The sequence below is a fragment of the Mytilus galloprovincialis genome, chromosome 12 (genome assembly GCF_965363235.1).
Source record: "Mytilus galloprovincialis chromosome 12, xbMytGall1.hap1.1, whole genome shotgun sequence".
Taxonomy (NCBI): Eukaryota; Metazoa; Mollusca; class Bivalvia; order Mytilida; family Mytilidae; genus Mytilus; species Mytilus galloprovincialis.
In genome coordinates, this window is record NC_134849.1 from 25,715,549 (window position 1) to 25,833,709 (window position 118,161).

The following is a 118,161-nucleotide window of genomic DNA, read 5'->3' on the forward strand; positions in this document are numbered from 1 at the left end:
AACAGGACAAAACAAGACAGCAATTTGACAAAACTAAAGACATACATACTTGATTTTACTTCTCTAAAGATATAAACAAAATTTGCATAGTTCGTATCTGAACATGTACACAGCCAGGGAATTTTAAGGGACTATATTTCAGTGTGCATATATTTAGTAGCTAATCTGGCTACTTCCTGTTTATCAGACCGGTACATTAGAAAAGAATTGTGACAATATATCCAATCTTTTCAAAAACCAAAGACTAACGTCACTAGGAGCAGCAGTTAGTTGTCATAGATACTCTAGATAGAAAGATAATCTGCCACTTTTATAAAAGGGACTACACATAGTTTTTAAAAGGGTATAATCGGTTTGTGCCGAAATTACTTTCTTTAGTCCAGAAACTCATTTGTGCTAAATGGTAATCTCCACCCACATTTAGGACTGGCAGTTATTTGTAGTTTTTATCAACAGCTTGCACTTTTTCTAAATTATATTTGCTTCTTTTAAGACTGACCAAAACTGTTTTTTTACCATTGTGGTTTGATTAAGGTAGTGTATATCAAACAGCTGTTGGAAATATTTTGGACAACCCTCTTATTTACAATATCATTTGATCAACACCTAGTGGTCTTTGGTGGTATCTCGCATAACATTAATAAGGTCTTTTTTAAAAGGCAACTTGAAATTATTGGTCCCATATTTATGTGCTATAGCAAATGTATGGGCTGCTGATCTACATATATGATAGCAATATATTCTTATGTTTTCAATGACCCCTTATTTCTTCACTCCACTTTATAAGATAGAAATAAATGTTATTCCATATTTTATTGTTTTTTTTTAAAGGTATCATAATTTAGACATAAAGACAAAACTAAGCACAGTGAAAAAAGTCTACTCTGTCCTGTAAAGTTTGAGATGTTTTTGTTGTTCAATCTTTGTCACTTGTATGGAAACACTAAATCTTGATAACCTACAACAGAAATATTATCACTTTTATTTCAATTCAATTGTTGCAGTTATCATGCATGTAATAGAGAAAATGATAAATTAGACCAGATCTCCACATTAATAATATCAAAACTAGAGGCTTCAATGAGCCTGTGTCACTCACATGCTACTTTTATTTACAACTGATGCATGATACAGAAATTGTCCATACCAACCGTCAGTGTTTACCATACAATACAGTACTTCTATACACTGTCTGTATACAGTATTTGTCGGATTTTGTCTATACCTATCGTCGATGTTTGACATAAAATACAATACTCCTATATACCGTATATCAACAGTATTTGTCTATACCTACCGTCGGTGGTTAACATATAATACAGTCCTCCTATATACCGTTTATCAACAGTATTTGTCTATACCTACCGTCGGTGGTTAACATACAATATAGTGCCCCCAAAACCGTCTATCAACAGTATTTGTCTATACCTACTGTCGGTAGTTAACATACAATATAGTGCTCCTATATACCGTTTATCAACAGTATTTGTCTATACCTACTGTCGGTAGTTAACATACAATATAGTGCTCCTATATACCGTGTATCAACAGTATGTGTCTATACCTACTGTCGGTAGTTAACATACAATATAGTGCTCCTATATACTGTCTATCAACAGTATTTGTCTGTACCTACCGTCGGTAGTTAACATACAATATAGTGCTCCTATATACCATCTATCAACAGTATTTGTTTTTACCTACCATCGGTGGTTAACATACAATGTAGTGCTCCTATATACCGTCTATCAACAGTATTTGTCTATACCTACTGTCGGTAGTTAACATACAATATAGTGCTCTTTTATACCGTCTATCAACAGTATCTGTCTATTCCTACTGTCGGTAGTTGCTCCTATATACCGTCTATCACCAGTATTTGTCTATACATACCGTCGGTGGTTAACAGAAGATATAGTGCTCCTATATATATACCGTCTATCAAAAGTATTTGGCTATACCTACCGTCAGTGCTTAACATACAATATAGTGCTCCTATATACCGTCTATCACCAGTATTTGTCTATACCTACCGTCGGTGGTTAACATAAGATATAGTGCTCCTATATACCGTCTATCAACAGTATTTGGCTATACCTACCGTCAGTGGTTAACATATAATATAGTGCTCCTATATACTGTCTATCACCAGTATTTGTCTATACCTGCCGTCGGTGGTTAACATAAGATATAGTGCTCCTATATACCGTTTATCAACAGTATTTGTCTATACCTACTGTCGGTAGTTAACATACAATATAGTGCTCCTATATACCATCTATCAACAGTATATGTCTATACCTACCGTCGGTGGTTAAAAATACAATATAGTGCTTCTATATACCGTCTATCAACAGTATTTGTCTATACCTACCATGCCTACCGTCGGTGGTTAACATACAATATAGTGCTCCTATATACCGACTATCAACAGTATTTGTCTATACCTACTGTCGGTGGTTAACATACAATATAGTGCTCCTATATACCATCTATCAACAGTATTTGTCTATATCTACCGTCGGTGGTTAACATAAGATATAGTGCTCCTATATTTACCGTCTATCAACAGTATTTGGCTATACCTACCGTCAGTGCTTAACATACAATATAGTGCTCCTATATACCGTCTATCACCAGTATTTGTCTATACCTACCGTCGGTGGTTAACATACAATATAGTGCTCCTATATACCGTCTATCAACAGTATTTGTCTATACCTACTGTCGGTAGTTAACATACAATATAGTGCTCCTATATACCGTTTATCAACAGTATTTGTCTATACCTACCGTCGCTGGTTAACATACAATATAGTGCTCTTTTATACCGTCTATCAACAGTATCTGTCTATACCTACTGTCGGTAGTTGCTCCTATATACCGTCTATCACCAGTATTTGTCTATACCTACCGTCGGTGGTTAACATAAGATATAGTGCTCCTATATATACCGTCTATCAACAGTATTTGGCTATACCTACCGGCAGTGCTTAACATACAATATAGTGCTCCTATATACCGTCTATCATCAGTATTTGTCTATACCTACCGTCGGTGGTTAACATACAATATAGTGCTCCTATATACCATCTGGGACAAGACCCCTAAAGGACCTTGAGATGAGGAACACAGATTTTTGACTCTCATTAAAAAATTAGTCCGCCATGCATATGTGGGAGCTGTGATTTTAAAAATTGACATAAATGAACTAGGACTGGTGTTTTATAGAGCTGATGTGATGTGAAAAAAAGTATACAGAAATAAACCTGATCAAAAAATTACAAAGGACATATTTTTTAATGATTTTTATGGTCAGAATTTTGGGATTATTTCCTGTGGAGAGTGACATTTTTCACTATCTTTCGGGGTTGGGCACTTGACGGGAAAACGAATCACACTTGCCACCCCGAAAATCGCACCACATATGTCCAAGTGTCTCAGCTTCAAAACGAGCTATCATACATATTCAAGTTTACGATATGGCCTGAGCAACAGAAGAAAACGTTAACATTATGGCCTATGGAGAATCTAATGCGCATATTGACCCATCTATCAACAGTATATGTCTATACCTACCGTCGGTGGTTAACATACAATATATGCTCCCATATACCGTCTATCAACAGTATTTGTCTATACCTACCGTCGGTAGTTAACATACAATATAGTGCTACTATATACCGTCTATCAACAGTATTTGTCTATACCTACCGTTGGTGGTTAACATACAATATAGTGCTCCTATATACCGTCTATCAACAGTATTTGTCTATACCTACCGTCGGTGGTTAACATACAATATAGTGCTCCCATATACCGTTGATGTGTATCAACAGTATTTGTCTATACCTACTGTCGGTAGTTAACATACAATATAGTGCTCCTATATACCGTGTATCAACAGTATGTGTCTATACCTACTATTGGTAGTTAACATACAATATAGTACTCCTATATACTGTCTATCAACAGTATTTGTCTATACCTACCGTCGGTAGTTAACATACAATATAGTGCTCCTATATACAATCTATCAACAGTATTTGTCTATACCTACCGTCGGTGGTTAACATACAATATAGTGCTCCTATATACCGTCTATCAACAGTATTTGTCTATACCTACTGTCGGTAGTTAACATACAATATAGTGCTCCTATATACCGTTTATCAACAGTATTTGTCTATACCTACCGTCGCTGGTTAACATACAATATAGTGCTCTTTTATACCGTCCATCAACAGTATCTGTCTATACCTACTGTCGGTAGTTGCTCCTATATACCGTCTATCACCAGTATTTGTCTATACCTACCGTCGGTGGTTAACATAAGATATAGTGCTCCTATATATACCGTCTATCAACAGTATTTGGCTATACCTACCGTCAGTGCTTAACATACAATATAGTGCTCCTATATACCGTCTATCATCAGTATTTGTCTATACCTACCGTCGGTGGTTAACATACAATATAGTGCTCCTATATACCATCTGGGACAAGACCCCCAAAGGACCTTGAGATGAGGAACACAGATTTTTTACTCTCATTAAAAAATTAGTCCGCCATGCATATGTGGGAGCTGTGATTTTAAAAATTGACATAAATGAACTAGGACTGGTGTTTTATAGAGCTGATGTGATGTGAAAAAAAGTATACAGAAATAAACCTGATCAAAAAATTACAAAGGACATATTTTTTAATGATTTTTATGGTCAGAATTTTGGGATTATTTCCTGTGGAGAGTGACATTTTTCACTATCTTTCGGGGTTGGGCACTTGACGGGAAAACGAATCACACTTGCCACCCCGAAAATCGCACCACATATGTCCAAGTGTCTCAGCTTCAAAACGAGCTATCATACATATTCAAGTTTACGATATGGCCTGAGCAACAGAAGAAAACGTTAACATTATGGCCTATGGAGAATCTAATGCGCATATTGACCCATCTATCAACAGTATATGTCTATACCTACCGTCGGTGGTTAACATACAATATATGCTCCCATATACCGTCTATCAACAGTATTTGTCTATACCTACCGTCGGTAGTTAACATACAATATAGTGCTACTATATACCGTCTATCAACAGTATTTGTCTATACCTACCGTTGGTGGTTAACATACAATATAGTGCTCCTATATACCGTCTATCAACAGTATTTGTCTATACCTACCGTCGGTGGTTAACATACAATATAGTGCTCCCATATACCGTTGATGTGTATCAACAGTATTTGTCTATACCTACTGTCGGTAGTTAACATACAATATAGTGCTCCTATATACCGTGTATCAACAGTATGTGTCTATACCTACTATTGGTAGTTTACATACAATATAGTACTCCTATATACTGTCTATCAACAGTATTTGTCTATACCTACCGTCGGTAGTTAACATACAATATAGTGCTCCTATATACAATCTATCAACAGTATTTGTCTATACCTACCGTCGGTGGTTAACATACAATATAGTGCTCCTATATACCGTCTATCAACAGTATTTGTCTATACCTACTGTCGGTAGTTAACATACAATATAGTGCTCCTATATACCGTTGATCAACAGTATTTGTCTATACCTACCGTCGCTGGTTAACATACAATATAGTGCTCTTTTATACCGTCCATCAACAGTATCTGTCTATACCTACTGTCGGTAGTTGCTCCTATATACCGTCTATCACCAGTATTTGTCTATACCTACCGTCGGTGGTTAACATAAGATATAGTGCTCCTATATATACCGTCTATCAACAGTATTTGGCTATACCTACCGTCAGTGCTTAACATACAATATAGTGCTCCTATATACCGTCTATCATCAGTATTTGTCTATACCTACCGTCGGTGGTTAACATACAATATAGTGCTCCTATAAACCATCTGGGACAAGACCCCTAAAGGACCTTGAGATGAGGAACACAGATTTTTGACTCTCATTAAAAAATTAGTCCGCCATGCATATGTGGGAGCTGTGATTTTAAAAATTGACATAAATGAACTAGGACTGGTGTTTTATAGAGCTGATGTGATGTGAAAAAAAGTATACAGAAATAAACCTGATCAAAAAATTACAAAGGACATATTTTTTAATGATTTTTATGGTCAGAATTTTGGGATTATTTCCTGTGGAGAGTGACATTTTTCACTATCTTTCGGGGTTGGGCACTTGACGGGAAAACGAATCACACTTGCCACCCCGAAAATCTCACCACATATGTCCAAGTGTCTCAGCTTCAAAACGAGCTATCATACATATTCAAGTTTACGATATGGCCTGAGCAACAGAAGAAAACGTTAACATTATGGCCTATGGAGAATCTAATGCGCATATTGACCCATCTATCAACTGTATATGTCTATACCTACCGTCGGTGGTTAACATACAATATATGCTCCCATATACCGTCTATCAACAGTATTTGTCTATACCTACCGTCGGTAGTTAACATACAATATAGTGCTACTATATACCGTCTATCAACAGTATTTGTCTATACCTACCGTTGGTGGTTAACATACAATATAGTGCTCCTATATACCGTCTATCAACAGTATTTGTCTATACCTACGGTCGGTGGTTAACATACAATATAGTTCTCCCATATACCGTTGATGTGTATCAACAGTATTTGTCTATACCTACTGTCGGTAGTTAACATACAATATAGTGCTCCTATATACCGTGTATCAACAGTATGTGTCTATACCTACTATTGGTAGTTAACATACAATATAGTACTCCTATATACTGTCTATCAACAGTATTTGTCTATACCTACCGTCGGTAGTTAACATACAATATAGTGCTCCTATATACAATCTATCAACAGTATTTGTCTATACCTACCGTCGGTGGTTAACATACAATATAGTGCTCCTATATACCGTCTATCAACAGTATTTGTCTATACCTACTGTCGGTAGTTAACATACAATATAGTGCTCCTATATACCGTTGATCAACAGTATTTGTCTATACCTACCGTCGCTGGTTAACATACAATATAGTGCTCTTTTATACCGTCCATCAACAGTATCTGTCTATACCTACTGTCGGTAGTTGCTCCTATATACCGTCTATCACCAGTATTTGTCTATACCTACCGTCGGTGGTTAACATAAGATATAGTGCTCCTATATATACCGTCTATCAACAGTATTTGGCTATACCTACCGTCAGTGCTTAACATACAATATAGTGCTCCTATATACCGTCTATCATCAGTATTTGTCTATACCTACCGTCGGTGGTTAACATACAATATAGTGCTCCTATATACCATCTGGGACAAGACCCCTAAAGGACCTTGAGATGAGGAACACAGATTTTTGACTCTCATTAAAAAATTAGTCCGCCATGCATATGTGGGAGCTGTGATTTTAAAAATTGACATAAATGAACTAGGACTGGTGTTTTATAGAGCTGATGTGATGTGAAAAAAAGTATACAGAAATAAACCTGATCAAAAAATTACAAAGGACATATTTTTTAATGATTTTTATGGTCAGAATTTTGGGATTATTTCCTGTGGAGAGTGACATTTTTCACTATCTTTCGGGGTTGGGCACTTGACGGGAAAACGAATCACACTTGCCACCCCGAAAATCGCACCACATATGTCCAAGTGTCTCAGCTTCAAAACGAGCTATCATACATATTCAAGTTTACGATATGGCCTGAGCAACAGAAGAAAACGTTAACATTATGGCCTATGGAGGATCTAATGCGCATATTGACCCATCTATCAACTGTATATGTCTATACCTACCGTCGGTGGTTAACATACAATATATGCTCCCATATACCGTCTATCAACAGTATTTGTCTATACCTACCGTCGGTAGTTAACATACAATATAGTGCTACTATATACCGTCTATCAACAGTATTTGTCTATACCTACCGTTGGTGGTTAACATACAATATAGTGCTCCTATATACCGTCTATCAACAGTATTTGTCTATACCTACCGTCGGTGGTTAACATACAATATAGTTCTCCCATATACCGTTGATGTGTATCAACAGTATTTGTCTATACCTACTGTCGGTAGTTAACATACAATATAGTGCTCCTATATACCGTGTATCAACAGTATGTGTCTATACCTACTATTGGTAGTTAACATACAATATAGTACTCCTATATACTGTCTATCAACAGTATTTGTCTATACCTACCGTCGGTAGTTAACATACAATATAGTGCTCCTATATACAATCTATCAACAGTATTTGTCTATACCTACCGTCGGTGGTTAACATACAATATAGTGCTCCTATATACCGTCTATCAACAGTATTTGTCTATACCTACTGTCGGTAGTTAACATACAATATAGAGCTCCTATATACCGTTTATCAACAGTATTTGTCTATACCTAACGTCGCTGGTTAACATACAATATAGTGCTCTTTTATACCGTCCATCAACAGTATCTGTCTATACCTACTGTCGGTAGTTGCTCCTATATACCGTCTATCACCAGTATTTGTCTATACCTACCGTCGGTGGTTAACATAAGATATAGTGCTCCTATATATACCGTCTATCAACAGTATTTGGCTATACCTACCGTCAGTGCTTAACATACAATATAGTGCTCCTATATACCGTCTATCATCAGTATTTGTCTATACCTACCGTCGGTGGTTAACATACAATATAGTGCTCCTATATACCATCTGGGACAAGACCCCTAAAGGACCTTGAGATGAGGAACACAGATTTTTGACTCTCATTAAAAAATTAGTCCGCCATGCATATGTGGGAGCTGTGATTTTAAAAATTGACATAAATGAACTAGGACTGGTGTTTTATAGAGCTGATGTGATGTGAAAAAAAGTATACAGAAATAAACCTGATCAAAAAATTACAAAGGACATATTTTTTAATGATTTTTATGGTCAGAATTTTGGGATTATTTCCTGTGGAGAGTGACATTTTTCACTATCTTTCGGGGTTGGGCACTTGACAGGAAAACGAATCACACTTGCCACCCCGAAAATCGCACCACATATGTCCAAGTGTCTCAGCTTCAAAACGAGCTATCATACATATTCAAGTTTACGATATGGCCTGAGCAACAGAAGAAAACGTTAACATTATGGCCTATGGAGAATCTAATGCGCATATTGACCCATCTATCAACAGTATATGTCTATACCTACCGTCGGTGGTTAACATACAATATATGCTCCCATATACCGTCTATCAACAGTATTTGTCTATACCTACCGTCGGTAGTTAACATACAATATAGTGCTACTATATACCGTCTATCAACAGTATTTGTCTATACCTACCGTTGGTGGTTAACATACAATATAGTGCTCCTATATACCGTCTATCAACAGTATTTGTCTATACCTACCGTCGGTGGTTAACATACAATATAGTGCTCCCATATACCGTTGATGTGTATCAACAGTATTTGTCTATACCTACTGTCGGTAGTTAACATACAATATAGTGCTCCTATATACCGTGTATCAACAGTATGTGTCTATACCTACTATTGGTAGTTAACATACAATATAGTACTCCTATATACTGTCTATCAACAGTATTTGTCTATACCTACCGTCGGTAGTTAACATACAATATAGTGCTCCTATATACAATCTATCAACAGTATTTGTCTATACCTACCGTCGGTGGTTAACATACAATATAGTGCTCCTATATACCGTCTATCAACAGTATTTGTCTATACCTACTGTCGGTAGTTAACATACAATATAGTGCTCCTATATACCGTTTATCAACAGTATTTGTCTATACCTACCGTCGCTGGTTAACATACAATATAGTGCTCTTTTATACCGTCCATCAACAGTATCTGTCTATACCTACTGTCGGTAGTTGCTCCTATATACCGTCTATCACCAGTATTTGTCTATACCTACCGTCGGTGGTTAACATAAGATATAGTGCTCCTATATATACCGTCTATCAACAGTATTTGGCTATACCTACCGTCAGTGCTTAACATACAATATAGTGCTCCTATATACCGTCTATCATCAGTATTTGTCTATACCTACCGTCGGTGGTTAACATACAATATAGTGCTCCTATATACCATCTGGGACAAGACTCCTAAAGGACCTTGAGATGAGGAACACAGATTTTTGACTCTCATTAAAAAATTAGTCCGCCATGCATATGTGGGAGCTGTGATTTTAAAAATTGACATAAATGAACTAGGACTGGTGTTTTATAGAGCTGATGTGATGTGAAAAAAAGTATACAGAAATAAACCTGATCAAAAAATTACAAAGGACATATTTTTTAATGATTTTTATGGTCAGAATTTTGGGATTATTTCCTGTGGAGAGTGACATTTTTCACTATCTTTCGGGGTTGGGCACTTGACAGGAAAACGAATCACACTTGCCACCCCGAAAATCGCACCACATATGTCCAAGTGTCTCAGCTTCAAAACGAGCTATCATACATATTCAAGTTTACGATATGGCCTGAGCAACAGAAGAAAACGTTAACATTATGGCCTATGGAGAATCTAATGCGCATATTGACCCATCTATCAACAGTATATGTCTATACCTACCGTCGGTGGTTAACATACAATATATGCTCCCATATACCGTCTATCAACAGTATTTGTCTATACCTACCGTCGGTAGTTAACATACAATATAGTGCTACTATATACCGTCTATCAACAGTATTTGTCTATACCTACCGTTGGTGGTTAACATACAATATAGTGCTCCTATATACCGTCTATCAACAGTATTTGTCTATACCTACCGTCGGTGGTTAACATACAATATAGTGCTCCAATATACCGTTGATGTGTATCAACAGTATTTGTCTATACCTACTGTCGGTAGTTAACATACAATATAGTGCTCCTATATACCGTGTATCAACAGTATGTGTCTATACCTACTATTGGTAGTTAACATACAATATAGTACTCCTATATACTGTCTATCAACAGTATTTGTCTATACCTACCGTCGGTAGTTAACATACAATATAGTGCTCCTATATACAATCTATCAACAGTATTTGTCTATACCTACCGTCGGTGGTTAACATACAATATAGTGCTCCTATATACCGTCTATCAACAGTATTTGTCTATACCTACTGTCGGTAGTTAACATACAATATAGTGCTCCTATATACCGTTTATCAACAGTATTTGTCTATACCTACCGTCGCTGGTTAACATACAATATAGTGCTCTTTTATACCGTCCATCAACAGTATCTGTCTATACCTACTGTCGGTAGTTGCTCCTATATACCGTCTATCACCAGTATTTGTCTATACCTACCGTCGGTGGTTAACATAAGATATAGTGCTCCTATATATACCGTCTATCAACAGTATTTGGCTATACCTACCGTCAGTGCTTAACATACAATATAGTGCTCCTATATACCGTCTATCATCAGTATTTGTCTATACCTACCGTCGGTGGTTAACATACAATATAGTGCTCCTATATACCATCTGGGACAAGACCCCTAAAGGACCTTGAGATGAGGAACACAGATTTTTGACTCTCATTAAAAAATTAGTCCGCCATGCATATGTGGGAGCTGTGATTTTAAAAATTGACATAAATGAACTAGGACTGGTGTTTTATAGAGCTGATGTGATGTGAAAAAAAGTATACAGAAATAAACCTGATCAAAAAATTACAAAGGACATATTTTTTAATGATTTTTATGGTCAGAATTTTGGGATTATTTCCTGTGGAGAGTGACATTTTTCACTATCTTTCGGGGTTGGGCACTTGACGGGAAAACGAATCACACTTGCCACCCCGAAAATCGCACCACATATGTCCAAGTGTCTCAGCTTCAAAACGAGCTATCATACATATTCAAGTTTACGATATGGCCTGAGCAACAGAAGAAAACGTTAACATTATGGCCTATGGAGAATCTAATGCGCATATTGACCCATCTATCAACAGTATATGTCTATACCTACCGTCGGTGGTTAACATACAATATATGCTCCCATATACCGTCTATCAACAGTATTTGTCTATACCTACCGTCGGTAGTTAACATACAATATAGTGCTACTATATACCGTCTATCACCAGTATTTGTCTATACCTACCGTCGGTGGTTAACATACAATATAGTGCTCCTATATACCGTCTATCAACAGTATTTGTCTATACCTACTGTCGGTAGTTAACATACAATATAGTGCTCCTATATACCGTTTATCAACAGTATTTGTCTATACCTACCGTCGCTGGTTAACATACAATATAGTGCTCTTTTATACCGTCTATCAACAGTATCTGTCTATACCTACTGTCGGTAGTTGCTGCTATATACCGTCTATCACCAGTATTTGTCTATACCTACCGTCGGTGGTTAACATAAGATATAGTGCTCCTATATATACCGTCTATCAACAGTATTTGGCTATACCTACCGTCAGTGCTTAACATACAATATAGTGCTCCTATATACCGTCTATCATCAGTATTTGTCTATACCTACCGTCGGTGGTTAACATACAATATAGTGCTCCTATATACCATCTGGGACAAGACCCCTAAAAGACCTTGAGATGAGGAACACAGATTTTTGACTCTCATTAAAAAATTAGTCCGCCATGCATATGTGGGAGCTGTGATTTTAAAAATTGACATAAATGAACTAGGACTGGTGTTTTATAGAGCTGATGTGATGTGAAAAAAAGTATACAGAAATAAACCTGATCAAAAAATTACAAAGGACATATTTTTTAATGATTTTTATGGTCAGAATTTTGGGATTATTTCCTGTGGAGAGTGACATTTTTCACTATCTTTCGGGGTTGGGCACTTGACGGGAAAACGAATCACACTTGCCACCCCGAAAATCGCACCACATATGTCCAAGTGTCTCAGCTTCAAAACGAGCTATCATACATATTCAAGTTTACGATATGGCCTGAGCAACAGAAGAAAACGTTAACATTATGGCCTATGGAGAATCTAATGCGCATATTGACCCATCTATCAACAGTATATGTCTATACCTACCGTCGGTGGTTAACATACAATATATGCTCCCATATACCGTCTATCAACAGTATTTGTCTATACCTACCGTCGGTAGTTAACATACAATATAGTGCTACTATATACCGTCTATCACCAGTATTTGTCTATACCTACCGTCGGTGGTTAACATACAATATAGTGCTCCTATATACCGTCTATCAACAGTATTTGTCTATACCTACTGTCGGTAGTTAACATACAATATAGTGCTCCTATATACCGTTTATCAACAGTATTTGTCTATACCTACCGTCGCTGGTTAACATACAATATAGTGCTCTTTTATACCGTCTATCAACAGTATCTGTCTATACCTACTGTCGGTAGTTGCTGCTATATACCGTCTATCACCAGTATTTGTCTATACCTACCGTCGGTGGTTAACATAAGATATAGTGCTCCTATATATACCGTCTATCAACAGTATTTGGCTATACCTACCGTCAGTGCTTAACATACAATATAGTGCTCCTATATACCGTCTATCATCAGTATTTGTCTATACCTACCGTCGGTGGTTAACATACAATATAGTGCTCCTATATACCATCTGGGACAAGACCCCTAAAAGACCTTGAGATGAGGAACACAGATTTTTGACTCTCATTAAAAAATTAGTCCGCCATGCATATGTGGGAGCTGTGATTTTAAAAATTGACATAAATGAACTAGGACTGGTGTTTTATAGAGCTGATGTGATGTGAAAAAAAGTATACAGAAATAAACCTGATCAAAAAATTACAAAGGACATATTTTTTAATGATTTTTATGGTCAGAATTTTGGGATTATTTCCTGTGGAGAGTGACATTTTTCACTATCTTTCGGGGTTGGGCACTTGACGGGAAAACGAATCACACTTGCCACCCCGAAAATCGCACCACATATGTCCAAGTGTCTCAGCTTCAAAACGAGCTATCATACATATTCAAGTTTACGATATGGCCTGACCAACAGAAGAAAACGTTAACATTATGGCCTATGGAGAATCTAATGCGCATATTGACCCATCTATCAACAGTATATGTCTATACCTACCGTCGGTGGTTAACATACAATATATGCTCCCATATACCGTCTATCAACAGTATTTGTCTATACCTACCGTCGGTAGTTAACATACAATATAGTGCTACTATATACCGTCTATCAACAGTATTTGTCTATACCTACCGTTGGTGGTTAACATACAATATAGTGCTCCTATATACCGTCTATCAACAGTATTTGTCTATACCTACCGTCGGTGGTTAACATACAATATAGTGCTCCCATATACCGTTGATGTGTATCAACAGTATTTGTCTATACCTACTGTCGGTAGTTAACATACAATATAGTGCTCCTATATACCGTGTATCAACAGTATGTGTCTATACCTACTATTGGTAGTTAACATACAATATAGTACTCCTATATACTGTCTATCAACAGTATTTGTCTATACCTACCGTCGGTAGTTAACATACAATATAGTGCTCCTATATACAATCTATCAACAGTATTTGTCTATACCTACCGTCGGTGGTTAACATACAATATAGTGCTCCTATATACCGTCTATCAACAGTATTTGTCTATACCTACTGTCGGTAGTTAACATACAATATAGTGCTCCTATATACCGTTTATCAACAGTATTTGTCTATACCTACCGTCGCTGGTTAACATACAATATAGTGCTCTTTTATACCGTCCATCAACAGTATCTGTCTATACCTACTGTCGGTAGTTGCTCCTATATACCGTCTATCACCAGTATTTGTCTATACCTACCGTCGGTGGTTAACATAAGATATAGTGCTCCTATATATACCGTCTATCAACAGTATTTGGCTATACCTACCGTCAGTGCTTAACATACAATATAGTGCTCCTATATACCGTCTATCATCAGTATTTGTCTATACCTACCGTCGGTGGTTAACATACAATATAGTGCTCCTATATACCATCTGGGACAAGACCCCTAAAGGACCTTGAGATGAGGAACACAGATTTTTGACTCTCATTAAAAAATTAGTCCGCCATGCATATGTGGGAGCTGTGATTTTAAAAATTGACATAAATGAACTAGGACTGGTGTTTTATAGAGCTGATGTGATGTGAAAAAAAGTATACAGAAATAAACCTGATCAAAAAATTACAAAGGACATATTTTTTAATGATTTTTATGGTCAGAATTTTGGGATTATTTCCTGTGGAGAGTGACATTTTTCACTATCTTTCGGGGTTGGGCACTTGACGGGAAAACGAATCACACTTGCCACCCCGAAAATCGCACCACATATGTCCAAGTGTCTCAGCTTCAAAACGAGCTATCATACATATTCAAGTTTACGATATGGCCTGACCAACAGAAGAAAACGTTAACATTATGGCCTATGGAGAATCTAATGCGCATATTGACCCATCTATCAACAGTATATGTCTATACCTACCGTCGGTGGTTAACATACAATATATGCTCCCATATACCGTCTATCAACAGTATTTGTCTATACCTACCGTCGGTAGTTAACATACAATATAGTGCTACTATATACCGTCTATCAACAGTATTTGTCTATACCTACCGTTGTTGGTTAACATACAATATAGTGCTCCTATATACCGTCTATCAACAGTATTTGTCTATACCTACCGTCGGTGGTTAACATACAATATAGTGCTCCCATATACCGTTGATGTGTATCAACAGTATTTGTCTATACCTACTGTCGGTAGTTAACATACAATATAGTGCTCCTATATACCGTGTATCAACAGTATGTGTCTATACCTACTATTGGTAGTTAACATACAATATAGTACTCCTATATACTGTCTATCAACAGTATTTGTCTATACCTACCGTCGGTAGTTAACATACAATATAGTGCTCCTATATACAATCTATCAACAGTATTTGTCTATACCTACCGTCGGTGGTTAACATACAATATAGTGCTCCTATATACCGTCTATCAACAGTATTTGTCTATACCTACTGTCGGTAGTTAACATACAATATAGTGCTCCTATATACCGTTTATCAACAGTATTTGTCTATACCTACCGTCGCTGGTTAACATACAATATAGTGCTCTTTTATACCGTCCATCAACAGTATCTGTCTATACCTACTGTCGGTAGTTGCTCCTATATACCGTCTATCACCAGTATTTGTCTATACCTACCGTCGGTGGTTAACATAAGATATAGTGCTCCTATATATACCGTCTATCAACAGTATTTGGCTATACCTACCGTCAGTGCTTAACATACAATATAGTGCTCCTATATACCGTCTATCATCAGTATTTGTCTATACCTACCGTCGGTGGTTAACATACAATATAGTGCTCCTATATACCATCTGGGACAAGACCCCTAAAGGACCTTGAGATGAGGAACACAGATTTTTGACTCTCATTAAAAAATTAGTCCGCCATGCATATGTGGGAGCTGTGATTTTAAAAATTGACATAAATGAACTAGGACTGGTGTTTTATAGAGCTGATGTGATGTGAAAAAAAGTATACAGAAATAAACCTGATCAAAAAATTACAAAGGACATATTTTTTAATGATTTTTATGGTCAGAATTTTGGGATTATTTCCTGTGGAGAGTGACATTTTTCACTATCTTTCGGGGTTGGGCACTTGACGGGAAAACGAATCACACTTGCCACCCCGAAAATCGCACCACATATGTCCAAGTGTCTCAGCTTCAAAACGAGCTATCATACATATTCAAGTTTACGATATGGCCTGAGCAACAGAAGAAAACGTTAACATTATGGCCTATGGAGAATCTAATGCGCATATTGACCCATCTATCAACAGTATATGTCTATACCTACCGTCGGTGGTTAACATACAATATATGCTCCCATATACCGTCTATCAACAGTATTTGTCTATACCTACCGTCGGTAGTTAACATACAATATAGTGCTCTTATATACCGTCTATCAACAGTATTTGTCTATACCTACCGTTGGTGGTTAACATACAATATAGTGCTCCTATATACCGTCTATCAACAGTATTTGTCTATACCTACCGTCGGTGGTTAACATACAATATAGTTCTCCCATATACCGTTGATGTGTATCAACAGTATTTGTCTATACCTACTGTCGGTAGTTAACATACAATATAGTGCTCCTATATACCGTGTATCAACAGTATGTGTCTATACCTACTATTGGTAGTTAACATACAATATAGTACTCCTATATACTGTCTATCAACAGTATTTGTCTATACCTACCGTCGGTAGTTAACATACAATATAGTGCTCCTATATACAATCTATCAACAGTATTTGTCTATACCTACCGTCGGTGGTTAACATACAATATAGTGCTCCTATATACCGTCTATCAACAGTATTTGTCTATACCTACTGTCGGTAGTTAACATACAATATAGTGCTCCTATATACCGTTTATCAACAGTATTTGTCTATACCTACCGTCGCTGGTTAACATACAATATAGTGCTCTTTTATACCGTCTATCAACAGTATCTGTCTATACCTACTGTCGGTAGTTGCTCCTATATACCGTCTATCACCAGTATTTGTCTATACCTACCGTCGGTGGTTAACATAAGATATAGTGCTCCTATATATACCGTCTATCAACAGTATTTGGCTATACCTACCGTCAGTGCTTAATATACAATATAGTGCTCCTATATACCGTCTATCATCAGTATTTGTCTATACCTACCGTCGGTGGTTAACATACAATATAGTGCTCCTATATACCATCTGGGACAAGACCCCTAAAGGACCTTGAGATGAGGAACACAGATTTTTGACTCTCATTAAAAAATTAGTCCGCCATGCATATGTGGGAGCTGTGATTTTAAAAATTGACATAAATGAACTAGGACTGGTGTTTTATAGAGCTGATGTGATGTGAAAAAAAGTATACAGAAATAAACCTGATCAAAAAATTACAAAGGACATATTTTTTAATGATTTTTATGGTCAGAATTTTGGGATTATTTCCTGTGGAGAGTGACATTTTTCACTATCTTTCGGGGTTGGGCACTTGACGGGAAAACGAATCACACTTGCCACCCCGAAAATCGCACCACATATGTCCAAGTGTCTCAGCTTCAAAACGAGCTATCATACATATTCAAGTTTACGATATGGCCTGAGCAACAGAAGAAAACGTTAACATTATGGCCTATGGAGAATCTAATGCGCATATTGACCCATCTATCAACAGTATATGTCTATACCTACCGCCGGTGGTTAACATACAATATATGCTCCCATATACCGTCTATCAACAGTATTTGTCTATACCTACCGTCGGTAGTTAACATACAATATAGTGCTACTATATACCGTCTATCAACAGTATTTGTCTATACCTACCGTTGGTGGTTAACATACAATATAGTGCTCCTATATACCGTCTATCAACAGTATTTGTCTATACCTACCGTCGGTGGTTAACATACAATATAGTGCTCCCATATACCGTTGATGTCTATCAACAGTATTTGTCTATACCTACTGTCGGTAGTTAGCATACAATATAGTGCTCCTATATACCATCTATCAACAGTATATGTCTATACCTAACGTCGGTGGTTAACATACAATATAGTGCTCCCATATACCGTCTATCAACAGTATTTGTCTATACCTACCGTCGGTGGTTAACATACAATATAGTGCTCCTATATGCCGTCTATCAACAGTATGTGTCTATACCTACTGTCGGTAGTTAACATACAATATAGTGCTCCTATATACCGTCTATCAACAGTATTTGTTTATACCTATCATCGGTAGTTAACATACAATATAGTGCTCCTATATACCATCTATCAACAGTATTTGTCTATACCTACCGTCGGTGGTTAACATACAATATAGTGCTCCTATATACTGTCTATCAACAGTATTTGTCTATACCTACCGTCGGTAGTTAACATACAATATAGTGCTCCTATATACCATCTATCATGAGTATTTGTCTATACCTACCGTCGGTGGTTAACATACAATATAGTGCTCCTATATACCGTCAATCAACAGTATCTGTCTATACCTACTGTCGGTAGTTAACATACAATATAGTGCTCTTATATACCGTCTATGAACAGTATTTGTCTATACCTACTGTCGGTAGTTAACATACAATATAGTGCTCCTATATACCGTCTATCAACAGTATTAATCTATACCTACTGTGGGTAGTTAATATACAATATAGTGCTCCTATATACCGTCTATCAACAGTATTTGTCTATACCTACCGTCGGTGGTTAACATACAATATAGTGCTCCTATATTCCGTCTATTAACAGTATTTGTTTATACCTACCGTCGGTGGTTAACATACAATATAGTGGTCCTATATACCGTCTATCACCAGTATTTGTCTATACCTACCGTCGGTGGTTAACATAAGATATAGTGCTCCTATATACCGTCTATTAACAGTATTTGTTTATACCTACCGTCGGTGGTTAACATACAATATAGTGGTCCTATATACCGTCTATCACCAGTATTTGTCTATACCTACCGTCGGTGGTTAACATAAGATATAGTGCTCCTATATACCGTCTATCAACAGTATTTGGCTATACCTACCGTCAGTGGTTAACATGGAATATAGTGCTCCTATATACCGTCTATCAACAGTATTTGTTTATACCTACTGTCGGAGGTTAACATAGAATATAGTGCTCCTATATACCAAGAGGGATAACAGATCTGCATCTAGAATTTATCATGCTGCCCTTTTTTTGGATTTTTAAAATTCTTGTTATCCCTCAATTTTTACATTCATCCCAAATAATACAACAGTAGTCAATTAGGGGCAGAACACCCATTGTATTATGTTTTCTTGCAGTTATATAAAAAAAAATGTATTTAAGAAAGATGGTATATTCTGGATGATATATTAGCACAACCTTGGTCAATTTGATTTCTCCAGTTACTTAGTGGGCTGTCAATTTTGAAACTAATATTTTTTCACATGAAAAATTTTGTAATACATTAATTTATTATCAAGTTTGGTGGAAAAGTATGAATAGTTTCTGCTTTGTTCCAGTAATCAAACATTTTGTGTCATTTGCATCTATGAACATGTTATTCATTTTACACCACTCTTCAACCCTGTATAAATCTTCTTGAACATCATCATTTATATTTTCTAGATGTTTCCCCCTTATTTATGAATAGTGGTGTCATCAGCATATACAACGAAATAAGTCTGTTTCACAATTTTTAATGCATAAGGGAAGGTCATTTATAAATAGCACAAACAATAGAACATTGGGGAACACCAAATCTTACATGTTGTTGTTCAGAGTTAACATTACAAATGTATACCTTTTGTTATTCAGGTACGACTTAAAAAAACTAACAGTAGTCTCACTTAATCCATAAATGTTGAGCTTTAAACAAAGAAAGTCATATTCTACCAAATCAAAAGCTTTTTTTTAAATCTTAATAAAATTGCTAGGTTTAAATTACCATCTTTCATTTCTTGCAACCATGTGTCAATGATATTAAATAAATGTCAAGCTCAATCCAGTATATATTCCAAGTTATGGACAAATGTTAATGCTATTAAAAATACCAAATCATAACCAGTGCCTTTCTCTTTTTCTATTTACAGTATATGACTAGATAATAATGATTACTTTTTTCAACTATTTTCATACTTTTTTGTTTCCTCTGCTTTTGTATCAAGGGCATAATTGTTTATGGCAAACTAAGCATCTGCATAATCAAACTATTCCTAACTATACTCTACCTCAAATTCTGGAAACTGCACAGTTTTTGTCATAGCAGTCTTATGGTAGCTGAACTATTTCTATTTTTTGTAAATCTGGATTAATAAGTCTTTTATCACATTCTGGGGCTATAGAAAAAAAACATTACAGAATTATCAAAATTATGTGTGTATAATGTTTGTGTACAGTCATTCAACTAAAAAAGGACAAAAATTATTTTTTTGTGTATAAATAAATAATTGTGATTTTGATGTCTTAATATTATAAAAAAAAACTTCAAAAGATTAAATTTAAATTATAATCTAAACATGAAAGAGCACATATAAATCAACCTTTTACTCAGATTTATATCTAAAACCAGTTATAACTAGCTATAATATCTTTGACTTCACAAATATCATCATCTAATTTTACAAATCAGTATTTATTTGGTGGCACTTCCTGCACACTAAGTATGTTATGCCTTAGGTTTAATTTTGATGCAATCACATTTCAGAAGGTACATGTCTTGAACTGTTTTAATGAATAAATTACAGTTTTAAACTCAGTTTAGGCTGACCTGAGGTCAATAGTCTTAAACAATGTCATCAAACTATCAGTTTTACTGTAATATATTGATATTGTGACATTTATAGGAAAGAGCATATGAGTTAGTCATATTGGTCAATACAATGGAAAGTTTATAGCTGAGACTACTATAACACTATGTGTTATACTAGTAGTCTCAGTTTATAACTATGTTAATTATATACATGACATATAATAATTAAATCATTTAAAAAACTATTCCAAAGATTTCTCTCAAATCATGTTTACATTTTTTTAGAGAAGAGTCTGTCTGAAATATATTCAGGGGTAGTCCAAATAACTATGACTTCTTTATAAAAAGCTATATTATGGGAAAAAAAGGGGGGGTCTATTATGTTTTTTTCATACAGGAGGAAGAAGTCAAAGCAAAAAAAAACACCAACAAAACAAAATAAAATAATAGCCTGTCAAGACGTCCTTATATCATAATAATTTGGTCTAATTTTGGGATAATACATTTAACTTCCTTAATTTGATGTCGGGGAGGGGATAAGTTTTGACGATTAATTATTCTTGAAACTAACAATAATTATTTCTTATTGTTAGTTTGTTAAGCGAGCGCGATGTGTGGTTCTCGAGTTATTTAAAAAAAAAAAGGGGGGGTTGTTACTATATCAAATTTACCCAGTTTGGAGACAATAAATATTTAAAATCTAACCATAAACTCCAATGTTCCTGCTTTTTTTAGCAGAACAAACACGATGGCATTCTCGTCTCTGTTATAATCAATAGTTAACTCATTTCTTCTTCCAGGTTATTTCTTAATCAATTATGATTATCAGCTGTCTATCTATTTACCATGTTTATGTTAAACTGGTCCGTAATTCCATCGTAGTGTATCGATAAGTGAACACAACAGGGAACCAGTTTATTAAACGTCTGTAAACCGAGGTATATAATATACAAGGTTCCTGAGTCAGTAACCGTAACTATCACCGTGCTTTTTGCGCATGCGCAAGAAACACCAACAACAAGGATAAAATAGGGTACACAGTTCCGTAATTTCGTATATTTTTCTTATCTTCATACTAAAGAGCTCCAAAAGTAGGCGTGCTTAGGTGCACTGGGCGGGTCTAAAAACCGACTCTCGGTGGTTAACGTCTCTCGATGGTTAACTTTAAGTGCCTACCAAAATAATTGGTGCTATGGTTTTAATAATAATAAAAAAACGTTATAGAGAAATAAATTATGACCTGCGGCCTATAAACAATCATATCATTCCTTTATTCATGCATAAACAAATAATTAAACATTATCACAGTGATGAAAGCCTGTCTGAAATTTAAAATATCAATCAATTTGCATTATGCATTCATACATTTGCCTTATGCCTTGGCCAAAAAACACGATGTAAGACAGTTACGGTTTTTTTTAATTGATTGATAAAATTTAGAATGAAAATGGGGAATGTTTCAAAAAAACAACAACACGACCAAAGAGCAGAAAACAGCCGAAGGCAAACAACCAGTCATCAATATAGCAAGAAAATCCCGCACACGGAGACGTGTTTTCCTGTTTACAAAACTTATAATATATAATTAATACACAAGACGCGCGTTTCGTCTACATAAGACCCATCAGTAACGCTCACATCAAAAAAGTTATAAAGCCAAACAAATACAAAGTTAATGAGCAATGAGAACCCGATATTCCAAACATTGTGCCAAATACGCCTTTTATTCGTGGGGTACCAATTTTCGTGGTTTTCGTGGATGACTCTTTCCACGAATTTAAGTGTCCATCGAAATAAGGCAAGACATGGAAAATCCCCATCGGTAGGTTTGACTACTGATATGATCTAGAGAATATATTGAATAACGCCAATAATGAATAGCGCGAATATCAAACACGTACATTGTTTGAATGTGTATAATTTTTCGTAAAAGTAAGGATTTTCTTATCCAAGGAATAGATTACCTTAGCCGTACTTGGCACAATGTTTGGAATATCGGGTTCTCATTGCTCATTAACTTTGTATTTGTTTGGCTTTATAACTTTTTTGATGTGAGCGTCACTGATGGGTCTTATGTAGACGAAACGCGCGTCTGGTGTATTAAATTATAATCCTGGTACATTTGATAACTATTACCTTGCTCCTAAACAAACAGTGATTATTGACGTCATACTAAATTCCGAAACATATAAATGAAAAAAAAAAATCATACAAGACTAACAAATGACAGATGCTCCTTGGGACATGAGTTTATATGGTCCGAGACCACAATTAATTCGTAGTGCATTTCTTTTAGACAGTAAATGAAAATTAAAAAATCCCACCTGCGCTTTCTCAATAAAAGTTTTACAGTGTGTTGTACTACTTTTGTGACAAATTATATCAAAATTATAGAAAACTTCATCGACTCTAACTCAACATATGGACAATTTTATGTTAAGGGGTCTTATAATCTTTTGACAGTTTATAAAGTGCTAATTTTTAACCTTTTCAACTTGACCAAATCACTACTTAACTTTAAAATTCATGACCCAGATTATTTGACAGTGTCATTTCATCCCTTGACTTGCTATTTAAGGCTATTCCCAAACTTGATCTAGTCTTTTTCAGCATGTAAAGCGTCCAATATACCATGGCGGGTGTGAATGAGTAACAAGATTGGAATCGGGTCTTATGCTAACAAGTGCAGACGCGTATGAATGGCGAAGGAACAAATATGATCCATTTTGGACAACTTTATGTGAGGCCTCTTCATCTTATCAAGAGCTTGTACATTATGGATGTGAGAAACAATACCACAGTCTTTGTAAATGTGGAAAATCAGCTCTCTGATTCTGAATTGCGGCCTAACGAGTATGCTGATTGGGTATCATGTCCTTACCTTAATAAAATACCTTAAAACTGTAATACGAGTGGATGAAGTCTTGGATGCGTATGGTAGTTATAGCAACAAATGCTCAGGATATTCTATCTGATCCACCACTTGATGTATTTCAAGTTTAGCACCAAGTTCACATTTAGAGGCAGACACTAGAATCATGGTGCATGTGTCTGATGCAATGAAACACGAACTTAAACGAGTCATGATTCGAACAGTCGTTAATGATGATGCTGTCATTACTGTTTCCCCATTACATGACATAGGGGTAGACGAACTATGGATTGTGTTTGGGAGGGCAAAAGACTTTGGATTAATATCTATCAATGGCCTTTCAAATGCACTAGGCAATGAGTGATCACACACACTTATTGTTATCCATGCCTTTACCGACTGTGATATGGTTCTCTTTTTGCTTGAAAAGAAAAAAAAAGACCGCGTGGGAGACATTGATGGCATTTGAAGATGTGACTTTAACATAAAGAATGTTGATTGATCAGCCTTAATCACCAGGGTTTTACTGTAAGATCGCACAAACTTAACAGATGGGTATAACATGGTTAACGAAAAAGCAAGAAAATAACTATTTGCGCAAAAGGGAAGGTTTTTTGAGGCTATTCCCTCAACTTGGTCTAGTCGTTTCGAGCATGTAAAACATGCAATATACTTAGGTAGGTGTAAGGGAGACGAGCTTGGGGTTGCCTCTTATGCTACCCAGACCAGGTGGGGACAAAGAGGATAACTTTAAAAAACTCTTTTTGAGGCCTCATCATTTTTTCAGAAGCTTGTACATTGTGGATGTAAGAAAGGATGCCGCGGTCGTTGTTAATGTATAAAATCGGGTCTTCCGTGCACTGCGATGTGTGCATGTGGTGGTGACCGTTATTTTTGGCCGAACATTGTATTAATTTTAAAAATGTTTTAGTACTATAGTGATTTTATTTTGTTTTAATCAATCTATCCAAAACACATCGAAGATATGGATTGAGGACTCATTTTTGAAATTTACGCCATATTGTGTTTTTTTTTTACCGGAAGTGTTAACTTTGTTTTTAAACATTTGCAACAAAAAGAACTAGTGGTTTTGAGATTAACTTAAAGCCAAAAATTAAATGAACAGAAAAAAAAATCCAACATTTTGACAAAGAGTTGAATATTACAATAAGAAATAGATAATTCTATGTCCGCCATTTTGGATATTACCGGAAGTAAAGGTTTTTAAGACATATGTCTTATACATTGTATCAATGTGAGAAGCACCAAAGATAGGTTCCTGCACAATGTAATGATAGTAGCAATACGTTAAAACACATTTATTACCCTCCATTAAAAAAAACTTATTTAAGTACAATGTCCGCCATGTTGGATATTACTGGAAGCAGGGTTATTAAAGACAACTAATCAATTTAATTTATGCACAAGTAGTAAAAAACAAAGGTTTGTACCAAATATTATGATAGTAGCATGATAATAACACCTTTTTGCACACTAGCCTTCGATATTGGGCTGATTTCAGTATGATGTCCGCCATTTTGTAATTTACCGGAAGTGAGACATTTTTTTTTCAAATGCCTCCCTATCTGAAATAAAAGAGTATTAGTTGAGGAATGTCTATACCAAATTTCATGCTTGTAGCAAGATGTGTACAATTTTTCACAAAGCCGCCGTACTAAGATTCTTAAATGAACAAATTGAAAAAAGAATATATTTTTTTTAACTTAATATCAAACATAAAGGCGTAGAATAAATTAAAATAAATAACTACAAATAAAAATTGTCAATGCAGATGCCTTTAATCTGATCTCTTTGGTAAACTATTTTGAGCTCAAGAGAACATTCTCTGATTCAGTTTTCATTCTGATGACACAAGGTCTCTTAATTTGAACTGTCTTGGACGATATACAATTTTAAATTTTAAATAAAAAACTACAGTGATAAAACTACACAGAAGTCTCGGCTCATTATTAAGAATTGCCGGAAAGTGTATGATTTTCTGAAACCGACGTTCGTTATTCAGAACAAATTTCTGCAACGTTTTTTGTTGATGGATTCAACTTTGCTGACTTTATCTATATAGAAAAATGACAAACGCAGTAAGAAAGTTGAATATTTTTTTTTTTAAATATAATACCACATCTATATTCTATAATATATAAAATATTGCACATAGAAGAAATCATTTTTTGAATATATATATTTAGAAAAAATGTGAATATTTTAAAGTTATGAACATACATTTTTATTTTTTGAATATAAATAGAAAAATATTGCATATATATTTGTAAGTTTTGAACATTAATATATTGTTTGAATCAATATTTTTTTTTAATATTGAAATGTTTGACATGCCATAATCATCAATATAATTAGTTATACATTAATAATATTTAGTTTGAATTACATTAAAGTTAAGCATTAAAAATTATATAGGAAACCTATCAGGCAATATTGGATGTGTTGTTTTATGGCTGTTTTATAACAACGATATGAGTTGCTGTACAGATCTCGGTACGTGTGTGGCATTATTGTATCTTAAGATGAGTGAATGTCAAGATTGGTGCTTGTGGGGCATTATTGTATTTTAAGATGAGTGATCGTCAAGATCTCGGTGCTTGTGGGGCATTACAGTATCTCAAGATGAGTGACTGTCAAGATTTCGGTGCTTTCGATGCATTATTGTATCTTAAATGGACATCTATGAGAAAACCATGCAGATGGTGCTCCATGCAAAGTTGTTTGATTTTGATGAAACTTTGCTGACATGTTCAGGTTGACATCATATGAAAGTCATGCAAGTTTGAAGCCCTTACACTGCTGGTAACCATGGCAACGATAGGAATTTAGGGTATTTTTGAGTTTATTTATAGATGCATTTACTGAAATGCATAGATTTCATAAATTTCTCAAATAGAAATAAATACTATAATACTTCTGAGTGTTTAAATACTTTAATATCACAGATAGGATGTGTATGAAGTATAAATCACATCATTTTATTAAATATAATGATATATATATAAAATAAGGGTGTGGCAAAACACATAAAATGATAAAAAATATGACCTTTTCATCAAATCACACTAAAACAGACAATACAGCCCAAAAGTCGCTTTAATTTACCCTAAATTTCAGAAATACTTTGCATTTTCTTTGGTTCAAAAGATTTTGAAGGGATTTCGGTTGCAAATTAATTTTATAGATTTTATTGATCATTTAGATAGCCTCCCCCCTTTTTTTGTATTTTCGCAATAAATTGGGGAAAGTCTCATATTTTAATGAAACCAAGCATACAAAAATAAATACTTGAATTATACAGATTGTAACATGCAATATAGGTAAATCAAATAGAAAATTCAAAGTGAAATGGATTTTTGTGTCACAAACAATAGTAAGCATTAGGTTTAAAAAAGGGGGGAGCTGCCAAAGACAATTTTTTTTTTTTGTATTTTTTTTTTATTCCAAATTCCTTTAGTCACTTGTCCCTATTACTTTAAAGAGTAAAATCCATTCATTTCTTCCTAGTAATCCCATTTTTGGTTATTGCAGCTTGGTTACTGAAAAATGATATGAAATTCAATGTCAAGTTCATCATATTGAAAAATCTTAAGTATTGACATTCAGAAGTTGTGTCTGACAGGTAAACAAAATTAAGACACGTTGCAACCTTTTACTGGAATGCTGGTTACCATATAAGTCATTTTGATCATGAGTACCTGAGACAGTGTGGATAAAATCTGAATTTCTATTGTTCAAAGGGAGATAATCCAATAAAAATGCTGATTTTTAAAACCTTAAAATTGCATGTACATATTAATTTAAACTAACATACACTTCATCAATTTAATAAAATATAAACATATCTCTATTTGGTTATCTGGAGAGATAGTTAATAGTGCATTTGAGCATATACTATTGGTTTGCTTTTGTTGTAGTACTTTCTAAAATTCTCCTAAAAAAATGTCTAAATTTATAAATTCTCTTTTAGCATTGATAAATTTTTAAATATCTCAATCTGTATAAATGATCATAAATGTTATTATTTTTTATAGCATTAGTATTATATTTAACAATCAATGAAGATGATACAATAACACTAAATGGTGCTTACATGCAAGAATAAGATTATTATAAACATACATAACAGTTAATTCGAATTGACTTAGCAGCACAAGACAATTGTTGCATTAGGTATGGAATTTAGGGAAATATTAAATTGTTTCCATACTATCTTATAAGAATTTACATACATGTAACTACATGAACTATGAAAGGTAATTTACTAATAATCCAATCAATAAAACTAGTTAGTCAATCTAAGAAACAATTTCTGACAAATGAAAATATTATTATGTTTATCAAATGGCCAAGTACATTGGTAATCTTCATGATTGTCTTCAATACTGATGACCTTTTAATACAGAAGTAATTTTAGACTTCTTATTCGCTGATAAGAAAGCCTTGTTGATGGTGAGACAGTGAGAACATTCTATTTCCTAGCAAATATCTCTCTCTTCTCATTTGTGTTGCAACTGTGTGTTGACTTGGTGGTTTTTAAGACTTCAGCGAGATTCACATTGCTGTTTTTTTTTCCTTTTTTTCAAAGCATATGAGTTCCATTTCAATTTATTTTTATTTGAGCTTGCAACATCAACAGGAAAAATCAAAGACGTCACAGATCAGAGCCTTATTCAAGTATCAGTGATATTATCTAAGTTTTTTTTCATCATAAACATGTTTATCAACAAAAATGTGTCTCAGCAATCAGTCTTCTTTCATGAACTCCAGTTATTTTTGGATCACCAAATGTCTGTAAAAAATAATAAGAAAACAATTGTTATCCATTAAATGATTGAAATTTCCTAAAAAGAAATTTCTTATTAACTTGGTCTTAGTGTAAAATGTGTTTCGATTATCACAACTCTGACATTCCAGTACATAGAATAAGAAATAGAGTATACTAGCTAAAAATGGACCTAAATTTGATTTTTTTCTTATTCCAAGCTGCAGCAAACTTAATTTTAATGAAGTTAATTTTGCAGATTTCATCTTGTATTTATGACGTTATGACAATACAAAACTAGGGAGATGAGTATTGATTGCAAATGAGACAAATATCCACAAAAGTTCAAATGAAATGAATGCAATGCCTCTGTACAACCTTCAACAATGAGAATAAAACAGCTCAAGGGTACATTCTATTACAAATGCAGAGATTGCACCTTCATCAGGTTGGGGGGGGGGGAAACACTATATAGACACTACATTCAAACTTGATTCACATGATACAGTTCAGAATTTGGATTGTGATGAATTATTAGACACATCATACATGTAGGTTTCTGACACAGAACAAATGTGGTAAACGAACTGATGATTTTGAAATTGGACTTGTACCAATATCCAAAATCTAAAGTCTAAAAGACATGATTAGATTTATCACATCAAAGAACCCCATATATACAATTTTTAATGAATTTAAACAAAGTTTAAGTTTGGACCCCAATTTGAATCAACTTGATAACTGAGCCCAAATCATAAATCTAAACATGCTAAATGCATGATAACATTTAGCATAGAAAAAAAACTTCAATAATATTTTAATAAACTAACAAAGGTTTTTTTGCCCCCGTGATCTTTTTTGCAATTTGAAAACGAATATTAAAAATCTAAACATAAAAGAAGTATTTAACCCAAAAAAGTACAATACACTGTTTAATTTTGCATAATATCATAGAACACCAATTATTCAATTGTTTTATGAAATCAAGTTTAACTTTGGACCCTTTTGACCCTATAGCTGATATAGACCAATTTAAAAACAAGCCAAAACATTTGAAATTGGTAAAACAATAAGCATTGGAAACAAATATATAATTAATTTTACAGCTAATTTCCTAAGGCATGTAAATCTAAGACTTCGGTTAGCTTGCATGGCTTGTTTGTATATTGTACAATTGCAATTGACATAACGTCTTATCAAATTTAAAAGTACTCCATAAAGGTTCAAATATGCCTATATTTATTGTTTGAAGATATCAACCTTAATTACAAAGCTTGAATCAATATTTATACAAACAGAGCAAGCAAACCTACCAAAGTTTTACTCTACACGCATTAGGAAAATAGCTGTAATAATGGTAAAAGTGTTTTTTTCCAAAAATGAAAAATACAAATGTAGTCTTCAGCTTTACCATAAATGCATGTTTACTATAAATGAGGATCTGTCAAGCTGACAAGAACACATTTTTTTCTAGGTTTAATTCTTATAAAGAGAACAATTCCAATGATGAGTAATTTTGTTGTGTAAATTGTACTGATATGGCTCTTAATTGATCATAAAATAATAATTTGAGGGTTCTGTGTGTTATTTTTATTTTTTGTTTACCAGATTGAACTTTTAAAATTGAAGGGCTAATCTAATTTATTGATTATTTATCATGTTTTTACAATAATAAATGTAACTGGTCAATTTCCAATTCAGGGTTGGCAAAAACCCGGGTTTTATGAGTATTGCCCAGCCCAGTGGGAAATACTGGGAAAACCCGGGTTTTACTGGGTTTTAATGGGTAATACTGGGCAATACTGGGTAATATAAAATACTGGCCTGAATTTTAAAGAGGATTCAGTGATCAAACTCAATTGCAATACATTTAAGATATATTTATAAACACATTTTGATTTATAAATTAGTTTACTTGTTTGAGTGTAATAATACAAGTGTATATACATTTGAAAAAGTACTATTCTTGCAACTATGAGACAAGTAAACATGTAGGCACACATTACACAAATATTAATGGAAAAGGCCTTTATCAATAATTCTCTTCTGAAAGTCTATTAAATCACCCTCTCGTCTAGATTGGTCAAACTGTTAACATAAATTCAATGAATTTATTTTTCAAATGTATATATCTTACATTAAGAATTAACAAGAAAATGTAAGAAAAATTACTTTTGCATAATTTATATGTACATCACTAATTAACAATGATTAATGAGTAATTATTCAGATTAGGACATAGATATGTTTATATAACAATATTCAGCCTTTTCATTTTAGAAGGGTTAATGACTTGACCCTGTAGGGTGTTTATTTAGCAATATGATTGCATAGACATTTAAATTTACAATTCACATAAAAACTGCCATGACTGCTATAAACTGCATTTTTTTTTTAAAGTTTGGATAGTTGAAACAATACATGGAAATTAACAAGGTATTAATAATCCTAAAATATTCAAATTTTGTATTCTGCCTACATAGAAGTAGTGGAAAAAAGAATGAAATTGAATTTTCAATCTTCTAGAAACATGACTCTCAATGGTTATCTGTATAAAATGTATATATTTAGCTATAATACTATGAAACTACAACAAGACTTTACTATTTTGTGTTAACATAAGCTTAAAAAGTTTTATTGCCCAGTATTACCCAGTATTACCCATTTCTGGGACAATTGCCCAGCCCGGGAATACCCGGGAATTCCCGCCTGGGTTTTCCCGGGCGGGTAATACTTTGCCAACCCTGTTCCAATTTCTATATATGATTATATTTCACAAATAATGCCACAGCACAGGTCTTATTTGCTGTCTATTTAGTAGTCTCTTGTTATGACTTGTTTGATTCATTTTTTTTTTTTTAACAATTATATCATGTATTTACCTATATGATCTCCTATCATATCTGCTTTCATTTTAACATTATTTTCGTGCTTTTCCATCTTTAACCTGTTGATAAGAAATAAAATATTGTATATTTGTACATTTGCATGATCAGTACAGTGAGTTACATCTACATGTACATTGTACATTAAGTTGGCTTAACATAATGCATTGGTTCATTGAAAAAAAAGTTTTGTAGATATGATAATTAATTTGTGTAAATGTATGCTATGATATCAATCACATCATCAAGTAATTCATTTCTTCGGTATTGTTATTTTGAATTTGTTTTATCTGAGTAATCTGTAATGTTATAATCTCATGTTGCCCCTTCTGGGCCCTTTAATTTGGAATACATTTGTAAGCATATTCTATTCAGATTCTATTATATTAACGATAGAAGTAAAGACATGTACAAGTTCTCTTTCCATGTTTATAACTGTGATACATAACCTACACTAAGGAAATGTAAAGAAAAAGTCTCACAGTAACCAATTTTAAGAGAAAAAAAAAAAACCAGCTCATAGTCTGTAAAACATTTTTTTGAGTTTAAGAACCATATATTGTATCAATCTAGCTGCATTGTACAATGTACATGTAGTACTGGTAAAGGAATGAATAAAGACAGGAAATTCACAACTCTTTGGGAGCTATATTGTGACTTTAACAGTGCTTAATCAAAACCTGTCACAAAAATATTTAGGGTAGGGATAAAAATAAAGGTAGGTAAGGGTAGTGCGGTTAACACACATACTTTTTAGTTGGCATAAATGTACAGTAGTTTTCGTATGTTTATGTAATTTATACATGTTCTCGTTTCTCCTTTTTTTTTTATATAGATTTGAAGCAACCATTATTTTTAAATTTGGAGAAAAAAAACAGAGTCAATGGACTCTATTGACAAGTTGGCAAACAAACTCAGGGCGAACAGACCTGATACCGGAGGGCTTTGTAATAGAATATATATTTTATAATGATTATTATAGATCTCTTGAGAGACTGAGAGAGAAAAAAGTTTTTCTATTAAAATTTAGAAGGCAAACACATAAATCTTTTAGTTTCAGAAGAATTTTAAATCATTATAAATGTATGTCAATGAAAATTAAATCAGTGTTTGCTTCAAGAAATTATGTAAATACCCCCCCCCTTTTTTTCCCAAAGAGAAATGGTCTATGCTCTTCTTCCTATATTTATGATTTAATGTGATGTTTCTATAGTATGTCTTTTTATGGTGTCAAATTGCTTTTTCTAACCACAAAAAAATTAACAAACTTACCAGAACCAACTGAAACTGAAAGTTTTGCTTTGGAATTTCCGTTGCTAGATTTGGAAGGGTCATGAAAGGATGGCAGCAACTCATTTTGTCTTCTTGTCTTCTGCAATCCAACTCCTGTCCATGTTTGCAGCATATGCATATTTTTAAAATGTGAGTCTGAAACCTAGACATGATAGTGATAGTCTAGCCTCATGAGTCATGTCTAGACTATCTGATCAGGATCAGACTTATCCCAGTGGCAGTGGGAATGTCTTTGCCACATGGTTTGCTATGTCTTTGTTACACTCTTTCAATAAAAATAAGTTTTTGGCTACACCATATTCATCAAAAATACCATTATTTCCTATCCTTCTGCACATTTGTTGATTTCCCTCCTTCTGTTATTGACACTAAATCGACCTTTTATTGTGAAGAGTTTTACAAAGGGAGATAATTTTAGCTATATTTTTCAGTTTTTCATCTTTTATTCAAATAAGCTTATATCAATTTGCAACCAAAATCCCGTTAAGGAATACTAGTTTGTAGTGAACCATAACGTTTAACAAAATATTTTTTCAATTGGAGTGACTTTTGAGGTTTTATGGACATTTTCAGTACAGGCTGAATTCAAATTTAAAAAAAACACAATTATGTCAATAAAAATAAAAACAAAAATAAAGGTCGAAATAAGATCCAAATTACAGTTTATTTTAGTAGAAAGTCTGAATTTTAAGGCCAAACAATTTTTTTTGTCATATAATACTTTGAACTATTCAATAAAAAAACCCCAAAAATGTCAATTTTCAACAATATTTTCCAGCAAATTTGGTACTAAACTATAATTGCCCTGTATTCACATAATTTGAGATAAATTGTCATTTTTTAACCATAGAACTATTAGATGTACTTAATACTTTACTAGGAACCCAAAATCAGCTGGAAATTGCACAACCCCTTTCATAATTTTTTTTTTGATTTTGCATGGTTTTCTCGTAGACATCCATTTAAGATGAGTGACTGTCAGGATCTCGATGCTTGTGGTGCATTATCGTTTCTCAAGATGAGTGACTGTCAAGATCTTGGTGCTTGTGATGCATTATTGTAACTCATAATGAGTGACTGTCAATATAAGAAAATGAAAGGCCTTTGATGGTTGAAGCTTTTTGAAATAATAAGAGATCAGTATTGAAATATATACCATTGTTTTCCACATTAAAAAATAAAAATTTCTTTTAAATGTGCTCTAGCATCTTTGTCTACTTACATCTATAGTTTTTGTTTATTAAAAATATTTTTTCATTATATCTGAACTCAAGTTTTAAAAAAGCACATGGTTTGTCTCAATAAATATTTAAAAAAAACAATATCATTGCACAGCGAATATTTGTTCACATATTACAGTACTATAGTTCTGTATTTGAGCTGATTAATTATAATCAAGTAAAAGAGAGTATAATTTGTTTTCTGTTGCAGATGCTGTAGTTACAAATCACGAATGTGCAACAGAGACCACAATTTTGAACTAGTGTGCAAGATACAGAATTTGTGCCCCTGAAATTGCTAGGAATGTGTCTAGCAAAAGACTATAATTTTAAATAAAATTTAGTATTTAGTTTGTGTTTGTTTTGAAGTTGTGAGATGCATATGGGAGTAGCAACTTGTTATATGATGACACTTTTATGTCACAAACATATTTTGTGTATGAACAAAATAATTATAAGTTTCACAAGTTCTATCTATGAAGTTAAATGAAGGTACAAAAATGTATGCCAAAAAGTAAAATCACAAAAATACTGAACTCCGAGGAAATTTCAAAATGAGAAGTCCCTAATAAAATGGCAAAATCAAAAGCACAAACACACCAAACGAATGGACAACAACTGTCATATTCTTTCTTATGAAGAAAATGGTGAATTAAACCTAGTTTTATATTTATTCATCATAAGATGTAGCGAAATTTAAAAAGGGATATATTCGAACAGGCCAAACTCTCTAAACAAATTAACTCTGCAACAGGCTTCATGTACATCAACCACCTACACATGACTACCCCCACTTAGTACATATAGTTTTGAGAAAGTTTTATTACACATAAAATGGCATTGGTGGATATAATAAGGGTTAATGATTTCAGCTGTTAACAAAATTCAATTTAACCAATGTTCAACATCGGAACATCATATTCTCAACATTAAACACATTTCGAGTTTCAACTTGAATTAACTCTAAAACAGTCTACCTGGGAACACATCCCACCTATTTTCAACATTCACAGTTCAACCAATATTCGACAGGTTTTTAGCGTACACTGAAAACAGAATAACCAGCATTCGACCTGATCTTAACATACACTGACCACAGTTCGACATACTTTCAGCATACACTGACCACAACTCAACCAGTATTCGACCGTATTTCAACATACACAGATCATAGTTCAACCAGCATTCAACCTGATTTCAATATGCACTAACCACAGTTCAATCCGCATTCGACTTGTTTTCATCATACACTTACCAAATTTAGACCAAAATTCAACCTATTTTCAACATTGGAAGCTGACGTTGAATCAACGTTATGTTTCAACGTCATATCATTTTTTAATCCAACACTACTTTTCAACATTGATTCAATGTTGAAATCTGTCATTTATTCAAGGTAGAATCAACGTTGCTGTGCCTGCTGAGTACACTGTGTGTCGTAAAAGTGAATCACACAAATAGAGATCTACACAGTGTAGCTGCCTACATGATATCAACAGGATAACAATTTTGTATATCAGGAATGGGTTAAAATATGTTTGCCTACCGATTACACAGAAAGTTTGCCACACCTGTTGCCTGAACACTCCTTTCATGACGTATTATCAATGTTTGAAATCTGTAGTATTTGCGAGAGGTCATTAAGCATTTGAAAAATAATAAATTTCTATTTACGACACTTTATATATCATATTATATATCATAAAATAAACAGTTACGGTATATTTCTCCAATCAAGTCCAACAAATAAAGGTTACACAATTGCGAAAAAAAAAGAAAAAGAAAAAAGATTCATTTACCAACTACTAACGACAAAATACTTCACTTTACTGACAATTAAAACAAAGGGTAAACACTGGTTCTACAAAATCGATGTGGAGGTTCAGCAATTTCCATCGTGCAAAATCTAATTAGTAAGTTGAAAAACTAAGTTATTCTTTTTTAAACTAATTTTTGAAATAAAATAATAATAAACCATGCACATAGAAAGGTTTTTTCACATACATTTTGACTTTTCGAAAAGTGCGCTGTGACCTATCTCTTTTTCCTAAATACGCATGTAATATTCCCGACTGGAATTTTAACATCAATAAATCAAACGTAGTTCAACATTTTTAAATTTAATTATTCAACGCAGAAACACATGTGACAAGCTAAATATTTGCATATCAAATTTAAAAAAAGTAAAATAATGAAAATACTAAACACCGAGGAAAATTCAAAACGGAAAATCTCTAATCAAATGGCAAGTTCAAAGTTCAAACACATCAAACGAATAGATAAATAAAGGCAACAGTAGTATACCGCTGTTCAAACTCATAAATCCATGGACAAAAAGCAAAATCGGGGTAACAAACTAAAACTGAGGGAAACGCACCAAACATAAGAGGAGAACAACGACACAACACTACAATGTAACACACACAGAAACGGACCAATCATCAGACAAAATCCCACGAGAATAACAAATATAACATCAAAACCAATTACATGAATTTGGGATAGACAAGTACCGTGACACGTCTTATCGCAATGTGAATTTACACTCAAAAATAAGAGAAAACAAACGACGCAACGTTAAAATGTAACACACACAGAAACGAACTATAATATAACAATGGCCATATTCCTGACTTGGTACAGAACATTTTTAAAGGAAAAAATGGTGGGTTGAACCTGGTTTTGTGGCATACCAAACCTCGCACTTTAATGGCAATGTTAAATATAACATTGAAATGACAATATAATATTACAGGACTACAATAAAAATAAATAGGAGAACGTATTAGACAAAGAAACACATGATTAATGGATAACAAAAAGCATCAGGTTTAAAATTCAATACGCCAAAAACGCGCCTCGTCCACACAAGACTCACCAGTGACGCCCAGATATAAAAGATCAAAAGTGTAAAAAAGTACAAAGTTGTACAGCACTGAAGATCAAAAGTTGAAAAAGGTTGTGTCAAATACGGCTATGTTTTTAAGCTTGGGATAAGAACATCCTTATCATTTAGAACAATTAATGCTATTGCAAACAGTAATTTTTATTAAATGTATATAATAGATATACATAATGAAACTGAAGTATTAACTAATTACAGAAAACAAACACGAATACAAAATGCAAAGACCAACACAGAATAGACACACCCGACTCAGACCATGCCTCAACGCAATAAATCATAATAATGACGTCACATACGATGGTGAAAAAGCACGAAAATTACGTCACATTTGAATTGATGAAATTTGAAAACGGATCATCAAAAAATGAAAAATTACGTCACATTTGAATGAATAAGATAGAATTAGGATTGATTTAAGATTATATTTGAACTAAATACTGATATTGCATTTAATAACAATGCACATTTTAATACTTATAAATAGCAAACTAAGGTAGCAATTAACTATTTATTATAAAGCTATGTCCGGTTTGTTTTGAATCTAACTTCAAACGTAAAATATCGTACTGATTACGTTGAACAAAATCGAATGCGGTGATTAATTTTCTTTACCATAACACATAAATATAATAGAAAAGACGTTAACACATTTGACAAAATCCGATGAGAATTACAAATATAACATTAAACATTTAAACTAAATACATGAATTTGGGATAGACAAGTACCGTAACACGTCTTATAGTAAGGCGAATTCACACTCAGCAAAACAGTCACAATCCGTTTGAAAATGTTCAAGTACAAATTGTCATGGTAAAAGCCCCAGTTGTACTCCCTAATTCATACTGACCATACATTGTACAAACATCGGCTGATACTTGACCAGTATAAGATACAGTGTGAGAAGTATACGTTTTCAAAAAATCAATATTCTTAGATAATGGATTCCAAGATCCATTAATAGTAAATGGGCCAACACTATCGGAACCTCCTCCGATTATTGAATTTCTGTCAAACTGTATAGACATTGACCAAGGGTGTTGTACACCATTATATACGTAGTCTCCAGACCACACTCCATCTCTGCCATATGACTGCAAAACAGATAATAATGGTCCAGTGTATTGGTCAAATATATAAACGTATCACATTTACATAGAACTATTCATAAAATATTGAGACTTTGATGTAGGTTAATATAACCATTTGGTCCTAGTGATAAATTTGATATGTGCCTTTTTGTGCTTCTTTGTCTAATATTTGTTTGTTTTTATTATGATTAAGATTATAACACAATGATGACTGCTGTACCCCTAATTTTGACTTTTAAACCCATTATGTCTGTTTGTTTTGTTCACGCATCGTTGTCAATATAATGGAATTAAATGCGACTGTCATACAAGTGAGAGGTTTAGCGCTATAAAACCAGGTTTAATCCACCATTTACTAATAAAGAAAATGCCTGTACCAAGACAGGAATATGACAGTTGTTATCCATTCGTTTGATCTGTTTTAGCTTTTGATTTTGCCATTTGATTAGGGACTTTCCGTTTTGATTTTTCCTCGGAGATCAGTATTTTTTTTTGATTTTTACTTTTTGCAATATTTAAAAAGCTATCTTTTAGTACTATTGATCACTTTTTGAATGCTAATAGTATAATTAACACTTTTTATCAACTCACAATGAAAATAACGTTTGCAATAATCAGTTTTTCATTAATAAAAAATGCAAAAAAATGTAAAAATTACCCTCCCTTTTTTCATTTAACTATAATTATCCTCTTAATTGATTTGTGAATCTTCTTTTTTTGTATTCTATTCATGCTTTGCAAACCCTGATGTAAAGATGACGGCATCTCTAAAACATACGTTAAATATTTTGGATGTACTTTTAACCAGTTCTGATCATTTATGATGTATGTCGTTGTGATTTTTGAAACATTATGTACGTAACTTCAGGTTTAGTTGAATTCCTCCAGTTTGGCTACTTCATCGGATAGAATGTTTGCGTTTGCTTAACATGATAAGAGAATCATTGTACTGCATAGTTATTTTATCTCAGGTTCCCGTTACTTATATTTTCCTATTTCAATCGATGTCACGTAGATCAATCCATAGTTCAAATTTAAAAACTAATTCAGCCATTAGCAAATTAGCAAGGTTTCTCAAATTGACAAACAACTGATTCCTTTTCCTGTTTTGCCTTTATCTAACTTTATCGTTTTGGTGGTTATCAGCAATTTGTAAACACGTTTTGAATCGTCAAAAATATTTGCCTCAATCAAGCTTCATTGTCGCTACCGGTGAAATACATATGAACAATTATTATTGTTTCGATTATATGATTAAGTCTGCAATATTATTGATGAATGCCTACCACACATCTATAGCTAATACCTTGTCAAAGCAACATACAGCATTTGAACTAGGACTGCAGCCGCCAGTGCTATGGGCTCCATCACAACTATCAAGCTTGTCACAGGTTCCTCCACCCAATGAACATTCAGATACGAATCCTGAAATAATACAGATAGGAAAATACCAATGAAACAATAAAATGAGTCTGTTAGACAAGAACATACAATAATATTGCAAAACAATCAGGGGGAATGAAACTCAGTAGTTAATCAAAAAGTACACAGAAAGTATAGATTGAGCATCTCAATTCCATTGTAAGCCGAAGTTCAGGCGAATGTAAGCCGACGATCCAGGATAACTTAAGTCAGTCCATTCCACTGGCGAGATACTTCGTTTGTATTTACGGTGCCCTGAAAAGTGAAACAATAATAGAAATGATATATGTTGGTAAGTCTTGTGTGAATACATTACGTTTGAATACACAACAACCAGAGACAAATATCAAGAAGACATCTAAAGTGTAGCATGAAGTTTTCCATAATATTCTTAGTTCTTATGAATACTAATAGTTGAAATACAAATATTTATAGATTTAGATCTTCCTTTATCAGCAATCTTCTATTAATTATAATTCAACTGTAATGATTGTAAACGGGTTTATCAGTCCGCATCTAAAAGTTATAAGTAAGGAAAATATGATTTCCTTAGCGATAATAGTTATCTCTTGAATATCCTATAGCTATATAAAGTTTTTGCTGAATTTTTAACAGTTATAGAGCGTACTTATTTAATTTCCTATAGTTAAAGCAGGTACTTGTTGAATGTCCTATTGTTATAACAGGTAATTGTTTAATAACTTATTGAATATACCTGTTATGTGTATAGTACTTTCCAGATCTTATTAATTTTAGATATAAATACGACCTGATTGCCCGTTTATAATTTTCTTCATAAAAAAACTGTTGCCGGTTAAATAAAATGGTTGAAGTAATTTGGATATACGTTTGACTTTTCCGCAGCTAAAGTAAGTTTATATTAATTAATGATTTACTTTAAGTCTTCGTAATGTTCTTGTCGGTTGAAACAAGCCTAACGGGAGGCAATGTACCTGAAATTCATATGATGAAGACATAATCTTTCAATCGGTTTAATTGAGGTCTTGAGCTGGCATGTCAGTAACTGCTAGTAGTCTGTTGTTATTTGTTTATTATTGTCATTTTGTTTCTTTTCTTTTGTTCCCTGCTCTGATATCGGAATCGGACTTCTCTTGAACTAAATTTTACTGTACGTATTATTATACGTTTACTTTTACATTGGCTATAGGTATAGGGGGAGGGTTGAAATCTAAAAAAAAAAAACATGTTTACCGGGCCACGTCCACTTGTATTTTTGTCATTATAACAACTTTACTTTTATTTATTTTGTCATTCTTCATAAAATTGAGAAAGGAAATGGGGAATGTGTCAAAGCGACAACAACCCGACCATAGAGCAGACAACAGCCGAAGGCCTACAATGGTTCTTCAATGTAGCGAGAAACTCCCGCACCATGTATTATCTTTACAATTAAGCAAGAATTCAAAATTATGGCGATTTGTTTTTCGATATTAAATCAACACATTTACTATGACTTACAAACGGAAATCACTGTACTTAGACTATGGACAGGCAGATATAAAATGTGGCGGGGTCAAACCAGATGCATTAAAGTATGTACATGTATCTTTTGACTATGTTTGTAAATATCTCACACTGGTACAACTGTTATCAACATAAATATGGAAACGATAAAGGTCGTGTAATACATAAAAATAAGTAGGCGTGCTTTTGTTTTATTTTATTCTACATCAATACATGCTGTCGACAATTTTCTTTAAAGACATAAAAACACACATCTTTTGGATGCATTCGCTCAATCTATTCTGATTAGTCCGAACCTTCTGATCTGTCTGATTCTTCTGAATCGTCTGATTCGTCTGATTCATCCGAATCATCCGATTCATCAGATTCGTCTGATTCCCTCGAATCTTCCGATTTGTCTGAGTCTTCACATTCTGCCTAACCTGATGGGTTAGAAGATAAATCCGTTAGATGTATTGATTAATACTTTATTCTGGGAGAATATGAATTATTGATAAGCCTTCAGTGACTGCCAATACTTTAATGTCCGTGCTATGTGTCTAATTATAATGCTAGTTGTGTTGTGTCACGAATCTTTAAAGTTAGGTCAATTAAAAGTATTTTTTATTGGTTTTTTCTTATATGAAGCTATTACAACACAGTCCCAGGTAAGGAGATGAAACATGTTAAGTTCCTCGTCATTCTTAATTTGTCTTTCTCAAGTTAAGAACTTGTAAGTAAGTCGTTGGACTGTTTCAAATTTTTCTTCTCATGTCGAGGTCTTTATGGACTCTTGAACACCAGTACATAATACTGCTGTTGCCTTTATTTGCCATCTATACATTATAGGTTTACAGTATGAGTTAATGTGCATGACATAGGGGAGATTGACAGTGAAATAACAGCATTGATTCCCAACTTTTTCCCCGGGAAACAGTGACAGAAGGGCAATGGTTAACAAACGTGTGGGGTTTAATATTTGCAAAGTTTGAGGTGAATTGTAAAAGTTTCGAAACTAGTACTTGAGAACTTGGAGGTGAAATGTAAAGTAATTAAACCGTAACTTGAGACTTGGAGGTGAACAGTAAAGTATCGAAACCGGTACTTAAGAAGTTGGTGATGAACAGTAAAATAATGTGTAAAGAACTTAAGAAGTTTGTTGTGAACCGTAAAGTAGCTATTTATGTACTTAATTTGCCACATGGCAAAAAACAAAGTAATAACGGTATAATTGCAAAAACGAAAAATCAATATAGATTTGAAGTTAATAAATAAAGGTCGTCAGCATTCGATTAAACTGGTTGAGCAATGCTATTGTATTACGGGAAACATATTTGTTTAACAGGTTTAATGCTGAACAGGTCCGTTACTAGTAGCCAGAAGTTAAATACGTAATTTACACCCCCCCCCCCCCCAAAAAAGCTGGTGCTTAAAGCAAAATTACTGAGACTAGAGACTAACATTCGGACTTCTATTTCATTTTATAACTTTAATGAGTTTCATTTATGTTGGAACAAACAATACTAAAACAGAAACATAATGATTGAGTTAAATGTATCAAATTAAAGCGTATTACTTCTCAGAACAAAATCATGAACATGCAGGGAAAAGACGAAACAAATTTAAAACTGACATAAATTTCGGTTTATCATATGATCATAGAATAATTTTGTAATAAAGGACGTATTTAATCATGCAACCACTACACATATTCATAATTCTAAATACCATTACATCCTGACGAACCAGAATCTCCTTTTGGACCAGTGGGTCCAGGTGGACCTGTTTGTCCAGGTTCTCCACGCGATCCACTGTTTCCTTGATCTCCTGTGCGACCAGCATCTCCTTGTGTTCCCGGTTGTCCTGTCATTCCCATATCTCCTTTTGGTCCAGGAGGTCCAGTCGGACCAGATGGTCCAAATTGCCCGGGTTCTCCAGCGGGTCCAGTTTCTCCAGCAGGTCCTGTTTCTCCTTGTTCGCCTTGAATACCATCATCGCCTGGTGATCCCTTTGCTCCATCTATTCCGTTTGTGCCATCGAGTCCATCCATTCCTTTTTCTCCAGTTGGTCCAGCAGGTCCTCTTTCACCAGTTTTACCAGTTTTCCCAGAATCTCCCATATCGCCTTTTGTTCCTGGAGACCCATTGGACCCTCGAGGTCCTGCACGTCCTGTTTTCCCAGGGTCTCCAGCTAGACCAGGGTATCCTCTCATTCCTACAAAATTTGAAACACAATTGGAATGAAAACAGTAGCTAGAATTTAGGAAATAATTGTTGCTAGGATTACGTATTTGCTGTCTTAATTGGAAAATATTTGAATACTTTCGTCCAGCCTTTAAGATTTTTAAGACCACAAATGTTTGTAATATACCAACTATACATTCTGAAGTCTTTAAAACTAGAGATCTTCTTTGATTATTTTACAAACGTGGGATAGGACGGATTCCAAAAATTAATAAAACATGTAACTATCGATACAAAACATATATTTACAGTCTGTACATTCATTTCTAGTACTGTGGATTCATTCATTTTCACGACAATCATTTTTTATAGATTGAGGAATACTTTGTGGTTGTTTGATCCGTAGTTTTGCTTTAGTTCCTATAGAAAGAAATATTATTATTTTCGTTTGAAATTGTGGTTCCTGGTTATCAATGAACGTACTGTGCGTCTTACCTTTAACACCCTGTTTACCAGGAGGACCAGGTACTCCTATTTCTGAAAATGGACAATTTAATTTTTTTTCTATTATTCTTCATTGACATTATCGTTTTAATGACTTGAAATGTGTACCTTCCTGGACATTTTATCCATGTCACTTCATATTATTAGTGTTGATATACAATTTAGTTCATTATAAAACACTATGAATTGAAACTGACAACAATTCTCTTTTGTATATTTTTGCCCTCTTTTCTCTATTATTTTGTCCATTTTTGACTTTAACTTTGATTTTTAAGGATTATTTAGACACGTTAGACGAGACGAAGCAAAATAATTTTAAAGCTATGGCTTGCATTATCGCAGATAGAATTCACAACCGCCAGCAATTGAAGAGACCATAATTAACTAACCATAAAATTTAGATATATAAATCTTATATTTCTCCTAGCATTTCGTCTTCCATTAGTTGCCATCAATATTTAGTTGAACACTTTTGTCAATAGTACCAGGAAGCGTTAGATATTAAAATCAATTGCTATGTTAGTACAGTATGTATGTAAATGAGAAAGGTTTTATAATAACTTACCAACGACTTCATAAGGTTCAACTGTAAAAATAAACAATAAAACAATTCACGTAAATGTTGTTATATTTCTTGATTCGTTGTATTCATTTTTCATCATTTCTGTGTGATTTTAATGTTACTAAATTGAAATTGAAATGATCTACCGAATCAGTCTTGTCAACGAGTATGACTGACATGAGCAACACCGCGGATGTTACATTTGGAGCAGAATCTCCGTAATCAGCAGCTGAGATCAGCAACGTTTTTGATTGGGTAACTGTTGCACAATCTTAAGTTTTCTTCATTGTGTTATGAATACTTTTGTTTGTCTTTTTTCTGTTCGTTTTTCAATGGGGTTGTCAGGTTTTTTTAAAACTCATAAGCGTGAATTCCGTTTGTTATTTTTAAACTTTTGTTATATATTCTATCACATTAGCCTTACATAGAGAGAACATTGGTGGGTGCATTTATCTTTACTGGCGAAGATATTTCTGTGAATCAACAATATGATTAATGTCTGTTTTATTTATGTCCAATAGTAGTTATGTGCCTTAATGAATATTCACTGATATGATAGGGATTGTTTATGGACTGTCATTAAAAATACTAGAAAATTCGAATAGGACAATCATTTAGACTTGTAAAATGCAAATCAAAGAGATGCTGCAATGATTCTTAACGTGTAAAAAGCACAGTGCCCTATTTAAACAATTCAACTCCCGTAATGACCTGACGTGACTACGTATTTTTAACAAACTGCACTAACAACGGACGCCTAGGTTAGGCGAATTTGTTATTGCTGATCAGCCGATGACCAGAAGTTACCATTTTTCTATCCCCTATTAGTTCTTTGTGTTGAATAACACGAATGATACTAAATGTACCGTTGTTGTCTATTTGATAATTAAATGCTACACGTTCATTATAATTGTAACATTTTTAATAACATGAACAATAACAAAATGCAAATTACCCATTTTGTGTACGACCATTAATCGCGTTTGTTGTAATTGACAAATAAAAACAAACAAAAACATATAGTTGTAAACAAAATCGTTATTATGAAAAATTCAATTTTAGTAAGCTGAAACGATTACAATGTACTTTCTTCACCTTTTCAGACTCGTTGGTTATTTGGTGTATTCAATATAATATAAAGCAACTTCTAATGAAAATTAACTATCAGCATCGAATTATTTTAGCTAGAAAAACAGATAAAATGCTAAAAACAGATTGAAAAAACTAAAATATCACACACAGATAATTTTGATCTTTCTTATCGCTATTTATATTACAAGAACATGTTAATGTACCTCCTACAGGAAATAACTCGTTAAAATAAATCAAACGTTAAAGGGTCACAATAGGAAGTTGTAAATAGACTATTGTATGAGAAATAAATAATTACCTTGGTTATGTCCTTGTTCATAATCGACATGTACCTTAGCTGTATTTGGCAAAACTTTTAGGAATTTTGGTCCTCAATGCTCTTCATCTTCGTACTTCATTTGACCTTTTTAACTTTTTTTGGATTCGCGTCACGGATGAGTCTTTTGTAGACGAAACGCGCGTCTGGCGTATATACTTAATTTAATCCTGTTATCTATAATGAGTTTATTTATATACATAGTCTGCGAAGGAAATAACTCGTTATAATGGATCAAACGTTAAAGGTTCACAACAGGAACTGGTAAATAGTTATTAAAGGTACAAGAATTATAATTTTATACGCTAGACGCGCGTTTTGTCTACATATGACTCATCAGTGACACCCAGATACAAAACGTTACAGAGCCAAACAAGTACAAAGTTGAAAAGCACAGAGGAACAAAATGTTGTGCCAAATACGCCTAAGGCAATCTATTCATGGGATTAGAAAATCCTTAGTTTTAAAAAAAAAAAAATCAAAGTTTTGCAATACGAAATTTATAAAAATGACCATATAATTGATATTCATGTCAACACCGAAGTGTTAACTACTGGGCTGGTGATACTCTCGGTAACGAAACGTCCACCAGCAGTGGCTTCGACCCAGTGGTGTTAATAGTTATCACAGATACATGGATTAAAATGTAATACGCCAGACGCGTGTATCGTCTACACACAGACTCACTAGTGACGCCTAGATCCAAATAGTTACAAAGCGAAACAAGTACAAAGTTGAAGAGCATTGAGGACCCAAAATTCCCAAAAGTTGTGCCAAAAATGAAAGAAAGAATTTACCTTGGTTATGTCCTTGTCCATCATCGACGTAAACTTCTAAATCGTCTGTATATCTTTTCACACGATCTACAACCTGTTTTAAGATGTAATATTTCATTTCTGAAGATAATTTATAAGTATTAAGTATATTTGTAAAGTTCATTATAAGTATAAATCAATATTTTCAAACTTTCTATATGAATTCCCCGACTTAGAATCTAACTCGAGACCATTTCCCTGTTTGTACCATGAAAATTATACCACATCATTAGTTTAATTAAAAACGTTTAGGGCTTTGTCATCGAATCAACGGATGTAATTATGTATTGCTTTCATTACATATTTATAGTTTCGTAAGAGTAAAATTGTTGTTAAAAGTTTAGAATATAAAAAATTCGCATTTGCTTGACAACAGAAAATTCCATTCTATATGTTAAAAATTAACATTATTAACTAAGAAAAATCATACCTCATCTTTATCTTGTTGTTCTGTTAGTTTGCCTGCAAAAACATCAGAACGTTAACTCTTAATATCAATATTTGTCTATGATGCTATTGAAAAATTTTCACTATGAATGATCTTATAGTTAGAGATGCTAAATACAGTAATTATTTGTAAGCATTTCAACTACATGTTATAATTGTAAAATAATGTCGATCAGGTACGCAGTGACCAAGAACATTAGGAAATGTACTCCGTAGCACACTTATCAAATAAGTATACATTATTGATGAGACTCAAATTGAAAAGCTAAAGCCGTTTTAAACGAAGGATTGATGCATTTTCTTTGTTTCATGTAGTGGAGTCATTCAATATCTCGTTAATAGTTTGTCATGTTTAGGCCTTTTATAGCCGATTACACATCATTGATTTTGGTCATTGTTAATGGCCTTCGTTGATATAAAGTTGTTGGTTAAATTCCATAATCCAAAGAGAGAACATCAACATCAAGGCAAAAAAAAAAAAACAAAAAACAAAAAAACAAAACAAAACGACCGAAAGAAACAACGGTCTACAAAACAATGAACACAAAAACTTGATCACTTGAAATACGAACTCAACGTCCAAATAGTAAACTTTGGTATACAAGTTTAAATTAATTTTCAAAAACTAGAACTTACCGGGTATCTTTTGTGTAGATCTAGCATCAGTCTGAAAAGCAACAAGCGCTGCTAGGCAATACCAAAGACACAAATACATTGACATCTTTCTGTTTGATTGAATACTATGTAGAATACTTTCAAAGTGATCCGCTTAAACACTTCTTCTAAGCATTAAAATTCTTTTGTTTACACACTTATCCTTTTGAAAAATAATCATTTTAAGTTTTAAGCAACATGCTCCTCTTTGTTTATTCATTGTGAACACATTTTGCGACTTTAATCTTCATTGAAAAATATCAAAAAAATTGTAAAGAGAATTTAAACAAAGAAAGTTAAAGCTTTGATAAAAAACCAAGTAAACAAAATAATTCAAAGGTTCCACGTTGTCAAATCAAAGGCATCAGCAAGCAAAGTATACATTATGTTATATTTTTAAAATGTGGTTGTATTGGTAAAAAGTAAAATCACAAAAATACTGAACTCCAGGGAAAATTCAAAAAGGAAAGTCCCCAATCAAATGGCAAAATCAAAAGTTCAAACACATCAAACGAATGTATAACAACTGTCATATTCCTAACTTGGTACAGTGGGTTTTATACAGGGAGTATTGTGGGTAAATATAACCTTCAAAATGCAGTTGGATCATCAATTAATCGCGGATCCAACATTTTATACTATTTTGTATAGATATTTATTATCACTAAAACCTGAAATCGAGAATCGTAATTTATCAACACAACATTTTCCAACATTATGGCTTAGGATTGAAATTGATAACTGTCCCTTTAAGAGTGGAGTAGAAATAGTTTGTTAAACACGACGGGTGTCACATGTGGAGTTTGATATGATATTCTTTCGCAGAACCTAAAACCACTTTTGGGTTTGGTGGGGTTCGTGTTGCTTAATTCATATGGTGTTTATCATGTTTTGTGTTCGATTGTTTGTCTTTTGGAGTTTTTTTTTTCCCAAAGGCCCAAGGAATTTTCAGTATTTGTCTACTAGTTTTAACTTATTTGATTTTTATATCGCTTTGGATCAGCCAATTATTTCACTACTCTTTTAAACTCAGAAAATAATATAGATACACACGCCGCGAGTTTTGCCATATCAATAATTTTCCTTTAAGAAGTTGAAAGAATCTAACAGCTTAAATTTAGGAAAAAGTAGATAACTATTGAAAAACAATTACAACAGTCATTTCTGTGTTGGCATGTGTATTTTGAGAACAGATTTTCATTATTTCAATATAAAGTCATGCATTATTTTATTTCAAAAGCTGATTCAGTGGTCTTTAATATTGCGTATTTGCTGTTGTGATGGAAAAAAGACAACGTAAACATTTGAATTCCAAGGAATTAGAAGAAGAACAGAAACTTAGCATATAGATTAAAAAAAGATAAAGACTTCATTTTTTGTCAAAATCATCAAAAGAATACAAAAACAATGGCATCAATAATTATAATATAACTATACATTCTGAAGTCTTTAAAACTAGAGATCTTCTTTGATTATTTTACAAACGTGGGATAGGACATTGATGTTTTTGTTATAATTGTACTTTTTAAAGAAATATAATTAAAAAGAACTAATTGCCACCTTAAACTATTCACCTTTATTTTTCACGTAGAAACTTATTATAATTATTGATGCCATTGTTTTTGTATTCTTTTGATGATTTTGACAAAAAATGAAGTCTTTATCTTTTTTTAATCTATATGCTAAGTTTCTGTTCTTCTAATTCCTTGGAATTCAAATGTTTTCGTTGTTTTTTTCCATCACAGCAGCAAATACGCAATATTAAAGACCACTGAATCAGCTTTTGAAATAAAATAATGCGTAACTTAAAATGGAAATAATGAAAATCTGTTCACAAAATACACATGTCAACACAGAAATGATACGACTGTGGCAATTGTTATTTAATAGTTATCTACTTTTTCCTAAATTGAGCTGTTAGATTCTTTCAACTTCTCAAAGGAAAATTATTGATTTGGCAAGACTCGCGACGTGTGTATCTATATTATTTTCTGAGTTTCAAAGAGTAGTGAAATAATTGGCTGATCCAGAGGGATATAAAAATCAAACAAGTTAAAACTAGTAGACACATACTGAAAATTCCTTGGCCCTTGGGAAAAAAACGAACAAAAAAAAAAAAAACAAAACAAAAGACAAACAATCGAACACAAAACATGATAAACACGATATAAACTAAGCAACACGAACCTTACCAAACCCAAGGGTGGTTTTAGGTTCTGCGAAAGGTTATCATATCCAACTCCGCATGTGACACCCGTCGTGTTTAACAAACTATTTCCACTCCACTCTTAAAGGGCCAGCTATCAATTTCAACCCTAAGCCATAATGTTGGACAATGTTGTTTTGAAAAAAATTACGATTTTCGATTTCCGGCCTTAGTGATAATACAAATCTGTACAAAATAGTGTAAAATGTTTGATCCGCGATTAATTGATGATCCAACTGCATTTTGAAGGTTATATTGACCCACAATACTCCATGTACGAAACCTATTAAACCCAATGTACCAAGTCAGGAATATGACAGTTGTTATCCATTCGTTTGATGTGTTTGAACTTTTGATTTTGCCATTTGATTGTGGACTTTCCTTTTTGAGTTTTTTCGTGAAGTTCAGTATTTTTGTGATTTTACCTTTTATCAATACAACCACATTTTAAAAATAAAACATAATGTATACTTTGCTCGTTGATGCGTTTGATTTGACAACGTTGTACCTTTGAATTATTTTCTTACTTGGTTTTTTATCAAGGCATTAAATTTCTTTGTTTAAATTCTCTTTACAATTGTTTTGATATTTTTAAATGAAGATTAAAGTCGAAAAATGTGTCCATAATGAATAAACAAAGAGGGGCATGTTGCTTAAAACTTAAAATGATTATTTTTCAAAAGGATAAATGTGTTAACAAATGAATTTTAATGCTTAGAAGAAGTATTTGAACGGATCACTTTGAAAGTTTTCTGCATAGTATTCAATCACACAGAAAGATGTCAATGTATTTGTGTCTTTGGTATTGCCTAGCAGCGCTTGTTGCTTTTTAGACTGATCACATTTGTTTATATCAAAATTTCCAACAAATGAATCCTGAGTTGAAAGAGTTTTAAATAATGTGAAAATGAATTGAGGACAAGTCTAAATTTGTGATAAATTTGTTTAAAAGGAAACAACAATAACTTACGTTTGAGAAGTTAGTAAAACATCATGACTGATAGTTTGATGTCTAATTCCAAACTAAGCAATAGAAAATGCAAGACTTATAAACGGTAAAATATTAAAAGGTAAAGCTTTTGTTATGGTGAAACCTATAAGTGTTACCTAAGATACTGGATATTTTATTTTATATTTTTTTTTTATCATTTTCCTCATGGTTTTGATGAATTTTATCTTAACTGTACATTAGGTGAATAGAAATATAAAATTGAAATATGACTATCTGATGTGACTTATGTACATGCAAATCTATGTCGTCTGCAAATATACTCTAATCTGCTCTTAGGTCGGGTAGTTGTCTCTTTGACACATTCGCCATTTCCATTCTCAATTTAATTTTATCATTGAAGTTTCGCTTAAAATATTAAACGTAAATACTGTCAATAGAAAGGAAACCTTCATGAGTTATATCATTTTTGTAATTTGTAAAGGATTTGTTTCTTCAAGTGTGTATATTCTCTATTAAAACTATATATTCAGAATGTTTGTATGCATTTATTAGCTTTAAAGAATGCCATACTAACCTTTGTAATTTAATGAATTACTGTATACGAATAGAGCTATCAACATGTAATTTTGAAAACTCTTCAAATTGCAGTTTTCTTAATTGATAAAGCATATCAAATATGCATCATTTAAAGTTCTAACATTTTTGAAATGTTTAAATTTTAATATATAAATGTTTAGAACTCCATTTTGTGTTGAACATTTTTAAGATCACTGTTTATGATGAAAACATGCTTCAATACTGTACCCATGCGATCGTATAGTCGGAATACATATATTCATATATATTTATATAATTACTCCAAATATCTGCACAGCAATGTTAAATCTGCAAATTTGCGGAACCAAATGTTGTTCTACCCTCGCATGGATTCGAACTCGTGCTATTGGGATATAGAGACATCGCTTACACTGTGTCCAACGCTCTAGACCCCTCGACCACCTAGACTGAACTAATAGTTCAGCTTTCGGTGGCATAGTGATACTTTTTCTCGTCCGTAGGATCTATAATTGTAATACAGTACATGATACATAAGTCATGAAGATAGGAGTAATTGCAGATTAGCTTAATAAATGTAAAGGAACGTAAGAAACAGTCACCAAAAACAATTATTTTGATAAAAACGTCTAAACAAGTGACATCTCTACAAAAGATCCTATATATATAAATATATTATACATATAAATGTGCACTCAATGCATTATTTTTTGTTGTGGATATTGGATCTATTTGCGTCTCACATGAATTAAATAATCATAAACACTAAGTGATCAAATGTTATATTTTATGCAGTGAAGTGTTTAAATATGAGATGTTTAAATCTTTTTAACTAAAATAAATTTTGTAAATGTCTTCAATACAATAGAATAATGACACAGAAAATCCTGTGTTTTAGCCGTACTTTGACGTTATAAAAATACATTTTTAAAAAGGTTCATATCTGCGTTTTATTCCCCATTCCATTCTCAATTTTATATTTTTAAAATACTAATAGTTTCGCATAGATGTGAAGTTAGCAGCCGCAGTTTGTTATTCGATATTCCATATCCAACCGGCTGCTTACTTCACATACATTGGTTTTGCTGTTGTACGGATTTATACTTTTTTTTAAATTGGACTTCAACCTTAGCGTCAATCCTTCATTTAAAACGGCTTTAGCTTTTCAATTTGAGTCTCATCAATAATGTATACTTATTTGATCAGTGTGCTAAGGAGTACATTTCCTAATTTTCTTGGTCACTGAGTACCTGATCGACATTATTTTTAAATTATAACATGTAGTGGAAGTGCTTACAAATAATTACTGTATTATGCATCTCTAACTATAATATCATTCATAGTGCAAGTTTTTCAATAGCATCATAGAAACATATTGATATTAAGAGTTAACGTTCTGATGTTTTTGCAGGCAAACTAACAGAACAACAAAATAAAGACGAGGTATGATTTTTCTAAGTTAAAAATGTTAATTTTTAATATATAGAGTGGAATTTTCTGTTGTCAAGCAAATCCGATTTTTTATATTCTAAACTTTTAAAAACAATTTTACTCTTAAGAAACTATAAATATGTAATGAAAGCAATACATAATTGCATTCGTTGATTCGAAAACGAAGCCATAAACGTTTTTAATTAAACTAATGACGTGGTATTATTTTCATGGTACAAACAGGGAAATGGTCTCGAGTTAGATTCTGAATCTCCCTCTGGGAATTCATGATAGAAATTTTGAAAATATTGATTTATACTTATAATGAACTTTACGAATATACTTAATACTTATAAATTATCTTTACAAATGAAATATTACATCAAAAAACAGGTTGTAGATCGTGTGAAAAGATATACAAACGATTTCGAAGACTACGTCGATCATGGACAAGGACATAACCAAGGTAAATTCTTTCTTTCATTTTTGGCACAGCTTTTGGGAATTTTGGGTCCTCAATGCTCTTCAACTTTGTACTTGTTTGGCTTTGTAACTATTTGGATCTAGGCGTCACTAGTGAGTCTGTGTAGACGATACGCGCGTCTGGCGTATTACATTTTAATCCATGTATCTTTGATAACTATAAACACCACTGGGTCGAAGCCACTTCTGGTGGACGTTTTGAGAGTATCACCAGTCCAGTAGTTAGCACTTCAGTGTTGACATGAGTATCAATTATATGGTCATTTTTATAAATTTCGTGTTGCAAAACTTTGATTTTTTGGGGAAAAAATGTTTAGGATTTTCTAATCCCAGGAATAGATGTTGGCCATGTTTGGTACAACATTTTGTTCCTCTGTGCTTTTCAACTTTGTACTTGTTTGGCTTTGTAACGTTTAGTATCTACGCGTCACTGATGAGTCTTATGTAGACAAAACGCGCGTCTAGCGTATAAAATGATAATCCTGGTACCTTTGATAACTATTTACCAGTTCCTGTTGAGAACCTTTAACGTTTGATCCATTGTAACGAGTTCTTTCCTTCGCAGACTATGTATATGTCGATTATGAAGAAGGACATAACCAAGGTAATTATTTTATTTCTCATACAATAGTCTATTTACAAGTTCCTATTGTGACCCTTTTACGTTTGATTTATTTTAACGAGTTATTTCCTGTAGGAGGTAAATTAATATGCTCTTGTAATATAAATAGCGATAAGAAAGATCAAATTTATCTGTGTGTGATAATTTGGTTTTTTCAATCGGTTTTTAGCATTTAATCTGTTTTTCTAGCTAAAATAATTCGATGCTGATAGTTAATTTTCATTATAATTTGCTTAATATTATATTGAATATACCAAATAACCAACGAGTCTGAAATGGTGAAGAAAGTACATTGTAATCATTTCAGCTTACTAAAAATGAATTTTTCTTAATTCATAATAACGATTTTGTTTACAACTATGTATTTCTCTTTCTTTATATTTGTAAATTTGTAAATTACCCCAAACGCAAATAATGCTCGTACAAAAAATGAATAATTTGCATTTTGCTATTGTTCATGTTATTAAAAATGTTACAATTATAATGAACGTGTAGCATTTAATTATCAACAACAACGGTACATTTAGTATCGTTCGTGTTATTCAACACAAAGAACTTATAGGGGATAGAAAAATGGTAACTTCTGGCAATCGTCTGATCAGAATATTCATTAAGGCACATACCTACTATTGGACATAGATAAACCAGAAATCAATCATATTATTGATTCACAGAAATATCTTCGCCAGTGAAGATAAGTGCACCCACCAATGTTCTCTCTATGTAAGGCTAATGTGATAGAATATATAAAAAAGTCTAAAAATAACAAACGGAATTCACGCTTATGAGTTTTAAAAAAACCTGACAACCCCATTGAAAAACGAAAAGAAAAAAGGCAAACAAAAGTATTCATAACACAATGAAGAAAACTTAAGACTGTGCAACAGTTACCCAATCAAAAACGTTACTGATCTCAGCTGCTGATTACGAAGATTCTGCTCCAAATGTAACATCCGCGGTGTTGCTCATGTCAGTTCAGACTCGTTGATAAGACTGATTCGGCAGATCATTTCAATTTCAATTTAGTAACATTAAAATCGCACAGAAATGATGAAAAATGGCTACAACGAATCAAGAAATATATCAACATTAAAGTGAATTGTTATATTGTTTATTTTTACAGATGAACCTTATGAAGTCGTTGGTGAGATATTATAAAACCTTTCTAATTTACATACATACAGTACTAATATAGCAATTGATTCGCCGTTTTAAAATCTAATGAGTTACTGGTACTATTGTCAAAAGTGTTCAACAAAATGTTGAAGGTTATTTCAAGGGCAACTAATAAGAGACGAAAAACAAGAAGAAATATTTGATTTACATATTTGAATTTTATTGTTAGTTAATTATGGTCTCTTCAAATGATGGCGGTTATGAATTCCATCTTCGATAATGCAAGCCATAGCTTTGAAATTATTTTGCTTCGTCTCTTCTAACGTGTCTAAATAATCCTTAAAAATTAAGGTTGAAGTCAGAAATGGACAAAGTAATAGAGAAAAAAGGGAAAAATATACAAAAAAGAATTGCTGTCAGTTTGAAGTTGACAAAGCATAGTGTTTTATAATGAACTGAATTGTATATGAATACTGATAATATGAAGTGACATGGATAAAATGTCCTGGAAGGTACACATTTCAAGTTGTTAAAATGATAATGTCAATGAAAAATGATAAAAAAAAAAACAATTTAAATTGTCCATTTTAAGAAATAGGAGTACCTAGTCCTCCTGGTAAACAGGGTGTTGAAGGTAAGACGTACAGTAGGTTCATTGATAATTATCACCAGGAACCACAATGTCAAACGAAAATAATAATATTTCTTTCTATAGGAACTACGGATCAAACAACCACAAAGTATTCCTCAATCCATAAAAATGTTTGCCGTGAAAATGAATGAATCCACAGTATTAGAAATGAATGTACAGACTGTAAATATATGTTTTGTATCGAAAGTTACATGTTTATGAATTTTTGGAATCCGTTCTATCCCACGTTTGAAAAATAATCAAATAAGATCTCTAGTTTTAAATACTTCAGAATGTATAGTTGGTGTATTACAAACATTTGTGATCTTAAAATTTTAAAGGCTGGACGAAAGTATTCAAATATTTTTTCAATTAAGACAACAAATAAGTAATCCTAGCAACAAGTATTTCCTAAATCCTAGCTACTGTTTTCATTCCATTTGTGTTTCACATTTTATAGGAATGAGAGGATACCCTGGTCTAGCTGGAGACCCTGAGAAAACAGGACGTGCTGGACCTCGCGGGTACAATGGGTCCCCAGGAACAAAAGGCGATATGGGAGATTCTGGGAAAACTGGTAAAGCTGGTGAAAGAGGACCTGCTGGACCAACTGGAGAAAGAGGATTGGATGGACTCGATGGCTCAAACGGAATAGATGGAGCAAAGAGATCACCAGGTGATGATGGTATTCAAGTAGAACAAGGAGAAAGAGGACCTGCTGAAAAATTTGGTCCCGCTGGAGAAACAGGACAATTTGGACCATCTGGTCCGACTGGACCAATTGGACCAAAAGGAGATATGGGATTGACAGGACAACGGGGAACACAAGGAGATGCTGGTCGCACAGGAGATCAAGGAAACAGTTGATCACGTGGAGAATCTGGACAAACAGGTCCACCTGGACCCCCTGGTCCAAAAGGAGATTCTGGTTCGTGAGGATGTAATGGTATTAAGAATTAAAATATTTGTACTGTTGTATGCCTATGTATTCAATTGCATGATTAAATAAATCCTTTATTACAAAATTGTCCAATGATCATATGATAAGCCGTAATTCAAATCTGTTTTAAATTTGTTTCGTGTTTTGCCTTTCATGTTCACGATTGTGCTCTGAGAAGTAAGTGAGAAGTAATACGTTTTAATTTGATACCTCTAACTTAAACATCATGTTTCTTTTTTATATTGTTTGTTTCGACATATATGTAACTCATTAAACTTATGAAAATAAATAGAAGTCCGAATGTTAGTATCTAGTCTCAATAATTTTTCTTTTACACCACCTTTGGGGGGGGGGAGGGGGGTGGGTGGGGTTACATATTTAGCTTCTGGCTGCTAGTGACGGACCTGTTTAGCATTAAACCTGTTAATTAAATATATTTCCCGTAATGCAATAGCATTGCTCAACCAGTTTAATCGAATACTGACGACCTTTATTTGATAACTTCAATTCGATGTAGTGTTTGTCGTTTTTTTCAATTATACCGTTCTTAGGTGTCATTCCAACAATTAAAAGTCCCTATACATGCTATATGTTCAACCAAATTTTGCAATTTTCACAGCTTTCTAAATATTTTACCTTCAGTTTAACTTCCTAGCAACCAGGTATATCCTGAATCGTACATGTATTAGCTTTCTACATGCTAATTTTCAACAGATGTTTAAAATCATATAAAAAGAAGAGGTTTTCCGAATAGCAGTACCACTAAAAAAAACCCTGCTTTTCCGGAAGTCTTAAATTGGTATACTATGTAGTGCAATAATTCTCAATTTTGAATGCAAACTCATCCACAAGTAAATTTTAGCTCAAAATGGTCTTAGTATATTTCTCTTTCACATAAAGTTTCATTTCTGCCAATTTGTTGGTTAGTTTAAGTAAACAATGACATCAACTGCACTATTGTTTGTCCAAGTAGACCTACTTTCACTTTCGTTCTAAATTGGAGGGAGTAATTGGTGGTGTGACACCTCTTTTTTATTTTGTCATGTGGTAAATTAACTACTTAAAGAGCTACTTTACTGTTCACAACAAACTTTTTAAGTTCTTTTTACATTATTTTACTGTTCCTCAACCAATTTCTTAAGTACCAGTTTCGAAACTTTACTGTTCACCTCCAAATTCTCAAGTACCAGTTTCGTTACATTGCTGTCCACCTCTAACTTCCTAAAAACCTGTATTGTTACTTAACTGTTTCCCTCCAAAATCGTCCGTACCTGTTTAATAACTTTACTTTTCACCTCCAACTTCTCAAGTACTGGTTTCGATACTTTTACAATTCACCTCAAACTTCGCAAATATTAAACCCCACACGTGTGTTAAGGATGAACTTAGGTGAGGTTTTGGAATTCTCGTAAAATTTTCGGACTCCTTGGTGTTTTTCCATATAAAACAAGGTAAAATATTTTGCCTCATAACACCCATTTATTTTTTCATATAAGACTAAATAGCTTATGAAAGGTAATTTACCAAAATTTTAGAAGATTCTTAATTTTCTTTCTTTTGTTTGGGACCCAAATAATACCAATACAAACATAAGGTAAAAGTCCAAGTCAGTCTTTTCCCGCCATATTTTAAATCTCAAATATCTCGAAAAGGAGTTCAATATCCTTAAAGAATGCTGTACCAGTTTATAGTTTCAATTTTAAATTCCTGATTTATTAATTTTCACCTAACCTCACCTAAGTACATCCTTAACCATTAACCTTCTGTCACAGTTAATTTTGGGAACCAATGCTGATATTCAACTGTTAACCTCCACTATATCCAATAAACCCATACATTAAACCTATACTGTATAGATGGCAGATAAAGGCAAAAACAGTATTATATATCGGTGTTCAAGAGTCGATAAAGACATTGACATAAAAAAATCTGAAACAGTCCAACGACTAACTTAAAAGTTCTTAACGAGAGAAAGACAAATTAGGAATGATGAGGAATTAAACATGTTTGTGAGCGCGTTATCCTATCTTTACCAGGGACATTGATGTAATAGCTTTATGTAAGAAAAAACATCAACAAAATTAGTTATAATTGGCTTAACATAAAAGATTCGTGACACAAAAAACGAAGCATTATAATTAGACACAAAGCACAGATATTAGAGTATTTGCAATCACTGAAAGCTTGTTCAAAGGCAATTGTAACTTTTGTAACCCAAAATAAAGTATCAATCAATATATCCAACGGATTTGTCTTCTAATCCATCAGGTGAGGAAGAATGTGAAAAATCAGAAGGATCGGAAGAATCAGACGAATCGGAAGAATCGGACGGATCAGAAGATTTGGAAGGATCAGAAGAATCGGACGGATCAGAAGAATCAGAAGGATCAGACGGATCAGAAGAATCGGACGGATCAGAAGATTTGTACAGTTCAGAAGAATCGGATGGATCAGAAGAATCGGAACGATCAGAAGATTCGGGAGGATCAGAATGAATTGTGCGAATGCTCCCGCAAGTTGTGTGTTTTTATGTCTTCAAAGAAAATTGCCGACAGCATGTATTGATGTAGAATAAAATAGAACAAGAGCACGCCTACTTATTTTTATGTATTACACGAACTTTGTCGTTTCTTTATCTTTGATATTAGTTGTACCACTGTGAGGTAATTTAGAAACATAGTCAAAAGATACATGTACATACTTTAATGCAACTGGTTTGACCCCGCCAAATTCTACACATTCCTAATTTGTTTTCTCAATTTTATAAAGAATGACGAAATCATTAAAAGTAAAGTTGTTCTATTTAAAATTCTACCCTAGTTTATTGAATATGATGAACTTTTCATAAATTTGACGTGATGTCAACTCCTGTAGGTGCTTATGTAAGATATTCATTTTCACAAAAGTTTAAAACATATATTTAATTTTTTTGTAATACAAATCGTTCTGTCATCACTATCTTGTTTAGATATATTAAAATTTGCATTGGGATACATAAACGATCAACTTAGACCACGAAAGGACGCTTCTATCGTCTACGCATTCGAATTCTTGCCAAAAAAAAAAACCCAATAAAAATGAATTATACTAGAAGATGGTATGTGATTCTGAAGAAAAACTTTCAGGAGGATATCTTTTCACAATTATCTTAATCATTGTCGGTAAAGGTCTATAACTGAGGAAAAGAAAATTCAAACTTTTAAATCGAAAGGGATAAATTTCAGAATAGAAATGGGAAATGTGTCAAAGAGACAATAACACGACCATAGAAAAGACAACAGCAGAAGGTAACCAATAGCTATCGGTCTTCAATGCATCGAGAAGCTCCCGTACCTGGAGTCCTCTTCAGCTGGCTGCTAAACAAATATCTATTCGAGTTCAGTGGTAACGGACGTCATACTCAACTCCGAGTTATACACAAGTAATTAAAATTAAAAATCATACAAGACAAACAAAGGCCAGAGGCTTCTGACTTGTGAAAGGCGCAAAAATGCGGCGTGGTTAAACATGATTTTTTTTTTATATTTCAACCCTCTCCCTATACCTCTAGCCAATATAGAAAAGTAAACGCATACTAATACCCACAGTACAGTTTAGTACAAGATAAGTCCGATCCCGATATCAGAAGAGGTAACAAAAGAAATAAACAAAAAGACAATAATAAACAAATAACAGCAGACTACTAGCAGTTACTGACATGCCAGCTCGAGACCTCAATTAAACCGATTGACAGATTATGTCTTCATCATATGAATATCAGATACAATCCCTGCCGTTAGGCTTGTTTTTCAACTAGCAAGAACATTACGAAGACTATAAAGTAAATCACTAATTAATATAAACTTCATTTAGCTGCGGAATAGTCAAACGTATATCCCAATTACGTCAACCATTTTATTTAACCGACGACAGTTTTTATGAAGAAAATTATAAACGGGCAATCAGGTCATATTTATATATAGAATTAATAAGTTATGAAAAATACTATACAAATAACAGGTATATACAATAAGTGATTAAACAATTACCTGTTATAAAAATAGAACATTCAACAATTACCTGCTATAACTATTGGAAATTCAATAAGAACGCTCTATAACTGTAGGAAATTCAACAAAAACCTTCTATAGCTATATGATATTCATCAGATACCTATTATAGCTATAGAACATCATATTTTCTTTGTTTATAACTTTTTGACGCGGACTGATAAACCCGTTTACAATCAATAAAACAAAACAAAATTACACATAAAAATAAGGAGATGTGGTATTATTGCTAAGTAATCAACATTTCGCCAACGTGCAAATGAATAAACTCATCATAGGTTTCAGGATAAGTTTTCTGTTTAAGCCAGATTCGTGTTAGGATTTCAACAATGAGAATAACCCATACCTGATAGTAGGCTTTAAATAGCCCGACATGAAAAAATGAAAAAATACAATTGAGAAAACGAACATTTATAGCTAAGCAGTTTACGAAATTTCTTTAACAAATATGACAAACACGAACCAACGATAACCACTGAACTACAGGTTCCTGACTTGGGAGATGCACATAACGAATGTGGGAGGGTTAAACATGGTGATGAACACACAGCTCTTCCCTCACCTGAGACAGTGGTGTAACAAACAACATAAGTACAAACTATAAAAATCAATTGAAAATGGCTGAACTCATCAGATGGATACAAATAGAAATACATTTTACAAAAGCATAAAGTAGACGTTGCTTGGAATTTCTACATCCCTCTCCCCCAAAGAAGACACTAAGTACAGATCTAAGACTATTCGCCATTACTGGCAGCTAGTTCCATCCACGTTTAAACTGTTGCACCTGCTACATGTCAAGGCTTTTTAAAGCCAACTATGAGGTTATGGTTGGTTTAACTGTGGACAACCAAATTGTAGCATGAAGTTGCTAATACATATTCATTTTTAACTCTGATGGAAAGTTGTCTCATTGTAAACTTACCACATGTCTTCAGTTTTTGGTGGGGTTCGTGTTGCTTAGTCTTGTTTGTCTGTTTTTTTTTTTTTTGTTTTTTTTTGCCATGGCGTTGTCAATTTATTTCCAAACTATGAGTTTGACAGTCCCTCTGGTATCTTTCGCCCCTCTTGTATATAGGTTACAAATGGGACTATGTGGGATTCGTGTTTAAACTGTGAGAAGATCTAAAACCTACATCAATACATGACCAGTTTATCCCGTCGTAAGTGAGAAGTTATGTTTTCTTATATTCCACAACGTCTACTTGTATTTCGTCAAAGTCAGGCAAATTCAAGGGCAAGGTTGTTTTTTTTTCGAAAGCAGTTATAACAAAAAATTATAGAGTGTTCTTATATTTCATAACGTATCATGAATATATAATTCATCAAAATATGAGAAAGCAACATATAAGCGCTATTCCTTTGGTGTTTCGTTTAATATAGTATGTACTGATTTTTTAGTGTGACATGAAATAATACATTTGATCAGTATTTTGTCAATTCAGTATACTACTATAAACTTAAAACTTGTAGAAAATACGTCAATGAACTGGCAACCCAACAACTCATTTTATTTGTGCGTGTAGATTTGATCAACTTGTCCATCAATGTATCTAACAAACAAATAATAAAATTGAGAATTAAAATCGGGAGACAGCGACCCGACTTAAAGAGAAGATGATGACTCTACAATAGGTATTGCCATATTGAAGTATTAAAGATAACGATCGGAAGTGTATATCAATTTTATTTGCTCAAAAATACAAAAAGAATCGAACAAGTTTAAACTCCTTTTCATAATATAACTATTACAATTATACAGAGCATGTACAGTTTAATAGATCTTTCTTAAAGGTATATAAAATGAGGCTATTGCACAGTCTGAAAAAAAGTGTCACACAATTAACAACAAAAAAAAAAGTAAAAAAAAAAAAAAAAAATGTGGACACGGTGATTTTGTTGATGTACAAATGTATATATTATATTAGTATACTACAAGGAGTCTTTTTGACAGGTTTATGAATTTATATACTTCTTTAAATATTTCACAGTTTTCCTGATATGTTAATTTTTTCCATCCCTCAATGAGCAACTCTTGATAAAATCAGTGTATGCTATATAAAAAAAATATGTATTACCCTGATCATGTTGGGGATAAAATTCACTTTCTTTTTCAATATATTTATAAACAAGAAGATGTGGTATTATTGCCAATGACAAAACTCGTCACACAAGAGACCAAATGACACAGAAATAAACAACTATACACGTAGGTCACCGTACGGTTTTCAATAATGAGCAATACCCCTACCAAAAAAGGTCCGAAAACACAAATGTATAACAATTCAAACGAGAAAGCTAACAGCCTATTGATGGTCCAAACAAAACCCCTCAAAAAACAAAAACGTAACACAGCAACAAACGACATATTGTTTTCTCTTTAATTAGCATGTGTTTTTCTTGATTATATAACTTAATATATCCATTCTTTTTTAACTTGTCTTGTCTTAAGATATTTATGTAGGTAATGAATATAGAAAATATAGAATAAGAGAATAGACAACATTCGAGTTCGACAAAAACTTTGGTTTTAGTGAACGTCATTCGTGCGTTTAGGGGCATCGTCACTTCCGTTCCAAAGTTGAGCGAGTAGTTGAAAAACTATAAAGCTATATTATTCGAATTATTAGGCATATTGAATTCTCATAATTGACAATTAACACTTCTGTCATTAGGGAATTGTGCTTAAGTTCTTACAGAAAAACTATTATTTCTAGTTTATCCTGCACAATGACGATCACAAATACGCTTGATGAACATTAATAGTGCAGGGATACAAGGCGATATCCTCTTTCTAGAAAATGGCTTCATAAAGGCGCGCATTATCGACTTTTTTGCAGTGACGGACAAACTCGAAAGTAGTCTATTTATTTAAGAAAACCTTCCAATTTAAGTGCCAGTCTTTGTAAGAATCAGGCAAAATAGACAAATTTCAAAACATGGCCGAAAAAACCCCACCGACCTAACCATCCTATTTTGAAGTTACCCTTATCCTGAGTTAGAAATGGCAGATCTTTTGTTTCTGCGTGTCTGGTAATTCGAGAAATCTCCAGATAACTTTTGGTTAGAATGATAGCAAATAATGGAGTTAGCTCCCCTTAATTTTGTATTTTCTAGTTCATTTCAACCAAATTATATCTTGAATTACCAGAACAAGAAAAGGAAACAAATGTTATATTCGTGCACCATTATACAATTTGAACATAAATTAATGTCAACTTGAGTGGGTTTTTGTTTGTCATGGTTTTACCACTGCCTGATTCTTAGGCAGATTGGCACTTAATTATCTACTAATATTCCACTGTATAACTGTGTTATATTCTATGATACATATGATTCAATGTATAATTTACCTCTCTGAACAATAATTTGTGCACTACTACTATGTTTGTATTATTTGTTTTGTTACAATTGCCACATTTTGAGTATTTCTTGATTATGCAAAGCAGATCTTGAACCTTGAATCTCATATACTGTCATATGAAATATATATATCAACATTGAAAACGAGACACATTTGTCTCTCCATACAAGTGTAAAATGATGCCGACACATCGAGAGATGACATATTTCATGTAAAAAGTTTGTGTAAAACAAGGACATTTGTGCTTATACTACATTAAGAAAAAAATTTTTTTTTTTTATATCGTATTCCCATTGACTGTTTTGATGTTTTTGTTGTTTTCGTCTCCTCTATCGTCAATAAATCCTTTTTTTCGGGCATGTCGAGTTCATTTTTTCGTCCTGTGTTTCCAATACTCCAGTTTGTTTTCTTTCTTGCAATTAATTAGTAAACGAAGTCAAGTATTAGAACAAAACATCTCAATATGAGGCAGAAACCAAAGATAGCATACCGGAAGTTCACATTATCGTACAATGCGTATGATCCCTTTACTTCACACCTAGAGCTCCATACTTCGCAACACATATCGATAACTTCACCAAATATAACTGGTCAAAGGAACCAACCTGAAAAGATTTTGTTGGGGTATTAAAGCTACAAATACAATAAAAAAAACTTCAAATCCCACCCCGCTATGTGATTATAACACAGTATAGAAAGATGATGTATGATTTACAATGAGTTTTGCATTTGGCAGCAAAATATCATTTTCATCTAAGCATGAATGGGAAAATTAAAACAAAAAGAAGATACCAATGGGACCGTGTAATTCGCCGTTTCAGAATCGGATTCATTCTGGGTAATATTTTTAAAAGTGTACACCAGAACGTCTTGATTTGATGAAAACGTACAAAACAACGAAAATTTAACCAATGTTATTTTTCATTTTGGGGTACAAACAATGACATTACCCATAGTCCTTTAGATTCTGAATATATGACGGAGTTCGTAATAAGTTATCAAGTTATCAAATGTATTCGTGTTGTTCATACGTTAGACTTCAATGTTGTGTTTTGTGTACTGTTGTGTACTGTTGTGTACTGTTGCCTGTCTGTTTGACTGTTTCCTGTTTTAGCCATGCCGTTGTTTGTTTATTTTCAACCTATGGGTTTGAATGTCCCTTTGGTATCGTTTGCTTTTCTTTCACTAACTGTATAGAAAAGTGAACACTGAACAACACGTATCCTAAACAATTGGGTGATCTATGGGAATATAATAAAGGTATGCAGTTTCTGCGCTACAATTCACACCTGCTGTTTTACTACTGATATATTTGTTATATTTCAGAATACACTCAAATACTTCTTACCAAATGTTGAAATAAAAGATGAAAACCCAATGGCTATTCCTTTCTGTTTTTTTTAACTGATCTAAAAAGAAGAAAAAGAAAACATTTAAATTGTTTCTTCAGTACCTTTACAATTTGCCATTCATAATCTAATGAAATCTCATTACACCAAAATGTAATAACGTGAAGTCGTTGGTGGAGTTTCCATCGTTTAGGATGTTTTAAACCAATCACAACATTTTGGTGTACGGTTTTACAAGGATTACCAAGAATGCGTTACTCGGAAACGGCGAATAGTATTATTACTTAAAATATTTCAGTGATATACTATACTATACATATCTTCCGAAACTGTAATTATATCATAAAGGTGTAAATAATGATGAATATCAAAGTAATTCTAGTTCATCAAAGTGATTTTCGCTCGGATATATTTTAGTGTGTTCTAAGTACCTTACCGGACGAGGCGCGTTTATGACTTAATGAATTTTAAACCTGATGCCTTTTGTTATCTATTATTCATGTGTTTCTATGCCTAATACGTTCTGCTATTTATTTGTATTGTAGTCCTGTATTATTATGTTGTCATTTTAATGTTATATTTAACAATGCCATCAAAGTGCGAGGTTTGGCATGCTACAAAACCAGGTTCAACCCACCATTTTTTTCTTTAAAAATGTCCTGTACCAAGTCAGGAAAATGGCCATTGTTATATCATAGTTCGTTTCTGTGTGTGTAACATTTTTACGTTGTGTTTCCGTTGTGTCGTTTGTTTTCTCCTATTTTTGAGTGTGAATTCACATTACTATAAGACGTGTCACGGTACTTTTCTATCCCAAATTCATGTATTTGGTTTTGATGTTATATTGGTTATTCTCATCGTATGTTGTCTAATGCTTAGTCCGTTGCTGTGTGTGTTACATTTTAATGTTGTGTCGTTGTTCTCCTCTAATATTTAATGCGTTTCCCTCAGTTTTAATTTGTTACCCCGATTTGTTTTTTGTCCATAGATTTATGAGTTTTGAACAGCGGTATACTATTGTTGCCTTTATTTACCGTACAGTATTATAATTATTCGATACGTTAGTTTGTTTCAAATAAGCTAAAACTGTAGTGAAAAGTTTGCAAACGAATATATTAATGAGGATTTTTTTTTCAACGAAAAAATATAACACAACATAGATGATGGCTATAGAAAGATGTGGTGTGAGTGCCAATGATACAACTCTACATCTAAATAACAATTTATAAAAGAGAACCATTATAGGTCAATGTACGGCTTCAACACGGAGCCTTGGCTCACACCGAACAACAAGCTATAAAGGGCCCCAAAATTACTAGTGTAAAACCATTCAAACGGGAAAAACCAACGGTCGAATCTATATAAAAACAAGAAACGAGAAACACGTATAAATTACATAAACAAACGACAACTACTGTACATCAGATTCCTGACTTAGGACAGGTGCAAACATTTGCAGCGGGATGAAACATTTTAAAGGTACCAAATCTTCTCCCTTTTTCAGAAACAATAGCATAACATCACATCATAGAACAAAACACTATAAAATATCAATTGGCAGGCTCAACTCAATCTAAAAACGTAAATTAACACACTATGAATGAATAAATTTGAACTGCGATATCTGAATGGTATGGATAGGGTTTACATAATAGAAAATAATGAACTGAACAATTAAGGAATATAGAAAATAGACAAAACAATGGAGAAAAGAGAAGTTAAAATTTAAGGAAAATAGAATATAGAACACACAATATATATAATATATTTTTTGGGGTTAACAAATAAAAAGATATAGAACTGAAGCCTCCTCCAATTCATATCCTCATATATGATGCCTAATAGACTCACCTCAACGTGAATATTAAACTTGGCATTATACCAAACGATTCGATTATTCCAAATACACAGCCAACAATTATATAAGGGAAAAACATAGGACATTCAGTAGAGCATAACCCAGGTTTAGCTGTCGCTGTTGCTCCTATACATGTACAGTTGGTAAAACCCTTTTAATTATATATAAATATTCTAAATAAATAAATGATTTGGAAAATATGTTGAAGGTATAAAAAGTCAAGAGAATTCTGTATGCAATTAGGTTCTATCCGGGCACTCTGGTTCTAAACCTTGGTTCCATCTGTTTTTTTTTGTTTTTTTTTGGTTCTGAACCTTGGTTCTTTGGTTCGAAACTATGGTAACTGGTTCAACATCCGGGTTGTTTGGTTATAGCAACCCAACTTCTTGGTTCCATCTGGGTTCTATTCTAGAACATTCTAATGTTCCCGTTGAACTTGGAGAAGATAACCGCAAGTATCCGAATAAAAAGATAAAGTAGGTCAAAGACGCTAAAATTGTATTATAACATTTAACATTTCAGCATCGGGGGTAAAGGAAGCTGTAAGGTATTTATCTTCTCTTTTAATTATTTCTAGATAAAGCATCGTATAGATTTTAAACATAAACCGAAATATACAGTATATCGAACATCCTTTTATTTAATTCAGTCGTTCTGTTTTCATTTATTTTTCTTTACTATCCCTTATTTCCGTTAATATTTCTAGAAGTTTTAAATATTTTTATAATAAAATTACGTGTGTGTGTTAATGACAGTGCTAGTGGGATGAGTATTACCAGCACAATAGTCAGAACTTCTGTGTAGGTGCCATAGTGGAGAGGCATAAGGTGTTACTCTAGTCCGTCCTTTCCGAACATCCCCAAAAAAGGAGTCCCGTTCTCCTAACTTTAGTTTGCCTCAACCAATATTGGGAAATACTACAAAACTTATGCACAATATGAAAAAGAAAAAGTGGCATGAGTGTCACTGAGAACTCTCCACAAGAGACCAAATGACTCAGAAATTAACAACTATAGGTCACCATACAGTGAGCAAAGTCCATACACAATAGTCAGCTATAAAAGGCTACGAAATGACAATGTAAAACAATTCAAACGAGAAAACTAATGGCCTAATTCATGTACAAAAAACAAATATGTAACACATAAACAAATGACAATCACTGAATTACAGGCTCCTGGCTTGGGACAGGCACATACATACAGAATAAGGCGGGGTTAAATTTGTTAACGGGGTCCCCACCCTTTACCTAATATGGCTTGACTGCCAATGAGAACTCTCCACAAGAGATCAGATGACACAGGAATTAACAACTATAGGTTACAATACGGGCTTCAACAATGAGCAAAGATCATACCTCATAGTCACCTATAAAGGGCACCGAAATGACAATGTAAAACAATTCAAACGAGAATAGAAACGGACAAATTTATGAACAAAAAATGAATGAAAAACAAATAGGTAGCACATAAACAAAAGACAAACACTGAATTACAGGTTCCTGATATGAGACTGGTACATACATACCGAATAAGGCGGGATCCCCACCATCCCCCTAACCTGGGACAATGCTTTTTACCACACAACACAAAATGAAATTTGAAATTTGGTAGCGTCACTTTTACCGTTTATGAGAATTCGTGTCCCTATAAAAACATAATAAATTTTGCTGAATTTTTCGTTTCCGTTCCCTTAAATAAGTTTTACTCAATCAAACGTTATAAACCTTACACGCAATGCTTTATACCGTATAACACAGATCTATGAAGTTGCAAATTGGGTGGCGTCACATTTACTGTTCATGAGTCATTATCGGCATGAAGATGAGGTATGAGTACCAATATTAATGATACAAATGTCAACACGGAGCCTCAATATAGGAAAATGTTAAAGATGTTGTTACCGTTCTTCAACTTCAGTTCGCCTTAACCAAACATTTTGAAACTTATACATAATGCTTATGGTCACAAAACGGTCAAAATAACGTGAATCCTGCATCTATATGTGGAAGTTTACTGATTTTTTTTTACAAGCAGGGGCATCTGTGGCACTTGATATATTTTACATTTATTTAAGTAAACAGCTTGTTTACTTCCATTGAATTCTATTTCTAGAATTAACTTGTATATTTTTTCAGGATCTCATTGCAGTTTGGTAACACACAACGATATTTCAAGTTACATGTGACCAGCATAACGAAAGTGTTTCACTAGATTGAGCTCTCTGTCTAAGTGTACTTTAAAGGTTCTTTGCATTGAGTTCTGTTTATTGATATGCGTATACCTTCCGTGTGAATTTTTAAGATGTAAAAACAGACTATTCATATCTGCATGTCAATGAAATGAAATGAAATCTAAGGTAAAATAATTAAAACATTTTGCATTACTTATCACAACTGTACGAAAGCAGTAAATGTGCTCTATAATGGGGGTATTCTTGGGGGTTCCGATCCCGGATCCCGCTTACTGTTTTGTCAGATTCCCGTATCCCGTTTTCACGGCACATTAATTTGACTTTCACGTGTAACGCTTACAAAAAGTCAGCAATCCCGCGTCACGCTTAGACCCAATGAGACCCACTCAAATTTTTCACGGAAATTAAAGGATTTGGTTTTCATTTGAACGTAACATTCTTACAAATTGAGAATGAAAATGTGGAATGTGTTAAAGAGACAGTAATATGACAAAAGAGCAGAAAGCAGTCGAAGGCCCCCAATGGGTCTTCAACAAAGCGTGAAAATGCCTCGACTGGAGGCGGGCTTCAGATGGCCCCTAAATAAAGTGTGTACTAGTTCAAACTCCAAAACATAAAACTGAACTTACAATTAAAAACATACAAGATCAACAAAAAACAGAGACTCCTGACTTGTCGTCAAGGTAATCATGCCAAGAGACACACCCAATATGCAGAGGTCAAAAGTCAAAAAGTCATAGTCTGGTCAAGAGTTCCTTTTAAAAAAACACAACGCAGATTTTGAGAAAAGGTAGTCGTGCTACACAAAAGTAGCAGATATATCTGTATATCTCAAATAGATATAACAAGATGTAATATGAGTGCCAATCAGACAATTGCTCATTTAATCCAAAAAAATATACAAGCTGTACATTGAGGGCAAAGGTCAAGCTCACATGAAATTTCTATTGCCACTAGACTCACCAACTTATGACAATATATCTACATGCCACATATTTAGAAGCAAGGTCAATTGAACATTATATTTTGAGGTCAAGGTAATATACACATTGTATCCCGATGACACACCCAACGTGTATGGGTCAAGAGTCAAAAAGTCATATTCTGGTCCATGGTTTCATGTCAAAAATATACACAGCAGTCATACACGAAAGTTCATCATGGTACACGTAACAATAACTTATGTCATGATGCACTACATCTGCCAAATACAGAAAACCTAGGTCAGAGACAGAAACACAAGACATATAACAAAACTCAATGGAACGGTACTTGTATTGCAGGTCACTACAATTGCCTTCAAAATAGAACATAAACTATCGCAACAATGCAAAATTAAAACCGTCTTTCACAAAAGTTTAACAAGATTCTTTGCAACGGTTATCTTACCACTATCAATTGAGAATCGAGTCGTGCAGTTGTCAGTAAATTAAAACAGTAAGCACTAAAAACTAGGGTTTACCATTAATTTCAAACCTAACCATGTGAAAGTTCTATGGTAAACTGATGGAAACACATGATACAGTCATGAAATTTAATATTTGCAATAGTACGACCAGAACAATACAAGACAGAGTTGTTAACAAAGGAAAATAATAATACATACGAATTTTTAATCACAATGCACTGCCACAAATGAGGAACCATTCAATTTATTTATCTAAAATGCACGCTTGCGTTAAACAATAGAAATTAACACTGTATATTTATAAAGACGATCAGTCTTGTAAAAATAATTAAATAAATAATGTCAAAGTATTATACACATTGCTTACTTCAATTTAACGGTTATTTGTTCTTCTGTGTAACTAAGAAAGTGTTTTTTTATTTTCTTTTCTTTATAACTCATTATAGTATTTATTTCATACCACTACCACATGTTACTCTGTTTTAAAGGTTGACGCTTTTCGAAAAGTTAATATCTAGTAGAAATGGGTCCGCTATTTCCTTGTTATTAATGATTGCTTAATCCTTTTCGAAACATGTGATATACGAATATCTAGTGGACAGTATTTATACATTTATTCAGATAAGAGTATAATGAAATTTATGATTTATTTTACTTTCACCAAATTCTATTTAAGGACAAAAGAGCATTATTAAAAAAAATGTCATCATCTTTCTACTTTCCTTACATTGGTGGACAATGTCTTGATAGGTTTGTTGAAAGTTTACAACATCTTTGTCTTGACCTATTTTGAGGGAGCAACCATTTTACTTCAAGATGGGTGATGGGGATGTTTGATTGTCTGAGTCAGAAATTGAAGAAAATATGGATGCAGAATATTTTGTTTTATCTGCTTTACCACTATATTGGTTTTCTTGAAATTGCGCATCAGATGTTTTTTTTTAGAAAAAAAACATAACCACCCCCTTCCCCCTTGTAATACAATACTCATATAGATCACATCTGAACTTCGATATTTTTAAATATGTTGAAAGATAAATGTATGGGTATTTGTTTACGGCGTCTGGCGTATTTTTTTCATACACAGAAACAAATTAAGAAATTTACCTTCATAGAGGATTTACACCCTGCATGGAAAGGTGAAAAGTAGTTGTTTTTATCCGAACCACACGCAGGGAAATATTCTTCCGAACTGAAATTACAGTTATTTGCACATATGTCTGATTAATTGATCAATTTTCTGAAATTTCAAAAGAAAGAGAAAATGACAATGAAGCATTACTGATTGAATGTTTTAAGGGAAAATGTGGTACTAGCTTCAAGCATTTTCAGCACGAAATAATATATTGGAAAAAGAGGAAAATCTAACCGGAAAGTCCATAATCACATGGCAAAATCAAATGACAAAACACATAAAAACAAATGGACAAGGACTGTCATTTTCCTGACTTGGTACAGGAGTTTTCAAATATATAAAATGTTGGATGAACCCTGTTTAATAGCGATAAACCTTTCACTTGTACGACAGTCTCATCAAATTTAATTGATTTGTTGTCATAACAATTTTTTTACGTCAATCACTGATGGGTCTTATCAAGAAAACAAACCGTGCGTCTGTCGTATAGTTATAAGCCTGGTATATTTGACATTTGTATACACAGTGATTTTAAAATAATTTTTATTAATTCACTGCATATCTTCAATTTTGATCCATATTTTTCTTCAGCTAAATCTTCATCAATCAACTTGGAAAACCGATTATATTTAAAAAAAAATCGGGAGATTCTTCCTTTATTTTAACGCTTGTCCGTCAGTACGTCGGTACGTATTTATGGGACAATTATTTTTAAATCTACTTCCCAAAAAACGTGGAACAGAGAAAATGAAAGGTATACCATCCATGAAGGAATTACACACGTTTTGGGATGTCAGAAATAGGGGATAAAGACATTGGGATGTGATGATAGAAGGAATTACACACGTATTGGGTTGTCAGATATAGGGGATAAAGACATTGGGATGTGACGACAGAAGGAATTACACACGTTTTGGGATGTCAGAAATAGGGGATAAATACATTGGGATGTGACGATAGAAGGAATTACACACGTTTTGGGATGTCAGAAATAGGAGATAAAGACATTAGGATGTGACAATAGACGGAATTACACACGTTTTGGGATGTCAGAAATAGGGGATAGAGACATTGGGATGTAACGATAGAAGGAATTACACACGTTTTGGGATGTCAGAAATAGGGAATAAAGACATTGGGATGTGATGATAGAAGGAAATACACACGTTTTGGGATGTCAGAAATAGGGGATAAAGACATTGGGATGTGACGATAGAAGGAATTACACACGTTTTGGGATGTCAGATATAGGGGATAAAGACATTGGGATGTGATGATAGAAGGAATTACACACGTTTTGGGATGTCAGAAATAGGGGATAAAGTCATTGGGATGTGACGATAGAAGGAATTACACACGTTTTGGGATGTCAGAAATAGGGGATAAAGACATTGGGATGTGATGATAGAAGGAATTACACACGTTTTGGGATGTCAGAAATAGCATGAATAGGGGATAAATAGATTGGGATGTGACGATAGAAGGAATTACACACGTTTTGGGATGTCAGAAATAGGGGATAAAGACATTGGGATGTGACGATAGAAGGAATTACACACGTTTGGGATGTCAGAAATAGGGGGTAAAGACATTTGGATGTGACGATAGGAAATAAATAACTTACGAGTGACCTCAAAGGTCAGTCTAACTGTTAAGTCTAAAATAAACTGAAAAAAGACACAACAAAAGAGGACAAAAAAAAAAGACCATTAGTAGTTTATAAACAGTTGAACCTAGGTAAAAGGGAAAAAGTATGAAAGTAGGGCAAAATTATGAAATATCGAGATTTTGGAAATTAGTAGTACCGTGTTATCCAACAACAAAAATGTTGGGGTAAACATGAACTATAGCTAGCATACGAGAAAATTGTATGATACATGTTTCTTCTGACGTTTTCTTTTTCAATAATAATTATTAAGTTAATGCAACACTAATTGTTATTCATACTGTAAAATATTCTATCAAACAATCTTCACAAAGGGGGCCGAAATATATCAGAGTGACACCAAAACTAGGGGTGATCTTAGATGCTCCAGAAGGATAAGCAGATCCTGCTCCACAAATCAGCAACCCGGTCCATGAAAGGTAAATATAGTTTCATTATTTAAACCAAAATATTTAAACTACTCTCAAACATTATACATGCAATATGAACGCACATATATAATAAGTTTGAATCACAACATATGCTGAAATATTTACTACTTTTTAAATTCTGTCTGAACTTATTTTCAAATCGTCTTCCTAAACATTGATTAATCATAACTCAATGTTTCTTTTAAATGAACTTATATAATAAACGAGATAATTAAAGAAAATAAAAACCAAAACATTGAACAGTCCCGATAAAAGGTCTAACATTCATGCGGGAATAAGACGCGTTTTGAGATGTCAGAAAAAAAAATTATATCACAAAAATACTGAACTCTGAGGAAAATTAAAAACGGAAAGTCCATAGTCAAATGGCAAAATCAAAACCTCAAACACATCAACATGATCAAATAAATAAAAACTTTATAACGACAGTTTTCAATTATTTTAAATTTAATTAATATTCGTTATTAATTATGACACTACTAAACCGAAACTATTGAAATTTGTTACCAATTTCATAAGCAGTGGTATTAAACACGCTAAACTCATACACAAATAACGCCAGGTAACTTTGATAACTTTGATAAGTAAGTCATGCATGTAATTAGGAGACGCATCAAGACAAACTTCTTATTAGACTTGTTCCAGTTTTTCGTTATGTTGGTTTGCATATTTGAATTGAATAGATTTTCGAGTTTTGAACATCGTTCTTTGTTATACTTTCTATTGGATCTTACCTATTCACAACGTTGTTAGACAGAAGACGATTTAATGTCTAAGCTATTTGGTAAAAAATCAATTTAGTATTCCAGTTTTTGTTGCCTTTACACCATATGTGTATAGCATGTGACACAACATAACAAAATTAAAAAAAAACCAATATCAACAAGATTATTAATATTCATGATAAGAGTTTCTGTGTTGAGTTATATACTATAATGTTTTAAAAAAAGATCCAATCTTATGTATGTTGCTTGTGTCTACAATCCGATTCACTAATTACGAATGTGACCTACCGAAATTGACTATTTACCGGGTTTGTAATAACATGAACAACACAACGTGTGCCAAATGTGGAGCAGTATCGGTTTACCCTTCTGGAGCATCTGATTTGACCCCTAGTTTTTGGTAGGGTTCGTTTTGCTTAGTCTTTAGTTTTCTAGGTTGTTACTTGCGTACTTTTGTTTGTCTGTTTGTCTTTTTCTTTGTTAGCCATGGCGTTGTCAGTATATTTTCGATCTACGAGTTTGACTGTCTTTCTGATATCTTTTGCCCTTCATGTATATACCCGAATGGGTGATATTGGGTTAAGTATGTGTAATTTTGTCTTGAAACTATTGAAAACTGAATATTGTATATATCTGATTTTTTTTTTTATTTTGGTCGTTGTCGTGCTACATTGTGGTAAACACAAAATCTCCTTAAGTATTACTGTGGATTTTTTTTTCGTGGGTACCAATTTTCATGGATTGATCAAAACTTACAATTTCATGGATATTTTATTTCGTGGTTATACCAAAGTCTGCTCACAAGACTAGGGGAAATTTGTGATGCGTTGAACATTTAGATTGGCGGTTTACCTGAACCCAATAAATTCACGAAAATTGGTATCCAACGAAAAAATAAAAATGAATCCACAGTAGATAGTTGTGAAAATTATATAATGGCGATCGACAACAAGGACGCAAATCTTTAATGTAATCAAGCATGTTATGTTAGTATTCTTATAAAATATCGTAGTATGATTACACGTTAATATGATAATTCACATGCATTTAAAGATATCGTATTTTGAGATTCGTTAAAATTAACCAGGATTTTTTGTTTCTTCAAATTCCTTATCCTTTAAACATGTCTTTATGTATCTGCTGTTTTCATTGTTATCCCCTTCATCAACGATGAAACTATGTATTTCAGGATTGTCTATTTTACTTTCACGTCTAGTTTCTCCAATACTCCAATCTGTTTTCTTTCTTGCAATTAAGTAGGTCACGATTTCTACTATTAGAACAATGCATCTCAGAATGAGGCTGAAACCTTAGATGGCATACCGGAAGTTCAAATTGTTGTACAACGCGCATGATCCCTTTACTCCACACCGTGAGCTCCATATTTTGCAACACATATCAATAATTTCTCCAAATATAACAGGCCCTAAGAACCAACCTGAAATAAAAATCAATTTGTTAAAAAAGTTCTATTTACCACAATATCCAAGGAAAACAACGATTTAACTTACAAAAGAAACGTGTAAAATAATAAGTACACTATAACTAATTCCCACAAATCACTATCATTCTTATCTAGAATCTAGACATTAGCCATCAAAGACTTTAAACTATTCTTGAAATCGCCATCGTTTCTGACGTTGAAAACCAACGAGACACGTGATACAGTTCTTATCTCCAATGAAAAAAAAAGAATGATAACTTATAAGCATTTGCCATTGATGTTTGAAACTACAAAGATTATATGACTTTGTATTGTATGATAGTAAAGTAAATTATTATCAACATGTAGGACGTAACATTATTTGAATTTTACTTCTTTCATGCATTTTGAAGTCATTATTTTCTAAGTGTGAACCAAACAAATTATCAGTCTGAAAGGGAAGACATTATGTTGTAAATCTCATTTCGGTAAAAGATTGACAGACATTTTGCATCGCTGTACATTACTTTTAGTTCAGACATTACATTTTGTGTTTAAATGATATACTCCATGATCAATACATTACCCAAAAAATTGTTCCTTTGGCATTTTGTTAACATATATTTTTTATCCTGTTTTGAAGGCATTTCATGTGGCAACAAGTACAATTATATTAACTCAATGTTTAATTTTGGTACACATATACCTTAAAGGGGAAACGAAACATCATGCCAATATAGTCTGACGATTATAGAACAGTGTAAAAAAAAGTAAAATCACAAAAATACTGAACTCCGAGGAAAATTCAATTGGAAAGTCCCTAATCACATGGCAAAATCAAATGACAAAACACATCAAAAACGAATGGACAACAACTGTCATATTCCTGACATGGTGAAGGCATTTTCAAATGTAGAAAATAGTGGATTGAACCTGGTTTATAGCGATAAACCTCTCACTTATACGACAGTTTCATCAAATTCCGTTATATGTGATTCAGCTATTGATTAGAGGTTCAGACACCTTCAGAAAAAATAACGGATATGATCAATAGCATACTCCCGGGCTATGCGTTTTATGAATATTGTAACGAGATGTTATAAATAGAATTTTAACAAATAAATTCATCATAGATATAATGTTTACAACCGATTCCAGTAAGTGTGTAGACAAATGTAAATGGCTAGCTTGGTTGCTGAACCGTGAAGTCATTATTAGGTTAGTACAAATTGAGTACCATAAATTTCCAAAATTTAATGTGAGGTTCAGCTTAATTTCTCCTTTTTGTAGAAACAACCACACTTCTTACCCAATAAAGTTGAAATAAATGCGAACACTGCTATAGCTATTCCTTTCTGCTTTCCCTTAACTGATCTAAAACAAGAAATGTAGTGTATTTAATACTAGTATGTTTTATATATGGCATTTGGCTGTTATCTGCTCTTTAGTGGGGTTGTTGTTTCTTTGACCCATTTCCATTCTCAATTCGATATAGCTTTATGATAACCTACACACACAATTTTAACTTCATTATTACATTTCTTTCATACCCGTATTTGAGAATGTTTAATTGCATTGTGGACGCGGTGCTTTCGCCTATACTGAATTGTTTCTTGTTAATTCTTGTCTACTAAATGTTCAATAATTGGACTTTTATAAATTATCAACTGTATTTTGCATTGAATAAGAAAAATTGACAAGATGATGATTAAGATTCAAATAATAATATGTATAATAGTAATAAATATAATTTTACAAATAATTAACTTACCTCAACATGAACATGAAACTTGGCATAATAACTAATGATTCGACCAAACTAAACACACATGTGACGACAATATATGGAACCAACATTTGACAGTCAGTGGAACATAAACCTGGGGTAGCTGTCGCTGTTGGATCTATACATGTACAGTTCGCAAATCCCTTTAAAAATAAAGTAAAAATTGTTTACGTTGCAACTGCATAGTTTTCTCAGTGAAAATTGGTAAATCGTATGACCATTGGCAACTACAAGTACTTATCGTATAAACAAGTAGGAACTACAACATAACAGACACGAGTACAAGAGTTCTTATCTCCCTCGTGTTTCTCTTTACGTATGTTGCTTGTTTTGCATGACATTGTATAAGTGAACAATTTATATCTTTTTTGTGTTTTTAGTTTTGTTTTAACACTTGAATATAAATTTATTGCACAAAAGCTGTTAACATTGACCTTACCGCTATAGTTTTAACAATTTATATCTTTATGTTTATGATGCATTATATCTTTATGCATGTTAGTTATGAGTACAGATTTGTTGAGCAAAAGACTGTCAAATTGAATACAGTTTTGTCTTCTGTTGTGTTTACACATACATTTCGCCGGATACGGGGAAAGTTATTATCACATACACATGTTTGATTCAGCTTCATTTTTTATTTACCTTTTGAAAGCAAGCAGTTTGCAAGGAATGTATCTCCCTCGTGCAAAGCTATGATCCCTTTCACGGATTTGGCTATACTTTTTGGACCTTTTGGATTATAGCTCTTCATCTTTTATATAAGCTTTGGATTTCAAATATTTTGGCCACGAGCATCACTGAAGAGACATGTATTGTCGAAATGCGCATCTGGTGCAAGAAAATTGGTACTGTTAATTTTATTGCTAATCTAGCAGTTTTTATGTGCAGTCTGTTTCTTTGTATGTTGGTGTTTGAGTATGTCGTAGTACAGTGTATCTGTGGCTGTGGTGTTTGCCTCTTATACGTGATTTCCCTTGGTTATAGTTTAATACCCGGATTTGTATTTCATTAATTGTTTCCGCTGCATTTTTTATGTGCCTGTTCAAATCAAGTAGTTTGTCAATCAGTATATGTTTATTATGTGGTCTAAATCTGTCTGCTATTTATTTTGTATATTCAATACGGTCCGTGTTTTGCTAAAAGCCAAAGAACCAAATGAAACAGCAATTAACAACTCTAGGTCACCATACGGATTTCAGCAATGAGCCAAATCTTTACCGCCTAGTCAGCTATAACAGAAATCGAACTGACAAATGTAAAACAATTCAAATGAGAAAATTAACGGACTTATTTATGTACACCAACTGAACGAAAAAGAAATATATAACACATCAACAAATAAAAACCATTGAATTACAGGCCGGACTTGGAACAGGCACATAACGAATTTAGCGTGGTTAAACGTGTTAGCGGGATTCCAACCCTCTTCTTAACCTTACACAGTACAAGATAAGTGTAGTGCCGTCTATTTTATTATTACTATTATTATTATTATTATTATTATTGATTTGGGTTACCTTCTTGGGAGCCATTTTACGTCTAATTCTTTACTTTAACATGTACCTGTGATTTGGATGTACCAGAACAGCCGGCATGACAAGGTGAAAAGTAATTCTTGTTATCCGAACCGCACACAGGAAAATAACCCTCAGAATTGCAGTTGCAATTACTTATACAGATGTCCGATGCATCGGTGGAATTTCTAAAATTGAAAAGGAGATTTGAACTCTTGAGTATTATTGTATTATGTGTATATTATTATAGTATTAATGTATTGGTCCTGTAACATGCCCGAGGTATTAATAATGGCCAAGAATGTGTAAAAGAGACAGTAATATGACAAAAGAGCAGAAAGCAGTCGAAGACCCCCAATGGGTCTTCAACAAAGCGTGAAAATCCCTCGACCGGAGGCGGGCTTCAGATGGCCCCTAAACAAAGTGTGTACTAGTTCAAACTCCAAAACATAAAACTGAACTTACAATTAAAAACATACAAGATCAACAAAAAACAGAGACTCTTGACTTGTCGTCAAGGTAATCATGCCAAGAGACACACCCAATATGCAGAGGTCAAAAGTCAAAAAGTCATAGTCTGGTCAAGAGTTCCTTTTAAAAAAACACAACGCAGATTTTGAGAAAAGGTAGTCGTGCTACACAAAACTAGCAGATATATCTGTATATCTCAAATAGATATAATAAGATGTCGTATGAGTGCCAATCAGACAATTGCTCATTTAATCCAAAAAAATATACAAGTTGTACATTGAGGGCAAAGGTCAAGCTCACATGAAATGTCTATTGCCACTAGACTCACCAACTTATGACAATACATCTACATGCCACATATTTAGAAGCAAGGTCAATTGAACATTATATTTTGAGGTCAAGGTAATATACACATTGTATCCCGATGACACACCCAACGTGTATGGGTCAAGAGTCAAAAAGTCATATTCTGGTCCATAGTTTCATGTCAAAAATATACACAGCAGTCATACACGAAAGTTCATCATGGTACACGTAACAATGTATTATGTCATGATGCACTACATCTGCCAAATACAGAAAACCTAGGTCAGAGACAGAAACACAAGACATATAACAAAACTCAATGGAACGGTACTTGTATTGCAGGTCACTACAATTGCCTTCAAAATAGAACATAAACTATCGCAACTATGCAAAATTAAAACCGTCTTTCACAAAAGTTTAACAAGATTCTTTGCAACGGTTATCTTACCACTATCAATTGAAAATAAGTGGATATCAAAACTATGTAGCTGATTATCAATCCAACATAATTGTTTATAAACTGGCAAACTTCGGATTTGCAAATCAAAATCAAACATTATCAATCCGTAGTCATGGAAATCAAAACCATAATAGTTGTTCGGGAAATCCGAAACCACGATTCCTACTTAAAAAACATGCGTACACACCGTTGACAACACGTTTATCTACGACAATGTACGATAGCGTATTGCTTTCTTCAAACAAAAAAAAGTAATTATTTATATGTATCATTATAACTATGATAATTTACCCAAAAATATGTTATTATGAATGGGAGTATAATGTCATTGGCTAAATAATTATTTAACTAAAGGTAATCGTCTCAATTTGCTTTCATACATGTATTTCCAGTTTTGTAAGGTTTTCTTAAATTGACAAGATGGTTATGCAACCGAAATAAACATTATTGTTATGAATCAAAAATTAAAATGACATACATCATAAGTGACTTGACATTAAAAAAAAACATTTAAATAATCTAACAGAAACACCAACAAAAAAAATATTTAAGGAATGACTGTAATATTTGTTCTGTCTATGAAGAAATAACATAAAAAATTTGGTGCACATTGAATAATGCGCGTAGCGGGTTATTTAACAGTGTGCACCACATGTTTTATGTTATTTCGAATAGACAGAAAAACTATTACAGTCATTTCTTATAATTTGAGTATCGAGTCGTGCAGTTGTCAATAAATTAAAACGGTAAGCACTAAAAACTAGGGTTTACCATTAATTTCAAACCTAACCATGTGAAAGTTCTATGGTAAACTGATGGAAACACATGATACAGTCATGAAATTTAATATTTGCAATAGTACGACCAGAACAATACAAGACAGAGTTGTTAAGAAAGGAAAATAATAATACATACGAATTTTTAATCACAATGCACTGCCACAAATGAGGAACCATTCAATTTATTTATCTAAAATGTACGCTTGCGTTAAACAATTGAAATTAACACTGTATATTTATAAAGACGATCAGTCTTGTAAAAATAGATAAATAAATAATGTCAAAGTATTATACACATTGCTAGTAGAAATGGGTCCGCTATTTCCTTGTTATTAATGATTGCTTAATCCTTTTCGAAACATGTGATATACGATTATCTAGTGGACAGTATTTATACATTTATTCAGATAAGAGTATAATGAAATTTATGATTTATTCTCGTTTCACCAAATTCTATTTAAGGACAAAAGAGCATTATTAAAAAAAATGTCCTCATCTTTCTACTTTCCTTACATTGGTGGACAATGTCTTGATAGGTTTGTTGAAAGTTTACAACATCTTTGTCTTGACCTATTTTGAGGGAGCAACCATTTAACTTCAAGATGGGTGTAGGGGATGTTTGATTGTCTGAGTCAGAAATTGAAGAAAATATGGATGCAGAATATTTTGTTTTATCTGCTTTACCACCATATTGGTTTTCTTGAAATTGCGCATCAGATTTTTTTTTTTTTTTAAAACATAACCACCCCCTTCCCCCTTGTAATACCATACTCATATAGATCACATCTGAACTTTGATATTTTTAATTATGTTGAAAGATAAATGTATAGGTATTTGTTTACGGCGTCTGGCGTATTTTTTTCATACACAGAAACAAATTAAGAAATTTACCTTCATAGATGATTTACACCCTGCATGGAAAGGTGAAAAGTAGTTGTTTTTAAACAAAAATCAACAGCCAATACTGTGTAAACGAACAGACAATCATCACAATTGACTTGACATTCAAAGAAACATTCAAATGATCTAACAGAAACACCAACACAAAAGATGTTGTAGTTTATATTAAATTCACAAAAACACAAATATAAAGCTGTGTGCAGTTGACATAACATACAGTATATAGTATAGACTTTATCGATGAAATTAAGTAAGACATAAAAACAACATTTCGCAGCTTTGACCTATAACCACCAGGGCAACATAAAGCCTCAAACCTTAATGTATACGACACTTCCGCTAATGCTACCGACATTTGAAACCTATGTACATGTATCAAAAGCTCAGTGGTCAACAGAACAGGCTATAACGTCCGTGATGACATACATTGTCTCTAAACAGCCTTTTAATGTAATTTTACTGATCATAACCTAAAACTTATATTTGAAACACTAATGGTATACTATCCAGAAAACGTGGATAGCCTAGACCACACTTCGCAGAATCTTATTCAAATGTTATCAACGCTATTTAAATTTGTAAAAAGTAAAATCACAAATATACTGAACAAAGAGGAAAATCTAATCGGAAAGTCCATAATCACACGGCAAAATTAAATGACAAAACACATTAAAAACGAATGGACAAGGACTGTCATTTTCCTGACTTGGTACAGGAATTTTCAAATATATAAAATGTTGGATGAACCCTGTTTAAAAGCGATAAACCTTTCACTTGTACGACAGTCTCATCAAATGTAATTAATTTGTTGTCATAACAATTTTTTTACGTCAATCACTGATGGGTCTTATCAAGAAAACAAACCGTGCGTCTGTCGTATAGTTATAAGCCTGGTATATTTGACATTTGTATACACAGTTATTTTAAAATAATTTTTATTGATTCACTGCATATCTTCAATTTTGATCCATATTTTTCGTCAGCTGAATCATCATCAATCAACTTGGAAAACCGATTAAGTTTAAAAAAAAAAAAATCGGGAGATTCTTCCTTTATTTTAACCTTTGTCCGTCTGTACGTCGGTACGTATTTATGGGAAAATTATTTTTAAATCTACTTCCCAAAAAACGTGGAACAGAGAAAATGAAAGGTATACCATCCATGAAGGAATTACACACGTTTTGGGATGTCAGAAATAGGGGATAAAGACATTGGGATGTGACGATAGAAGGAATTACACACGTTTTGGGATGTCAGAAATTGGGGATAAAGACATTGGGATGTGACAATAGACGGAATTACACACGTTTTGGGATGTCAGAAATAGGGGATAGAGACATTGGGATGTAACGATAGAAGGAATTACACACGTTTTGGGATGTCAGAAATAGGGAATAAAGACATTGGGATGTGATGATAGAAGGAATTACACACGTTTTGGGATGTCAGAAATAGGGGATAAAGACATTGGGATGTGACGATAGAAGGAATTACACACGTTTTGGGATGTCAGAAATAGGGGATAAAGACATTGGGATGTGATGATAGAAGGAATTACACACGTTTTGGGATGTCAGAAATAGGGGATAAAGTCATTGGGATGTGACGATAGAAGGAATTACACACGTTTTGGGATGTCAGAAATAGGGGATAAAGACATTGGGATGTGATGATAGAAGGAATTACACACGTTTTGGGATGTCAGAAATAGCATGAATAGGGGATAAAGACATTGGGATGTGACGATAGAAGGAATTACACACGTTTTGGGATGTCAGAAATAGGGGATAAAGACATTGGGATGTGACGATAGAAGGAATTACACACGTTTTGGGATGTCAGAAATAGGGGATAAAGACATTGGGATGTGATGATAGAAGGAATTACACACGTTTTGGGATGTCAGAAATAGGGGATAAAGTCATTGGGATGTGACGATAGAAGGAATTACACACGTTTTGGGATGTCAGAAATAGGGGATAAAGACATTGGGATGTGACGATAGAAGGAATTACACACGTTTGGGATGTCAGAAATAGGGGGTAAAGACATTTGGATGTGACGATAGGAAATAAATAACTTGCGAGTGACCTCAAAGGTCAGTCTAACTATTAAGTCGAAAATAAACTGAAAAAGGACACAACAAAAGATGACAAGAAAAAGTATGAAAGTAGGGCAAAATTATGAAATATCGAAATTTTGGAAATTAGTAGTACCGTGTTATCCAACAACAAAAATGTTGGGGTAAACATGAACTATAGCTAGCATACGAGAAAATTGTATGATACATGTTTCTTCTGACGTTTTCTTTTTCAATAATAATTATTAAGTTAATGCAACACTAATTGTTATTCATACAGTAAAATATTCTATCAATGATAATATCATGGGAATTGGTAATATATCTAGAACCAATTCCGTTAACATTTTGGATATAGTTTCTAAAACTGTTCGTAAAAAACGTTCTCACGGTCGTAGAACAAATCGCAATCAAAGAAAATTTCGGGCCAATCATACCAATATTTCGGACCTAATTTCTATTTCAAAAAACAACGGCAGACATTATCTGTTAACAAAACTCTGTTCGTTACCGGTTAATAAGTTAAATAAAATTTTGGAGGATTGCAACACAATTTCATATAGCAGTCCTAAGTATGAAATTGTTCAAATTATTATGGCATATTGTTATTCTAAATTATTTCCCAAAATTGATCGCCCTGAAGATCATAAAAAAACATTTTATTAAAATTAAGTATGTCAATAAAGGCTTTGATTTTGTAAATATTGCCGGTATATTTAACGACCATTCTGTTAAAGAACAAATTCCTGGATATTTTGACAATACTGAGCTACCTCTTATTTGTTATATTTACAAGAAATCTACCCGGAAATTTGTGTTTAATTATAGTCAATTGTGTAAAGATGTTAATATCAGTGAAAATACACCTACTTCATGTAATTGCAGTAATTCCGAATATATTTATGGACCCATTTCCCATGTTATAACAGGAGATCTTAACATCGTTCAAGACCGAGAGTTAAAATCATTCCTCAGTAAAGGACCTAAATATCGTCCCCCGTCAATTATTAATTGGAATGAGTGTCGTAATATCATCCACGACTCACTCCATACTTACTGTATGAAATGGATAAAACGGGAAAAAGCTGACAAAAAATCTTTGGACTCTTTTTTTAATTCAGTAATGAAGATAGTTGATATACGTATTCAACATTTTAAAGAACATTTTACTATAAACAATAACCACAATAAACCTATTTCTCGTATCAAACATAAACTAAAAGAACTAGCCAAGGAATTTGTTTTTGTCCCGGCAGATAAAGCTGCTAATAATATTATTATTGTTTGACGTAAATTTTACATTGAGGTTCTGAAGAAGGAAATCACCAATTCACCAACATTCCAACTGACTCCATTTTCAGAAAACGAAATCTGTAACAAACATAAACTTTTAGGCACCGCTTTACAAGCAGAGCCAAATACAATGAAAGTCCCAACTATGTATTGGCTTCCGAAGCTACACAAAACCCCTTACAAATATAGATTTATTTCGTCTTCAAGCCATTGTTCAACTACTAAATTGTCTATTCTTCTTACCAGCACACTTGGTACAATTAAAAACCTGATAATAAATTGTTCAAATAAGGCCTTCGAAAATAGTGGTATAAATTACTTTTGGAGTGTCAAGAACTCGTTGGAAGTACTTGATAAATTGCATGCTTATATTGGTGATTTTGAATCTGTTCAAAGTTTTGATTTTTCTACCCTGTATACCACATTGCCTCACATTCTCATTTAGAAAAAAATTACACACCTAATTAAATGGGCATTCAAAAAATCAGAATGTGAATATATATGTTCAAACTCTTTTAGGTCATTTTTTAGTAGCAATAAACAAAAAAACTATGTTAATTGGACATGCTTTGATACTATATATGCCCTTGAATTTTTACTAGATAACATTTTTGTTCGCTTTGGGGATTCCGTATATCGTCAGATTATCGGAATTCCAATGGGGACTAACTGTGCACCACTTATTGCGGACCTGTTTTTGTATTGTTATGAGTTACAATTTATGACAAAAATAAGCAAAGACCCATCGAAACAACATCTGATAAACAAATTTAATAATACTTTTAGATATTTGGATGATATTTTGGCTCTCAATAATGACGACTTCAGTATGTATATTAATGAAATTTATCCTGTTGAACTTACTTTAAATAAAGCTAATACTAACAATGACCACTGCCCTTTTCTTGATCTTGATATCTATATCACTAATGGAAAGCTGAATACTAAAATTTATGATAAAAGGGATGATTTTTCATTTCCTATCGTTAATTATCCGTTTTTAGATGGTGACGTTCCCTTGTCACCATCTTACGGTGTTTACATATCTCAACTTGTACGATTCACTCGTGTATGTAACAATGTTTTAGATTTTAACGAGAGAAATTTATGTATTACTGAAAAATTATTACACCAGGGTTTTCGATATCACAAACTAGTCAAAACATTTACTAAATTTTATCATCGGTATAAAGACATCATTCGTAAATATAGCTCAACATGCAGACTTCTAATACGTTCAGGTATTTCACATCCAATTTTTTATGGTAATATTCTTTATAAAGCACAAAGGTGTCAGTATTCACCTCAGAAACTTACAAAACCTTTGAATAGACTTATTAAGAAGGGATATAATTACGATACTGTTGTCAAGTCATTAAAGATTGCATATTTTGGCGTTAATATTGAGTCACTGATAAGGTCTTTGCATCGGAACTAAACACATTTATTCTTAAAACAGTTGTTGGCATGACACGGGTTATGTTCTTCTCATATATGTTATGATGGTATGATACTAAACCCCTAACGGGAAGGATTGTGCCTGATGTTCATATGATGAAATCATAATCTTTCAGTCAGTTTAATTGAAGTCTGGAGCTGGCATGTCAGTTAACTGCTAGTAGTCTGTTGTTATTTATGTATTATTGTCATTTTGTTTATTTTCTTTGGTTATATCTTCTGACATCAGACTCGGATTTCTCTTGAACTGAATTTTAATGTGCGTATTGTTATGCGTTTACTTTACTACATTGGTTAGAGGTATAGGGGGAGGGTTGAGATCTCACAAACATGTTTAACCCCGCCGCATTTTTGCGCCTGTCCCAAGTCAGGAGCCTCTGGCCTTTGTTAGTCTTGTTTTATTTTAATTTTAGTTTCTTGTGTACAATTTGGAAGTTAGTATGGCGTTCATTATCACTGGACTAGTATATATTTGTTTAGGGGCCAGCTGAAGGACGACTCCGGGTGCGGGAATTTCTCGCTACATTGAAGACCTGTTGGTGACCCTCTGCTGTTGTTTTTTATTTGGTCGGGTTGTTGTCTCTTTGACACATTCCCTATTTCCATTCTCAATTTTATATCAAACAATCTTCACAAAGGGGGCCGAAATATATCAGAGTGACACCAAAACTAGGGGTGATCTTAGGTGCTCCAGAAGGATAAGCAGATCCTGCTCCACAAATCAGCAACCCGGTCCATGAAAGGTAAATATAATTTCATTATTTAAACCAAAATATTTAAACTACTCTCAAACATTATACATGCAATATGAACGCACATATATAATAAGTTTGAATCACAACATATGCTGAAATATTTACTACTTTTTAAATTCTGTCTGACCTTATTTTCAAATCGTCTTCCTAAACATTGATTAATCATAACTCAATGTTTCTTTTAAATGAACTTATATAATAAACGAGATAATTTAAGAAAAAAAAAGCCAAAACATTGAACAGTCCCGATAAAAGGTCTAACATTCATGCGGGAATAAGACGCGTTTTGAGATGTCAGAAAAAAAAATTATATCACAAAAATACTGAACTCTGAGGAAAATTAAAAACGGAAAGTCCATAGTCAAATGGCAAAATCAAAACCTCAAACACATCAACATGATCAAATAAATAAAAACTTGATAACGACAGTTTTCAATTATTTAAAATTTAATTAATATTCGTTATTAATTATGACACTACTAAACCGAAACTATTGAAATTTGTTACCAATTTTCTAAGCAGTGGTATTAAGCTCGCTAAACTCATCAACAAATAAAGCCAGGTAACTTTGATAAGTAAGTCATGCATGTAATTAGGAGGAGCATCAAGACAAACTTCTTATTAGACTTGCTCCAGTTTTTCGTTATGTTGGTTTGCATATTATTTGAATTGAATAGATTTTCGAGTTTTGAACATCGTTCTTTGTTATACTTTCTATTGGATCTTACCTATTCACAACGTTGTTAGACAGAAGACGATTTAATGTCTAAGCTTTTTGGTAAAAAATCAATTTGGTATTCCAGTTTTTGTTGCCTTTACACCATATGTGTATAGCATGTGACACAACATAACAAAATTAAAAAAACCAATATCAACAAGATTACTTATATTCATGATAAGAGTTTCTGTGGTCAGTTATATACTATGATGTTTTGAAAAAAGATCCAATCTTATTTATGTTGCTTGTGTCTACAATCCGATTCACTAATTACGAATGTGACCTACCGAAATTGACTAGTTACCGGGTTTGTAATAACATGAACAACACGACTTGTGCCACATGTGGAGCAGTATCGGTTTACCCTTCTGGAGCATCTGATTTGACCCTTAGTTTTTGGTAGGGTTCGTGTTGCTTAGTCTTTAGTTTTCTAGATTGTTACTAGCGTACTTTTATTTGTCTGTTTGTCTTTGTTTTTTTGTTAGCCATGGCGTTGTCAGTGTATTTTCGATCTACGAGTTTGACTGTCTTTCTGATATCTTTTGCCCTTTATTTATCTACCCGAATTGGTGATATTGGGTTAAGTATGTGTAATTTTGTCTTGAAACTATTGAAAACTGAAAATTGTATATATCTGATTTTTTTTTATTTTGGTCGTTGTCTTGCTACATTGTGGTAAACACAAAATCTCCTTAAGTGATACTGTGAATTTTTTTTTTCGTGGGTACCAATTTTCGTGGATTGATCAAAACTTACAATTTCATGGATATTTAATTTCGTGGTTATACCAAAGTCTGCTCACAAGACTAGGGAAAATTTGTGATGCGTTGAACATTTAGATTTGCGGAATACCTGAACTCAATAAATTCACAAAAATTGGTATCCAACGAAAAAACAAAAATGAATCCACAGTAGATAGTTGTGAAAATTATATAATGGCGACCGACAACAAGGACGCAGATCTTTAATGTAATCAAGCATGTTATGTTAGTATTCTTATAAAATATCGTAGTATGATTACACGTTAATATGATAATTCACATGCATTTAAAGATATTGTATTTTGAGATTCGTTAAAATTAACCAGGATTTTTTGTTTGTTCAAATTCCTTATCCTTTAAACATGTCTTTATGTATCTGTTGTTTTCATTGTTATCCCCTTCATCAACGATGAAAGTATGTATTTCAGGATTGTCTATTTTACTTTCACGTCTAGTTTCTCCAATACTCCAATCTGTTTTCTTTCTTGCAATTAAGTAGGTCACGATTTCTACTATTAGAACAATGCATCTCAGAATGAGACTGAAACCATAGATGGCATTCCGGAAGTTCAAATTGTTGTACAACGCGCATGATCCCTTTACTCCACACCGAGAGCTCCATATTTTGCAACACATATCAATAATTTCTCCAAAAATAACAGGCCCTAAGAACCAACCTGAAATATAAATCAATTTGTTAAAAAAGTTCTATTTACCACAATATCCAAGTAAAACAACGATTTAACTTACAAAAGAAACGTGTAAAATAATAAATACACTATAACCAATTCACACAAATCACTATCATTCTTATTGATTGAATCTAGACATTAGCCATCGAAGACTTTTTCTTTAGTTTTAGTAGAGTAAATTATTATCAACATGTAGGACGTAACATTATTTTAATTTTACTTCTTTTATACATTTTGAAGTCATTATTTTCTAAGTGTGAACCAAAAAGATTATCAGTCTGAAAGGGAAGACATTATGTTGTAAATCTCATTTCGGTAAAAGATTGACAGACACTTTGCATCGCTGTACATTAGTTTTAGTTCAGACATTACATTTTGTGTTTAAATGATATTCTCCATGATCACTACATTACCCAAAAGATTGTTCCTTTGGCATTTTGTTAACATATATTTTTTTATCCTGTTTTGAAGGCATTTCATGTGTCAACAAGAACAATTATATTAACTCAATGTTTAATTTGGTACACATATACCTTAAAGGGGAAACGAAACATCATGCCAATATAGTCTGACGATTATCTAACAGTGTAAAAAAGGTAAAATCACAAAAATACTGAACTCCGAGGAAAATTCAATTGGAAAGTCCCTAATCACATGGCAAAATCAAATGACAAAACACATAAAAAACGAATGGACAACAACTGTCATATTCCTGACATGGTGTAGGCATTTTCAAATGTAGAAAATAGTGGATTGAACCTGGTTTATAGCGATAAACCTCTCACTTATGACAGTTTCATCAAATTCCGTTATATGTGATTCAGCTATTGATTAGAGGTTCAGACACATTCAGAAAAAATAACGGATATGATCAATAGCATACTCCCGGGATATGCGTTTTATGAATATTGTAACGAGATGTTATAAATAGAATTTTAACAAATAAATTCATCATAGATATAATGTTTACAACCGATTCCAGTGAGTGTGTAGACAAATGTAATTGGTTAGCTTGGTTGCTAACTGAACCTTGAAGTCATTATTAGGTTAGGTACACTAACCTAGTTTAAGAGTAGACTTATTAGACATATAACATCTACAATGTATCTGTCTGTAGGACTTGGCAACCCCAAAGGAGGCTAGTATACCTTAATACCTAAATAAAGGTAACAGTTGTATACTACTGTTCGAAATTCATAAATCGATTGAGAAAAAAAAACAAATCCGGGCTACAAACTAAAACTCAGGGAAACGCATCAAATATAAGGGGAGAACTACGACACAACAAAAAAACAACATTATCATGTAACACACACAGACACGAACTATACTATAACAATGGCCGTTTTCCTGACTTGGTACAGGACATTTTAGAAAAAAAGTGGGTTGAACCAGGATTTGTGTCATGCCAAACCTCCTGCTTTTAACATTTAATATAAAAAAACATGGAAAAGTTGTGAAATTCATGATATAGTTCCAACATTGTCGTTCTGACTATACAGAATGGGGGAGTTCTTGGTACAGGATAAATTTCCAAAATATAATGTGAGGTTCAGCTTAATTTCTCTTTTTTTGTAGAAACAACCGCATTTCTTACCCAATAAAGTTGAAACAAATGCGAACACTGCTATAGCTATTCCTTTCTGTTTTTCCTTAACTGATCTAAAACAAGAAATGTAGTGTATTTAATACTAGTATGTTTTATATATGGCGCTTGGCTGTTATCTGCTCTTTAGTGGGGTTGTTGTCTCTTTGACCCATTTCCATTCTCAATTCGATATAGCTTTATGATAACCTACATACACAATTTTAACTTCATTATTACATTTCTTTCATACCCGTACTTGAGAATGTTTAATTGCATTGCAGACGCGGTGCTTTCGCCTGAACTGAATTGTTTTTTTAATTCTTGTCTATTAAATGTTCAATAATTGGATTTTTATAAATTATCAACTGTATTTTGCATTGAATAAGAAAAATTGACACGATGATGATTAAGATTCAAATAATAATATGTATAATAGTAATAATTATAATTTTACAAATAATTAACTTACCTCAACATGAACATGAAACTTGGCATAATAACTAATGATTCGACCAAACTAAACACACAGGTGACGACAAGATATGGAACCAACATTTGACAGTCCGTGGAACATAAACCTGGGGTAGCTGTCGCTGTTGGATCTATACATGTACAGTTCGTAAATCCCTTTAAAAATAAAGTAAAAATTATTTGCGTTGATTATTTACGTTGCAACTGCGTAATTTGCGCAGTAAAAAATGGTAAATCGTATGACCATTGGCAACAACAAGTACTTATCGTATAAACAAGTAGGAACTACAACATAACAAACACGAGTACAATAATTCTTATCTCCCTCGTGATTCTCTTAACGTATGTTGCTTGTTTTGCATGACATTGTATAAGTGAACAATTGATATCTTTTTGTTTGCTTTTTTTTTGTTTTAACACTTGAATTGTTTTTGTTGAGCAAATGACTGTCAAATTGAATACAGTTTTGTCTTCTGTTGTGTTTTTCACATATACATTTTGCCGGATATGCTGAAAGTGTTATCACATAAACATGTTTGATTCAGCTTCATTTTTTATTTACCTTTTGAAAGCAAGCAGTTTGCAAGGAATGTATCTCCCTCATGCAAAGCTCTGATTCCTTTCACGGATTTGGCTATACTTTTTGGACCTTTTGGATTATAGCTCTTTATCTTTTATATAAGCTTTGGATTTCAAATATTTTGGCCACGAGCATCACTGAAGAGACATATATTGTCGAAATGCGCATCTGGTGCAAGAAGAAAGAAAATTGGTACCGTTAATTTTATTGCTAATATAGCAGGTTTTATCTGCAGTCTGTTTCTATGATATTGGTGTTTGAGTATGTCGTAGTACAGTGTATCTGTGGCTGTGGTGTTTGCCTCTTATACTTGATATATTTCCCTTGGTTATAGTTTAATACCCGGACTTGTATTTCATTAATAAAATCTTTGTTTCCGCTGCATTTTGTATGTACCTGTTCAAATCAGGTAGTTTTTCAATCAGTATATGTTTATTGTGTGGTCTAAATCTGTCTGCTATTCATTTTGTATATAATACGGTCCGTGTTTTGCAAATAGCAAAAAAAAACAAAATGACACAGCAATTAACAACTCTAGGTCACCGTACGGATTTCAGCAATGAGCCAAACCTATGCCGCCTAGTCAGCTATAAAAGAAATCGAAATGACAAATGTAAAACAATTCAAATGAGAAAATTAACGGACTTATTATTGTACACCAACTGAACGAAAACGAAATATATAACACATCAACAAATAAAAACCACTGAATTAGAGGCTGGACTTGGAACAGGCATATAACGAATTTAGCGTGGTTAAACGTGTTAGCGGGATTCCAACCCTCTCCTTAACCTTACACAGTACAAGATAAGAACGAACTAAAAAAATCAGTTGAAAAATGTTTAACTTATCAGATGGATACAAATAGAAAAATATTACACAGAGTGGACGTGGCCGGGTAATTCATTTGGTTTATCTTGTTGTGAAAAATGTTTGGTCACGCCTCTTGAGCATTTTGTTTTCCTAGCATACAGTTACTCTAGTTAATGTTGGTCATAGTGCCGTCTATTTTATTATTATTATTATTATTATTATTATTATTATTATTATTATTATTATTATTATTATTATTATTATTACTATTATTATTATTATTATTATTGATTTGGGTTACCTCCTTGGGAGCCATTTTTAAGTCTAATTATTTACTAAAACTTGTACCTGTGATTTGGATGTACCAGAACAGCCGGCATGACAAGGTGAAAAGTAATTCTTGTTATCCGAACCGCACACAGGAAAATAAGCCTCAGAATTGCAGTTGCAATTACTTGTACAGATGTCCGATGTATTGGTCAAATTTCTAAAATTGAAAAAGAGATATGAACTCTTGAGTATTATTGTATCATGTGTATATTTTAGGTGTTTAATGGTTTTTATCAACATTACCTGTGTTTCATGATGTCTTACTCCCGACATTTTCACCAAAATATGCTTGTTATTCCCTTTTTTACTGTTTCCCGGATAAGAAAAGATAAATCCATAAATGTCGAGTTGTTTCGGAATAATCGGCTTAAAAATGTGTTATCGATCGATCGATCAGATAGTGACGTAAAAGCAGAACAATGTGACGTACAACTTTAAATTCGGGAAAGTGCACTAATTTTAAATTCATCTATTGAGAAATCGTACTATATGCTTAACGTTTATAGCAGTTTACATTTCGTTTGTGGTTTCCTGTTGTGCTGGTGTGCTGTAGTTAATTCATGAGAGCTGTCCGTTATTATTCTGTTTAACATCCGGATTTGTATTAGCTTAATCGAATCATACTTTTAAACAGCGGTATACAACTGTTGCCATTAACCTATCTGTATATATTTTCAATGCAACTTATAAAATCTTAACCTACATTGTAAAAGCCTGTGCCTGTATGCACAAGCTACTTTAATTAAAAGTTTTTCCGAACGGAAGGATTTTGCTACATGTCCAACGATAAATTAGTAATACCCGTGGATATCTGTTTCGGAATTTCAAATATGACGTAATTTTTGTGCCTTTCCACCACTTCGTATGAGACGTCATTTTTTTTCACTTTTGCGTTGAGGCCTTGACAAAGTAGGGTGTGTCTAATTTTTGTGTTGGTCTTCGTAATGTATCCGGGTTTTGTTTTTTTTTGTAATTAGTTAATCTTCAGTTTTATCATGTATATCTTTTATATTCATTTGATAAAAATTACTGTTTGAAGTAGCATAAATTGTTCTAAATAATAAGGATGTTCTTATCCCAAGCAGAAAACCCTAGCCGTATTTTGCACAACCTTTTTGAACTGTGGATCCTCAGTGCTGTACAACTTTGTACTTTTTTTTACTTTCGAACTTTTATATCTGGGCGTCACTGGTGAGTTTTGTGTGAATGAGGCGCGTTTCTTGCGTATTGAATTTTAAACATGATGCCTTTTGTTAGCTATTGTTCATGTGTTTCTTTGTCTACTATGTTTTCCTATTTATTTGTATTGTATTCCTGTAATATCATGTTGCCATTTTAATGTTATATTTAACATTGCCATTGAATTGCGAGGTTTGACATGCCACAAAACCAGGTTAAACCCACCATTTTGTTCTTCAAAACTGTTCTGTACCAAGTCAGGAATATGGCCATTGTTATATTATAGTTCCTTTCTGTGTGTGCAACATTTTAACGCTGTGTTTCCGTTGTGTCGTTTTTTTTTTTCAATTATATTTGAGTGTGAATTCACATTACTTCAAGACGTGTCACGGTGCTCTTCTATTTCTAATTCAAGTATTTGGTTTTGATGTTATCTTTTTTATTCTCATCGGATTTTGTCTAATGCTTAATCCGTTTCTGTGTGTGTTACATTTTTATGTTGTGTCGTTGTTCTCGTCTTATATTTAAGGCGTTTCCCTCAGTTTTAGTTTGTTACCCTGATGTTTTTTTTTTTTGTTCATAGATTTACGAGTTTTGAACAGCGGTATACTACTGTTCCCTTTATTTAACTAAAGCTGTTATAGGTATACGGGCCCTGGCTTATACATTATTTAGAGATGTGCTTGTATTTTAAAGTCAATTTTGCAAAACAAATCTATTGTTTGTTTGCTTTATTTAGTTCTGTTTATGTTCTTCGCTTTCGTTATTTAAGTTATGTTTAGCCAGTAAGTAAGATAATTGTGATAATGATGTAAGGCAAAACAGATCCCAAAAGTCTTAGAACTCATATGGCCGAAATTATATTTGGAACTTTTCTTTATTTCGGTTCAAGTGCGAATATCTAAAAACTTTAATCAGATATTATTCTGACTCATTTCCTTTGAAGTTGTCAATGGTCATATCTATGGAGAATACTTCATTAAATAAACTTTTACAAAGAATAATAGAGTGAATATAAGTTCAAAATAAATGCAACCAAACCTGTCGTATCCAATTATTTTGGGAGTTGGACAACCCAGGAACATGAGTATAAAGTAGTGGACAATGGTGAATAATGACAGAATAACGATCAGTCTTCCACATCCTAGCGGTGAAAGTTTCTTTTTGGACGTTAGATATCCACCGACGAATGTTCCGAATGATACTGCAATAATACGGGTTACACCTGAAATAAACAACAACTTCAAAGTGATTCTTAATAACTTCACTAACAAAAAGCTGAGATCTGTGTTGTTAATGATATCTATAGAACAAAACATTTTAAAAATTTTGAAAACAACACGTTTAATAATTTCAATGAGTCAGAAGCGCTTTTCTGGATTTACTTTGATCAGGAACGCTCAAAGCCAAACATTTGAAATCCGAGGTTGTATAAGTACCGAAACCGTTGAAGAGCTATATGACAAATATACCAAAAACTGATTCATCACTTATGTTCAGCCTTCATCGAAATGTTTTTGTTTTGGGTTGATGTTTTTTTGTTGTATAGTATTATACTTTTCATTAACCGTACTCTTTATTTGTTAAAATGATCAAACATCTCAGAAAAGTCTCAGAGGTCGAAAACAGATTCTTATATGCATTCCGATATATATAGTAAATAGTTTATTGAAAAGCTTCAAAATACACATGTAATGGATAAACAGTTTTTAATTTGGAGTATCGATTTCCATTTTAACTAATCTCTCATCCGATTGGATGTATTCTATTTATGCTAATACCTTCTTGTATGGTATACTAGCTCAAAATTACTTTCAAATGGTAGAGACAATTTGCATACAGCCGTTCGCAATAGTCCTATAGTGAATTTGTAGATGATAAAACTGTTGATAAGGAAAATATTTGATATAAGTTATTTGTTATTGTTAAGTATGGATAATAAAGATACCTATAACTAAATTGGACTTCCAAGCCGGCAATGTGAATTGAGTTTCAATGTATTTTGGTCCAAATGCAACACTCCCGCTTACTATAATAAGGATCATACACCTACTAACAATGATCAGTACATACAATTTGTTACGAAGCAGTCCGAATAGATCTTTAAAAAATCCTGAAATTAAAAATGCCTCAATGCATTAAGCTGTGATATAAAATATTTGTGATATTTTGTATTAAGGATGTTCTTAGGTGAAATTTAGAAAATCAGGAATTGCAATTTGATACTCTAAGTCAGAAGAACAATAGTAAGGATCAGCTTATTACTATGATATTTTATAGAGCTCGACATGTTTGAGTGCTGGAGGTGGTTGATTCGAACCTCGGTCTGGTAACAACAAAGACTTCAAAAAGGGTATTTAATAAGCTACGGTAAGCAAGCGGCATTTATTGTGAGAGCAAAGACTGACCGCTTCATATTCAGAATTGTGTCCGTGTAAGGTTGCATGCTTTTCTTCAAGGTGTTATTGTATTAATCCACCTTTAAACAATATGGCTCATCATGTCGCTCTAGTACAATACAGGTCATATTACATAAAAATTGAGAATGGAAATGGGGAATTTGTCAAAGAGACAACAACCCGACCATAGAAAAAACAACAACAGAAGGTCACCATGTAACATTAACATGTTGTTGTTTTGAATATACAAACAATTTTGCCGTTGGACGATTACCAGCCTTCAATAATCTGTATGTAATTTGTTAAGGCATATATTTGTGCTATATTGAACACTTGTAAGATTCATTTGTGATAACAATTGTTTTCTTTGAGATTTAATTTTATAATTCACCATTGTACCTCTAGTTCCTTCTATCATTCTCATTTTTCCTTTCTTCTTCAGTCTTTTCGTGTTAACCGGGGTTTGTTTCACATGAAATCTTTTTGGAAAACACATGACCGGAAGTGCAGTTAATAAACTTCCAATTCCGAATGTTAGGAATCCAACCCACCATGCGCCAATCCATCTTGGGTCACGTGGCGAAATATCAACATCTGCAATAAAATGTGCAAAAACTCATATTTTTAAAGATATTACATGTTACATAGTGTTAATAGTAACTTATAAATGACACTTTAACTGTTAACTTGCAAAAAAATCATTCAGGGATGAGCGTTCGTGACTACGATAAATAGATATTTTGAGTCGGGAACGACAAATATGCTTAACCTTCAAGAATGCGTGAATCTAAACCACACTGGAATACGTCGGTAATAACAATTTCCCTAAACACATTTTCAGCTATAAACAACTAACTTTGTAGAAGGAACTGTGTACAAGAACACTTTCATTTATTGGAATGTTAAACATTGCTTTTGAATATCGATTTAAATGTGTCATGCATTATCAAGGTACCGTTTATCATTTGTTTGTGAGAGTCTGGTGAGGGGCAGGTATAAAAAAACGCGTATCATAACAAATTGCATCTTCATATCTTTTTTTGCTCAAACTTCGATGTAGATTGTATAGCTCTTGTTATGTTAAAGTCTTCTTTAAAAAAAACATACCTTCTAAGGTGACATAAATTTTACTGAATAGACCACCAAATCCAAATCCAAGTACCGGTCCAAATATAGCTACGGCCATTACACTACCTGTTGAAATAAATTGTATTCACCAGAAGTTCCAAAAAAAAAATATTACACTTTACATATACACATGGCGATATTTTTTACTTTTAAGTCGAATTCGATAATTTGTCGTGTCTGCATTAAGACGATACACCATTTTTTTCTTGTTTCATTGGACTGAAGAAGAATTTAATGTTATCCCCTAGCTTGACACCCAGGCTTAAAACACAATTTTCTGCACAAGAAAATGCGTGTACCAAGTCGGGAATGTGACAGTTGTTATCCGTTCGTGTGATGTGTTTGATCTTTTTATTTTGCCATTTGATTAGGTACTTTTCGTTTTAAATTTGCCTCGGTGTTATTATTCATAGGATCACATATATATATATATATACAATATTAAATCAATGTCAGAAAAAATATAAACTTAATTGAGTAATGCTGAGAAACTCGGGAATGAAGAGGTATTACCGAACTCTTCCTCAGTTTTGTGCCGAATACAAAAAGGTTTGTATTTTAATTACAATTGACCTAAAATTGTTTTTATACTGCGATTTATAACTATACTGCGACTTATAATTAAACGTTCATTGTCTTATAATTAAACATGAATTATAGGCTCCAGTCGAAAGTCAGGAGCCTGTAATTCAGTGGTTGTTGTTTGTTTATGTGTTGAATATTTTTTTTTCATTCATTTTTTTTTATATAAATAAGACCGTTAGTTTTCTCGTTTGAATTGTTTTACATTGTCTTATCGGGGCCTTTTATAGCTGACTATGCGGTATGGGCTTTGCTCATTGTTGAAGGCCGTACGGTGACCTATAGTTGTTAATGTCTGTGTCATTTTGGTCTCTTGTGGACAGTTGTCTCATTGGCAATCATACCACATCTTCGTTTTATATAGCTATTTAAATTGATACACATATTTTAGATTTATTGTCATCCCGTAACGAACCCGAAATTGGGAAATAAGTGATCCCAGATGATATTGACATCACACAAATTAAAGCTGTGTTACTATCTTTAGGAATTAAACACAATTAAATGCAAAATAAATTATTTAGAATTACTCACCGATGTAAACAGCTGTTTGTGTTTTCTTAACATTATTGTCGATATATGTAGTAATAAAAGCATTTCTTGGAGACTTGCCAATCCCTTGAACTATCATTCCAATTGCAATAAGTGTCATTGCTACAGGAGTGAATTCGTTAGCAACGCCTAAAAAGGTATTGGAATCTGATTGTGAACTGCAGCTCATATTGGAATTTAATTGGTCAAAAGTTGATGACGCTTTACACAGTTGTCCTGATGACATTATCTTTCCGAAGAAATCTCCACTCCGACTGACATTCTTAGTTTTGGACAAAATCGCTTTTGAATACATTGGTGAAACAAAGTATGGTATTGCACAAATTATTCCGGCTGCACCGAATAATAATGTTGAAAAGGAAAGAACCCGAGGGGCATGCAATATATCTGCAAAATAGCTGACAAACAGAGTCACAGCCAAGTAACCAATATCATTACAACTCATTAATAGACCACTTTGGGTACTTGTGAATCCAAACTGTTTTTCTATCGTTGTGATCTGTGATGCTATATAAACGGATAGCGTCGATGTCATCAGAGCTGATATTGAGTAAAGCACAGTAAATATTTTTAAAGTCGCACAACATTGTAAACAATTCGGGTTAAAGGTGCCAATGCCACACTGTATCTCTAGATCTGTACTCATGACTACATCGAAGCTATATTACCTATGGTGTGGAATATTGATTCTGAAACATGACAATTACAATTCAGTTTCAAAACTTTTAATGAATGTTATGAATATTACAGACATTTGAAATAGAAAAAATAAACACGATATCAATAATACTTCGATATCCTTTTTTTTATTTCGTCGTATATAACAGTCAATATTAAAACTAACCACTGATTCAAACGTTTTGCCTAATACAGATGAGGTAATCTATTCCTGAGGTAAAAGTTAGTATTTTAAAAACTTTTGTAAACAATTAATTTATGATTATAACCATATCATCAATAATTCATGTCAACACAGAAGTGTTGACTATAGGGATGGTGAAACCTCCCGGAAATAAAAACTTCAAAACAGTGGCTTCGAAAAAGTCTATCATCCGATAAAATATTACACCCTTACTTAAACAGTAAGAAACATGTTTATCCCCGCCCATTTCTTTATGCGTCTGTCAGGGACATGTAGTTAAGTGGTCGTCGTTGGTTAATGTCTGTCATTTTTTTTTGTAATTTTTTTTTTCTCAATTGATTTATTCAATACTTTTTTAAATCCTTTTATTGCAGATTATACGGTATGTGTTTTTCTCATTGTTGGAGGCTGCACGATTACTTATAATTGCTTACATCCATTTCATCTGAACCCTGATAACTATTTATTTCATTGACAATAATACCACATCATGATAGTCTTTATGTATGTACGATGCAAAATTTTAAATAATCATGTATACGCATAAAATCATTAAAGGTAACCCAATAACAAGGCCTGATATCGAATATTTTTAAATATCAAAGTCCCTTTAAATTGTGTCACGTCATGTGATGGATATCTTATTACTGTGGGGTTCGTGTTACTTATTCTTTAATTGTCTATGTTGTGTCATGTGAACTATTGTTTGTTTGTTTGTCTTTTTTTTATTTTTAGCCTTGGCGTTGTCAGTTTATTTTCGATTTATGAGTTTTAATGTCCCGCTGGTATCTTTCGTCCCTTTTTTATTAATATTTATTTTTCTATGTTGTGTCATGTGTACTATTATTTGTCTGTTTGTCATTTTTTATTTTTTTTTATCTATGAGTTTGACTGGCCCTTTTGTATTTTTCACCCATCTTTTGGCAGTAGTTCACTTTTACCATCAGCTTTGTTTCTTTGTTCATATAAACCATTTAACAAGGACAACGTGCATGTGTTTGTGGATAGTTTGTTGCCGTTACTTTATGTATCGTTTATTGTATCGTCATACAAATATGTAGGGCAACGTTAAAATGTGAAAAAAAGAACGTCTCGGCTCTCAAAGGGTTTTATGGTTGCTGATATTCACTCCGTGTGGTGAAGTGTATCGTTGTTTCTACGCTAATCATGCACCACATATCATATTTTCATTAATTAAAGCCTTTGCAAATATTATGCTTTTCATATATGAAATATACGTTTAAAAGACTTAAATGCATATAAATTTGCCTCTCGAACATGTAGAAAAATAAAATAAAAGTTCTAACTAAACGCAGTATACATATCTACGTACATAATACTCATATACTATAAACAGTTCACATATTTCAACTGACTGACCTTGATGGTTTTCTGATGACCTTATCAAAAATGTTAAATCCAAATCATACTATGGTTTCAACAGACAGAACGAGAAGTGTTAAATAAGATGAGACGAGTACGTTTGTACTCTGACGAAAATAATAACTTTACCAAATCATAAACAATGATAGAACATATATCGCAAGGCTTGAAATTAATTCTAAACTTAACAGTGTTTTATATGATAATATATACATGTACATGATTAGTGAATTAATACTTTTATTATATAATAATTGACAAATAAAATCATTAAAGACTTTGGATTTCATTTGTGCACGTGCATTTAAATTTTTGAAGAAAAAAAAATTATTAGTTTCAGCAGCATAGCATTCCGGATTTATATTGTTGTTCTGACTTAATCACACACATTAAAGTCATTATACTATGATGAAGAATTATGAATTTGCATAACATAAACAATGATGATACATGTATCAGTATGCATCAAATTGATTCTACACTTAACAGTGAGTTATATGATAGTTTATAAAAGTACTTGATAAGTAATTTTTTTTTATTATATAATAATTTAAAATAATAATCATGTATCATTAAAGACTTTTGATCGCACTTGAAAAACATATTAGTTTCGGCGTCAAAGACCTCCTCACGTGTGCAGGTGCACTTAAATTTATAAGAAAAATATTAGTTTTTCGACAATTCATTCTGAAATTTTAGCAAATACAAAACAATAATGTGTGCAAGAAAATGATTTAACTAATATGCCAACTGCAATATTTACCTTGTTGATTGTTAACCTGCAGGGTATAATCTGGCACAGTATACCTGTTAACTTACCTGTAGTGATCATGCTTTTCTTTCTTTATTAAAAAACATATTATGCATTATCATCTGTAACATGATACCATGTGTGATTGTCTACACAAAACAATCCTATTCATATTTAACATGTGGTCGTTGATCTTAAATGAGTAATAGAACTATATAAATTAGGCGATGTGGTATAATTGACAATGAGAAAGTTATCAAAGGTACCAGGATTATAATTTAGTACGCCAGACGCGCGTTTCGTCTACATAAGACTCATCAGTGACGCTCATATCAAAATATTTACTATACACACAAATTCAAATGTAGTGGATGTCAGCAACAATATTCAACAGTTCCGCCTTCGATAATGGATATAACTTATGCCTTATAAGGGTTATAAAAAGTCCCGACATGAAATATGAAACCGTTAAATTGATAAAAACTACTTGTTATATTTTTTTCTGCCGTGGTTGATTGCATTTTTCTTTGGCGTTTGACCGCCATGATAAAGCACGATAAATGAACGTGGCGTTAGACACATAAATTCAACAACTAATACATACAAGTATCCTAGCTGTATTTATATCCGAAAAAGAACATTAAAATATAATCAAGAGGAAAGAATGTTCTGCTGAAAAAAACTAATCAGATATTCGCTTTCTATACATTTGCATTACATTTTGGTCCAGAAATATATTTTCGACAGTAACGAAAATAATTCATTGATTAATAGACTGTTTTCTGACGTCTAATGGCAATTATATTTCATCATGACCTCGACCTAAACATGAATAAGATAGTCATAACATAAAATCACACATTAATCCATAATTTCTTGAAAAAAAATAAAATTGAAAAGTACATTTACTCTTTATCGATATTTGATATCATGTATTAATATGCCTTTCATGACACTATACACGATTAAGAATCTTATTTTGACATAAAAGAATCATTTTAATCATCGCTCGAATTAAACGTCTATTGTAACCTTTTTATTAATATAGTAATTTTAAATCATTCATATAGATTGAGAAAGGTTTACCCAAGTTTTAATTTTGAGATATATTTTTTTTTAATTTAATTATAAATTTTTCGATCAAATGAGGATTATTCAATTGTTTTTTTTAACAACCTTTGAAAGATTCAATACAGTAACCATAAAATGCAATTGGTTCTTTTTAGAAAGATAATGAATCACTGAATATATAAAAAGGGCAATGCATGCACTTTTTGCCCTGATATAAAAAGGTACGCGAAAGCCTGAGTAAAATAAACAATTCAAGAGGTGATGTGCATAAAACTACTTTGGTTAGGATTTCTTTCGAAAGGACAAATGTTTACGATAAACTTGTACTACGAATAAATTGTTAACTAAATTGGTTTTATGGTTTTATGCGTTTTATCTCCGATTTGTAGAGTGTTACCAATATCAGTTCAAAATACAAAGAATGCGTATTGTTCTTAACCTTTTTAAGACAATTTCACGTTATAACCGTCCTCCCCATGACTACAAAGGACACTCATGATCACATATATGTCTTTAAAATTGAGAATGGAAATGGGGAGTGTGTCAAAGAGACAACAACCCGACCATAGAAAAAGCAACAGCAGAAGGTCATCAACAGATCTTCAATGTAGCGAGAAATTCCCGCACCCGGAGGCCTCCTTCAGCTGACCTCTAAACAAATATATACTAGTTCAGTGATAATGAACGCCATACTAATTTCCAAATTGTACACAAGAAACTAAAATCAAAATAATACAAGTCTAACAAAGGCCTGAGGCTCCTGACTTGGGACAGGCGTAAAAATGCGGCGGGGTTAAACATTTTTATGAGATCTCAACCCTCCCCCTATACCTCTAGCCAATGTAGAAAAGTAAACCCATAACAATACGGACATTAAAACTTTGTATGGTTGCAATTTGAGTTTAGACATTTTGCATGTTAATTTTATAGACACACCCGTTTATAGGGTTTGATATTCAGTATCAAATTTAATCCGTCATACATGAATTAACGTATTATTATATAACCACACAACTAAAATGTGAGACAGTGTTATCATGGTTATAAAGATTCTTAAAAATCTTGAGAAAATCTAATGCGATGAAAAACATATTCAAGGGATTACACATATTTCTCTAGATTTAAGTGATCTACAACCAGTGTAAACTGGATCAATTTACTGAAAACAAAAGAACACCAAAACAATCCGCGGAAGATTGTGTAAACCTATTCAGAAATTTGATTTAAAAGAGGGACGAAAGATATCAGAGGAACAGTCAAACTCATATATCGAAAACAAACTGATAACGCCATGGCTAAAAATGAAAAAAAGACAAACAAAAAACAGCACACATGACACAACATAGAAAACTAAGGAATAAACAACACGAACCCCCCAAAAAACTAGGGGTGAACCTTATCGTAACCGATACAGTGACAACTTTAAGTATATCTTTGCTGAGATTATCCTAAGACAGCTTTGAGACGAGGTCTGAGATATGTCCAGAGATAGTCATAAGAGGATCATAAGACATGTCCTTAAATATAGCTTATGACAGGGTTTAGAAATGCTTCGTAATACCGACCCCTGGACATTAACTGTATCAAAAAGGACTAAACACACTAACATGAAGGCATAATAAAAACAGTGATGAAAATATTATTGAGGTTAATAATATCTGTTGCAATAATAGAAACATATCTTTATTTTTCAAATTTGGACTATTTTTAAGCAATATTTTGAACAAGTTATACCATGTACGAGGTATTTTTGTCATTTGGAGTCTGTTCATATGTATAAAAGAGGGACAAAAGATACCCAAGGGCAGTCAAACTCATAAATCTAAAACAAACTGACAACGCCATGGCTAAAAATGAAAAAGACAAACAGACAAATAATAGTACACATGACACAACAAAGAAAACTAAACAATAAGCAACTTAAATCCCATTAAGGTATACATTTATGTGAGCGAAACATACCCATACCAAAACACATCTAGATATCAATATACAGTCTTCGGTAGTTGACAGATGTTTAGAAAATATACTTTACAAAAATAAAAGGTTTTTAAATCCGTTGTGTAAAATCGCACTTCAGAATAAAATCCTATCCAATTCATCAACATGTGTCCTGAATCAAGGATTTATGCTATTGAAGCCCCGTATTTTAAATTTCAATATGACTGCTTTAGCAATTCCTGATTAAAGTACATTTAAAGGGTGTTTATGACAAATCCCATACTTGAAATTTTACCTTCATATGTTATGTTTAGGATAACATAAAATAAAGTTTATGTTGTTGATGTTCCATTTTCGATTTCTTAATATATATATTAGCAATTCGGGAAGCAGCATTGTTTGCATAACTTTTTCACGGCTGTGACTCGCATTGCTTATATGTTCTACTTTCATTTTGTTGTTTTCATTTGAGTGATAGTTTTGCTAAAAACCCAGTACAAAGTTTTAAATAAATCAGGACAATGGATGCTATAAATTGTTTTTCTGTTAGCTGTGTTTTTCACAGTACTTTTAACACCCAATCCACCATAAAACCATGTATTGAGTGACACATGGGTGGTCTTCAAATCTCCTAGAAACTTGGTGAATAAAAACACCATAGTAGTACAAGACTTCACACAAAATATTTCCCCTGGACCTTATCACTGGAACGAGTAATGCAGTATTTTATACAGGGAACCAGTTTTTTGGCTCAGAAAAATGAATTTCTTCGATTTTGTGACAATATTGAGATGGAAAAAAAAAGCAACAAAGTATAAATCTTACTATTTTAACTTTTATTGACAGTAAGTTTGATGGTAAAATAAACATTTTACACAATTATAATCAAAATCAAATTTCAAAGTTTTGCCTGTCAAAGGGAGATAATTATATTAAATTTTCCCGTATTTTTGTTGTTGAAAATTACACATTTTAAAACAGATACAAAATCTCATCTACCACTGACAATTGAAAAAATCATATCACACTGCAAAGTTGAAGTATAGTACAAACTAATTTAAGAATAAAATTGGTGGGCACTCATATTCTTATGTGTCTGGCAGAGACATGAAAATTATGAAATTTTGTGATTTTTCTTCAAACACTGTAAAAATCAAAATTTCGGCACATGAATAAGTAACATTAAAACTGGAGCTATTAGGTCAATTATGTTGAAAAATTATTGAAATTGTATTAAAAAGATATTCTATCAACATAAGATATGAATATATGGAAGGGGCAAATAGGTTTACCCCTGTTATCAAAATTATAAATACAAGTTGGCATCTGGTTGTTCCTAAGTCATTTTGTAAGTCACAATATCATTTACAGATGAACTCAAAGAAACACATCTTTGGATTTTCATGAAACTTAATCAACAAACACCCAAAGGAATGAGGAGAAAAGAAATTGATTCAAATTTGGCTCTGTAGATCAAAGGTCATGGTCACAATATAAACAGATAATAGCAATTTTTTATATTTTTTTTTTAAAGTTTTTCATATAACAGCACCTTCAAACAAATCAAGTTTTCATTAAAATATATGGTACAAACATGCACCTATGTAACAAGAGGAAACAGTCTCTTATCATTTTCAGGCTCTGTAGTAGCCTTAAAGGTCAAAAGTCAAGGTCACAACTTACTTTAAGACAACAGCATTTGATATTTTGTATTTTTTCACAAGGAAAATTAGAGGGTAAATGATTTAAATTTGTACAAAACATGCACCATCAAAGGACGATGCCTAATTTATTTTTAAAAACTTTCATCTCAGGCAATGATCATAGCTTAGATTATTTTTTTTTTAACTAGAGGCTGAATGCACCACCTGGCAGGTTAAGACTTTTGGAAAGCAAGGACTGTCTTTCATTATCCTTCATTTTTAATGATTTGTACAGCCAAAATTGATATGATAAAAGGAAGAGTGAACAAGCCTGACTTCAATTTCTCACTTGATTCTGAATATTTTAAAAGACAATTAATCATTTATAATAACATTAAAGGGAGGCAATTCATAAGTGTATTCATAAGAAGTCCATGATCTGCTACAAACACTTTCAATTACATGTATCTGCATGAAACGGGTCAAGTTCTGTTGACAAAATTTTGTCGGTTAAGAGTGACATGTTCTCTTGTATCTCCCAGTTTTCAATTTCAGACAATACATTTCTCAATTCAACATCATTTACATCAACTTGATCAGGAGCTACAACATGTAAAGCATGTGGGATATCCCTTCTTGAATTTTGTTTAGATGCAAAACCTGCAAACAAACTTTTAATTTGACTAACAGATAGCCATTCAGCAGGGGAAAACATTTTGGTTCCATTTTCTGTTCGTTGTTTCCTTAACCTGTCACAAAGATCGTCATAGTAGGGGCGTTTCCCTGTTCTTTCACCCTCATCATAAATGTTTTTCAGGAAGATTTTAATTTGCGGAGAAAAACGAACAACTTTTCGATTTTTCTTCAAAGCCCATCCTTCAACAACGGAATCATCTTCAGAGCCTGAGATAACAGATTGGTCAATCACAGATTTGTATTCACTTCCGATATTATTGCATTTGTCAACCCACATTTGTTTTACAACATCTGTTCCTGTTGTTTTAAATATTGATGGGATCCTTTCAAAATGTGCCTTTCAAGACCATTTGCCGAAACAAACTCCCTTTGGCATCCAGGCTCCGGACAGGCAAATCCAATGCTGTTCACAGCTTCTGTGTCCTCCTGATAACAAAAAATAAAACAAAATTTATGGACAAGTCGCCTGACCATTGCTTATGAAGCAAGAATGCATCATCCTGACAAATGTCTGCCATGAAACAATAGGACCAAAAAGTGAAAATGGTCAATGATATTTAGTATATGGAATTATCTGCTGGTATACCTGTCTGTCCAACTCCTGTCAGGTGACATTGATCTCTTTTTCATGGTCCACTTATCATGTTTTGCTTTTTTTTTATTGGGTCTGTTCCTTAATAACTGTACATTGTAGGTAAATGACATTTAGTGTATGAAATCAACCAAAGATGTTCATGTCTGTCTGACTTCTGTCACCTAACCTTGACATCACTTTCACAGTGTATTGATAATGCTAGCTTTTCTTATGTTTTTGTGTTTAGATACTTTTAGCAATAGGTAATCAATATTATATTATGGAATTTATTAAACAGGCAAGACATTTCAGCACTCTTGTTTATGTTATATATGCTGTTTTTGTTGGTCCTTATGTGTATTATTTATTCTCCACTTTGTGGTTTCTGGCTGGCTATAGCCCACTTATCGGTGGGATGTTTTTTTCACTATTCATTGGAGACCAATGGGTCATCCTGTGTTGTATTTTTTTCCTCGCTGGATGAGTTGTTGTCTCTTTGACACATTCCCCATTTCCATTTACTTTCCTACATGTACCTCAGTATTGATATGGCTTTTGACAAATATTTCTTACCTCATCTTGTTCTTCAGTTTCAGTTGAATCTGTGTCTGGAATATCAACCCTTTCTGGAGATGTCTTCAAAGTAACTTTTCCTACTTTCACACTGTCACTGTTTCCGAATTGATGTAAAATCTACAAAACATTTATATATCATTAGATAGTGTGAGCTTCTGCCATCATTTGTGTCTATAGCTATTGTCAATCGTAAATTCTTCTTCCAAGATATTCATATCTGAATACACTAAAGGATCTATTCATGCATATATATATATGTATATAGGATGTCTTGTATCAACATGACCAAATTTGTGAAATGTATGATTGCCTGCCAAAAACATTGCCGCCATGGCTAAATATATACCACAGGTGTCTAAACTGGATTTTTTTTAGAATAATACATAAACTGTAACATTTATCAAAATTGATCAGCACATTACATTATGCATTTAGATTTACCAAAAACAAAAATATATGGTCTATCAGAAAACTTGTCTAGGAGTTATGGCACTTGATTTGACAAAATGGTGACCGACAGACATGACAGATGGACAGACACACAGAGTGATCACTACAGGGCATCTGACACCAAGAGTCATGGCCATAATGAGGCTCATTACAAGTATATATATATATATATATATACTGCCTTTGTTAGTCTTGTATTATTTTAATTTTAGTTTCTTGTGTACAATTTGGAAATTAGTATGGCGTTCATTATCACTGAACTAGTATGTATTTGTTTAGGGGCCAGCTGAAGGACGCCTCCGGGTGCGGGGATTTCTCGCTGCATTGAAGACCTGTTGATGACCTTCTGCTGTTGTTTTTTCTATGGTCGGGTTGTTGTCTCTTTGACACATTCCCCATTTCCATTCTCAATTTTATGTATGTAACCTGAATATTTCATTTCTCCTTATATAGCAACCTCAGTTATGCTGATAAACATACCTTCAAACTGTCTATATCTGTACACTGTCTAAGTGAAAGCTTAGAATTTTCAAACATCTTTCCATTTCCAATCTTGTAGGCTTTTCTCACTACTATTCCTGCTTCAGTAAATTGAAAGTTGTTCAGCTGATTTATACCAGGAATCTTTATGGACACTTTGGGTTCCAAATGTTTATCGACAGAAACAACTGATGTGAATGTCCCCCGTAGTCCTCCATAACTTTCTAGAGCCTGCTTCATGTCAAATGGGCTTGTCACATCGTGCCCTTCATCAGCATATCTGAGGATGTGAAGTTTACTATGCGATGTCTTGCTGTCACACAAGTCTTTACCTGACTGTGCCTCACTAAAATTATACTGTTTGATTTGTATTGGAGCACCTTTCAGATTTTGAGCCTGTATAAATGCAAGCAATGAACCACAGTGACAACAGCCAGCATTGTCACTTTTTAGGAAAGCACATGTTAACATTGGGTTCTGCTTCTTGAGAGCAACCATGACATCTGATAGAATGTTTGCTACAGTGAACCATCCTTGAACTCCATCATCTAATATATGTATAAAGCATTTCAGTTCAAGTTGATCCTTTGGCTTTGTTACTGCACATGCAAAATGCCATGACATGCCCTTTTTTCCAAAAAAGTCTGCTTGTTTTTCTCGATGAAGAAATGGGATGAACTTCATTGCCCAATCCATAATGACTAAAACCTCATTTGGCTTTAAGTTTGACAAAATGTCTTGCTTTGCCTTGTCTTGGTGTACTGTACGAATACAGTGTGAATGCCATGCAGTGATTTGCTTACCAGACATCTCCAAGTCATGTTCAATTTCCTCCTTTTGCTCAGATGGAATGTTATCTTGTATTTCCTTATACAAATCTGTCACCTTTGACTCGCATTGCAAAACAGCAGAGCAAACTGAGCAAGAATTATCATGTTCATGCTGACATTCCCCAGAGAAATCATTTTCCTTATTGTCACTAAGAGCATATGTTGAGCAATGGTTTACAACGTCTGATTGAAATGCTATATGTCCTTTGATGTCAAACTTTAAATGTTGACTTGTCCTATACAGGAAGAGAGTAACTTCTTTGGTTGAAGTGGTATCAAGTCCAAAAGTGTTCAGCTTTCGTACAATTCTCACTAAAGTATCAATCCCTTTCATACCATCAGCAATTGTATTGTCAAGACCTTGAAGGCTAGTCTTTTGTGATGAAGCACAGAGTTTTACAATTTTATAAAGGGATGATCTCCTCAATGAAGAAAAATCTGTTGATTTGCAAAATATATCATAGAGCTGAATAACACGTGACGCCATCACGGTTCTAACAACCTTAGGAATTTTGATTTCTGCTCCATTAGATAACTTGATTACCTTTGATCCAAAACCAACAATTTGACAGTAAGCAGGTGATGACAAAAATTCTAGAAAATGGGCAATCTTTGCTCTTGTTAATCTGTCTCGATGAATATCCTCTTTTTTAACAACATCACCAGGTCCACAAAGTGCAGCATGCTTTCTAGCTCTATCGATTTTGGAGATGGTTAAACCAGGCACCAGTTTTTTCAGCTCTTCTTTTGTGTATTTATTAGCGAAAATGGACAATATTTGTATTTGGATATCGGAATGGTTACTGGCAATATATGCTACAATAAGTTCATCTATTAGTGTGTCCTTCTCAATGTAATTGGCTGGTGCAAGTTTTATGCATACATCAGGGAGAATCGTATCTTCTTGACCAGGAGCAATGTAGCTTACTACTATGTTGATACTCTCTACTGCTTTCGATAAGTAGTATTTTTTGGTACGGCGTTCAATGATATCCCAATCATGTGACAGTTGAGACCGTAATGGTGTGAATTCTTTAGAAATAGTATGCATAGCTTGGTTAAATTTGTCTCTTGCTGTTAACTGATCATGAAACCAATCAGAAGTCTGGCTATCTGTCACTTGGGATGATGGTGTGCCCTGTATTGTGCTTGCTCCTTGGGAGTCCTGTGACCCTTCCACAGACTTGTATTCTTCATGTTCAACTAAAATTAAATAAATAACATAAAATACAATGCATTGTATAAGGTCATCAAAGACGTTGAGGTTAAACTAATTTTGTCATGCATGTATTGAAGTCTAATCAGATAAATTCATCACTTTGCTCACTGCTTGATAGCCCTGTATATGGAACAACCCATGAACATGGATTGCTCATGCAACTGTTTATTTGGAACTAAATGATCGAACACTAGAAAATGACACAGTCATATAGGGCTGCATGAGTTTCAGTTGAGAAGTTTTATGAAATTAGAAACATAAAACTAGAGGCTCCAAGGCGTCTTAATGTCTTGTAATTCTGTTTGAAGGTTTCGAACATAATATAAACTAGAGGCTCTCAAGAGCCTAACAGTGTCGCTCACCTGTTACTGTAGTTACTAATGTCGGCCATCTTGGTTGGTAGGCGGGGTCATTAGAAACTTTTTTTAAATAGATACCCTAGTAATGATTGTGGCCAAGTTTGGTTTAATTTGGCCCAGTTTTAGAAAAGAAGATTTTTGTACAAGTTACAAAAATGACGAAAAGTTGTTAAAAATTGACTATAAAGGGCAATAACTCCTTAAGGGGTCCTCTGACAATTTTGGTCATGTTGACTTATTTGTAGATCTTACTTTGCTGAACATTATTGCTGTTTACAGTTTATCTCTATCTATAATGGTATTCACGATAATAACCAAAAACTGCAAATTTTCCTTTAAATTACCAATTTTAGGGCAGCAACCCAACAACGGGTTGTGGGAATCATCTGAAAATTTGTGAGGGGATATTTCTTATTCTGATGGACATTTAAATCTTACAGATTTGCTCTAAATGTCTTAGTTTTAAAGATATATAGCAAAAACAGCATTTTACCACTATGTTCTAATTTTAGCCATGTCGGCCATTTTGTTTGGTAGGCGGGGTCATCGGACACATTTTTTAAACTATATATACCACAATGATGATTGTGGCCATGTTTAGTTAAATTTGGCTTAGTAGTTTCAGAGTAGAAGATTTTTGTACAAGACACAAAAAATTACGAAAAGTTGTTAAAAATTGACTATAAAGGACAATAACTCCTTAAGGGGTTGACTGACAATTTTGGTCATGTTGACCTATTTGTAGGTCTTACTTGGCTGAACATTATTGCTGTTTACAGTTTATCTCTATCTATAATAGTATTCAAAATAATAACCAAAAGCTGCAAAATTTACTTAAAATTACCAATTTAGGGGCAGCAACCCAACAACAGGTTGTCTGAATCGTCTGAAAATTTCAAGGCAGATAGGTCTTGACCTGATCAATAATTTTACCCCATGTCAGATTCGCTCTAAATGCTTTGGTTTCAAAGATATAAGCCAAAATATAAATTTTACATCTGTGTTCTATTTTTAGCCATGGCGGCCATCTTGGTTTGATGGCCAGGTCACCGGACACATTTTTTAAACTAAATACCCCAAGGATGATTGTGGCCAAGTTTGGTTAAGTTTGGCTCTGTAGTTTCAGAGGAGAAGATTTTTGTAAAAGTTTACAGACGACGGACCCTGGACGACGGACGACAGACGCCAAGTGATGAGAAAAGCTCACTTGACCTTTCAGGTCAGGTGAGCTAAAAAGAAGATGTGGTATTATTGCCAATGACTCGAAGGAGACAACTTATCCACAAAAGACCAAAATGACACAAACATTAACAACTATAGGTAACCGTACAGCCTTCAACAATGAGCAAAGCCCATACAGCATAGTCAGCTATAAAAGGCCCCGATAAGACAATGTAAAACAATTCAAAAGAGAAAACTGATGGCCTTATTTATGTAAGAAAATGAACGAAAAACAAATATGTAACAAACTACAACCACTGAATTACAGGCTCCTGACTTGGGTCAGGCACATACATAAATAATGTGGCAGGGTTAAACATAAGTTCAGTATTCAAAGAGAGACAACTCCTAAATCCAAAATTTGACAAATTCACCCTTAGCACTTTTCATAGGCAAAGATCTTATTATATACAAGTATATCATGCTTACAAGGGGTATTTGCCAAAAATACCGGTTGAGAGGTACAAATTTCCAGAGCCGTTAGGCGAGGGCAATTTGATTACCTCGAAACCGGTATTTTTGGCAAATACCCCTTGTAAGCATGATATAATTGTTTAATTCCACCGAATGTTCCACCTCAGAGAGTTTATTATAATCAGGTATCATATGAAATTTCGACTTGAATGTATAATTTTTGTATACACTGCAGCTGAGCTATTTGCGCATTCAAATTGCATTGACCGTATAATCATTTCTTATCATTTTTTATGTACAATCCCTGACTGTATATATATATATATATATCTCCCTTTTTATGATAATAAGCCGGTTCTCAGCTGACTACTACACTTTGTTCATCAGTTTCAGTGAAGCATAATACAAGTGGATTCCAGTTTTATGTGACCGGTTGACAATTCGTTGAGTTTTATTTATGACATCATTCCCGGAATTTTTACGTCATTCGGTCAAAATTCAATAATGATGCTTTTTATCCTAAATATTTCATCTGGAACCATATAGAATGACCATGAATTTGTCATATTAGAATAGAAATAATTCATTGAGTTATTTTTAGACATGGTATTCCCCATCTGCCATGGTATTTGCTAGGGTATTTTCCATCTGCCATGGTATTCATGGTATTAGCTAGCAAATACCCCGGCATATGGAATTCCCTAATGGCAAATACCCCGGCAGAGAAAAGAAAATCTCAATATATAGAAATTGGTGAAAAATACCATGGTTCTCATCCAATCAAAATACAGCATTATTACATAAGGTGAAATTATTTGTGTAATTTACACTTTGGCTCTAGGTCTATAGCAGTTTAGAGGATATAAGCAAAAATACACGATAATAGTGCAAATGCTGAATGTCTCGCCTGTTTGAATAATTCCATAACATACTACGGATGTATTACCAATTGCTTATTATTTCTGAACACAAAAATAATCACAAAAAATTATCTTTAAATTTGACCCGATAGTTTCTGAGGAGAAGATTTTTTAAAAGAATACTAAAATTTTAGAAAAATGGTTCAAAATTGACTATAAAGGGCAATAACTCCTTAAGGGGTCAACTGACAATTTCGGTCATTGTTATTTATTTGTAAATCTTACTTTGCTGAACATTATTGTTGTTTATAGTTTATCTCTATCTAATAATATTCAAGGTAAAAACCAAAAACTGCAAATTTTTCTAAAAATTACTAATTTTGGGGCAGCAACCCAAAAACGGGTTGTCCGATTTGTCTTAAAATTTCAGGGCAGATAGTTCTTGACCTAATAGACAATTTTACCATTTCAGATTTGGTTTCCTAGTTGTAAGCCAAAATCTACAGTTTACCCCATGTTTTTAGCCATGGCGGCTATCTTGGTTGGCTGCATGGTCACGCCACAGATTTTTTAAACTAGATACCCCAATGATGGTTGTGACCAAGTTTGGTTAAATTTAGCCCAGTAGTTTCAGAGGAGAAGATTTCTGTAAAAGTTTATGGACGACAGACGCCGGACGCCAAGTGATGACAAAAGCTCACTTGACCTTAAAGTTAAATCTGTCACGATCAAAAACTTAAAGCTACATAATTCAGTGGCGGATCCAGGGATGGAAAGGGAGGTTGCCCCCTCCTTTTTTGGAAAATTTGTCTCTCCCCCAACCCCATCCCCCCTTTTTTAATTGTCTGATTCCCCCCTATTCGCCCCTCTCCCCCACCCAATTTTTTTTTAGAGTGTCTGGATCCGCTGCTGATTATACACAATACAAATTAAAACTACATGTACTTACATGTTGTGCAAAAAAGGTTCAGAAACGTCATTTCATTGCTCTCTGTTCATTTAAAGTCAAATATGCAAAATGACCGTTGATCTTGTAGACTCATATTCCATTGACAGTATAAAGATGCTAAAATGTTTTTATAGTCGTAGTGTTCTTTTGCAAAAAAATTTAATATCTGAGAACATGGTTTAACATAACAAGAAGATTGACGGTAATAAGTAAAGGTGACTGGGACGTTTCAATCAAAATCCTTCGATTTGTTTTCATTGATTTGTGAACATGAAGTATTTATCATACATTTTTTCTTCAAAAAATTAATAAAACATACGTATTACCAGACCTTTTTACGCTACAGATTGTGTAAAATTGTCAGATTTTGTATGGATTATGGATGGAAAATCCAATTTTGTGTGATAAAAAGAAAAGTACACGAAGGAATTTTAATATAAAATGTCAGAAAATAGCTCTTATAATACTAGTATGCTTGCAGATAAGAAAAAGAAAATAAATTGGGTAACCGATCTTGTTTTCTTACTATCTATAAAGATAGGAAAATTCACAACACATTCTATTACAAAATTACTTTATCTGAGTTATCTCCCCTATTATATCAGTCATCTCTCCTTTTTTTTTTAAAGTCAAATATGGTGGGTGTTTTTTATAAGAATTTACAGCCGTAAATATGATAAAAACATATTTTTTCATATTTACAGTTAAAGTTTTTCACAGGAACTACATACTACTCTAAAAAATGTGCACATTTCATTGAAAGTCTAGACCAATTGTTATCCGCTACTTTAAAATCCAAGAAACAGCCTCTCAAGTGTTTGTAATGTTAAAAACTACAGTCTTGAATAAATTATAATCAAACAAAATACTTTTATGTTAAATATTCGTTCATCGATCAGTTTCTTGATTTTGAATTCAAACATTTTTATTCCAACATTATAAATGCACTTTAATATTGAATTTTGTGTTATAATTCCTTGTTACCTTAGAATGTAAGATAACATACAATGATAACGGTGATATATTGATTGAAATAATATAAAGTACACATTTAAATGCGGAAGTACATTTTTGTAAAATGAAACAAATGGAGTGGACTTTCTGCCTGCTACCTTTGATACTGTCTGTCATCTCCAGATCACTAGGTACGTGCTTAATAATATATCTACATTTAAAATTTTGTTGATTCAAAATATACACGAATGTCAAAAATGTATTTCTTATGTGATTAACCTATGCAAACCCTCTTGGTTTTGTTTTATCTATTTTTATCACCCAACACAAATAGACAACTATCGGCGTCCATTCTAAAAACATTTAAGCAGAACTTAACGTATCTGATCAAGTTCTTTGATAATTCGCTGTTTATAAATCTATATGATAATGCACTAGTTTATACACATATGATAGTTCGACACTACTATTAACACTGTTAATTATGTTATTATACCTTACATTATATATTAATTACTTGATTGGCTAAAACGGAATACCGTGTCAAATTTAATTACGATGTGTTTTTTCTCCAAAAATTTACAAGAACGACGAATAACCCTAACAAATTGAAGCCTCCATCAAACAACCCTATTATTCACCGATGAATAACCCTTGTCGTACTCAATAATCAAGAGTTGACTCCCTTTAAAGTATGACGTCACTTAATGTCAGATAAACAAAAACAAATATGGCAACGGCTATGTTATAAGTCCATCAAGTGACGAAGAAACAAGACCATACAAGACTTGGAAATTTATCTAGTGTCGATGTTATCTCTTGTAAACAGCCATCGACATTTTACAGAAAGAGTCTCTTTGTTGTACAAACACGAAATGTTAATAGACACAAAATAGATTTGG

General features: G+C 33.1%; 2 protein-coding genes and 1 long non-coding RNA gene across 6 annotated transcripts; all 3 read right to left on the minus strand.

Annotated features, from left to right (window-relative positions):
- Positions 1-27,184: 27,184 nt before the first annotated feature.
- LOC143055030 (uncharacterized) lies at positions 27,185-31,982 on the minus strand. Its single transcript, XR_012971918.1, has 2 exons — positions 31,918-31,982; positions 27,185-29,062 (listed from the first exon to the last, which is right to left on the minus strand). It is a non-coding gene; the product is annotated as an uncharacterized LOC143055030 (long non-coding RNA).
- Positions 31,983-75,955: 43,973 nt separating this feature from the next.
- LOC143055037 (solute carrier organic anion transporter family member 3A1-like) lies at positions 75,956-100,281 on the minus strand. Of its 4 annotated transcripts, none has more exons than XM_076228176.1 (9): positions 100,009-100,281; positions 98,872-98,958; positions 98,164-98,358; positions 97,314-97,478; positions 96,407-96,590; positions 79,781-79,919; positions 78,200-78,357; positions 77,738-77,802; positions 75,956-76,443 (listed from the first exon to the last, which is right to left on the minus strand). In XM_076228176.1, the coding sequence occupies exons 1-9, from the start codon at positions 100,250-100,252 to the stop codon at positions 76,316-76,318; spliced, it is 1,365 nt and encodes a 454-aa protein (XP_076084291.1). In that variant the 5' UTR covers positions 100,253-100,281; the 3' UTR covers positions 75,956-76,315. The 4 variants fall into 4 exon arrangements, with proteins under 4 accessions (XP_076084291.1, XP_076084290.1, XP_076084287.1 ...); XM_076228175.1 differs by lacking the exons at positions 78,200-78,357; positions 79,781-79,919 and adding exons at positions 92,462-92,619; positions 94,205-94,343; XM_076228172.1 differs by lacking the exons at positions 75,956-76,443; positions 77,738-77,802; positions 78,200-78,357; positions 79,781-79,919 and adding exons at positions 89,900-90,389; positions 92,002-92,066; positions 92,462-92,619; positions 94,205-94,343.
- Positions 100,282-108,655: 8,374 nt separating this feature from the next.
- Positions 108,656-111,588, minus strand: LOC143055268 (uncharacterized). The gene is made up of 3 exons (XM_076228399.1): positions 110,454-111,588; positions 109,521-109,640; positions 108,656-108,799 (listed from the first exon to the last, which is right to left on the minus strand). The coding sequence occupies exons 1-3, from the start codon at positions 111,261-111,263 to the stop codon at positions 108,656-108,658; spliced, it is 1,074 nt and encodes a 357-aa protein (XP_076084514.1). The 5' UTR covers positions 111,264-111,588.
- Between the last annotated feature and the right edge of the window lie 6,573 nt (positions 111,589-118,161).

What these genes read in the sequence shown, in the direction of transcription:
- LOC143055268 (XM_076228399.1), bottom strand. Translation starts at nt 111,263, where the DNA reads ATGTCTGGTAAGCAAATCACTGCATGGCATTCACACTGTATTCGTACA. An exon ending in CAGATATAGACAGTTTGAAG is followed by an intron (nt 109,641 to 110,453) that starts GTATGTTTATCA and finishes AATGTTTTGTAG; the next exon opens with ATTTTACATCAATTCGGAAA. An exon ending in AAACTGAAGAACAAGATGAG is followed by an intron (nt 108,800 to 109,520) that starts GTAAGAAATATT and finishes TTTTGTTATCAG; the next exon opens with GAGGACACAGAAGCTGTGAA.
- LOC143055037 (XM_076228172.1), bottom strand. Translation starts at nt 100,252, where the DNA reads ATGTCATCAGGACAACTGTGTAAAGCGTCATCAACTTTTGACCAATTA. An exon ending in AATGATAGAAGGAACTAGAG is followed by an intron (nt 97,479 to 98,163) that starts GTACAATGGTGA and finishes TTTTAATTTCAG; the next exon opens with GATTTTTTAAAGATCTATTC. An exon ending in CTGGTACATCCAAATCACAG is followed by an intron (nt 92,620 to 94,204) that starts GTACAAGTTTTA and finishes TTATTTTTAAAG; the next exon opens with GGATTTACGAACTGTACATG.